The 142,801-nt window shown below is 40.7% G+C and overlaps 3 protein-coding genes, 2 long non-coding RNA genes and 1 pseudogene across 8 annotated transcripts; 3 read left to right on the top strand and 3 right to left on the bottom strand.

Annotated features, from left to right (window-relative positions):
* Positions 1-6,928: 6,928 nt before the first annotated feature.
* LOC102513751 (baculoviral IAP repeat-containing protein 3) lies at positions 6,929-23,304 on the top strand. Of its 3 annotated transcripts, none has more exons than XM_032488264.1 (9): positions 6,929-7,080; positions 10,489-13,572; positions 13,841-13,940; positions 15,834-15,912; positions 16,707-16,755; positions 18,334-18,576; positions 21,793-22,047; positions 22,310-22,351; positions 22,623-23,304. In XM_032488264.1, exons 2-9 carry the CDS (start codon positions 12,720-12,722, stop codon positions 22,814-22,816), a joined length of 1,815 nt encoding a protein of 604 aa, XP_032344155.1. In that variant the 5' UTR covers positions 6,929-7,080; positions 10,489-12,719; the 3' UTR covers positions 22,817-23,304. The 3 variants fall into 3 exon arrangements, with proteins under 3 accessions (XP_032344155.1, XP_032344156.1, XP_032344157.1); XM_032488265.1 differs by lacking the exon at positions 6,929-7,080 and adding an exon at positions 7,543-7,562; XM_032488266.1 differs by lacking the exon at positions 6,929-7,080 and adding an exon at positions 8,916-9,069.
* Positions 23,305-36,064: 12,760 nt separating this feature from the next.
* LOC116666294 lies at positions 36,065-43,483 on the bottom strand. Its single transcript, XR_004323056.1, has 3 exons — positions 43,285-43,483; positions 36,106-36,110; positions 36,065-36,075 (listed from the first exon to the last, which is right to left on the bottom strand). It is a non-coding gene; the product is annotated as an uncharacterized LOC116666294 (long non-coding RNA).
* Positions 38,695-57,978, top strand: BIRC2 (baculoviral IAP repeat containing 2). 2 transcript variants are annotated; one of them, XM_032488249.1, is made up of 9 exons: positions 38,695-39,451; positions 40,741-42,892; positions 42,986-43,085; positions 48,414-48,492; positions 49,090-49,138; positions 50,216-50,458; positions 53,225-53,479; positions 54,204-54,245; positions 54,353-57,978. In XM_032488249.1, exons 2-9 carry the CDS (start codon positions 41,998-42,000, stop codon positions 54,544-54,546), a joined length of 1,857 nt encoding a protein of 618 aa, XP_032344140.1. In that variant the 5' UTR covers positions 38,695-39,451; positions 40,741-41,997; the 3' UTR covers positions 54,547-57,978. The 2 variants fall into 2 exon arrangements, with proteins under 2 accessions (XP_032344140.1, XP_032344141.1); XM_032488250.1 differs by lacking the exon at positions 38,695-39,451 and adding an exon at positions 39,486-39,888.
* Positions 57,979-66,893: 8,915 nt separating this feature from the next.
* Positions 66,894-70,811, bottom strand: LOC116666292 (annotated as a pseudogene).
* A 512-nt stretch (positions 70,812-71,323) lies between these two features.
* Positions 71,324-114,704, bottom strand: TMEM123 (transmembrane protein 123). Its single transcript, XM_032488251.1, has 5 exons — positions 114,053-114,704; positions 109,871-109,927; positions 75,878-76,222; positions 74,570-74,723; positions 71,324-71,949 (listed from the first exon to the last, which is right to left on the bottom strand). The coding sequence occupies exons 1-5, from the start codon at positions 114,687-114,689 to the stop codon at positions 71,925-71,927; spliced, it is 1,218 nt and encodes a 405-aa protein (XP_032344142.1). The 5' UTR covers positions 114,690-114,704; the 3' UTR covers positions 71,324-71,924.
* On the top strand, positions 92,010-106,365 carry LOC116666293. The gene is made up of 4 exons (XR_004323055.1): positions 92,010-92,019; positions 93,472-93,476; positions 95,548-95,554; positions 105,842-106,365. It is a non-coding gene; the product is annotated as an uncharacterized LOC116666293 (long non-coding RNA).
* Positions 114,705-142,801: the final 28,097 nt, after the last annotated feature.

Below are 142,801 nucleotides of genomic sequence, written 5' to 3'. Positions count from 1 at the left end.
CTTACCCCAGAGCATTACCCTTGGCTGATGTGGGCCTGGGGCCACGGCCATAGCTGCCATGGCTCTAAAATTCTGCTGGGAAGTAATACTTACCTCATGGGATCAAATGTAGTAAGTAATTTTATCACGTGTTTCTCTTCATTCAACTGCACAGTAATAACATTTAAAATAAATTGTTGACTTTCAATTAGTTCTTACCTTCTTTGCAAATTTATATATTTTGTTCTAGTGATATCTTATGTTCTCTTGGTATCTTGACTATCTTATCTCTATTTTTTCCCCTTACTGCTCTTCTTTTCCAAAAAATACTATGAAGTTAAATCCAGGAATATATAATGAGGATATTATATCATAATCAAGTGGAGTTTATCTTAGAAATGCAAGATTGATTTAATGCTTATAAATTTATGTGACTCTCCATATTAATAGAATAAAGAAGAACTACATGGTCATCTCTATAGATACAGCTCCCATTTATGACTAAAAAAACTCTTAGTAAACTAAGACTAGAAAGAAACGTCCTCAATCTGATAAAGAATATCTGTGAGGAATCTATGGTTGACATCACTTTTTCGCTCAGGTCAGGAATAAGGCAAGGAAGTTGACTCTAATCAAGCCTGTTCACCGTTGTGCCAGAGGTCCCGATTTGAATAATAAAGCAAGGAAAAACTAAAAGGGATTAAAAATAGGAAAGGAAGAAATATCATAGTTTTTACCTACCAATGACATGATAGTTTGCCAAAAAAAAAAAAAAAAAAAAAAGAATCTAAAAAATGCCTAGAATGAGTGAATTTAGCAGGGTAGATCCTGATACAAAAATCAGTTTCATTTCTACATACTGACAACAAACAACATGGAATTTAAAAATACTATTAACAGTTGAAAATCTAAATTAAAAAAACAGTATTTAAAATAGCTTCAAGACATAAAATACTTAGGAATAAACTTGACGAAAGATGAGAAGGAGCTTTGTACTAAAAACTGAACAAAAAGAAGACGAGGTGGCGGGATATACCGTGCTCACGGATTAAAAGACTCAATAACATGGAAACGTCAGTACGTCTCATGTTGACCTGTAGGTTAAATGTAACGCTAATCAAATTGCCAGGAATTTAAAAACTTAAAAAAAAAAAGATATTCACATGATAATTCTCAAAGTTATATGAAAACAGCCAAGACAATTTTGAAGGAGAACAAATTAGAGGACTTATGCTATCTGATATCAGCGCTTATATAAAGCTCCAGGGATCAATATGTATGTTACTGACGTAAGGATAGACAGATTAATAGAACAGAATAGAGTCCAGAAAGAAACCTCCACATGTAAGTTCAATTGATTTTTGACAAAGACACTAAAGCAATTCAACGAGGGAGAGGATCTTTTCAATAAATTGTGTTGGAACACACTGAGAGGAAAAAAAAAAAAAAAAGACCACCAACTCAAACCATATGTTAAAGTTAATTTGAGATAAATTATACTCCTAAGTATAAAAGCTAATATCACAAAGCTTCTAAAAGGAAACACAGAAGAAAATCTTTATGATCTTGGGGTAGGTAAAGATTTCTTAAATGGGATGTAAAATGCACTATACATAAATTGAGACTTCATCAGAATTAAAATAGTCTATCCTCATTAAAAGAAACTGTTAATAAAGGCAACAGGCAAGTCACCAGCTTGGAGCAAATATGCACGATGCACATATCAAAGGACTCATATCCAGAATATATAAAGAACTCCTTTAAATCAATAATAAAAAGTCAGTTGATTCAATTTAAAGGTAGACAGGGGATTTGAGCAGACACTTTACAAAAGATGATGTCTAAAGTCATCAAAAAGCATATGAAAATAGATTCAACATCAGTAATTATCAGGGAATTAAAAATTAAAAGTGTAATGAGATACCACTACATACTCAAAAGAAGAGGTCAAATTTAAAAGGTTGATAGTAGTAAGTCTTAGGAAGGATGTTCAGCAACTAGAATTCTAATATTTTGCCAGTGAGCGTGTTAAATGGTGCAAGCACTTTGTAAAAGTTTTTGGTAGTTTCTAAAAATAATAATAATAAATATACACCTCCAATGGCAAGCCCATGTTCAGATATTTATGCAACAGAAATGAATCCATAGATTCACAGAAAGACTTGAACTGAAATATTCATAGGTTCAGTCTTCATAAGGGATCAAACCAGGAAATAACGCAAATGTTTATCATCAGGAGAATGAATAAACAAACTATGGTGTATTCAGCCAGTGGAATACTACTTGGCAATAAAAAGAACAAACTACTGATGTATGCTACAATGTGGATGAAATTAAATATATGTTCAATGAAAGAAGCTTTATGAGTAAAATTGCATTTATATGAAGTTCAGAACAACCAGATTTATGGTGATAGAAATGAGAACAGTGGTTGAGGCAGGAGGATGAGGGATCTAGGTGGGTATTGACTGGAAAAAAGGCATGAAGGAATTTTCTGGAGTGTTGGAAAATGTTCTTGATCTTGACCTGGTTGCTGGCCATCCAAGTATAATTTTAACATTTGTTAAAATTCGTAAACTACACTCAAGGTGGGTCTATTTTGGACTACGTAAATTATATGCCATTAAAGTACTGCCAGGACAAAGAAATCAAAAGTAAGGGCAAATTTCATCACACTGAGAACAGGTCTGTCTACATTAAAAGCTATTTCCTTGTTTATTTCCTTACTGGCACGTGTTCAAGGCTGATCTAATTGTATTTTATTTGAAAGATATGAAGTTGTCAACAGTCTTAGAAATCCCCAGAATTTACAATGACTCTCCATATTTACTTTGGGAATAGAATGGCATGTTCCCTTTGTTAGGTTTCACTTTTACTTTCAATTCTAGATTCCTGGGGATACTCTTTACTTATTTCTTTAATGAAAACTGTAAAAACTTACAGTGAAATAGCATTAAGCTGGAACTGAACTTCTTACAGCATGATTATTAGGTGAAATTCCTTCCAGAGAAAGAATATTTTTTATAATGATTACCCTCAAGGGAAAAAGTACTATAAAGTTGATTTTTTAGTACCAGGATATTGAGAACACACCACTGTTAAGAGTTACTTAAGTTCCAATCCAGGGATGGGGTAGAAAACAGTTTTACACACTTCTCACACTTGCTTGCACATTGAAAGCAGCAGAAAACTGGCAAACTTGAGAGATTAGTGCCATCTGTGTCTGCCTTGTCACTTTCCTCAAAAATTTCCTTGCTTAGCCCTATCTCTAAAGAGTATTTGGGGAGAAAATATATTTAAGGAAAGTTGGATGCTGGAAGGAAAAAGGGAGATTTTGCATAAAATATTTGGGATAGTCAAAGAGTTAGAGGAAAAATGTAAGGTATGTTACACTATTAAAATTTTGAGTGCAGGTTTGGCATAGAGAACGCCCAAGCAGACAGACTGATTCCATTTTTGTCAGTCATATTTTGAGCACCTTCTGTTTGTAGATACTAGTGCTAGAATAAGGTAGTGAACAAAATGTATACTGTCCTTGATCATATGCAACTTAGAATTGTTACAGGAAAACAATTACTTTTAAAAAATCAGTAAGTAGGGGAAGGTGTATAGTTCAAGTGGTAGAGAGCATGCTTTGTATACACAAAGTCCTGGGTTCAATTCCCAGTACCGCCTCCAAAATTAAATAAACCTAATCACCTCCCCTATCACCAAAATTTAAAAAAAAATCAATAATTAAAATTGTGCAAAATTTTGCAAAGGAGACATATTGATCCACTCCAGGCCCTGACAGGTCTGATTCCAGCCTCTTACCACTAGTTTGAAGAATGTGGGAATCCTAGTCAGGTCAGGATTTCTTAGGCCATGCTCTTTATTTTGGATTAAATGTTCCCTTGGACAAGTTTGCCAAGTCTTTACAAAGATTTAGCCATGGGTAAGTGGGAACTCTAATAGCTTTAAGGGAATTAACAAGCTAATACTCAATTTCCACATGTAGTTTTTCCTAAAATGGATCTGCCTGAAAACAAGAGCGGTCACGGTTGTTCTGTCTTCTCACCAACCTTTGCACAATGATTCTCTCTTCTTAAAAAAGGCAGGCCCACCTCTCACCCATTTTGGGTTTTAAAATTGTATAGTATTGCCCCTGGGTATAAAATCTTCCTGGAGGATTAGAAATAACTGGTATTAGTGTTGAGAACATAAATAACTATAATATCTGAGTCTAGAGTTATCAGATAAAATATAGGTCACCCAGTTAAATTTGAATTCCAGCTAACCAATGATTAATGTATTCAATGAATAATGTATTGCATGGAACACATTTATACTAAAAAAGTATTTGTTGTTTATGTCCAATTTAAATTTAACTAGGGGTCTTGTATTTTAATTGCTAACTCCGGCAACCCTATCTGGGCAAAAGTCCTGTGGTTTTCCAAGTCACTGATTTCTACAAAATTGAATTGTCTACTCATCACCAACTATATTTTAGGATTAAAGGATCACTAATTTGAGGGCTATAAAACAGTTGTGAAAAATTGATACAATAATATTTCTTCTGGGCCTGTCTACTTATTTATGTGGAAAAGATTTTTCAACACTTATAATCTTTAGAAATGAAAAAAAAAAGGGGGGAACAGAATCTATGCTGAACCTATAATATTCTAGAAATAGGTAATATTCATGAGCATACACTTGAACAAATTGTTCAAATATATACTGCAACCCCATAAAGATTGTATTTATAATAGAATTTTACTTGTTATCTTTACTAATTATCAACATTTGTATTGATATTGTTCTGACCAGTTGTGGAATAAGTACTGAAAGTAATAAATATAAATGAAAATGCAATCAAGGGAAACATTTTCTTTAACACAGCCTTATGATCACAGGAAAAAACCCTTAAATTTCAATGAAAAAAATATATTTCCAAGTACATCATTTTTCTTTTTCTTTTTTAATTTTGGGGGGGAGGTAATTAGGTTTTTATTTATTTTAATGGAGATACTAGGGATTGAACCCAGGACCTCGTGCCTGCTAAGCACATGCTCTACCACTGAGGTACATCTTCCCCGCTAAATTTCAATTTGTACACACATGTTTCAGGAAAATGTGCCAGAGCGATCATAAAGATGCCCATTATAAACATATATTAAAATTCCATGGGGGAAGTAGAATATTCGAGGACAAAAGGCAATGATACGGTATTTCCAGTTACTAAAGAAGAGCCGATGCATTCATGATGAAGGGTGTCAAATGGCTATGGTATTTGCAGTCCATCGAGTACGTTTAAAAGAATGCTGATCTATTTTATTCTATTACGTCGATGTGTACATTTTTTAGTTCCTTGGCAATGACAGTAACTTTTGCATTTTAATATTAAGTTAAAAATGTGTGGAGGAATATAGTGAGTATACGATCAAAAGTATCTAAGGACCACAAAATGTTTTTTATCATCCTTTGAATAAAAGCACTGCAAGCCATATCATTAAACAAAGAATGCTGTGTCCATCAAGTCATCAGCTGCTACCGCCAACTCAGGATGCAGACAAGCAGGCAGCCTAGCTTCCGCAGCCGCCCCCAACAGTGTCCTCCCCACCCCCACCCAGGGGACTCAGGATATGGAAAAACAGGACACTGGCCCTAGGTAGCTAAGTGCACATCAAAGGAAAGATTACAATAAGCCGAGACCTTTACGCCTTCCCATACATAGAAAAGCACTAAATTCCTTTGCTTGAGCTATCTGGTTTTCTTTAATTAACATCTTTTGATGTTCCGACTACCTGGTCTTTGTTGTAAAAACTCTATAAATCCTGGCTCCTCCCTTACCTCTTCTGAGCTGTCCCTTTGCATGATCTGAGAGGCTGTCATCCTGGACTAGAGGGGTTCAGGTCCTCAGAAATGTCCACTGACTAAAACATCTCTCTCAACTTTTAGGTTGTTCAAGTATTTCAGTTGACAGTCTCAAAGGTGAGTTGAAAATGGCTTATGAAGTTTTGAACTAAGCAGGCTCAAAGATGGATTGAAATCTCCACAAGATAGGTTAACTTAATCTTTTTTGACATCATTCTAACTGGAATTCTGATTGCTGTGGGCAGCCTGACCCGCCCCATCCAGCACATTGTGAATGCACTGCCTTCTTGTTCCACAGGGATGATGAAGTCCTGAGTAATACTATGGGTTCTGTCTTTGGTGCCCAGTATCCTGAACTACTGGAAGACAGGAAAATCAGATGAGCTCTCTCAATCCATCTGTCACCCTGTTACTGTCTTTAGATAAATGTGCTCAAATTTGCTGTTTAGACAGGGAATGTTGAGGAAAGTACGGCAGTGCAGTTGGACTCAGACTTCACGTTTCCATGACTGTCATCGTCACTTAGACATCTCTGTGAGACAGAAGGCTAAAAGGAGGAATTCGTTTTATAGCCAACTCCACCCTAGTTATAAGAACAACCAACCCAAAATTTTTTGCACTATAGGAAACTGATATGGTAACCTCAAACTCTTAAAACACTAAAAGTAACCTGAAAAGGAGAATCACGTGATTTTTTTACATACATGCTCTACCTTCTCAATTAGAACAAAATGTAGTAATTATCACAAAGATTTCACAAAGTTTTGGATTTTTTTTTTTGAAATACGTGGGAGATGGACCTTTTCCAGTCAGGCTAACCAAAGATCATCTTCCCCTCACGGATTATCAAGATTTCCTCTGACCCATAAACAATAAAGCAAAGGTCTTTCTGTAAATGCCACTCAGCTACGCCCCGGTGAAGAAACAGTCACGCTTGTAGGGTCATGGAAATCCCCGAGTGGGTTTGCCAGGCCACTGATTAAGGGGAAGTGTGTGTGGTTATTACCGCTGGAGTTCCCCTAACTCTTAAGAGGAAAGCACCAGCGCACATGCAAACCGCTGGCAGGAGTGCGGGCCTCGCCGGGTGGGGTGGGGTGGGGTGGGGTGGGGGTGGGGAGAGCGGGCGGGGCGAGGACATTAAAAGGCAGCGTGCGACTCCGGCCCGCACGGAACGGCGCGGGCGGCGGGTGCCCTCCGTGAAACCGGGGCCAGGACGCCGTCGCTGGCGCGCACCCGCCTCGGGCAGCGGTGAGTGAGCGCGCGCGCGCGCGCATGCGCGTGTGTCTGCGCGCGCGCCCTCCCGCCCCGTCCCGGCGCCCGGGCCTCCCACGCGGGAGGGAGCGACGTGTGCGGCTGGCTGAGCGGCTCGCGGGGCCGGGCGGCGGAGGCTGGGCGCGCGGGGCGGCGAGGGCTGCGGCGCGCGGGGTCGCGGTCACGAAGCCCGCTGCAGGGCCCCGCGGAGGGCCCAGGCCTCCAGCCGACCGGGGAGGGGAGGAGAGCGGGAGCGCGCGCGGCTCTTCCCGAGGGTCCCCGCCGCCGCGCAGACTTGCTCCCCCGCCCGCTGGGCCCCGCCGCCCTCGCAGACCCTCGCTTTCCGTCTGCCTGCCTGCCTGCCTGCCGGGGGGTGCGGTTCTGTTTCCCTTTCAGAGTGAGCCGGGGGAGGGGGCAGGCTTTGGCAGGTGCTTTAATTAGCTTGCCAGGAGGTGTCACCGGGCGGTGGAGGGTGCCAGGTATGCTTCCGGACGGGGCCGAAAGTGGAGCTTGGCCGTGAGAGGGACTCAGTGAAATCTTTATCTGATGGGCAGATGGGGGAGTGTTCCCAAGCGATGGCAGAAAGAGCAGATTTTTGGTGGTTTTACTGGTGATCCGATGGGAACCCTGCAGTGCTGTTAATCTAGTTAGTAAAGGGCTGGAGCTATTTACCTGGTGCTAATCTAACAGTAACAGTAACTTTGTTTGCTATTATTTATTGCTGACATTAGGTATCTCTAATACCTACTATATTTTTGGACCCCACCCCCACCCCCAGAAGACTGTGTGTGTTTTTCAGGTTTAATGCTCTCAGTCCCAAGAAGCAATTACCTAATTTATCTCTTTCGGCAATGAGGAAACTCAGGCTTAGAGAGATTTACTTGCCCAAGGTCACACCTCTGGTATGGGGACACTGAATGGTACTGGAAACCCAAGATATGTGACTCCACAGCCTGGTATTAAATCATCACTGAGCAGACTTTGAAGTCATTACATTTATGTCCTTAATACCATGCAAATGAGGGCGCTGTGGTCCTGGGGGGGCTCAGTCAAGTTTGCTAACATTCTCTTCTCAAGAAGGAGTCCTTAGTGTCTGCATCACATGCCACGCTGCATGGATGTTGCAGGGACAGGAGGGCTAGTACAGAGCAGAAATGTAGTTCTGCTGTGAAGGAGCTAACAGACTAGGGGGAGGCAGAAAGAAAAGGCACACTTAACGTCCAGTGTCAGAGGCATGGATGTGTTAAGTGCCCAGGAGGGCAGAGATACCCAACGTCCCTGGGAACAGGGAGGTTGCCCGCTAAAAATGATAGGGTAAGAAGAGACGAGGTTGGGGACTTGACCCCATTGGAGAAGGAACTACTAGAAAGGAAAGAGGAATTCCAGGAGAGTGGTATCAGAAGCCAAAGAACTAGAACATTTCTTAAGAGGAAGTGGGCCCCAGCGTCAGGTGCAAAAAATTCCACTGGTTTGGGGGAAGAAACCATTGGTGTTACTAATACTGAGAGTGGTTTTAAGTGTTGCTGGCTGAAGTCAGCGGTCGTGGGAGACTTCAACTATAGACACTTGTTCAATCCACTTGGCTGTGAAGCAAAGATGAGATAAGGATAGTTGCTAGAGTGGAAAGTGGGGTTGAAGGAGGAGTGGTTGGTTGGTTTTCATTTGAAAGCTGAGACAGACTTAAGCATGCTTGTTATATTGGAGGAAAAGAGGTAGTAGGGTTGGGGAAGGGATAGCTCAGGTGGTAGAGTGCAGTGTTTAACATGCATGAGGTCCTGGGTTCAATCCCTAGTACCTAACTCCAAAGACAAAATTTATCTCCCTTACCCTACAAAATAGATACATACAATATTAAAAGGCAAGTGAGAGAGTGAGAGTTGGAGAAATGAAGAGGGATGGGGTTAAGAGCAAGATTTCTGAAGCCAGTGGAAGAGGATGGGATTCCATGAAACTGCAGTCCCCCTTAACTGCGGCAGCAAGTGCATTGTGAGTGAACGAGGCATGAATTTAAGAATGTGAAGGGATTACTACTCAGGGATGTCTCTTTTCCTTTGAGGAATATAAGGCCAAACAGTCTACTGAAAGTGAGATGGGGAGTAGTGGAGGAGAAATTGAGGAAGGTGTTGAAGGTGTAGGACGGCTGCCGAGGGCAGTGGGCCAGCTAGGGTGAGGTGGAGTTGCTCAGGGATGGTGAAGGGCCAGCAGAGGTGGAGTCTGAAGTCATGCTGGCGCGGTCTGCAAGGATACAGATTTTCCCCAGCAACGTTTAGAAGTCTAGGTGTTGGAAATTGTTGGGACAGAGTTTGAATTGATCCAGGGTTGGCATCTTGGCATGTTTTTATATATTTATTGTACAACTGTTACCTACATTTCTACAAACATGCTTTGTTTCCACACCATAGCGTCTTTCGGGTGAGGTCTGTGGAAGGGATTTATAATAATCAAATGCATAGGAGCCAGGCAGGTGACATAAATGACCAAAGCTATGAGTGTCTCTTAAACAAAAGCATGCTCTGTGTACATTTAACATGTAGGAATAGCCTTCCTTTCCACAAGGAAATATGCTCTCATTTTTCTTAAAACACATGTGCCTCTGTCTACCTTTTATTTTTGTTACGTTTGATAGACACAGATATTAGAACAATTTCATTTTCTTTATAATTCTGTTATAAAAACAATAATGCCAGCTGAGTGACAAGTAGCGACTGATAGTCAGTCCCATATCAGAGTGCCAAACGGGGGCGCATGTGCCCTCTCTGAAGGGTACAGCCGGTGCTTGGCACTGGGGAATTGTTGCCATGTAGAAATATGGGCCCAGTATAGCCAACCTTCTGAGTTTTCAAGGGAAAGTTGGAATCTAGAATGTCATGGGAAATCTCTTACTTTTTAAAAATGTTGGTAATTAACTAAAACATTTGAAAATACTGCAGTCCAAGAAAAATCTTACTTGGAAAACTGGTGAAATTCAAATAAAGCATATAGATTAATAATCAGCCTTGTATCAATGTTACTTTCCTGTTTTCTATAATTGCACCCTGCTTATGTAAGATGTTAATTTGGGGAAAGTTGGATGCAGGGTACTTGGCAATTCTTATTTTTGTAAGTTTTCTCTAGGTATAAATTAATTTCAAAACAAAAAGTTTAAAAATTTAATGAAATGCTGGAGTCCCATACTGTGCAAGCCAAGCATAATTCCTCTGCTGGCCACCAGGGTGAGCCTTCTGGTTTTTATCTGGGATTTCTTGACTGCTCAGTGCCTCACACAGCACCTTGTACATGGTAGACATTCAGTGAATACTAGTGCTCTGCTTGGGGGAAAATGTTTAGAAAGGGATCATTGTGTCACATCTATGCATTATTTGACTTTTAAGACCGTCTTTTTTTTTTTTTTTTTTTTTTTAACAGGTTTTACAAAAGAGACGAAACTATTCTACTTCTTTTAGATTTTTTTCCAGTTTTTTCCTATAAGTCAAAACATCTCAAAATGGAGGCCTAAAACTCTTAAAAGGGACTTAGTCTAATCTCCGGGAGGTAGTTTTGTGCATGAATAAACAAAGTCGTTACCTGGAGTTTTTGGTGTCCAAAGAATCTTAACTGTATAAATAGTATAACTATAAAGTAATAATAAGTTTGATACTGAATTTGACTTGTGGATGTAAAGGAGTGACTGTAGCTGGGACATACTGTTGAAGTTGTCCAGGCAGCTCTCTCACTGGCAGCTGTGTAGAACAGAAAAAAAAAGAACCTGTGTTTGGTAAAGGTTTAAAAATGAGTGACAGTTTTCTGGAGCAAAGAGTCAGTGTTCAACCCTCTGCTAAATTAGAGAAACGTGCATATAGAACCTTTGACATGTTAAAGGATTCCTGCAAGGATAAAGAAATGCCAAGAAGAGAACTTTTTGACAGGTGCAACAAATCTAGAGAAAATAGGAAAAATAACTGTGATGATTGGTAAGGAAATTAACCATTTATAAGACTATTGATATTTTAAAAGCCAAAAATCTAGTTTGTTCAGATGGGCTATTATTACCTCTGAATGATTAGAATGAGAATGATGGCTGGATGGTTACATTTTGGTAAATGAGCAAACTTATTCAGAAAAAAAAAAATCACACAGCAACAGTAAAAAACAAACAAACAAACAAACAAAAAAACCACCAAGAAGGTGTTTATAACCATGCGTAAAATTTTTGACTAAGGAAAAGAACTGAGGTTAGACACAATAACTCACCTTGGAGGGAAATAATCAGTGGTACTGAGATATGTTTCTCCTGCTATCTGGAAATAGGGCATTCAAGTCTGCAGCAGGAAGCCCCAGCATTTGTGGGACCCAGGAATCATGCTTGCAAATCACTTCTAGAAAAACCATGACCTGTTTATTGGACACTGTTGATTTTGGTGCATATCCTACTTACTAAGAGCTAGTTATAATTGAGAAATTCTGAATTTTGAGGTTTCTGCTATTCAAAAGAAGTGGATTGTGACAAAGTAAATTTATTAGTTTTTGTCATGATAAATTCTGATTCAGGGTATGCTGTGAAATAATTGGACCAAAGCCAATTTTTTTGGTACTTTTTTTTTTTTTTTTTTTTGATTATCCATCTTCGCTTGCAGACTCAGCACTCTGACTTTTAACTGTTTTAAAAAATAAATCCACTAGCAGGAGATTTGATGTTGGCTCTCAACAGCTGATCCAAAAAGCCCAAGTGAGCAAGTACATTCATCTCTGATAATTTATTTGAAGTAGAATGTTTAATTTGTTAAGATCTAATGATACCGCTATGACTAAGCAAGCAGGTACCGGACCATCTACTGGGAAGTAATCATTATTTAATAAATCTTGAAACCAAGTCTTGAGATGTATCAGCCAATCTCTTACTATTTAAGCTCTTTATTTGGAAGAAAATTTTAGATTGTTTTGTTCTTATTAAAATGATTGTAGGAAGAAAAATTACCTAATTTGAGCAAGATTTAGCATATACCGTATTTCATTAACTAAGATGTCATTTGTAAAACACACCATTATTTTATCTACCTCTAAGAAATAAAAATGCTATTAAAATGATATACCGTTAATTGTAAGATTCCTCTCTGTAACAGAGATATTAAAACGTGCATCTTAGAATCAGTGAAACATGGTCTGAGGTGGATCTTATGCCTTTTTTTTTTTTTTTCTGGCTGCCAAATTTCACAGTTTAAAAAAAAAGCAAATAGGAATAATTTGAATATTTTGTGCGTCTAGAACACTTACACAGCATAGCTTTCTACTGTGTGAGGCATTTTTTCTTCAGGCTGGCCAAGTGTCACTGAAGCATGCTAGTGGAGAGGGTGACCCACCTGTGGAGATGCCTGACACTAAGTGGCATCTTAATGACCTAAAGCACTATTCATGTTTACATTGTATGTATAAAGAGTATACAAAGGTGCAGATTGTACATAATTGTCCCTTACAATGTAGTCAGTATAGAATTTACAATCTTGCTGTGATGAAATCCTAAATGCATAGAAGAAAAAGAATGACAGATTTCCTGTTCTAAGTGAAGATAATGAAATTAATAAAAAAAAAAAAAAAAAGCCATGCACAAAACTACCTCCCCAGAGAAAGGCTAGTCCCTTTTCCCCCATATCCGTTTTATTATGAACATAGTGGAAAACAGCATGTTTTTATCAAATTTGATGAAAAGTGCCAACACATTTGAATTGAAATACGACTTTTCATGTGAGCTGTACCGAATGTCTACGTATTCGGCTTTTCCTGCTGGTGTTCCTGTCTCAGAAAGGAGTCTTGCTCGTGCGGGTTTTTATTACACCGGTGTGAATGACAAGGTCAAATGCTTCTGTTGTGGCCTGATGCTGGATAACTGGAAACACGGAGACAATCCGATCGAGAAGCATAAAAAGTTGTATCCTAGCTGTAGCTTTGTCCAGAGTCTAAGTTCAGTTAACGTTTCGGGAGCCACTTCTCAGCCTCCTTTTCCTTCGTCAGTAACAAATTCCACACGTTCATTACTCCCAAGTTTGGAAAACAGTGGCTATTTCAGCGGCTCTTACACAAGCTTTCCATCGAATCTTGTAAACTCCGGACCAAATCAGGATTTCTCTGCCATGAGGATGAGTCCCTACCGTTGTGCAATGAATACTGAGAAAGCCAGATTGCTTACTTTCCAGATGTGGCCATTGAGCTTTCTGTCGCCAGCAGATCTGGCGAAAGCAGGCTTTTACTACGTAGGACCTGGAGACAGAGTGGCCTGTTTTGCCTGTGGTGGGAAATTGAGCAACTGGGAGCCGAAGGATGATGCCATGTCAGAACACCTGAGGCATTTCCCCAACTGCCCGTTTCTAGGAAATCAGCTTCAAGACACTTCAAGATACACTGTTTCTAATCTGAGCATGCAGACGTACGCAGCCCGCTTTAAAACCTTCTGTAGCTGGCCCTCTACTGTTCCGGTTCATCCTGAGCAGCTTGCAAGCGCAGGTTTTTATTATACGGGTAAGAAACTTAATCTGATAATGATAATAATAAAAAAAAAACAAGTATTCAACATGTTTTTTTAAAAACTTTTTGTTTTTGGCCGGAGGAGGGAGGTAATTAGGTTTATTTATTTACTACTTGGAGGAGGTACTGGAGATTGAACCCAAGACCTTGTGCATGCCAGGCATGCACACTACCACTTGAGCTATACCCTCCCCCTTAGTATTCAACATGTTTTTGGTCAAGTCCTATGTATTCATCAGTTTGGGTCCAAACTTAATTCTAGGTAACAGTGATGACGTGAAATGCTTTTGCTGTGATGGTGGGCTGAGGTATTGGGAATCTGGAGACGACCCGTGGGTGGAACATGCCAAGTGGTTTCCAAGGTAATTGTTCTGAAATTTTCTTTGCGTGTGTTTATTGTGAAATGAAGTATGTGTGTTTATCTTATAGTCAGCTGTTACTTTATTCTGTCTTGTTTCAAAAATACATTTCTAAATAACTTTAGGATGGATTACTAAGAAAAATAATTACTTTAAGTAAGAAATAGTTTGGGGTTTTTGTGTGTAATTTATATATATGTATATTTATATATCACATGCTCATTATAAAACCCAAGTCACACATTGTAGAAAAGTACAGAGACGAAAATTAAAGTCTCCAGAAATCTCACAGTTAAAATTTTAGTGAACACCCCTCCAGAGACATCTCTTCATGCATATGTGCATGTATAGATAAATGTATACAATTTTACATGAATTAGATATTGCATGACCTGTTTTGAAACTTTTTTCAGTCATTGTGTCTTGAACATATTTCCAGTTCATTTAACACTCAGTAATATTAATTGATTACCTATTACCACGCACTGTTGTAGGTACTTAAAATACCTAGGATGAACAAAACCAAGACTCCTGGTCTCACGTGCTAGACTTACAGCAGGAGATGATAGTTAATAAAAACTGAATAAATAATTTAATGTATCATGTTGGAAAATAATAGATGCCATGGATAAAAAGAAAAAAGAGAGTTGGGTAAGGGAGATCAGAAGCACCAGGCTGGTTGCAATGTTAAACAGGGTGATCAGGGTAAATAAAGACTCATCTCATCTTTTTTTTTTTTTTTTTTAATTGAAGTACAGTCAGTTTACAATATTGTGTCAATTTCTGGTGTACAGCACAATGTTTCAGTCTTACACATACATACATATATTCCTTTTTCATACTCTTTTTCATTATAGGTTACTAGATATTGAATATAGTCCCCCTGTACTATACAGTAGAAACTTGTTGTTTATCTATTTTATATATAGTAGTTAGTATCTGCAGATCTCACCTATTTTGTTCACTACATAGTATTTTATTGTCATGGCTTTTTTTTTTTATTGAGTTATAGTCAATTTACACTGTTGTGTCAATTATTGTCATGTCTTATACTTTTGATTATTCTATGCTTGTTTACAGTGTCCCTTTTTAATTGAAATTAGGGAGCCTATAATTATATTTTTCATGGTCAACACTTTTAGTATCTTTAATGTTAATGACAAAACTTCGTATCCTGACTTACTTGCGTAAATTTTTAATATAATACTATGGCTTCATTTATAGCAACATCGCACACCCCACATATTTCAGATTTTAAAAATTATTGACGACTATAAAGAACACCTTACATAGATGTTTTTAAAAAGATCTACTGGCTTTCCATTGTGGCAATTTTGTGACTATATAAAACAGAATTGTAAATTTGCTTTGGTAATGTCATGAATTCATTTTGTACTTAAATTTGTCAATGGATATATATTATCTAGGAGCTGCCAAAGTTGTGAATCTCTGATTTACGTGTTCAGCTTCCTCATTCTTTCTCTCGCTGTATATTTTTAGCTTTTGAACTTACAAAGCCTATGTGTGAACAGTATCATTTATTAGGGAACTTTCTACATGTGTCCTTGGCTTGTTCTTAATGTTCAGAGTGGTTTTAGGAATCTTAGAATAGTTGAGGAGAGCAGCTGGGAACTCTTGAGTGGAGACAGCCTTACTTGTCTACGGTGGACTGAGAGCCTCACGACTCTTGTCCACATCAGCCTTGTCAGGTTACCAATTACAGCCTCCTCTTCCTTACATCGTCTTGCCCTTGACTGCAGTCTCTCTTACCTCTTCCCATGTGCTAAATGAATAATCGAGTGCTTATAATTATGTGTACGTTATTTGAAATATCTAACAGTCTGCAAATGACCAGATTAAAATAACCCCCCAAACTTAATTTTGTTCACATTTTAGGTGTGAGTACTTGATACGGATTAAAGGACAAGAGTTTATCAGTAGAGTTCAAGCCAGTTACCCTCATCTACTTGAACAGGTAGGGACCATTTTTTTGTTGTTGTTGTTTTTTTAAATCATTGGTTACATTGATTTTCTGATAAATTGTTTTCTGATAATTACAGAGAGTAATATTTAGTGAAAAGAAAAGTGTTTCCTTAAAAATACGTTTTGTTTTTCAACACCTAACATGATCTTAGAGAGTGCTGTTCTTTGGAAAATAGCAGATCCAGAATTGGAAACCTCCTGAAAAATAATACTTAAGTTATGTTTCTAAGCATTTCTCCAATAAAGTTGCATTAAATTAAATTATTTAAGGGAAAAAAATTGACTGGATAGTAGCATGTAATAGTTTTACTACATACATTTTTCTTAAAATTACTTGAGAATAATTGTATTGCTCTTTCTAATCTTCCCAGAGAAGCAAATAAGAACTTACAGAATAGTTTGAGGGTCAAATGCCATCCTTAGCCATAGTCAGTGGAACTCATATAGGGTCTAGCTTATCCCGAAGGATCACCCAGAAGACAGAAGATCTTTGGGATGATAGATAATGACTGTCTCATAGATCACTGAAAAGGTGTAGCCCTTTTCCAGCCTTAATGAAAATGGATTTTATTTGTTAATACACACACACACACAAAGAAAATCTATGAATTTGTGGCTTACAGAATTGTTAAATGTAAATGAAATTCTGCTTTTGACGTAAAAAATTATGTTGCCAGTAAGCCAGTCAGTTTGAAATGTATTGAATGAATTTGGTCTCTTGGTTTTCATTGCAGTTGCACAGGGCAAGATTTAAATTTTAATGTATATACTTCTATTTTTCTGTAGCTGTTATCTACTTCTGACAATCCAGAAGATGAAAATGCAGAGTCACCAAGTAGGTATAATGATAAATGACCACATTTAAATATTAGAACCATTTGATATTGCTAAGGTTGAAAGTTGATGATGGTAATAATGTACATTTGTATTAGGATTTATAACTCATGATGCATTTTCAAATACATTGTTGGTATTTTTCAAACTTTAGTTCATATCCTAATTGCCTGAGGAACTCTAAAAAATACTACAGATTTCTAGTGTCCACTTTAACCCTACTGAATTGAATCGTAGTATCTAAGGGTGGGGCTTGAGTATCTTTAGTTTTACCAAACTACATAGATCCAGCCTAACCCTTGTTCTCGGACCAGTGTGGGAAACAGGTACACTATGACGTGAGATTGCTCATACTTTCTTTCTGCGAAGTGGAGAGGGTAGAAAAATAGCATTCTTGTTCTTTAAGGCTCAGAGAGGTCAAGCGACTTGTCCATCACCTTAAACCTGAAGGGTGAAAAAGCCAGTATGTGAACAAGCTCTTCTCCATTACCTAGTGTTCAGTTCAAATCAGTAAATATTTATTGTGCTTCGCTATTCGGAGGAAAGGCTGGAGAACAGGATAAACATAACGCCTACTCTCCTGAGCCAGTGGTCTCAGGGACACAGGCAGATACACAGATTAGAGAACAGCATGGAACGTGAAGTGTGCTCTGAGCGAGCGTGAGGGACAGTTAGCCGAGACTCGGACGATCAGAAAAGGCTTTCCAGGGGAACTATTTGTCTTAGCCCAGAATCAAAGGGGAGAATAGGAGTTAACCAAATAACAAAGGGAGGAAAAGAATATTCTAGGCAGAGAGAGCAGCTCCTCGAAGACCTAAGTGACAGAAGAGAACAGGCACGTTTGAAGAACTGAACAAAATTCTGTATGGCTGGAAGTGGGAGCTGCAAACATAAATGAATGAAGCAGGCTAGCTGTAGGAGTGGCCAGCACGGCAGGCAGAATTTGACTCAAGAGCCATTCCCTTGTGATTTCTGGGCTAGAATATAGAAAGCAAATGAGTAAGTGGCAAGAGATGAGGCTGAAGGGGTAACCAGGGTCCAGGCAGGGTAAGATCTTGTAAGCCACAATTGAATGTTACCCTAAAAGCAGAGGAATTGTTGATGGGATTTAAGAAGGAGTCTGACATATTCCAAATTTGTGTTCTTAAAAAGTTGTTCTGGTTACAATGTTGAGAATGAATTAGACAGGAACAATATTGTAGGAAGCCACTGCAGTAATAGAGGTGAGTAATGACAACTGGCCTTTCCAAAATTATGTGAAACATACTTGATCTAGAAAGCTCATTTGTTCATTCATTATGGGGAAAAAGGAATCTCAGTGCTGGTGAGGATGATCCCCAACATTCTGTTTCTTTCTCCCACTCATAATGATGCCAGATAATGCGTATGTTGTGTCTGAGTGCCATATTCCATGTTCTTATTTTAATGACTGAGCATGTATATTATTTTAAATTTCAGGAAGTTAATACAAAATAGTGCTTACATATTTTCTGGGTCTTATGTTTTTGATATTGTAATAACCTGCAATCTAGAAAATATACAGACCATCCCAATGTGTGTTACATTCTATTCCGCATAGTTATTCATTTTGGACCTGGAGAAAACCATTCAGAAGATGCAGTCATGATGAATACACCTGTGGTTAAAGCTGCTTTGGAAATGGGCTTCAGTAGAAGGCTGGTAAAGCAGACAGTTCAGAGCAAAATCCTAACAACTGGGGAGAACTACAGAACCGTTAGTGATCTTGTGTTGGATTTACTTAATGCAGAAGATGAAATAAGGGAAGAGGAGAAAGAAAGAGCAACCGAGGAAAAAGAATCAGGTACACATATTTCTTAATACAGTCCCGTTTCCATAAGGATTCGATGTCACTGTACATAAGTTATTGAATAGATGCTCACAGTTAATACAATCAGGTTTTAGATTCAGTATTCTGCAGTTGAATTCTAAAAAATTTCTTCACATTAAAATATTTTTGAATTGCTTATTAGTAAACTGAAAATGTATATATTGAGGAAAAGCATTTTTTTCCTGCTTTTTAAAAATTTCTGTTTTTACTCTAGATAGTTGACCATGTATGTAATTATTCATGGCACATTTTTGATCCCAGACTAGTTGCTCACTCCTCTTTGCTGTAAATTGGGGTGGGATCAGGGATAATTATTAATTTTAATATTAGTGTAACAGTATGTCTCAGCCTGTGACTGTAAATTAATGTAAAAACTGTAGCTAAGTTTCCTGTTTGCCCACGCAGAAACGGAGTTCCCCTTCCAGGCATCCCTCTGTTGTTGAGGGGAGCGCGAGGATACTGTTTCACATACTCTCAAGACAAGTTATGCATGTCCTTCCCTGCCAGCCTTGTCTGCTACCTGCTGCCTCTAGTCTGTGCCCTTCCCAGAAACCTCTCCTCTGGCACATCCATTCTTACCCAGTTGTTCTGGCTGCCATCATCCCTCAGGCCTAGACAAAGAGAAGTGTCCATCCCTCCTTTGCCACTCTTTCCCAAGCATGGACCAGATCCAAGAGTCCTTTCAACACAGCGGAAAACAGGCAACAACTGTAACGAGCTCTTATGGAGATTTAGGGATAACAGAAGGGCATCAGACCACAGATGGCGACTGACAACCAGAGCCATGTGTGGTCTCTCTGGGTGCCCCTAAGCCCATCCTCATGAACCTCTCTGCCTAGCTCCCAGTTCATCTCTCTGTGGCTCTGGCCAGTTTCCACAAATGACTAGGGAAGCTGGCAAAGCTCAGACCTCCATGTATCCACAAAGCCCACAAAGAGAAAGATCTGCCCCATATCCTTGTCCAAGGCCACCTGGGACCTCTTTCTTCCCAGGATGGTTGGTGGTGAGATTATTCACTCCATTCCTGGATTAACCTAACCCTGACCAACCAGACAAACACATCAGACTGTGGTAACACGGCCTCCTCTATTTACCAAGGTGTGAATTATTCAGTTCTACACAATCTCAGGACAGCAGCAGTGTTCATCTCTGCCCGGCCTAGTCAAGTTCTCTTTGTCATTGGGAAGTGAAGATGAGGCCGCGTGTCCTTCCTGTAGTCCTCTCAGTCTTAACCACCCGTCATTGAAGAAGAGCACTCCATCCCCACAATTGTTTGTAGACTCTATGAAATCTAAAGCCATCTAGCTATAAAATATTTATTTTTCTTCCAAAAAATTTAACAAAGTTTCCAGAGATGACTCCAAGTCAACAATATACAGTAGCTTACATTGTCCAGAAGATCTGTTCACTTCTCGGCTCACTGTTACGTCCGTTGCCTAGCACAGCGTACAGTCTTTGTTCAAGAAATATTTTTTGAATGACTGAGTTGAAATACTTATGTTTACATTGCTGATTACTTTATAGTCTCCCAGAACAGTAGGTGAGGAATTTCTTGATAGGTGTATAAATAAAGAGGCAACTTAGGGTATTTTTTCCAGAATAAAAGAATAATATACTTCAAAGGTATATTCAAGTCTTCACCTCTTCGAAGCTAGAATACAGTCTATGACTTTGAAATGAGACTGTTTTCCTCAGCTACTGGCAACCCCATTTTAGAAATCTTAAGAATTGCAAAGAACTTATTGCACTGGGTTAAGTAAAATATAATTAGAAAAATAAAAAATTGAAAATTAATATGCTTCAAGTGTAAATTATATTTCAACTTTCTGATACACCACTACTTCTTTAGCACAGACTATTTAGCAGCATGTTAAGTTCTGATTCTCCTGTCCCTCTGGCTGTTAACTTCTTTGTTTCTGCTGCTCTTTAAATGGCTGAGGCTTGGTGGTTCATTTGTTTAGCAGGTGTCCGTGAAGCATTGACTTTGTGCCCGACACTGTTCCAGGTCCTGGTCCATCTCTCAGAGCTTCAGTTCTCTTCAAAATGTGCACCTCAAGCCCTTTCTGACTAAGCACTAATTTTTTATTCCTTATTAAAGGGTTCTATTCATGTGCCCTATTATTAGACAAAGTCAGTTTCTGAAATCTGACAATCATCTCCCTCCAAATAATTCTTTTTTGGACAGTCCAACTTCTCATTATTTCATAGAAAAGCTTTATGGGTCATGGCAACATTATGTGATAAATTTTTATGTGGGGGAGGTCATCAGGTTTCTTCACTGATTTCCACATTGGGGAGGTACTGGGGATTGAACCCTTGACCTCTTGGGTGTTGAGCATGAGCTCTACTGCTTGAGCTATATACCCTTCCCCCAACACTATATGGTAATTAATTAATAAACTTAGATGCATAAATCATATTCTAAAGAGATAATAAAATTACAGATGTAAAATATTTTTACTAATAGATACAAAACTTAGATCTCAAAAGAGAATACAGTGACCCCATAGGACAGGAAGGTGTCATTGACAAGTAGGATTTCTTTTTCAACGTGCTGTGAGTGCCTTTCTCCCCTTACTATAAAATGTTTAGGTAATGGCAACATCGTGTCTAATTTGGGGAAGTGATAATTCATAATTTCATCTTAAAATGGAATTTTAAAGAAATTTTATGAGTGAATGATAATTGAAGAAAAAATATTCTATCATTTTAATTCTCTTGCTTTTGCCTTCCCCCCATTTGACTAGACTGGATTGAAATTTCAGTTTTATTAGGTTCTAAGTTTTATTTGCTTAAGGGCTTAGCAATGTTGCAGAATGGTTGAGAGCACAGATTATGACAGCAAATTGCTTCGGTTTGACTTTTGCTTGGTTGTGTAGCAATTTACTTGCCTCTCTATGCCTCTATTTTCTCATCTGCTAGTTCAGGGTACTGGTACCTACCTCAGAGGGCTGTGTGAAAAGATGAAATGAGTTAATACATGGAAAGTATCCATCAAAGTACTCCGTGTTAGTTCTTATCATAAGTGGTGTTATTATCAAGCACAAGGGATCAGGTCCCCCCGAACCTAGCCATCAGCGTCAGTGCCTAACTGATTATGAATTATGGCTGGTTTTAATTCAGTTATACGTGTAGGAAGTTTGTGGGTGGAGCCTGAACGTGATTGTGTTTGTTTTCTTTGCTGTAAAGGTGACCTGTCATTAATCCGGAAGAACAGAATGGCACTTTTTCAGAATTTGACTTGTGTGCTTCCAATCCTGGACAGTCTGCTAACTGCCAGAGTGATTAATGAACAAGAACATGACGTCATTAAGCAGAAAACACAGACATCTTTACAAGCAAGAGAACTGATTGATACTATTTTGGTAAAAGGAAATTTTGCAGCCACCATATTCAAAAACTCTCTACAAGAAATTGACCCCATGTTATACAAGCATTTATTTGGTGAGTGCTGAAAAACACTTTTGAAACTTTCTAAGTCAGCTGAAAATATGCTCTTATCAATAATTTATGATTATTGCAGATAATTCAACCTAATGTATAAAATGTAATTGTACAAAAAGATTAAAGACTTTCATTGCCTTGACATTCTGCAAATCATTTATAGTATTTGGCCAGAGTCGAAACTGTTAGTTCAACTGTATAAATTCTGTGATTAAATATTAACCTTATTTGCCATGGTAATGTTCTTTCTTTTCTCCCGCAGTGCAACAGGACATAAAGTATATTCCTACAGAAAATGTTTCAGGTAAAATAGTACTGATAATTTTTCTTTCTTTTTTTTTCTTTTGTGGGGGAGGTGACTAGGTTTACGTATTTATTTTTTTAGGGGAGGTACTGGGGATTGAACCCAGGACCTCCTGCATGCTAAGCATGCACTCTGCCACTTGAGCTGTACCCTCCCCCCAAAGTAGTACTGATAATTTAAACCAGTAGAAAACATTATACTTTCTTTTCCTAGCTTTTCCCTGGAGGAGAAGCAGCAAATTGCCTTTTATTAAAATATTTTTTCTTCTTAGATTTACCAATGGAGGAGCAATTGAGGAGACTACAAGAAGAAAGAACGTGTAAAGTGTGTATGGACAGAGAGGTGTCCATAGTGTTCATTCCTTGTGGGCACCTGGTAGTGTGCAAAGACTGTGCCCCTTCTCTAAGGAAATGTCCTATTTGTAGAGGTACCATCAAGGGCACGGTCCGTACATTTCTCTCATGAAGATCTAAGATTTTGTCTGAACTTTAAAATTAATGGATTAAATGTATTTAATTTTAAGTTTTATACTTATTTGGCTTCGTCAAGATTTTTTATTTATTTACAATTCAGAAAATTGTGTTTCCACAAAATATATATAAATATTTTTATATAAATCTAAAGCATGAACATGTGTATTTTAGATAACAAGGGAATGACAGACTTTTGTTCTTGTGAACAAAAAATAGCAATAGCACTACAAGCACAATACTAAATAGAAATTGCAGCACTTTTGAAATTGGAAGTACGGTAAAATTGCAGATTTTTGGACTATTTTAGAATTTTAAATATTTTGGAGTTGTATTAAGGGTCAAGAACATGAATTCTCTTTTTGGATCAATGTCATATACATAGACATAGAAGGTCTTGATATTTGTTGAATGACATTTTGGGGACATGCTATTTTTGTAAAGAATTCTGCGAGGAATATTTTAATAAAGCAATCAAAATCACTCTTGTTCTTAACACCTTTATTCTGTGATATTGGATAGTTTACTGACCCCCAGGCTCCTTCCATACCTCCTCAAGACTGGAATATTGAACGACAGTTCAGGTCCCTTTATGTAAGGTGCTTCTTCATTTATACGTGTAGAGCACAGGGGTCAACCACACCTGGCTTTAATGTGTAGGTTTTTATGGGATGTCTAAGTCAAAATCAGATAATCCTCCCAGTAAATTTCCTGGTTCGCTTTTCTGTTGCTTCATTCAGGAAGTCTCATGCCTGCCCTGTTCACTGGGAAGAGCCCCTGGTTTTATCCTCACCACTTTGGTATTAATTCTGGGACTTAGAAGGCACACTGGTTAGCAGCCTTTGGAGCAAACAGCTTGTTCTGGTAAATCAGTTTGTTCTATGCTGCCACTGCAGCGAGATTTCCTCCTTTGCATTACTGTTTGGCACGCAACACGTTCAATTCAGAATTCTCTACCCTTTGTTTCCGGTAGAGTTTTTTGGGCTTTAAAACCAGAAGTAACACTATAATTGGGAATAACGTGGAGAGATAAGGAAAGACCAGTCGTCTAAACCAGTTCGAGATGTCTGCTAGAGTTCTCCAGAGAGAAAGGTTAGGAACCAGGCAAGGGGGGAGTGATTCCATCTCTTCATTCTGAGGCTGGGAGACCCTTGAGATGCAACTGATTTTACCTCTTTGTTAAAAGGTTCAGTCGGCTAGCCTCATGCTAACCACGGCGTTCTGCTGGCGTTTGAGGCTAAATTAATTGTGATGTTGCTTAGATGATTTGTAACTCAGCTATAAGATGAATATTTAGCTAGTATATACCCTTTTCACAGCATCTATTTTTTATCTGGTTCTTCCTGCATACTACACGTGGTATTTGAACTTGGCCATGTCCACCATGAAACTCTTGTTCATTTCTCATTTTGATTATATGTGCACAGATAACATAGCCATCTTATTTATTCTAATATTTTGCTATTTCCCTAAGTGTTAGTTAAGTTGAAATTTTGTTTTGGAAAAACTATAATCACTGTAGATAGTAATGGTAGCTCCATCTGCTGAAGGTTTGCCAGGCACTGTTTCCAGGTCCTTGACGTGCATTAATTCATTGGATTGTCTCCAACTTCACCCCCCATCCAACCTGGCCTTCAGTTCCCCAATAAGTGTTATAATTCAGAACTTTTATAATAAGTGTTATAATTCTGAACTTTTCAGTGGGCTTAGCTTCGTACTTGGGTTATGCTCATTATAACGTCCATCCACTCTTTTTATTCATTTCCCTCTGTTACTTGATACGTTTAGCCATTAGATTCCTTTGTGGAAACAGGCAATGTCATTCAACCATCTTTACTCCCTTGGACATCCTGCGCATGGTGGTAGCCAGGGTGGATGTTTGCCATGTAAATTCCAGGCAAAACTATCAGATGGGATGTTTAAGGGATTTCACTGCTTTAGAAGCAACATTGGTACCCTTGGAACAGAGAATATTAGTGGGTCAGGATTACTCATTCTTTTAAAAACTGTGCCCAGCCCCACCCTTCTAGATAAGAAGAGATAGACAAGATCTGATTTCTGGAGTTTGGAGTTTGTACTGTGCAGATGATAAGTAGTTCTCCAAATTGCACAACATGCCTGCTTCTTTATCACGTTCTGATGTGGCTTTGCATCGTTTTCAACCATATTTTGTGGCACTTTTCCTCTTGCTCTATCCCAGCTACCTTGGCTTCCTTAAGTTTCTAAACATGACAGAGTCTTTTGCTTCAGAGTGTTTGACTTTCATTCCTTTTTCCCTAACACATTTCTCCTCGTTCTTCAGGTCTTGCTTAGCCTAGATGTTACTTCCTCAGAGAGGCCTTCTCTGACTTCTCTCACCTAAAATAGAATTTCTGATGGCCTCTTTGTTCTTTTTCTTCATGACACATACCACAATTTGTATTTATACACTTGTTTAATGTCATGTTCTACTGTCAAAGTTCCATGAGAAAAGAAACCACGTGTTTTGTTAATCGGGACACATGAAGAGCCTGACACAGAATAGGCCCTTACTGAATAAACGAGTGGATAAGTGACTCTCTGTGAGGGGGTGGAATGCGAGGGAGGCCTTCCTCCTGCTCAGTTACCACTGCTGATAAAGCACTAAGGCATCATCACTGACAGGGAATCACAGGCCAAAGTCTGCCCTCCTCGAGAGACCAAAGGGAATTTCTAGAGAAGAGCGAGCAACCCAGTTAAAAAAAGATTTATGTAAGAGGTGAGACTGGGAGTTGTTTTCTGAAGGATGAAGCAAGGCATTTCAAGTTAGGGAACAGCATTTTAAAAAGGGTATGAACACAGGCGTTAGAATCTTAATAATGATAATAAACTGACACATTGAACTTGCATGTACTAAGTGTCTGTGCACCATCTCAGCTGAGGCTCACTAACAAGAAAGGCATATAGCACGGAGATTAAAAGTGCAGGCTGGGAGCTCACAGCACAGCTGAGGAGTTTGGGCAAGTTATTTAGCATCTCGGTGCCTCCTGAGTGCCTCTGTGTGCAGTGGGGACAACAGCAGCATCTTACGTGATTGTGAGGATTTAAAGGGCTGTTACACAGACGGTGCTTTGATGCTCAGCAAATATTAAGTCGATATCGTTCTTGTTTTTTAAAGATGAAAACACTGAGGCTTAGAGAGGTTTAGTATCTTGCCTAAGGTCTCACAGCTGGTAAGTGAAAGAGGAGGAGAGCCCGTATTAACTACCACCCTAAATTGGAAGAGACCTTAGGAGTTCTTTAGCAATCATCCTGCCACCAGGATATTTGAATCCCCTCTATAAGGAACCTCTCAAAAAGTGCTCATGAGTCAGCTTTAAAAGGCAGACACAATAGAACTTAGGTTGTGCCTAAAAATAGTGATCCATATGTTTTGTTGGGTCAAAATCCAGTTCAAATTAGCTTGAAATATTATATCCTATCACACTATGATGTGATAGGATATAATATATCCTATTGTACCATTTTCCAAACACGTGTAGACACTTACACGAAAGAAATATCCATGGGAAAAGCATCGTAAAATTTACTCAAAAGAGCTTTTCCAGTATGATTTATCAATTGATGGATATTAAAAGTGTCCAACTATAATGTGAGTATTCTCAATATTTTTAGAGGTCTTCACACTTCCAAATATTGGGAACCATTAGTTCAAAGTAGATTTGTGTTGGCTAATATATTCATCCCTAGCTGGGCTATTGAGCACCTAAAATGTTGCTCAGTTTGAATGGAGATGCCCAGTAAGTGTAAAATACACAATAAATTTCAAAGACCTAGTACAGAAGAGTACAAAATGTCAGTAATTTCTGTTAATTACATGTTGAAATAGTAATATTTTAGTTACGTTGGGTCATATGCTATTAAAATTTCCCTTGTTTCTTTTCACTTTCTTAATATGGTTACTGGAAAACTTTAAATTACTTATGTAGACCACAATACGTTTCTGTTGGTCAGCACTGATCTAGACAAATACAATTGCTCTTAATTTTATCGTTTCAAGACATCAGCGACTCATCAGAGCATATTAAAAGGTAGTGTGTACTATGAAATACCCTCTCTGGAAAGCCACTCTGCCCTCCCCACCTTTCCCCCAGGCTAGGTTGAAAGCTTCCTTGTGCTCCTGGGTGGCCCCTGTGCTGGACTTTATGATGGTGCTCATCACATTGTATAGGGTTTATTCACTGGTGTCTTTTGCTAGTTTGTGAGCTCCTGGGAAGGGGCTGGTTTTTATTCTCCCTGTCCTTAGAATTTATGCACGTGGTATGTACTACAGTATTCATTTTTCCAGTTTTATTGATGTCTAATTGACATACAGTACTAAGTTTAAGGTATCCACCATAACGATTTGATTTACAGACATCATGAAGTGATTATCACAATAATTTAGTAAACGTCTATCATCTCACACAGGTGAAAAATGAAAGAAGTGGAAAAAAATTTTTGTGTATGATAAGTCTAGGGATTTACCCTCATGACAACTTTCATGTATAACATGGAGCAGTGTTAATTATATGTATCATGTTGTACATTACATCCCTAGCACTTATTTATCTTGTAACTGGAAGTTGGTACCTTAAAAAATTAAAAAAAAATTTTTTTGTGCAATTTATTTTGATTTACTTATTTTGGGGAAAGGTAGTAAGGTTTATTTATTTATTTATTTTTGGAGGAGGTACTGGGGATTGAACCGAGGACCCCATGCATGTTGAACACGAGCTCCACCCACTGAGCTATATCTTTCCCCCCGGAAGTTTGTACCTTTTGACTATCTTCATCCAATTCCCCTCCTTCCCTCACCTCTCCTAAGCACAAATCCGGTCTCTTTTCCTCTGAGTTTCTTTGTTTGTTTTTGAAATATAGTTGACCTACAGCACTATGTTAGTTCCTGTTACATAGTGATTCGATATTTCTGTACATTTTAAAGAGATCACCACAGTAAATCTAGTTATGATGTCACCATACAAAGGTGTTACATAGTTACTGACTGTATTCCCTACACTGTGCATTTAATACCCACGACTCATTTATTCTGCAGCCAGAAGTTTGTGTATCTTAATCTCCCTCACCTAGTTCTTCTCCCCCCACCCTCCTCCCCTTTGGCATACCCCTGTTTGTTCCCTGTACTGTAACTCTGTTCATGTTTTGTTATGTTTGTTCATTTGTTTCAGATTTTTAGATTCCACATATAAGTGAAATCATATGATACTTGCCTTTTTCTAACTTATTTCACTTAGTGTAATATCCTCTAGGTCCATCCATCTTGTCACAAATAGCAAGTTTTTTCTTCTTATGGCTTAGTAATATTCCTGTGTGTGCTCTGTGTGTGTGAGACAGGATGGAAGGGGGCAGGGCACAGCCATTCAAGGAATGCCACAGCAATTAATATCAAAACGGTGAAAGACTCAACCCCCAGTAGGCCTTGAGGCCCAAGATATGAGAGATTTAACTTCTAGTAGATCTTGAACTTCATTATATGCCCATTGTAATATATTAACATGGTGACTAACATGCCCACAGGCTCCATGGCAGTCCCAAGGCTAGCCACAGAAGGTCAAAGGGTGGGAAATGGCCAACTTCCTGGGAATCCCAGCCCCTTCTCCTTAGACTGGCCCTTCTACTTATTAGCGTATGAAGCCACCAGGCCCATGAAAACCAGCAACATCGTGCCTTGTGGGCACCCCTCTCTCTCTCCCTCCTTGGAGACGGCCCACATACCGTCTATGGAGTATGTACCTACTTTTAATCTGAGCACCCAACTCCTACACCTTGTGGCCTTTCTCTTGCCTTTCAATGTATCTCTCTGAATAAATCTACCTTCACTTAACTGTGGCTCGCTCTTGAATTCTTTCCTGCACGAAGCCAAGGACCCACATTTGGCGGGACACGTCCCAGGGGCTCATCCGAGACCTGGGACACGGCCCTCCTGGTGCCCCACATCTGTTTTCCTGCATCATGTGTGTATGTATATATCTCACAACTTCTTTATCCATTCATCCACTGATGGGCACTTGGCTTGCTTCCATATCTTGGCTACTGCAAATAATGCTGTAATGAACATAGGGTGCATATATCTTCTAATTACTGTTTTTATATTCTTTGGATAAATACCCAGGAGTGCTACTGCCAGATCATACGATAGTTCTATTTTCAATTTTTTGAGAAACCTCCATGCTGTTTTTCCATAGTGGCTGTGCCAATTTATATTCCCACCAACAGAGGGTTCCCTTTTCTCTACATCCCCACACTTGTTATTTCTTAGCTTTTTGATAACAGCCATTCTGACCAATGTGAGGCGGTATCTCATTGTGGTTTTGATTTTCATTTCCCTGATGATGAGTGATGTTGAGCAACTTTGCAAGTACCTGTTGGTCATCTGTGTGTCTTCCTTGAAAAAATATTTATTCAGAGGCTCTGCCCATTTTTAAATAAGTTGTTTTTTTTTTTTTTTGATGTTGAGTTTCATGAGTTCTTTGTATATTTTGGATATTAACCCCTTATCAGAATATCATTTGCAAATATTTCCTCCCATTCAGTAGGTGGCCTTTTTTATTTGCTTGATGGTTTTGTTCGCCGTGAAAAGGATTTTTAGTTTGAGGTGGTGCCACTGGCTTATTTTTATTTTTGTTCCCCTTGCCCGAGAAAACATATCCAAAAACTATTACAAAGAACAATGTCAAAAATCACACTGCCTGTGTGTCCTTCTGGATGTTTTCTTTCTTTCGTGGTTTCAGGTCTTACATTTAAGTCTTTAATCCACTTTGAGTTTATTTTCGTCTTTGGTGTGAGAGTTCGTTTCTTTTGCATGTGGTGGTCCTGGTTTCCAATACCACTTACTGAAGAGGCTCTGTTTTCCCCATTGTGTATTTGTGGGTTCTGGCCGGCAGAAGTCCCACCGAGACGGAATGAATTACTCCGGACTCTGTGGAAAAAGTCAAGAGAGCGAGAGGGAGTCGGGAGCTGACTCCACGAGCCTCTCAAATGCTCCCACATTTATTGTGTATAATCAAAGGAAAAATCATTAACAGTTGTGTGACGGAATGCAGGAATTTAGGGAAAGACAGGATGGGATCAAGATTGCAGAAGTCACAACGAGTACCAAGGCTTAGTTTATCTTTATGGAAGTCATGGGGAGAGGGGAACAAGATACATTCTTTAGATACGCTAATTACAGAGCAGACCACCAGACCAGCCAGTTCCTTGTTTTGGGGATAATAGACTATCTAACAGCAGGCACTCCCAGCATTTAGCTGAGGGCCTGGGTCGTTGCTTTGCAAGGAGCAGAGTGCTATCTAAAACCTCAACTACGTAAGCAAGGCATTGTCTCTGCTTTTTATGGTGGCAAGGGGAGAGGTGCCTGCTTGCAAAGCAGTTACTAAGCACATTTGTTCTTCTTAAAGGTGACAGGCGGCTGGGGTCGGTTACAATTTGTTAACCCAATCATGGGCTCCCACATATATTCTTGCCTCCTTTGTCATAGATTCATTGCCTATATAAGTGTGGGTTCATTTCTGGGTTCTATATTCTGATCCATTGCTCTGTGTATCTGATTTTGTGCCAGTACCATAAGGTTTGATCACTGTAGCTTTGTAGCGTAGCTTGATCAGGGAGCATGATTCCTATAGCTTTGTTCGTCTTTCTCAAGATTGTTTTGGCTATTTGGGATCTTGTGAGTTTTCATAAAAACTTTAGAATTATTTGTTCTAGTTATGTGGAAAATGCCATTGGTGTTTTGAAAGGGATTGCATTGAATCTGTAGATTGCCTTGGATAGTATGGTCATTTTCACAATGTTAATTCTTCCAATCCATGAACACTGTATATCTTTCCATTTTGTGTCATTTTCACTTTCTTTCATCAGCATCCTATAGTTTTCTCAGCACAGGTCTTATACCTCCCTTCTGGCCTGCAGTTTTTACTGAAAAGTTAGGTGATACCTTATGGGAGTTTGTTGCACAGAACTTGTTGCGTTTCCCTTGCTGCTTTTAATATTCTCTCTTTAAGTTTTGACATTTTAATTGCAATGTGTGGTCCCCTTTGGGTTAATCCTTCCTGGACCTGTATGCCTGTTTCCGTCCCCAGGTTAGGGGATTTTTCAACTACTATGTCTTCAGCTAAGTTCTCTGCACCTTTCTCTCTCTCTCCTCCTTCAGGGACCCCTATAATGTGAATGTTAGTACTCCTGATGTCCCAGAGGTCTCTTAAACTGTCATTTCTTTTCATTCTTTTTTTTTTTTTTGTTCAGTGTCAGAGATTGCCATTATTCTGACTTCCAGCTCTCTGATCCATTCCCCTGTACCATCTAACCTACTGTTGATTCTTTCTAGTATATTTTTCATTTCTATTACTGTATTTCTCATCTCTGTCTGTTTTTTTTATGTTTTTCTAGTTCTTTGTTAAAGACTTATGACATCTCACTCTGTTCATCCAGTCTTGTCCTGAGTTCTGTGGTCATCTTTATGAATATTGCCTTGAACTCATTATTTTGTAGATTGCTTATCTTCACTTAGTTCTTCTTTGGGGGTTTAATCTTATTCCTTCATTTTGAACATGTTCCTCTGTCGCATCATTTTGCCTAAGCGCTGTTTTCATTTCTGTATTTTTGGTAGGTTGGTTACACTTCCTGATCTTGGAGGAGTGGCCTTTTGTAGGAGACGTCTTCTGTATCCCAGCAGCATACTCCACTCTGGTCACCAGAACCATATGCCCTAGAAGTGCCCCCAGTGTGGGCTGCAAGGGTGCTTCTGTTATGGTGGGCTGACTACTGTGTGTGGTCTGGTAGGTGTGGCTGGCCCCTAGTTCAGTTGGTTGCCAGGTCCTACCCAGAGGAGGCTGCCAGCTGCTGGTTGGTGGGGCTGAGCCATGATGTTGCTGGCTGAAGAACCCCGGGGTTGGAAGGGGAGTCCCAGGGCTAGTGTTGGCCTGCCATTGGGTGGGTAGAGCTGGGGTGCAGGGTTGGGGTTCCCATATCTAATGTCAGCCTGCTGGTGGTGGGGCCAGTTCCTGACATGACTCACTGTGAGTTCTGGGATGTCCCAAAGCTGATGAGTGGGACTGTATCTCAGGGTAGCTGGCTGAGGGATTCCAGTTGCTTGGAGCTGGTGTTGAAGTGATGGTGGACAGGGCAAGGGCCCAGGGTTTCCTGGGGCTCATGCTGTAGTCAGTGGTAGTCAGAGCCGTGCGCAGGTTCTCTGGCTGCAGGGCCCTGGGGGTCCTGAAACTAGTGTCAGCATACCGGTGAGTGGGACCAGATCCTGGGGCCGCTGATGGGCCCAAGGTTCCCAGAGTCAATGTTAACCTGCTGGAGGGCAGGGCCAGGGCCCACGGGGTCCTGGGCTGGTGCAGGTCTGCTGGTGTGTTGGTTGGATCCTGACAAGACAGTCTGCAAATTGTGGTAGTCCTGGAGCTGGTTTGGTCTGCTTGTGGGTGGGGCTAGATCCTGGGGCAGCTGGCTGATGGGCCCATGGCATTTCAGAGCTGGTGTTGGCCTGCTGATGGGCGGGGCTGGGCCCTGGAAGGTCCAGGGGCTAGTGCAAGCCCACTGGGGGGTGGAACTGAGTCCTGGGATCTCTAAGTACAGGTTCTGGGGGTCCCAGGGCTAGAGCTGGCTCACTGATGTGTGGGGCCAGGTCCTTCATTGGACAGGGCCTTGTCCCAGGGTGGCTGTGGGCTCAGGGGATTTGAAAGCAGCCTGCTTCCTAGGGGAGGGCAAGGACCTGGGGCTAATTCCAGAATGGCACTTGTCAGCACCACTGTCCTAGTGGTAGAATGAGCTTGCGAAAGTGGTTGTTGCCAATGGCTGTGTCCTTAGGGCGAGCTCCAGTTGCCTCCTGCCTCTCCAGGAGGCTCTTCAAGATCAGTAGGTAAGTCTGACCCTGGCTCCTTTCAAATTACTGCTTCTGCCCTGGGTCCCGAAACCCGAAAGATTTCCTACTCTTCTATCTTGGCCTCTGGCCTCCATGATCGTAGATGAAACAGTTAAACAATTTGCTCAAGGACATGTAACTCAAGGAGAAACAGTAGAGATGAAAGCAAAACCTGTTCAACTTAATGCCCACGTTTTATACGTTGTGACACGTTGCATATATTCAAAGATTAGAATGATTTTGCACTGTCATCTTTTAAGTGTTTATTTTCAATATTTAATGTAATCCAGTTTCCCTATGTTGTGAAGAAACCCAACTTTCTAAGTCATCTAAAGTTTTATTTATTGTACTTTTCTAAGGCTTTCATATAATCCTTCTACAGATATAACTGGTCGGTCTCCATCGCTTTCTGGAAAATCACAGGAAAAACTTTCCTTGGACCTGCATCTGCTTTTTGGACCCTAGAAGTCTTTTATCTTTTCCTCCCTTGACGGGAAAAACGTATAGAAAGAACAATGTCCCCTGTCTTTGTTTATATTTATATTAACCGATTAAAATTCACTAGTTCAGCTTTTAAATATGTCTTTGTCCCAATGTCTTGTTTTTGCCAGGGTGACTTCTCTTGACTGTGTCTCCAATGACAAGGTGCTTCCTTTTGTTGAAGAGTCCGAGGATTTGGGGGCTTATTGAAGGAAAGACCACAAGGTGGCAGTAGCGCACAATGCGCTTTATTTGGGCTGCACTGCAGGCAAGGGGAAAGCCCCCCACAGCAGGCGCCCTTCCAGGGCAGGTGTGGGGCCACCACCAGGAGGGGAAGAGGGAACTCCCAGGCCAAAGGGGAAGCAGAGGGGAAGCTGAAGTCTCTCGGTGATGTTGCAGACAGCTAGTCGGGGATCAGCAGTGGCTCGGGTTCTTTTATAGCCTGAGGGTTTGTCTTGCGGATGCAGAGTATGCAAAACAGGCAGGCTCTAAACGTTTTAAAGTAAGGTTATTTGGGATTAAGTTAAAGTAATTAGATGTGTAGAAGTTTGAGTTTGGCACAGGCAAGCTTTTGAACTAGTGGTCTCAGTCTGCTGTGAGAACGTGAACAATGCGGGGCTGATGTGCCCAGGCCACCTTTGATCTGTTTATATATAAACCTTTATCATCCTAACTTTTAATTCACTGATTTTTGAAATTAGAGCTGCTGAGATTCTAATTTATATTAACCGATTAAAATTCACTAGTTCAGCTTTTAAATATGTCTGATATTTTAAAATGTGACTTTTGATACAAAATGTTAAGGCTGTCGTGAACTTTCAGAATCTCTACAATATCGCTCTTGAAATCTCGTCAGTAGTTACGTTGGTCAAGTCTTCATATGTAAAATAAATGGCTTAAACCAAGTGAGCTTTCAGATTCTTCGCAGTTCCAAAACCCCGATGAAGAGGGTTTAAGGAAAAAAATTCAAACTCTTAAGACAGACACATAGTGATTTTTTTCAACACGTGGAAAGGTGATACTTACGATGCTTGTAAGTAACTTAGAGAAGCTGGGGGAGAACGTTGTGATGTGGCCAAAATTTCCAAGTTCGTCATGTGTTGGGTTTTTTTAAATTTAATTTTTCAGATGAAATTTTTCATAAATTCAGGAAAGTACACATTTCATTCATGTTCTGAGGGGTACCAGAATATGCCATCCAAAAATGGACTTTTGGCATATGGATTATTTTGAGCTAAAGGCCATTAAGAACTATCGGGAAAAGCAGGGTTCTGAAAAACAGGGCACAAGTCTTAATTTCCTCAAGGAAATTTCCACTTAGAAAGTAAATTTCCACTTGTAGGGATGTCTCCCTCTTTAACAACTCTTATCAAAGGAGACGGCAAATCTGCATAACAAACCTTACTAAACAGCTCATTCACCATGCTTTTCCTGATTACTTTGCTATAACATGCCTCTCTCACCCAGAAGCCCCAAACCTCTTTTCCTTTGTTGGTATTTAAACACAAGTTCTAAACCTCTCTTTAAAGTTACTCATCACTGAGGGCTCTTATTTGCACATGTGGAATGCGCATGTTAATAAACCTGCCTTTCTCTCATTCATCTATCTTTGGCCAGTCTGATTTACAGGACCCCAGCTGGAGAACCTAAGATGGGCAGAGGAAGAGTTTTTTCCTTCCCTACAGTATAAACTGATGTAGAGGAGAAAAAAAGGAACTTTCCCTGTATGTTTCCTGAGTTCTTGGCTGTGACCCCTGCAATAAAAGATTAACAAGAAAAACAGAGTTTAACATATATACCTCGTGTGTACATGGGAGATACCCATGGAAAAATCAGTAACTCCCTGGGGTAGACTAAAACCACAGGCATAAATACCATCTTCGGCTAAAAACAGACAGGAGGATGTGTGGAGGCCAGTTATGGGGAGGTTGCCAGGAAAAGCAGGGTAAACAAGGGTGAAGTTTGTTATGCAGATTGAAGTTAGTGCTTTCTCATTTGTCACTTCTCACCCCATCTTTGGCCTGCCTGGCCCAGTCTTAGCAAGAATTCTGCTGAGTCATGTCAGTGAGAATCCCCCCACACTCGATGACTAAATTCTTTATCCTCCACATTTGATGTGTAAACCTCTGGCCAATCTTCTGCAAGAATCCACCTGCCCTTAACGTCTCCACTAAGCAATTTTACATCCACTGACCCCTTCACTCCACTGGTTGGCTATAAATCCTTAACTATATCTTTGGTGAATTCACAGTTGAGCCAGATCTCTCTCCCCTTTGCAAAGCTCTGATTGCAACAGTCCCGAATAAAGTCTTCTGTACCTATTATTCCTCACTTGCTGATGTTTCAACAAGTGTAAGAATAATTTTTCTTCAATAATACAACATAATCAACCCTAATCATCCTTTATACTTATTTTTAAAATAAACTGTTACAATATGCAATTGGTGCACTGAAAAGGTTATCGACCTTATTCACAACAGAGCAATGAAATTAAAACTATACTGAAATACTGTTTAACAGACTGGCAAAAATCCAAAAGTTAGACATTTTGACATTTCCCTTGATAAAACTGCGTAGGAAAAAATGAACTTACACACAGTGCTGACAGAATTGCAAAATGCGAACGCTTCTGTGTAGGGGGAGGTGTATTTGGCTATATCCAGCAAAATTACATATGAATTTGCCATTTGACCTAAGAATCCAACTTCTAGGAATGTATCCTAAAATAAGACGTGCGCCCATGACTATTCATTACAGCATGAATTGTAATAGCGAAAGATTAGAAACCACCTAGCTGTCCATCAATAGAGAAGTAGATGAATACATTATGGTATGTGAAATAAAATTCATATTTTATGGCAAGACAAGAAAAATTTAAACATAAAAAATTTTCTCTACTCTTTGGCTCCTTCTCTCTCTTCTACTGTAGCTGCATTATGCTTGGCCCAAATCTCTCCATCAGCAGAAATACCTGCTAAGCCATAAAGAGCAACATTCTCCTAGCACTAATGAGATAACTCCTTGAAAGTTAGCATTCCCTCCTAATCTTGTAAGGGGCCACAATGACCTAGCTTGTATAAACTGCAATAATACGTCATTTAACATAACAGCTCTCAAGAAAGCTTTTGACAGTCTCAAACACTTAACAAAACTATGCTTTGATCACTAACGGACAGAACAGTTCTTGGAGCTTTCTGAGAGGCTGTTCCTGGGTTCTAATCCTCAATTTGGCGCAAATAAATTTTCCATTTCTTTCTTATATCAACTGTTAATTTTTTCATCCACAGGTACCAGCTGAATATATTATGCTACATTTACACTATGGAGTACTGTGCAGGAATGACTCTCTCTCTATATATACTAGTAGAATAATCTCCAGAATTTATGTGAAAAAAGGTGGAGAAAAGTATGTTGCCGTTTATCTAAGAAAAAGGAAGATATGGATAAATATACATAATTAATTATATTTTTAGAATGAAAAAAAAATGTTTAAACCATTGCCTATGGGGCAGGGAGTAGAGGTGAGAATAAGGATTTTTCAGTGTGAAGGGAAAGAGTGACAGATGTACAACCAACGAGGTTAAAAAAAAAAAACCCTTGAATTCCTGAATTTGAAATGAAAGTGAGAATTCATAATACATTTTATTTAAAAAAAACAAAACAAAAAACAAAACAAGACCATATTTACCTAGCTCTGTCCACAGAACAGGTTATCAAAACTATACAACTCAGTAACAATTAGTACCACAAACATTCAGATTATGTTTTTTAACTACCATTTCCCACTAAAGGAACCAGAGCACTTTAAACAAATGGCTTGTTATTAGTATGGGGTAAGAAATGTACAAAACCAGCCTGGAAAGCAATCAAAGACTATCAGGACCACGTCAAAAGGACTCGTGAGCCAACGTGAATGAACTCCCACTGGCCTAAGGAACTTGAGCACAAATAAGACAATAATTGCAATGAACTACAACTCACAAAATATGTTTAAATCCCTGGATTCATAATGATAGCTTCTTACTTTTAGGGTTTTTAACCACCCGAAATATTTGGTAACAGTGTAGGTCATTATCTAATTTTATTTTTCATTAGAATAACCATTTATTCAGCATTACTTACTGACTAGTTAATCCTTTTCTTGCTGATACATAATACTAATGTCATATGTCCAATTCACACATGTATATATATATATATATATATTTTTTGGCCCTTTAATTTAGTTCCTTTATTTGTCCATCCTCATGCAACTACAATACTATCTTTTTTTAAAACATTTTTTATTGAGTTACAGTCATTTTACAATGTCAAAAATACTATCTTAATTACTATGACTTTATTATATAACTAATTATCTGGTGGACAAGCCCCTTCAAGCTTATTCTTCTTCCTCAAAATTTTCTTGGATCCTGTAAATTTTTCTACATAAATGTGAAAAATACTAGGATGGCCTCAACAGAAACATAGACCTTATTTTTAAAAATCACCAACTCTACACTGGAAATAAGAAAAACATTAACTGAGTAAGTGGGCAAGTGATCAATTTAACACTAAACTACAAGGTTATAGAGGATTAAAAGTTATAAAGTAGTATTTATTATACTTGAGTGTTACTGCATAGTTTTTTGGAGAAAACATTAAAGTCTTTTGAGTTTTTGAAATAAGAATTTTTCCCCTATACTTTTCTGGTCAGGAGAAGAACTGAAAAAGAGAAATAATCTTGAATCCAGAATGAACAATTCTTGCTATATATATTTTCCCACACATATAAAGAAAGCTCTGTAACTTTCCGAGAAATTGTGACTTGAACTAAACACCAAACTACTATCAAAATTCATGTGCATATTTGGAAGTTTTTAGTCATTGGGAGCCATGGCATTTCTTTTCTCTGTATCACAAACTGTTACAAATACTTTCTTTTTACTATTAACTTTGGAACAGAAGACCTCCTGTACTGTGACCAACTGGCAGGCAGAGATGACAGGGACAGGAAATGGGAAATGGCTCGGGGTCTTGGAATTCCCCTGGCTACCTAATTAAGTGGCTTATTATTTGGAAGTTTTTGAAATATTTGCCCCCTGGAGTTCCCCTGCGAGAAGCAGGCATCTGATTTCACTGCCAAAGAGTGTCTTCACAGGACACAAATTTTTAAAAAATTCAGTCGCTGCGATACAAGAAATATTTACTGCGTGCCCTTAGGTTCGCCCCACTAGAGGCGGGGGAGACCCAGCGCCCACAACCAGTAAAACCAAGAGGCTGTATTTACAATTTCTAACAGTTAACTACTTTAAAATGTCATGGATAAATGGGCTCTTCTGTGGTCCAGGTTCGGTTTTGACATATACATACATATATGAATGTGTAAATTCCGTTTTAAGTCACATTCAGAAAAAAAGGGAGATAAAAGCCTGCTCTGAAACCCTGTTCACGTGGCTGGTGACGAGCTTCTGAAATTAGGACACTGTCAGCGCATACGTCTCCAGAACAGAAAAACAAAAGCTTAAAAAGCAAAGATAGAGTGGCTGATTATGAAACAGACAGAATCCTAATATACCCTCTCAAAGATGGCCAAATCGCATTTTCGGAGCTAATCTTCTGACGCTGCTCTGCTTTCCAACACTTGGCCTTTTCCTCCCATTTCCACGGCCAGCTGTTGAAGGTGGACGCCACGCAGCTGCTGGGGATAAACGGTTACAACTGCTTCCTTCACTGAGGACGAGCTGCCAGCAGGTGGACTCGCCCCGCACACGGCGGCGCCCCCGAGAGCGGAGGTCAGCCCGGAGGTCAGCCCGGAGGAATTCGGCCGGGCTGCTCCCCACCCCCGAGCGCCGGCGGAGGCGCTCGCCACCCGCGCAAGGCCGTTTCCGCAGGACTTCCCCAGAGTCAAGCGCCACCGCTTAGCGTTTGCCACATCGCCCGCAGGAGAAGGTCGGGGACAGCGAAGCGAGGAAACGCTCAAAGCGCCCACACTGCGGGACTCAAAAGTCTGACCACCGCGCCGCTCAGCGGCCCCGCCGCCCCCGCGGGCTGCACAGCTGCCCACAGACGCGCGCGCGCTCCGCCCCGCCTGCCCTCGCGCCGCGGTGACGCGCCCCGCTCGGGCGCGCTGACGTCACTGTGAGTCGACGAGGGCCCTGCGCGGGCGGGGGGCCTCGGGAGCGCAGGACGGTGCCGCTCGGCCGCCTCTCCTGTCCGCGTCGCTGCTTCCCGGCTCTGGAGGCCGCCAGGCGGCCGCGCTGTTTCCGCGTTTGCTGCGCCGGCCCAGCGGTGAGTGCAGCTCCTTCCGGGCCCGGGCCGCGCGAGGCGGGTCGGGGCGCGCAGGCCGCCGGGGCCCACGGCCCGGAGGCTGCGACCGGGCGAGGCGGGGAGAGGGCCTGGGGCCCTTGGCCCGGGGCCTGGGGTCGAGGGGCGAGGGTCGCAGTGAGACGTCCGCTCTGTACGCTTTACTCTGGCCGAGGCTTTTGTTTAATTCGGACGCTCCAACTCTAAGACTTGGCAGTGGGAAAAAAAAAATACATATGTTTATTTGACTGACCTGTTTGCAAGTCTCCTCTGGCCTCCGCCCTCCTTTCCGGCCCTATGGACTTTGACCAAGATGTTTTCTCTTAGAACTTTTGCAGGGTTTTAAGCTTAACCCTCTGTGTTTCTTTGTTTAATATGTTCCAACGGAGACAGTTCTGTGGCGGCGACATCTCCTATTTCAGGTAGTTCCAACCGCCCCCTGCCGCTTTAGTAGCCTATTGTGTATTGTGAGAAACAGCGCCGGGAAATTAATGGGTAAAATCCAGTTTCCCTTCTCATCCCTTGCAGTCGTCTGTCTCCCCGCCGACTCCCCCTGCCCCGCCACAGGTTGCCTAAAGAGAGTAAAATCCACTGTAGGGTGCATGTAGATAAGCTGTAAAGATGTGACATCAAGTCCTGGTATAGCGAAAGCGAACATACAGGTGGTGGCGCTCCCAGGGCCAGTGTTTCACAGGCCATTGTGCTGTATTTTGTGTTTGTTTCTCCTTTCTGTGGCTTGTTGCTTTGGGATTGTGAGGGGATGGTAGAATTTAAGGGTTTTTATTAATGAGTTCCTGATGAATTTACTCTCACTGGTCAGTTTGCTTAGTCCTGGAGAGCCTCGACATTAAAAAAAATAAGGTTACCGTCTAGTGATACCGTCTGAGTAACTGCTGGTCTGTTGCTGGTGGGGTGCAGTCTCTTTTTCACCAGTAGTCCCCTTTTGCCTCTAGCAAACTGCCAGAGATATTATCCTTAACCTATTAAAAGTTGTCACCAGAAAAAGGGAGGAGAGCAAGGACAAAAAATTTGCCTATGTGGAAATGTCCATCTGTTTCAAAGTTGTACATTAAAACAAGATGTATACTTAGTGCTAAGGGGAGTATATTGCATTTAGTTTAATTAAGAGCTTTTCCAATTAGTTTTCGCGACAAATTGCTGGAATTAAAATGTGTTATTTAAAGTGTAAATCACTTTTAGAATTTACTGAATAAATCGAAAAGAATATAAACTGTATTACAGTTTTCTAAATAGTTTTTGTTTTTTCTTTTCAGATATACAGCCCTGAAGAGTTTGCTTTTTTCCCCTCATTTTTTCCTCCCTGCGGTAATAAATCCCATTATGCAGACCCAGAAACTTTATGAAGGGATATAGTTTGAATTCTGTGGAGTGTAATTTTGTGTATGAATTATATTTTTAAAATATGAAGGGTTTTCAGAAAGAAGGCTAGTAAAGTTAATTACTGGTGCATTATTCATGAGTAGTGGTTCTGCTGGTAATATCTTGTTAGGTATTTGTGATAACACTAGGAAGGACAAGCTGTATCTTGATAAATTGATTTAACTGCAAAATGAATGATATTATAGATGCATGATTCGTAAATGAAAGACAGGGTATTTAATTGTTTTGTAAAAAGTTTCTGTTGTTGAAAGTTTATGGCTAAAACTAGTTAAGTTTATGGAGAAGACACCTTCAATGGATCAAGTAAAATAAAGTGGAATGCAAAGTTAGACAACATAGTAATGATGCTGCAGGAAATGGAAACAAATATAGACCATATTTAACAAAGATGGAAGAGTTGGCAGTTTGTGAACTTTAAGTAAAATTTATTTCATTTGATGTAGACACTATAACATGCATAGGTTCCATGAAGCTTGTAGGTGTTGACATTGCCAAAAGTTGTTAACAGAAGCTAATTTAACCTTAAGTAATTACTGTGGTGATAAGCTATGTGAAATTAGCCTTTAGATAATGTGACCATATGAAGACTTTAACAGAATAAAATATTTTTTAAAAATATCGTATTAAAGTGCTTATGGGGAAAGAAGCCTGAATATAGTTTTTTCCTCCTGTAGAATCCTGTAGAAGTTGGCTTGATATCCAGACTTTGTAACTTGTAACCCAATGCAAATTAAAGGCATAATTTAGGTATTCTAGCCTTGTTTGGAATTTTGGGAATATAAACCTCCTTGAAAAATCAAGGAGTTTTAACATATTTTCAGAACTGTGTCAACTTCTTTCAGGTCATTAGGTTAACTGTTACACCAAGTAATGAGCAAATAGCACTTGAGATACTTAAAAGAGTTAATATAATCCCCAAGAGTTTTAAATGATATCTTGGTAATTTAGGAGAGAGATTCATCCTACCTGAGTATAAACTCAAGTATAAATCCAGCAAAGAAGGTGTTGTGAATTTTACATAAGCAGGAGCCTATCATTTGATTCTTTTTTATGGAAAAAATCTAATTTAGTATTGAAGAGATGAGAAATTTCATGTGAAGGATTTTAGCCATCAAAAAGTAACATCACTTATGCACAAAACTACCTCCCAAAGTCTTATCCCAGGTCCCTCGTATCAAAAAATTAGTATGATGGAAGACAGCACGGTCTTGTCAGATTGGACAATCGGCAATAAACAAAAAATGAAATATGACTTTTCATGTGAACTCTACCGAATGTCTACATATTCAACCTTCCCCACCGGTGTGCCTGTCTCAGAAAGGAGTCTTGCTCGTGCGGGTTTTTATTACACCGGTGTGAATGACAAGGTCAAATGCTTCTGTTGTGGCCTGATGCTGGATAACTGGAAACACGGAGACAATCCAATCGAGAAGCATAAAAAGTTGTATCCTAGCTGTAGCTTTATTCAGAGTCTGGTTACTGTGACTAATCTGGAATCCACCCCCAAGAATGCTTCTCCAATGAGAAACAGTTCTGGACATTCATTATCACCCACTTTGGAACATAGTAGCTCATTCAGTGGTTCTTATTCCAGCCTTTCATCAAAGCCTGTTAATTCTAGAGCAGTTGAAAACTTCTCCCCATTGAGGACTAACCCCTACAGTTATGCCATGAGTACTGAAGAAGCCAGATTTCTTACTTACCAAATGTGGCCGTTAACCTTTCTGTCGCCATCAGAACTGGCAAGAGCTGGCTTTTATTATATAGGACCTGGAGACCGAGTAGCCTGCTTTGCCTGTGGTGGGACTCTAAGTAACTGGGAACCGAAGGATGATGCTATGTCAGAACATCGCAGACATTTCCCCAACTGTCCATTTTTGGAAAATTCTCTGGAAATGCAGAGGTTTAGCATTTCAAATTTGAGCATGCAGACGAGTGCAGTGCGACTGAGAACATTTATGTACTGGCCATCTGCTGTACCAGTTCAGCCTGATCAACTTGCAATTGCTGGTTTCTATTATGTGGGTAAGAAAATGTATAGCTGTATATTTTATCTAGTTCATTTTGATTTATGTGTTAGAACACGTGTATTCAATTTTATTCTTTTGTTTTCTTCAGGTCGCAATGATGATGTCAAATGCTTTTGTTGTGATGGTGGCTTAAGGTGTTGGGAATCTGGAGATGACCCGTGGGTAGAACATGCCAAGTGGTTTCCAAGGTAATTGTTTAGAAAGGTGTTTCTACACAGAATTCTGTGCTTAAAAGAAGTAGGCATGCTTGCCTGATTAAGTTTACATTTCAGTATAACAAAGCTGCTTCATACTTTAGGGAATTAGCCTTTTAAAACACCAATTTTTCTTTTAAATGTGTTCTTCTTTTAAAAAATATAAGTTACAGGTAATGATCTAGTGATTCACAATTTTTAAAGGTTATACTCCATTAACAGTTATTATAAAATATTTGCCGTATTGCCTGTGTTCTACAATAGATCCTTGAAGCCTATTTTATACCTAATAGTTTGTCCCTCTTAATCCCCTATCTCTATATTGCCCCTCCCTGCTTTCCTCTCCCCACTGGTAACCATTAGTTTGTTCTTTATATCTGTGACTCTGCTTGTCTCTTGTTTTATTCACTAGTTTGTTTTATTTTTAAAATTCTGCATATAAATGATACCATACCGTATTTATCTTTCTCTGACTTATTTCACTTAGCATAATGCCCTCCAAGTCCATCCATGTTGCTGCAAATGGCAAAATTTCATTCTTTTTAATGGCTGAGTAGTATTCCATTGATATATAATACCACATCTTCTCTATCCATTCAGCTGTTGACGGACACTTAGGTTACTTCCATGTCTTGGCAACTGAATAATGATGCTAGGAACACTGGGTGCATTTATCTTTTTGAATTAGTGTCTTCATTTTTTCCAGATATATACCCAGGAGTGGGATTACTGGGTGATATGGTAGTTCTGTTTTTAGTTTTTTGAGAAACCTCCATACTGTTTTCCACAGTGGCCACACCAATTTATATTCTCACCAAGAGTATATGAGGATTCCCTTTTTTCCACACCCTTACCATTTGTTGTGCTCTTTTTGATGGTAGCCTTTAATTTCTGACAGGTGTGAGGTGATACCTCACTGTGGTTTTGATTTGCATTTCCCTGATGGTTAGCCATGTTGAGCATCTTTTCATGTGCCTCTTGGCCATCTGCAGTTCCCCTTTGGAAAAATGTCTATTTGGTTCTTCTGCTCATTTTTTAATCAGGTTGTTTGGTTTTTGATGTTGAGTTGTATGAGCTGTTTACATATGTTGGAATATTAACCCCTTATTGGTCATATCATTTGCAAATATTTTCTCCCATTTAATAGGTTGTCTTTTTGTTTTGTCGATGGTTTCCTTTACTGTGCAAAAGCTTTTAAGTTTAATTAGGTCCCATTTGTTTATTTTTGCTTTTATTTCCTGTGTTTTAGGAGACAGATCTAAAAAAATATTGTTGTGATTTATGTCAGAGTGTTCTGCCTATATTTTTCTCTAGGAGTTTTATGGTATCCAGTCTTAATTTAGGTCTTTAATCCATTTTTTGTATGATTAAAATACCAAATTTTAACAATTATTTTGATAGAAAATATTATAGAATGTTCTGTGATTTCTTCTTTTGTAAATCATGTATTTAGGATATAATTTAACTTATTCCTGATGACTCACTTAAAATTATGACCATATAATTCACATTTCATTTATATATTTTCCATTTTGCTTTAAAGAAGACTTCAGGATTATAAAAATGTATAATAGAGGAACAAAAAAGAAGACAAGTTAAAAAAGCCTAAGAAGGGAAAAGGGAAACAAAAAGGGACATAAAATAGATCTAGGAATAGGACAAATATAAAAATTTTTATAATAAAAGCTGATTATACAGTCAGAATTGTCTGATTATAGTTATAAATTATTTTTTCTACATAACTTAATTTTGTTATGATATATCACTTTATCTCCCTTTAGTTACTGTTTCTAACAGTATCTCCTCTTTTTAAAACTTTTTTAAAAAATTATTTTTCAAATTTTACATGTAGTGAGATTCGTCTCCCTGTGTCCTATTTTATTTTTTACTATGGCCTAGAAAGAAGTTAGAGGTGGTGTTGCTGATGGAAATAGAATTAGAAATTAATTCTGTCTGTGTTACTGAGTAGCTAACTGAACTTTGACAAGTCATACGACCCTTTGAACCTTTTCTCATCTGTAAAATGAGGGAGTTGGACTAGATATTTTTTTTAATTGTGGTAAAATGTACATAACATAAAATCTACCATTTTAACCATTTTTAAGTATGCAGTTCTGTGGCATTAAGTGCATTCACATTGTTCTTCTTTCATTACCACCATGTATTTCCAGACTTTATCTTCCCAAACTGAAACTTAAATTCGTTTCATTGATTCCCCATCTCCTCCTCTCCTCACCCTTGTCGCCCATCATTCTAGCTTCTGTCTCTACAAATTGGACTATTCTAGGTACCCTGTATAAGGGGAGTCGTATAATACAGATGATGCTTTGACCTGTGAGTACCTTTTACAATAATGGGGAATCTCTTGAACCTCTTTAATGTTCGTAATGTTTCAGGATAAATTTTGACTTTCTAAGTCTGAAAAGTGACATATATTTTGTTTACTTTAAATTATTTTTTAGGAAAAAGCATGTTTTATTGTCAGAATTTTGAATGACTTGATTATGCTCTGTGAGATTGTCTGCATGTTAATTTGAAATTTAACATTGTGTTAAAAAGGTAAAAACAGCTTTCAATTATAAATGAGACAAAAACAGCTTTTCAGTTACAGTATTTGAATTGCTGCCTTTGTCCTTCATAAAACAAAACAAAATCTAGGTTTATTTTTATAATTTGTGTTTTATTTTAAATGTTTAAATAAGGGAAAAGGCCAGGGATGCTTCTTGTAAGCATTTCTGAAAACAAATTTCAATTATAGATAATCTTGAATTTCTGTAGATAAAAAACCAAAATGTATAACCATTATTATCACTGTATTTTAATACAGTTCATGTATTCATTTATCAAATATTTGGGTGCCTACTGGATAATATTTTGTTTTTATTTTTTCCTCTTGGCATTTTTAATAATAATAGACCATTCAAAAGAAGAGATAATAGGGTTTACATCTCTACATACCAAAGGAATTTCCTTTCTTCATCAATATTGGTATTTACATGACAGTGTGGAATCATAAAATGAAAAAGCAAGCCAAAGCAAAACAGAAAAACCAAATTAAAGTGAAAGGCAAAATTTGTGCTACTGTTACATATGAGGTTGAAAATGAAATTAATAGGCAGACAAATGCTGGTTTTGCAGCAGACCAGTGAAAATACTTCTGAGGGATTCATCTGGATTGAGCATGCTGATTCATGACAATAATGGCATTATCTGGGGGCAAGAGTTGTAGGAATAACTAGTTGGAAAGAATAACCAAACGTCATTGTGAGTGTCTTTTTTTCCCTTCTGATATTTTTATAATTGAAATATAATTGACATAAAATATGTTAGTTTCAGGTGTAGTGCACAGTGATTTGTCGTTTGTGTACATTATGTTGTATATCACATCCTCAAGGCTTACTTATTTTATAACTGAGGTTTGTACCTCTTAATCTCTCTCACCTGTTTTCCTGTATCCCCCTCCCCCACCCCACTCCATACTGGGTACTATTTTAGATGCTGAAGGTATAACAGTGTGTAAGACAAAAATGTTTTGTCCTCAGAGAGTTTATTGGAGAAGGATGTAATATGGGGCAGCCAGTGTTGGTTATACTTCCTGCCTTTAGTCATTATGAACATAAGTTATCAATCCCAGAATAAAAATAACTTAGAACTATATGAAGGTCAAGCACAATGACAGCTAGCTGTGTTCTCTGGGCGGTAAACTTGAGTCTTGACCATCTTATATGATGTCTGCTAATTCTCCCCGTTCACCAGTTGAAGGACATGTGGGTTGTTTCCAGTTTGGAGCAATAATGATAAAACCGCTCTAAATATTAATAAACCTTTGCGGACACATGTTTCCATTTTGCTTAGGAAAATACTTAGGATGGATTAGGGGACTGGATGGCAAATTTTGTTGTAACTTCATAGGGAGCTGCCGAATTGTTGTTTGAAGTGGCCGTATCATTTTCAGTTCCCACTAGCAAGGTACAAGACCTCTGAGTGTTTTACATTCTTAACTACATGCTGTCAGTCTTTTTGATTTTAGCCATTCTAATAGGTATGTCGCATTATTTCACTGTGATTTTAATTAGCATTTCCTTAATGATTAATGGTGGTGAGCTGCTTATTTGCTTATTTGCCATCTATACACAGTTGTCCCTTGGTGTCAGTGGGGGATTGTTTCCAGGAGACTCCCAGGGACTCCCCACCAGGAAACCAAAATCCATGGATACTCAAGTCCCTTCTTCAAAGGCTTAGTACAGTTGGCCCTCCTTATCTGGGGGTCCTCGGAACTGTATCTTCTTTGATGAAGGATCTGTTCAAATATTTTTCCCATTTTAAAGTTTTGTTTTTAATTACTAAGTTTTGAGAGTTCTTAATATATTCAGGATACAAGTCCTTTATCAGATGTGTTTTGCTGAGTTTCAGTCTGACTTGTCTTTTCCTTTTCTTAACAGTGTCTTTTGATGAGCCGAAGTCTTTAATTTTGATGATGTCAGTTTATCAGTTTTATCTTTTATGGATTATGCTGTTGGTCTCTTAGCTAAGAAATCTTTAACCTAAGGACAAAAAGATTTTCTCCTGTGTTTTCTTCTAGAAATTATGTTGTTTTAGGTTTCACATTTAGGCATATGATTCATTTTTAGTTTATCTTTGTGTGTAGTATGGGCATAGATCAAGGCTCATTGGTTTTTTTTGCATATATATATCAAGTTGTCTAGCACCATTTGTTGAAAAACAAAAGGAATGAAACACATGTTATGTGAACTTCCTGGAACACCTTTGAAAAATTCTAGTAGTTTAAAAACAAGTATTTGGGAAACACTTATATTATATATAGATGAAAATATTTGATTCTGTATTTTTTGGAGGGAGGGTTTGTGCTTCAAATGTAATGGAAGAGTGGACACTTTAAGTGTTAGCTTAAAGTTTGCTATAAGCTCACACTGCTAATAGAAGAGATTAGCAGTTGTTACTTTGTGAAAGTTCACATTTTAGGAATAAATACCAAATTACAGTTTCTGAAACTGTCTTAAGTTCCCAAGGTAAATTGTCTAGAACAGCAATTTTTAAGCTTCAGCTTGTGTTCCTTTGAGACCCTTTTATTGTTATTGTGCTGATGCAATTAAATAGAAGACTTCAGAATGCATCAACACATAGTAAGTCTATAATAGTTATGAGAATTTTGTTCCTGTAAGATGTGTATGTGTACTCCGTTGTGATATAAAATGTTTGTACTATAGGGTACAGTCAAAGAGTTTGAAAGTCACTTTTCTAGAATGATCAGATTATATTTTCGGTATAAAAGAATTGAAGAAGTTTTTCCTTACGTTTTAGATGTGAGTTCTTGATACGCATGAAAGGGCAAGAGTTTGTTGATGAGGTTCAAGCTAGATATCCTCATCTTCTTGAACAGGTAAATGTGTTTTTGTAATTGGCAACGTTGAATTCTCCTAAATAATAATTATAAAATATGATTAGAAGTGATATTTACATCTATTTTCTTATTAATTATTATTACATGTTTTGTATCCATGTTAACGACACCTTTAAGTTTTATTTTTCTAATTACCTTGTTTGTTCAGGACTTTTAAGAACAGACTGTTTTTCAGTTTTTTGAAAAATCACCCATCCTGCCGCTGTACATACAAATTTATGGTGTGGTTGGTGAGGGTCTTTAGTGTCTCCTCCACCTTTTTGAGAAAACAAACAAAAAATAACTTTTGAGGAGTTTGGAACTTCTGAGAGTGATCCAGCTGAAGTATGATTCTCTACATGTAATGAGGAGCCATGAATACTTTTTCCTGCTTTCCTGAAACTAGAGAAATACTTGAGTTCTAATTTGGAATTAGGTGAAATTTTTATGATGATTAAGGTAAAACAAAGCAAAGTGAATTATGTGAATTACCCAGTTTTCAAAGAGTGTGTACATTACTTAAACATCTTAATGTTGCTCTGTTCAGGTTGTTTGAGATTTCTAATTCTACCTATTTTTTTTCCCCGGTTTCATTAGCTGTTGTCAACTTCAGATACTCCTGGAGATGAAAATTCTGATCCACCAAGTATGTATAAAAACACTCCAAATATAGAATGGGATTTTAAGTAAGAATACTAAGAACAAAAATATGTAAACAAAGGATTTCTGAGGTCATAGGAAAAGGTGCTAGGAAGTTAGCTGATAAATATTATGTATCTACTAAGATGCATGACATTTTTAGAGGATTCTCAGAAGTATTCTAGATTTTGTTCTTTAAATGCTGATGTTGCAACTGGGGAGACAAGACAAATGCAGAAGGAAAACAACCACAGCAAATACACGTGCCCGTTGTGTACTTACGTTTATTATAAAGCAGTTTTCCAGCAGACGGCAGTCAAGTGTCTTGAAGAATTATGTGTAATTTTCTTTGTGTAATTTTCATGAAAGTGCCATATTGGCTAGCGTTGATCTGTTAACAGAAAATGACCCCCTGAACACCCTATCTAAAGTGTCCTTGTGCTTCCTAGTTTGTTTTAGGCACCTTACACTACTTTATTTTCTTCACAACATCTGTCACTATCGAAAATCGTATTACTTCTTTAAGCACATCTTTTTAAACCGCATCTGTAGACATATTTTGTGTGTACTAGTCTTCCGTTTCACTGTTCTTCCTTCCCTTGTTTGTTTTGTTCTCTCTGCTTTGTCTATCCGCTTCTCTAGATCCTGTCCATCCTTCAAGTCCAAACTCTTAAAGCCACTTTTTCCATAGTCTTTGTTGATTTCCCCCACTTTCCTGGCTGAATTGAGGTAATTTCTCACTTCTAAATCTGTGTGGCATCTCGGTTTCCGAAAGCGACTACACATCACAGTCATTTGGGGAGTTTTTAGAAGATTCCTATGCCCCGTCCCTGGAGAGTCTCTCATTCAGGAGGTCTAGGATGCAGCCTGGGAAGGGGTGTTTTTTAAAAGCACAGCCTGTTACGATAACCTCAGCTGATCCTTACCAGCTTCAGACTTTTGTTGGAGTGACAGGTGGTTGGTGCACGTAGCTCGTCTCCCTTACCAGGGTATAATCGAAACTAAAGATTGTGTCATAGTCATTATTGTTCTCCACATTTTTATATTTATGGGATTTACAGAGATGTATGTCTTATTAACATAGTTGTTCATTTCGGACCTGGAGAAAGTTCTTCAGAAGATGCAGTCATGATGAATACACCTGTGGTCAAAGCTGCCTTGGAAATGGGCTTCAGTAGAAGCCTGATAAAACGGACGGTACAGAGTAAAATCCTGACTACGGGAGAGAATTACAAAACAGTCAACGATATTGTGTCAGCGCTTCTTAATGCTGAAGATGAGAAAAGAGAAGAGGAGAAGGAAAGACAAACAGAAGAAGTGGCGTCAGGTATTTGGGGATGTTAGTCACCTGCCTTCTTTCTCAGTGGGGCCCACAGCTCTGTCTCGTGTCGCAGGACAGCGCGCATCCTCGCCTGTCCACTGACAGCTGGTGGTCGTTTCCAAACCTTGCATCCCCTCCTCCAGGGTGGGCAGTGTATTACCCTAGTCCCTAGTTGAGAACCATTGACTGCATTTTTTTTCTGAATGTTTGTTTTCCAAGAAGATCCCTGATTTATGCTGATCAGAGGATTTTAACATAACTCTTTTCTTGAGCTATATTGCATTTCTTCCTCATATGTAACAAATTTAAACTGTTTTAAAAAAGCAAGATTTTAAAGTTGAATGCATGTCTTATTTCTTTTTTTGTTGTTGTTGTTCCTTCAAATCACAGTCTTAATACGGTATTTGACTCTCTAGTCCTTGCTAAGTGATCCTTGTACCAAAAGTAGAATCCGTGATGAAATTCTAGAGTTTGATGAGAAGGCCCTGCCCAGCCCAAAGACAGGAGACCCCTGATTCTGGTATTCATCCAAATTATGTTACGCTTCACTCCCAAAACGAGTCTTTCTGAGTAATCATTCCTCTCAAATATTAATTGAGGATGAGCACCTGTGCCAAATACTGTGCTAATCGTGGTGCTGATTTTCAAGGAGCTTGTAGACTAGCTGTGGAGAATGTGCAAAGGATGGGGTTAAAGAGCCAGCTGAGATGAAGGTTGCACATGTGGTGTAAACTGGGTATTTGGGTGGAAGACACTTTCTGTTAAGGCTTGTAAGTACTGATAGGAATAGTTTAAGAACTGTCTTATGTGGCCATGTAACAAAATGTTTAAAGTCTGATTACTAGTTGGGACAGATCTGTGTTTTGATCCTGGCTCTGTCAGTTACCAGTTTGGCAATTTAACCAGACTTGTTTTCTCATCTGTAAAATGAGGATGATAATAGTACAAATTGCATGGGGCAGCTGTGGGAATTAAATGAGATGTTACAAGTAAAACAGTTTAGTGCCTAGCACATCAAAACTTTTTTGTGAAGTAGATTGATTTGAGAAGTAGGAGGGGCTTTGTGAAAGAAAGGGCCTGAGGAGAGTGAAGAGATTACAGGATTGATACGCAGTTAAAAAACACAGGTGAAATGAAATCACTGTAATGAGTCTAGTCACTAGTTATGTGACTTTCTTCTACCTTGTAAGGTTCAGAGAACAGTCATGAAATATGAATTTGAAATTAATAAGAGAAAAAGTCAAATAAGGAATAGGGAGGAAGAGTTCAGGGTGCTAATAAGAGATCGCTGAACACCTGGCTGATTTTTAGGTAGAATGGGAAGTAGGCAAGCCAGGAGACGGCTCTGTGTTAGTAGGGTTGGGAATGACATGGAGATACTGTATCGGGGGAAGGACACATTTGTTAGTAGTGAGGTGAGCTATTAAGGTAGAAGAGAGGGGAATTTCATAATTTTGAGATGGAAAGAGCATCTCACTTCTAGAAAGAAGTAAAAGGGGAAGGAAATAATCTTCCTTCTTTTACAGCTTTACAATAGACTTCTTTTTTATTTTACATTAAACTTGTACATGTAGAGATGTACTTTTTTTGTAAGGCTGAAAAAGGCATTTAAATATTATGGTGATTGGAACATCAAAAGAAGGAACTTTCTGAAAAATGCTTCCGGATTTCATGCCCATATTCCATAAATGTAGGAAATTTAACTATGGACTTCTGTGATTTGGGGTTAAAAAAAAGAAAACATTTGCTTTTTTAAAAAAAATTAGGCTTGATTCATATGCATTTGTTACTGCTGTAAACCCAGACATTCACAAGATAATATTGGTGGCTAACAATATGCCAGTTATTGTGCTAAGTACTTTTAATGTACTGTCTCATTTAATCCTTACAACTCTTTAAGGAAGATATGCTACCTACATTTACAGATGAGGAAACCGAGGTGTATGGAGATTGGGGCACAGAGCTAGTAGGTGGCTGAGCCAGCGTGGGGATCTGGGTCGCCCTAATTCTGCATCTCAGACTCTGTAGCCTATGGCTTTTTAGGCATGGAGTTGAAAAGGACACTCATCTAGGAGACTTGGTCCTACAACTGAATTTTTTCTGTAAGGAGCAGCCATACCTGAGTGGATCTTTTTATCACCTGAGACAATTTATATGAAAATACTGATAAAAGTAAAGTGATACAATGCAGAGAAAACCCAGTGTTATTAATTTCATGGGGGCAAGGTACAGAGGTGGAAAATTTATACTGTCCTCTCAAATTCTCTACTTACTTTTCAATAGAATAAAGCGGTGTTCTAAGACACAGAAATATATAGACTTTATTTACTTATTTAAATTGAAGTACAGTCAGTTACAATGTGTCCATCTCTGCTGTGCCACACAATGTCCCAGTCATGCATATACATACATGTATTTGTTTTCATATTTTTCATTAAATGCTATTACAAGATATTGAATATAGTTCCCTGTGCTACACAGAAGAAATTTGGTTTTTATCTATTTTTATATATAGTAAATATATAGACTTTAAAAAGTGACATAAAGAAAGACCATATGTGTGCTATATAGTAAGCCTTGGCTAAATCTCCTGAAAGTTTTCCAAATGACAAACATTAAAGTTCGCACAAGTAATTTTGTCCCTCTTTTTTGAGCTCCTATTTATCTAGTGTCTGAGTTATTCATAGGGTTGGTTGTTAGTGACTATAAGAGTGTAGCTGAGCAATTTATAATCTGACGGATTTTTCTTTTTTTTTTCTTTTTCACATGGAGATGATTTGTCATTAATTCGGAAGAATAGAATGGCTCTCTTTCAGCAGTTGACATGTGTGCTTCCTATCCTGGATAATCTTTTAAAGGCCAATGTAATTAATAAACAGGAACACGATATTATTAAACAGAAAACACAGATACCTTTACAAGCACGAGAGCTGATTGATACCATTTTAGTTAAAGGAAATTGTGCTGCCAACATCTTCAAAAACTGTCTGAAAGAAATTGACTCTACATTGTATGAGAACTTATTTGGTGAGTTTGTTAAAATTATTTTAGAAATTCTTGGGATTATGTTCATCTTTGTGTCTGACAAACAAATCTAATTAGCAAACTATAGTCTATCCATTTAATTTCTTAGAAGAAGGTGAAGTCTTTTATTGCCCAAGTAGTATGACTAAATAGTTTCTGAGCCTGTGTAGCTGGAATCTCTGTTGTTCAATGTATAGTAGGTGAAAAAAATAGGTAGTAGGTGAAGCAGCCTTGTACTTGGTAGTGTGATGCCTTTTTAAAGTATTTTTTTTAATTGAAGTTTAGTTGATTCACAGTATTATATTAGTTTGAGGTGTACAGCACAGTGATTAAAAATTTGTATAGATCAGACTACGTTTATAGTTGTTAGCTATATTCCCTGTGCTGTAGCTTGTTCATTTTAAACACAGTAGTTTGTATCTTTTCATCCCCTCTCCTCTCTTGCCCTTCCCCCCCTCCCCTGTCCCTACTGGTAGCCACTAGTTTATTCTCTATATCCCTGTCTGGTTTTTTTCTTCTTCTTCTTTTTCTGTTATATTCACTAATTTGTTTTATTTTTTAGAATCTACATATAAGTGATAACATACAGTATTTGTCTTTCTCTGACTTATTTCACTGAGCATAATACCCTCCAGGTCCATCCGTGTTGTTGGACTTGGCAGAGTTCATTCGTTTTTATGGCTGAGCTGTTAAGAGTGATGCTTTTTGTATGTTCTTCTTTCTTCAGTGGAAAAGAATATGAAGTATATTCCAACAGAAGATGTTTCAGGTAAAACAGAATTGACTTAGGACCAACATGAAATATTACCTTTATTATCTTTTAAATGAGAGGTAAAGAAGAGACAATTTCACTGAAGTTTTTGTTGTTGTCACTAGGTCTGTCACTGGAAGAACAGTTGAGAAGGTTGCAGGAAGAAAGAACATGTAAAGTGTGCATGGACAAAGAAGTGTCTGTCGTGTTCATTCCTTGTGGGCACCTGGTGGTGTGCCAGGAGTGTGCCCCTTCTCTAAGAAAATGCCCCATCTGCAGGGGTATAATTAAGGGGACTGTTCGTACATTTCTCTCATGAAAAACAGGCTTAACGTTAGCCTCTACATAGAAGTCTTTGAAATACTGTTGAACGTTTGAAGCTATCTGAAGTCAAAAAGGAACTATAGGTTCTTCAGTAACATTTGTGCTCTGCTCTGTTTTCTTTGGTAATAGTAACCTTGTTTCAAAAAAAAATAGTATCGTGTAATATTTAACCTTAGTCTCTGTTTATATGAAAGGGAAGATGGATGTTTGACTGAGCTATATTAGTATACATGTGTGAACACAGGAGAAATTAGAGGAGTGGTCTTAATGCTGCAAGGCATCATTTCAGGAGTGACTGGATTTGGTGTTCTGTCTGAAAGCTTCGAGTACTGCGTTAGAGTGTAGTTGAGAACTGGAAACCAGGAGCTCTGGAGTTTATCAGCGATAGTTCCAAATTGTTGTTGGTGTTTTTTCACTTGTGTTATAAAGTAAGGGTTTTTGTCTTAGTGGTAAGAAAGCTTTTCCCTAATTTGTGAGAAACATCTTAATAAAGGTCTTCTAAAAAACTATGTCATCACATTTTTTTCCTCTGATTTAAAAAGTAATTTCCATGAGCCTTCATAGGGTTGTACGGATTAAATGAGATAATGTATTTAAGCATAGTACCTGTCACCTTGTAAGCACTCAGATGCTAGCTGTTATAAAAAAATGAATTCATGAAACAGATTACCAAGAAATGTTTTTTAATAGTAATGGGATTTTTGAGAATTTCCTTTAGATAACAGTATCTGTCCATTTGCTTTGTATATTATAGATATAATTTGAATTAAAAATCCGTATCAAAAATCCTTTAAAAATTACGTAAATCATCATTGAGATTTTTTAAAAAAAATGGTGTAATCAGTTTGTTGAGGAGGTGGAGTACAGGCAATGGTAAGTGTCTCTTTTTGGCCCCGTCATATTTGACCTTTCCCAGGTCTGGGTCCATGGCAGACTTCTGAGGCCAAGTGAGGAGGTCTCATATTAAACACTCAAGTTCCTTCTGAATCTCATAACTCCTTTAGATCCCTTTAAATAGAGAGTATAGTGGGAAGAATAAAAATTTATCTTTTTTTTTTTTAAGTTGCCAGACTGTTAGGTGCTCTTTAATGACTGTTAAATAGAAATAGGAATTCGATAGAAGACTGTCCTCAAAGCCCTGGGACGCACCCAGGGGAGCAGGTCCTGTGCCAGCCTGGCCACAAAACAGCACCTTTCTTCTGGGACTCGTGCTCTCACAGCTTTCGGCCTGGGCCTGGGTCCCCAGAAAGCCTGGTCCTCTGCTGGGCAGAGAGCTGCCCAGCAGGCTCCATGAAGCTTCCATGGGCGCAGGCCTGGCCCTTAGAAGTCAGACTTTGCACTGGGCAGGGAGTTGCAGCCAGTTTTCCGTGATGCAGGCTGGGCCCTGGCTAATGTGTGTGGCAAAGCCAGGAGCAGGTGTGCTTGTGAGGGTCTGGGGCCCACCGGCCAGGCCCTGGCCTTTGTTTCCATCCTAATGTGCTGCTGATGCATTTATGTTAGTCCAAATGCACACATCTAGGGTCAGGACCTCATGTCAGTGAGTTTCTCCCTGCCATTATGGAAGGAATGTAAAGAGAATTAAATCATTTTAGAAACTGCTTTTTTCTTTTTGCTTAATAAAACCATGTATTGAGGCTCCACCGTGTGCCAGGCACAGTGCTATTAGATTGTTTAGACAAGTAAGATGTGTTATAGAGCTGAATTGTGTCCTCCCAAATTCACATGTTGAAGCCCTAATCCCCAGTACCCCCAAATGTGGCTGAATTTCAAGATAGGACGTTTTAAGAGGTAATTAAGGGAAAATGAGATCATATGAGCCTGAATCCAGTATGACTGGTGTCCTGGTAAGAAGCGATTAGGGCACAGACACACCCAGAGGACCATGTGAAGACACCAGAGGAGGATGGCCATCAACACGCCAAAGTAAAAGGCCTCAGAAGAAGCCATCTCTTCCAGCATCTTGATCTCGGACTTCTAGCCACCACAACTGTGGAAAAAACAAATTTGTTATTTGCGCCGCCTAGTCTTGGGACCTTGTTATGGCAGCTCGAGCACGCTGATGCAAGGTGCTGAACGCCTTAAAGCACGTTAGCTCTCATACTTGTAACAGCCGCGGGGTGAAAGTGGAACGAGGCCTGCCTGGCTCCTTGGCTTGTGCTTTTTGGGCAAATTGTCCTATTAAGCTATTTTGATACTTTCAAAAATTGCACGACTGCCATCCAACATAAAAACTGTAGCTTTTTATTTAAGTTCTGTTTGATGGTTTATTTTGACTTCATTCAGCTATTCAGTTTTAATTATGTATAAAAACTATTCTTAACATTCAGTAAAAATATTGCATAAAGTATAAGTAATTGGAAATGTAATTAATATTTTATTCACTTGCTGAATCCTCATGCAGCTAAATCAGAGTCGGATTTATCCTCTCTCTGGTAGTCCCTTCCTTTCTGCCCTCCTAATGGTAATAATCAGCGTCATAACAGGTATTCATTATGTTGAACAAGTAGGTGAAAGTCAGATGCTTCGTTAGATTTATCTATTGCCATATTTAATCCTTAACACCCTAAGCAATAGTTATCCCTTTTTTGTAAGTGGAAATTCAGGCTCAGTGAAATGATGTGGATTGCTGGGGGCAGCAGGTGGTGGGCAGTGGATTGCAGGTGATAAGGTGAGAGTGCCTCCAAAATATGTACCTTTTTAAATGTTAATCTTTTGTTAAACCACACTTCAGTTTTTTACTTATGTTTGGAAATAATGTGTTTCTGTTTCTTTACTCTTAACATAAATGGGGAGGATCATGTAACTTACCCTCTGGTAGGCTTCATGCTTCTCTGGTAGTGCCCCACGCTCTCCCTGAAGGCAGCGCAGTCCTGGAGCTGAGTGCGCTCTCCTCTGCTCCTCGCTGACACCTTGGGAAGCCCTTTGCTTGCTGACTGCCATTCCAGAGGTCAAAGGACATCGGGCTGTCAGCTTTGAAGACAGGCTTAAATGCTTTCCTAGAAGTGTAACATTTCAATCAGTATCCCCAACCATATGTAAAATAAACCTATTACAGCGTAGTAGCTGTTCTGAAACATTTTGGCTTCAGAACCCCTTTTATAATCCTAGAAAAACTACTGAGGACCCCAGAGAGCTTGTGTTTTATTGATGTCTACCATGTAAGAAATTAAAACAAAATTTTAAAGTATTTAATTCATTTGAAAGTAAACACATTAAATATTTTAAAAATAAAGCGATGCACATTACATGTCAATGTAGCACTTAACGAAAAATAAGTATTTAAAAACTTTAGTGAGGAGAGTGGCGTTGTACATTTGAGCAAAGCTCTTCGGTGTCTGGCTTTATAGATGACAGCTGGATTCTCATGCTTGTATCAGTGTCTAATGTCTTGCTGTAAGTTGCTTTGATTAAAAGATGTGAAGAGAAATCAGCTTCAGAGTACATATTTGAAAAAGGAAGAACTTTTCAGATAACTGGATTTTTCTTTTTTGATGCTTCACCAAAACTTGACAATTGGTAGTTTCTTAAAGGTGGTTGGAGTGTGGACTCTAAAATCATATTAAGGAGATTTATTTTTTTTATTTTACTTTAAAAATATATATTACTTTATACATTTTATATTTTAGATCCACAGCAAAATTGAGCAGAAAGTACAGAGGGTTCCCGTATCCTCTCTGTCCCTACACATACGTGCACAACCTCACTAACCAACATCCCTCACCAGAAGAGTGCATTTGTTACAACAACTGATGAACCTACATCGACACGTCATTATCACCCCCAAACCACAGATTACATTAGGGGTCACTCTTGGTGGTGTACATTCAGTAGGTTTGCACAGATGTACAATGATACATACCCAGCACTGTAATATCACACAGAATAATTTCACTGCCCTAACATTCTCTGTGCTCTACCTGTTCTTCCCTCCCTCCCAGCTAACCCCTGGCAACCCCTAGCCTTTTCAATGTTCAATGACCTTTTGTTATTTCTTATGTAAGATCTATTGGTGAATCTCACACTTTGAAAGGATCTTTTACTCATGCATATAATCTTGTACCATCATGCATTGGTCATTTGGAAAACATGTGTTTACTGAATTATGTAGATCTCCCAAATGCTGGCACAGCTCATTATTTGGTATCAAAAAGTCATGTTTGTTGATCTCACCTGCATCATCAGGGCAAGTCTGAGTACTGGGAAGCTCTCAAGTTCACTGTGGTAGATGCAAGTTTTCTAAAATTTTAAATTTTTGCTTAAAAGCTTGATTTTTATCACTTAGCTTTGAGCACTATCAGTTGTTTTCTCAGGCTCACTTTGAGAGAATAATTGCAAATACGTGTCTGTCAATATTATTGTTCAGTCATTCTTTCAAGTGAAAATGTTATTCCGTGAAGAAATCAGCTGGTTCAGCTTGCAGTTCAATCTCACAAGCGGTTTTTTTTGAGACAACTATTGTACTTTTGTGTGTGGCAGCATAAATATTTGTTTCCCATTTTATCAATATTAAAATGATGTCTACTCAAGGGTCAGACTTAACAAAAATAATTTTACTGCTTCATCAAAAATACTCTTCCATGCAAGTGGCAATTATTTTTACTGTGAGTATGTGACAATAATGGACGCGGCTGCTACTACCTCAGTTCATACTAAGGTCAGCGGTTTTATCACCATTATATTTGTGCCATCAGTGAAAATGGCAAATAACATCTTAATATTATATTTGAATTTCCAGAGCCCCCAAAGGATCTCAGGAACCGTCAGAGGTCCGTGCACCACCCTTTAAGACCCACTGATGTAAGGTAACCTTAGTCTCATTCTCTACCAACATTGATCCAGAAAGAATTGTATTAAATAGGAAGAGCATTTAGCCCTCTCTTTTTTTTTATTTTTAATTATTTTTTGTTTTGGGGGGAAGTAATTAGGTTTATTTATTTACTTATTTACTTTAATGGAGGGACTGGGGATTGAACCTAGGACCTCATGCCTGCGAAGCATGCGCTCTACCACTGAGCTAGACCCTCCCCCTAGTCCTCTCTTTTGAGGTTTTCTTTGGCACAGAAGGAGCTCCCCTTGCCCCTGCACTTTCCTTCTTGGTGCTTTTGGAAGAGAAATTTGGGTATGCCTGGTAGCTCAATCTCATCTTTTCTTTCTCTTTGGGAGCCAGCCAGACTGCCTGCAGGGTGGACCTCGCACCTTGTGATTTTGGCATCACAGGGACCTACTTTGGTTTTTCAGTATTTCTCATGACTGAGAAGTAAAGTGTCATTTTGGGATTCAGTATTAGGAAATCTATACTTAAGTGTTGTCCTCAAAGCCTTTATCAGTAATAAAGGTGACATTTTAATCTGTGTGTGATCACTTCTTGCACACTTTATTGGTTCTGAACTCAGATAAAAGAGGTGTCATTTATCAGACCCCACAAACCCACAGCAGATGGTGTTGCCTGGCTGGCCTGTTGGGAAATACATGATTAGCTTAGTGGAAACAGAAAATCCATGGTAATAATTGATAATTATGCACAGTCCCGTTCTACTTCTGGTGTAATGGTGTCCAGACAGGTTTTAACCAGTGAGTCCTTGGCACTTTTGATTCCTAGCAACTCTGGTGAGAAAGGGTGGTAGGTAATTATCTTGTAAGCCAAGTGACTGTGTGGCTTACTATGTTATTGTGAAAAGAGCCCAGAATTGCACATCCAAAGGCTTTGCCTCTAAGCTCAGTTCTACCATTTAATAAGGCTTTTGGCAAGCCTTTTATAGCTCTCTTTGTTCCTTGGCTTTTCTTTGAGGGTCAACTTGTGCCTTTCTCATCCCTCACAAAGTTATTGTGGGGTCTAATGTGAGACTGCACAGAAAAACGTACAGTGCTCTCTGTCAGCAGCCCATGCTAATGAGTGTCATTGGTCTGATCCCCAAGAAGCAAACATCTTGTTTCAGGTCTGACCTGGATAAATTGAGTCACAGCATTGTGTTCCACCCAGTTTTTTGTTTGTTTGTTTTGTTTTGTAAAGTCCAGGTAAAATCTGAATAGATACTTGTAAAAAATTCAAAGTATATTAAGTAAAATGTTTAAATCCTTAATTTCTCCCCACCACTGCTTTCAATCTCCTCCCCAGGGCTAATCACCATTAAATTTGCTATGTATTTAATGTGTGGTTGTGTATATATATATACATGTGCATACATACATAAGAATGTTTTTTATGTTACTTTTTCACTCAACTGTATGCCTTGAAGATGCTTGCTTTTCCATGTCAGTAGGTAAACACCCCATGATTTTTCTACGAAAATGGAAATCATAATCTTGGCTTCAAAGTTACAAGGAAACGAAAGATTTTTCTCTGTCCTTATCTGATAAGTATCATCTCTACAGCATTTCAGATGATTACATGGCAATCTCTGTTTCCACCAGAGTTCGCTTTCTCTTGAGGAAGCCTATCCATTTTGAAGCTATTGTGATTGCTAAAGTAATTCATAAAACAACATAATTTGGATAATTGGGGTATATTTTACAGATGCCAAAGGTGAAAAAGCATGGGGGCAGGTGTAGAGATTTGTGATAGGTTTGGCATGTTAAAAGGCACAGAGGTGCAAAAGAATAAGATGCGGGATACTGAGGCTCTAAGAGAGATGTTTTAATTCAAAGTAGAAAATAACTTGCCATCAGAGAGGTTCAGATAAAGTTCTATGGGGATTATTAAAAAGAATTTTAGCTAAGGTAGTAATCAATTGGGTATTGAGGATTAAATAGGATTGGAATATACGAAGTTGGAGAACAGAGGTATTGTGAAGTATTTTCCAGGCAGAGGGAAGAGTATGAAGAAAGACAAAAATGCATGAAGCATTTTTGGGAAAAAGTGAGTAGTTGTAGGGTCAGTAAAATGTGTATAGTGGGAAACAGGGTTGGAAAGGTAGGATGCGAACCAGATTTAAGAGAACCTACTAGACTACGGGCTTTGCTGTCTAGACATTACTCAAAAGGTAAAGAAGAGCTTTTTTTTTTTTTTGTAATTAGGTTCGTTTACTTATTTATTTTTTCAGTGGCGGTACTGGGGATTGAACCCAGGACTTCATGCATGCTAGGCATGTGCTCTACCACTGAGCTACACCCTCCCCTCACTGAGCTAATACAGGGAAAGAAGAAGTGGGGGAAATGGGAAGATGTTGGCCGAAGAGCACACATTTGCAGTTATTTACGATGAATAAGTACAGAGATGTAATGTGCAGCAGGAATCAGGTGCTCTCATCACAAAAGTCACATGGTAACTGTACTTTTTATGTAAACTATAGAATTTTTAAAAATGGGCACTTGCCCCCCAGTGCACAGCACACACAAAAATCAATTGGCTATGGATTGTGGGTTTATTCCTGGTGCTCAGTTCAGCTGTATTGGTCTTTATGTCTGTTCAATGCCAGTTCTACACTGTTTCAATTACTGTAGCCTTGTAGGAAGTTTTTAAATTGGGAGATGTGACCCTCCATCTTTGTGCTTATTTTTCAAGGTTGTTTTGGCTTCTTGGGGCCCGTTGTGATTCCATATGAATTTGAGAATAAAGCTATTGGAATTTCAATAGGGATTGCATTGAATCTGTAGCTTGCCTTGGGTGATACTGACATCTTTGCAATGTCAAGTCTTCCCACTCATGGACATGGGAATTTTCCCATTATTTAGTTCTTTAATATCAGCAGTACTTCGTAGTTTTCAGTGTACAAGTCTTTCACCTTGGTTAAATTTCTTCCTAGGTGTTTTATTCTTTTGGATGTTGTAAATGAGGTTGTTTTCTTGATATCCTTTTGGATTGTTCATTGCTAGTGTACAAAAATATAACTGATTTTTGTGTGTTGATCTTGTACCCTGCAACTTTGTGAATTTTATTAGCTCTGTATTTCTTGTTGATTTGTTGGGAATTTTTATATCTAGGATCATGCCAACTACAAACAGGTCTACGCCTCTCCCAGTTTTGAAGCGTTTTCTCTCCCGTAATTGCTTTGGCTGGCACTTTCGGCACAATGTTGAATAGCAGTAGCAAAAGTGGGCTTCCTGGTCTTGTGCCTGATCTTAGTGGGAAAGCTTTCAGTCTTTTACATTTGAGTGTATTAACTGTGGGCTTTTTTTTTCTTTTAATAAATGCCATTTGCCAGGTTGATGAAGTCAATTCTGTTTCTAGTTTTCTTTTTTAAATTATTTTATTTTTAAATTTTATTTATTATTTTTTGCAAACAAGTGGTTTATTAATTAGAAATTCAAATGAAGGAAATATTGAGAGGATTTTCTTTAGAACTTTTTTCTTTTTTACTTTTTTATTGCGTAATAGTTATTTTACAATGTTGTGTCAAATTCTAGTGTAGAGCAGAATTTTTCAGTCATACATGAACATGTATATGTTCATTGTCACATTTTTTTTTTTGCTATGAACTACCACAGGATCTTGTATATATTTCCCTGTGCTATACAGTATAATCTTGTTTATCTATTCTGCATTTTAAAATCTCAGTCTGTTCCTTCCCCCTCCCCGCCCCCTTGGCTTCCACAAGTTTGTATTTTATGTCTATGAGTCTGTTTCTGTTTTGTATTTATTTTTTTTTTCCTTTTTTTTAGGTTCCTCATATAAGCGATCTCATATGGTATTTTTCTTTCTCTTTCCTGGCTTACTTCACTTTGAATGACATTCTCCAGGAATTTCCATGTTGCTGCAAATGGTGTTATGTTGTCAGTTTTTGTGGCTGAATAGTATTCCATTGTATAAATATACCACATCTTCTTTATCCAGTCATCTGTTGATGGACATCTAGGCTGCTTCCATGTCTTGGCTATTATAAATAGTGCTGCTATGAACATTGGGGTGCAGGTGTCATTTTGAAGTAGGGCTCCTTCTGGATATGTGCACAGGAGCAGGATTCCTGGGTCCTATGGTAAGTCTATTCTTAGTCTTTTGAGGAATCTCCGTACTGTTTTCCACAGTGGCTTTCCTTGCTTCCTTCTCCCACTCTTAATGATTTAGATGTCTTCTTTTACAATTTTGTGTTTATTCTATTTGTAATTCATGGCAGTTATGTCCTTTCCAATTATAAGTTTCTCATTTTTGTAGCATCGCTTCTTTTCTATTTAGAGTAGATCTGTCAATATTTCTTTTAGCATGGGTTTAGTGTTGCTAAACTCTTAGTTTTTCCAGGTGCTGCGTTCCTGCCAGGAAGGGGAGTGGCCGCCCGCCCTCTCGTGGCACTGGTCGCTCTGCTGCTCTGTGCAGCTGCCCGCTCCGCCTCGGGTTGGCGCTCCGAAGGCGGGCTCCGGGAAGACTATGGAGCGGCCCTGCCCCTGCTCTGTGCCAAATCTCAGCTCTTTGTCTTGGCGGCGCAAGTTCTCTGAGGTGCCAAGGCAGAAAGATCCTATCTGCCTCGGGCTGTAAACAAGTCTCAGTCCTGCCTAGGAGGTTGCCGAGCCCCCAGGTGCGGATTCAGGGCTCGGCCCCGCCCCCGCCCAGGTGCTGCGCGCAGGGGGAGATGGCGGCTGTGGCTGACCCCGCCTCTCTTCTCACTAGGTGTGCCAGTAATGGGGGCGCAGGTCCGAGGATACAAAAGCCTGGCGCCCCGCCCCCCAGGGCACACCAGCCGTGTTGCTTTGCTTTTTTCACAATTTATGGGGAACTGAGGTGGTTCTGCTCCGTATCCCCTCCCAGCCATGGCGCAGCCCCCTGCAGTCCCCCGGGGCGGCCCTAGTGCACCGCCCCCGTCCTCCGCCCGCTCGGGCAGCCTGTCCTGGCCCCAGCTGCCAGCTTGCATCTCGGGCTGGGTGTCGCGGGGACCGTTTGTGCCCGTTTAACTCAGTTCTGTCGGTCAAGGGATGCTCGGGGCAGATCTGAACCTTGGAGGCTCCCTCTCTGTCCCGTTGGCCTCCATTGGAGAGGGGAGACCCAGCGAACGAGCACCAATACTCCTTTGCCGCTCCCTCCCCGCAGGACCAGGTCCTGCACTGTTTTGCTTTTTCTTTTTCCCTTTTCTCCTACCAGATTTTTGGCGTCTTTGTCTTTCGAAGAGGGAGATGTTCTGTCGGAGTTCGGCAGGTGCTCTGGTTGGCTGCGTGGGTCTATAGATGTGAGTTTTGGTGTATTTGTGGGAGAGGGTGCGCTACAGGCGTCCTTCTACTCCGCCATCTTGCTTCTCTCCTGTTTCTAGTTTTCTGTGTGTTATCATGAAAGGATGTTAGATAGTGTCAAATACTTTTTCTGCATCAAGATGATCACGTAATTCTCTTCCTCTTTGTTCTATTCGTGTGGTATGTTGCATTGATTGATTTTGTTATGTTGAAACATCCTTGCATTCCTGGGACAAATCCCATTTGGTCATGGTGTATAATCTTTGTAATATGTTGTTGGATTCGGTTTGCTAATATTTTATTGAGGATTTTTGCATTTATATTCATAAAAGATATTGGTTTGTAGTTTTCTTGTGGTGTATTTGTCTGGCTTTGGTATCTGGGTAATGCTAGCCTCACAGAATGAGTTAGGAAGTGTTCCATCTCAGCTGATTTTTTTTTATGTCCTTCGATGCAGAACATTTGGAGTTCCCAGAAATTTCCTTCCTGATCCCATAGGACAGGACATGCTTTCTCTCTGTGCATGCATATTCCTCCTGAGTTCTTTGCTCATCTTTATGATCGTTACTCTGAACTCTTTCTTGGGTAGATTGCCTATCTCCACTTCACTTAGTTCTTCTTTTGGGCTTGTATCTTGTTCTTTTGTCTGGAACATATTCCTCTGCTGCCTCATTTTGTCGGGAAGGGGCCGGTACCTGCCCACTGGTGGGTAGAGCTGGGTCTTGGCCCTCTGGTGGGCAGGGCCGTTTCTAGGAATGTGTCTAGAAGTGGCTGTGGGCTTAGGAAGTCTTTAGGCAGCCTGTCTGCTGAGGGGTGGGGCAGTTTGTTATTTGGCCTGAGGTGTCCTGAACTGGAGCCCATAGGCTGTTGGGTGGGGCCAAGTCTTGAAGCTACTGAGCCAATATTGGCAGCCACCAGGCACATTCATGTAGTTGAATGTTCACCAGTATGTCTGCCACCAGTGTCATTTTGTGTGTGCCCTTTAAGAGTTAAATCAGTTATGCAGAGCTCCTGCAATTAAGCCCTGCTGGCCTTCAAAGCCAAGTGCTCTGGGGGCCCATTTTCCCAGTGCTGGACCGTCGAGCTGGGGAGCCTGATGTGGGGCTAGAACTCTCACTCCTGTGGGAGAACCTCCATAATACAATCATTCTCCAGTTTCAGGGTCGCCCACCCAAGGGGTGTGGGATTTGATTATTTGCCTGTCATACCTGTCTTGTTATGTCCTTTATGTCTTTAGATGAAGATCTTTTCTGGTAGGTTTTAGCCTTCTTCATCGATGACTGCTCTACAGATAGTTGTGATTTTGGTGTGCTCATGAGAGGAGGTGAGCTCAGGGCCTCTCTACTCTGCCATCTTGGCCACTCTCTCCTCACCCTTGTCCTGTTCTTGATCTTAGAGGATAAACTTTCACCCTTGCACTAATAAGTATGATTTTAGCTATAGCGTTGTCATATATGGCTTTTATTATATAGAGGTATGTTCCTTCTATATATAACGTTTAGTTTTTATCATGAACTGATACTGAATTTTGTCAAATGCTATCTCTGTGTCATTGAAATATGTTTTTCATTCTATTAATGCAATGTGTCACATTGGCTTACTTGCATATGTTGAACCATCTTTGCATCCCAGAGATTATATCCCAGTTGATCATGGTGAGTGATCCTTCTTTGCGTTGCTGACTTCTGCTTGCTACAATTCTGTTGAGAATTTTTGCATCTATATTTATCAAGGATATTGGTTATGGTTTTCTTTTCTGGCAGCATCCTTTTCTGGCTTTGGTATTAAGGTGATGCTGGCCTCATAAAATGAGTTTGGGAGTGTTCTTTCCTCTTTGGTTTTTTTAAGAAGGGTTTGAGAAGGATTAACACTAATTCTTCTTTCAATATTTTGTAAAATTCTCCATTGAAGCCTTCTGGTCCTGGTCTTTTCTGTGTTGGAAGATTTTTGATTCAATCTCCTTACTAGTAATTGGTCTGTGTGGATTTTCTCTTCTGAATTCAGTTTGGCAGATGGTGTGTTTCTTACAACTTTTCTGCCTCAGCGCTGGGCCTGATTATGACTCAGGATTCCTGGGTAGGGGTAGACGAGGCTCCCCCCGGGGCTGCTGAGTCTTTTTGTTATGGACCCGAATCAGGCAGACCTACACCCCACTGAGTCCCCTGGTCAGACTGTGCCACCAACTTGATTCTGCAGATGAGCAGAACCTCTGGGACTGCTACGCTTGGGTGCTGCAGGTGGGAACTCGGTCTGTCACATTCTGAGTGCGGGTTACTTCTCTGTCACAATTGGATTCCTAGTGATCAAGGCCCACAGGGTTCACTTCAATTCCCATGGGCTGAGACTGGAGTGGGTGCAGCCAAGAGGTGACCCACAATGTGGGGGGAGCTGGATATCCTCTCTGGCCTCTCTTTTCAAAATGGGGTAACTGGAGGCTCGGGGAAGCCTTGGCGTGGTGCTGTGCCAGTGTTGGGGACAGGTAGCGCCGTCACCATGTAGCCACTCCTCTTACCTTGTATTTCTTTTTTTTTTCTTTCTGCTTTGCACTGAATTTTATTTCACTAAACTATGGGGGGAAGAATACTGAAATGGAGTTCCTTCAAGCCTCCCCAGGCAAGGGGGCCCAGAAGCCACTTTTGTCTCAGACTCCTGCACATTCTTCTTCAGCCCACAAAGAGAGGAGCGCCAGGTGCCCAAGGTGCATTCCGAGGCACTTTTGAACACTTCCCAGTTAAACATGGTAAAGCTGAGCTCACTCTGAAGGATGAAGGGGACCAGGCAAGTTTGGTCAGAGCAAGGGAGGTGTTAGTAGGTGAAAATCGTATCCTTGGCGTACCCCAGTTCCCCCAGGTCAGGGTGCGCGGCTGTCTGGTTCAGGGCTAGAGGGCCGCACACCAGGACGAACGTGGGCCCCCTAGGAGGAGGGAGGTGCTCCTTGACCACATCCTTGGTAATGAAGCCTGAGCTGTACTTCCAGCCAGCAGGAGGCCTGTCCAGGGGGTACCACAGTTTGAACTGCTTTGGGTGACTTCTTCAGGCTCCTTTCTCACCAAGATATCCCCCTCTGTCTGGTGGGCAAAGATGAGGGACATCCTGGTCCTGTCACTGGGCTTCTTGGTGATGCAGCACGGGTGTGGTCCCTGTGCCCCCAGCAATCATTCCCAGGTGACGGGCCAGTTTATTTTCAGGTTGACTCGTTCTGTATGGCTTGACTGCAAACTTCCCTGACCCCTGATAGAACAGGTGCCTGGGTGGCCCTCGAAAAAGGATGGTGTCCCCAGTTTTCCTGTTCTCCCAAGTACTGGGTCATCTTCCCCCTTCTGGATGATTAGTGTGTACACTTTTGAAGTAGGTCTTTATGATTAAGTCCACAAAGCCGAGATCATCAATACTGGACACAGGCCTGTAAACCCTGATCACAAAACATCACCAATTTTGGCCAAGAGATAAACGTCCTTACCTACAGGAAGCCCTGAGGCATGGTCTGGCGACGGCGGTTCAAAGCAGGACCTCGGTGTTGTGGCTGATTTGCTTTCTCAGTCAAGGGCAGCGGGTCCTTGGCTTCAGGGTCCTGTAAGGTGACAGGATGTCTCCTCTTGAAGTTCATGTTCTTCAGGGCCAACAGGAGCACAGTGACCCCAATAACAGTGATGGCGAGGAGCAGGGGCAGGTCCTTAGCGCCTCAGGACACACCAGCACTCTCCGAAGCAGCCGAATGAAGCCTGGGCCCTCACCTGCCACCGGCTTGGCTGGCCTTCCCTCCTCTTAACTCGTTAACGTGGTCTATCTTGGTCTCTCTTGGTCTCCATGGCGCAGTGCTTCAGCCTCACTCGCGTCGCAGGGCTCTCTCGGTGGTGTCCCGTGCGTGCTGCTTGCTGATTTCCTTGCGAGGGGAAGGGGGGGCCAGGGAGGAACTATGTGGCCGTGTTGGCGATGACACCCTCACTTATTGTGCATGCATAACATACTTTAATTAAAAAAAAAGTGACAGCTGTAACTTAAAAGGTTTTTTTTTTTTTTCCTGTACAGATATAATGATTATATCCACACTCATACCATTAAATCAAAAACAAGACACACACATTCAAGCCTGGAGTTGTTGGGGGAGTTAACTGACCAGAGTGGAGCCAAAGTAATAGTGGTGGGGGGTGGAGAAATGTGTACAAACAATCCTGTAAGAGCGTTCATTTTGTTATATAAAGGATTTTCTGAAGGCTGTACACCTTTTCTCCTTGGTTACCTTATAATGACAAACATTTAAGTCATCCTTAGGTACAGTTGAATTATATCCACTTGTAAAGGAAAAAAAGTGTTGACAACACCAAACTATATATTAATGTATTTGCAGCTGATTTATATAAGGAATGTAATTTTAAAATTTCTACCATGTTTTAAAAATTGTACCCAGCAGAATCAACAAGTGGCTTCAAATGAAAATCCCTGGAGCAGTGCTTCTGTTTGCTGTTCATCAGAATCACCCAGTAGAACTGCTAAGCCACTGGTTGCTGGGCTCCAGCCCAGAGTTTGTGATCCAGTGAGTCTGCGGTGGGACTCAGGAATCTGCACTTTTTAAACAAGCTTCCGGGCAATGTTCCTGCTGCTGCTGGGCCAAGAGACCACACCTCCAGTGCCCCAGTGATCTGCCTTTTTACTTTGAGTATTTTCTATTCTGCTAATCTCTCTTGAGTTTGATAAAATGAAGCAAAACCACACAAAATTCTTAAAAGAACAAAGTTTTATTCTAAAAATAGATCTCAGTAACAATGAAATACCAAAAGCTGGTCATTACAATAAAAAGGAAAAAAAAAAAAGTAACAAATTTGCTTTGCATTTTTTTTTCTGAAAAATACAAAATTATCACCATAATATACTGCCAGCTCTCATTCATCTGTGTTTGAATTATTCATTCTATGGATTATCCAAGGAAATTTTAAAATCAAAGATTGAATTCTGCCTAATATTTAGACATACATCTGGATTGCTTTTATCTTCAAGTAAGTACATTCTCAAAGAATGCAAAGTAAAATGAACATTTGCTTAAGTAAACATAATTAGGAAGATAAACTTTTCTGCTAAGGAAATATGCTCTAAAGTGAAAGACTGCTTTGCCATCACTGTTTCCCTCATTTTTTTGCAGATAACCAAAAAAACCTGATTGCAATGAAGTACTGATATTTGAAAGTAACAAATTACACAACTTATATACAGAAAAAAAGACATAACTGAATTATTTCAAACCCAAAGCACAGGAAGCTTTAAAGGCAAATAATGACATTTAGTACTTAAAAAGTGGTTTTACATCTTCAAAGTGCTAAAGAAACAAGTACTCAAGAAAATTTCAGGCCTGTCTACAAAGTTCTGACTGACTGGAAGTACGGAAGTATCAAGAATGCGGAGACAAAACAAGTTAAATTTAAAAGGCCCCCATTACTATAAAATGTGGCTTCAGTGTATTTTGTAAAGAAATGCAAGCAGTGGGTAAAGGAGCAGTTAGGTAAGTTGAATGTTAGTAACTTAGCCCTATCAGCCCACATCTCTTTTGAAACTAATGTAAACACACGTGTTTCAAGGTATTTCTTCAACACTGCATGTGCCACATCCATCCATCTGATCATATTCGTATTTTGCATAGTTTTTATCATCCATATTCATCACATCAGTTGGCCGTAATGCACAGTGAGTAGAAATGATCCTTTTATATCAGAATTCTTAATTTCCTGCAAACCAAAAGCTGATCACAAAAGTATTAAATGTAGTTACATATTCACTAGGCCTTCTTAGCTCATTTTCAGACTCAGAAATCGGTATCAGTTACTTTGACCACCTAAGGTAGAAGAAATAGTATCTTAGGACATAGTATGACTAAATACCTCTTTTGTCAAAACTGGACCCTGAGTTCTGAGCGCTGGAATATAAACTGTAAAACCGAAAGCACTCCAAACTACGGCGGCTAACACAGGCGTCCCTACAGTACTGTGCTTTTTGTCTCCATTAACGTAGCGCATGTAAGAGAGCCGCCTCTCCGGCAGGGAGGAAGAGGGGCAGCTGAAGCACACCCAAGCAAGGGAACAGGACATTTCCAGCTAAAAGTCTCCTGTTATAAAACTTAATTTTCCAAAATATGCTGGTGTAATTTATTCCAAAAATGCTGTTTCCCCAAATCTCTCTGTAATGTCGACAGTGCATGAATATACAGCATTCCCCCCTTGCAGGTTTAGCAGCCCGAGGGGGCCCCACAATCCCTGGCTGCCTGGACCCAGCATCCATCCCTGGTTCTGACGAGATGTTGCTTTGGAAACCATCTAAGGGTCTTCTTTTTTTTTTTTTTTTTTTTAAGTTAGGTGTGTTTACACTACATAATCATTTCTAGATACCGAAAGCAGCTGTACATCTCTGAAAAATATTCACTAAATACAAAATTAACAGCTGAATATGAAATAAAGCAGTTTCCAGTGGTGACAGTATTCTCACAGTAGCACATAAATCTATTATTTAATACTAACAGCTAAGTCTTTAAAACATTATCATGTTAAACATTTCAATTTACTGAAATTACAGAGAGGAAAAAAAGTAATTATATCAACTGCCACTGAAAGCTCAAAAGATGGCCTTTAAAAATGCAGGCTCTCCGATGGCTTTCTGACAGGCCAAGCCTAGGTATTGTTTCCGGTTTTCTTCTCTTTTTTTTTTTTTTTTGGTGGAGGAGGGTGTGTGTTTTGTTTGTAAACCAAATAACTAAGCTTTAAACTTACGAAACATTGATGTTTTCTGAAGAAGAGACACCTAAGCTAAAGTTACACTTAAGATTTGGCTTATTTGTATAAATTCTGCTCTGTGACTTTAGTAACTAGGATAAACCCAGCTCTTACGAGCACTGAAGCTCTTTGTGTGAGCAACAAAGGCGGCACCACCCTGAGTGCGGCGACAAGCTCCCTGTGTGACCAGATGGCCCTTCAGTGGCGATGTCTTCTAATCACTGGCCTGTGCAACTAATGCTGCAAAACAAGGGGACGGGCCTTGTCTTGCTGTGTATTTTGTAGAAGTGGTTCTAACCACTGCATTAACTGTACGGTCCATATGGTCACTAAAAAACCCCGAACCAAACCCTTTTTTCCTTCAGCAATCATGAGGAATCTTTACATATTTATACAATACATTGTACATTATATGCGTGGCCTGTTTATGCTATTTTCAAGAAGAGAATCCTGTTTTAAACTAATAATAAACCAAAACCAATTGGGCTGCTTCAGTCTTTCTTCTTTCTGTTGGTCCTCGGAACCCTTAAATGATGGCGTCATGTTCATCACTGTAACAGACCGAAAGTTAAAATCACTTTAAGTTTTATATTTATATCAAACTCCTTATATGTTTATATTTTTAAGTAAAGCAACGAATAATTTGAAGCTTCAGAATCAGAACTGTCATTGCTCTGTGTAAAGCTTCTTGCGTGAAAGCACCTGGCATGCTGCAGTGGTTAAGGACTCAAGCAGTGTATTCAGGTTGTGAAATGGACCGACATTCAAATCTCTGCCCCTCGATGGCTGTCGGACTTTTCACCAGTTGACTACCATGACCCTCTTTAAAAAGGAAAAACAACCAAAACCACCATCATTTCTTGAGCATTTACTATCTGCCAGGTGTTATGCTGCAGACTTTACACCCATATCTCACTTAACCATCACAGTTGCCCTATGCAGACAGAGGGCACTTAAAAATATTTTTTATAACTTTGTTTAATCACTCAACCAACCAGTCTCATTCTGCAGAAGATCAGAAGCCAAGAAGCACGTGAACTCTTGTCTTGACCACTGTACACTGTGCTGTATCCTTTATATAAACACGAGGAGGCACCTTGCTAGTCAACAGTGGAACCAGGCTCAAAATTAAGTCTCTCTGTCCCAAACCCCATCTCTTAACCACTCCATCCACTGTCTCTCCGTGCAACTCTTAAGAAACACACGAGCAAGCACTTTATTCAGTGTTTTAATCAGTGTTATTATCCAATAAATGAAAACCAGAAATGCTCACAATTACTAGATACAGAAGGTCTCAGTTTTTTAATAGGAGAAAACATTGAGTCCTTACTTATGGAATGTCATTTTTTATAACTGTGAAGGGAACTATTGGCTTTAAAATGCACTTTTTAAAAAAAAAAATGTAGCGCTAAGAAAAACAGGGCCAACTAAACTACAACACAGTGCTTCCTCATCCCACAGACTGTAAGATACATCCACTGCAGAGGTGTTAAAATGTGGAAAAACACAAAAACAAAAGTGTGTACTCAGTCTCAACTAAATACGGTATTTTCACCATCTGCTGGTTCCTATGAATAATATTCCTGTTAGAGACAGTGTCTTACACACCCACAGTTCCCTTACAGTCACAGGGGCTCTGGACACTGACTTCCTCCACAGGGCACGCGGCATTATGTGGTCACGTGTATGTGAGGAAAAAACCTGGTCCACAGAGCTAAAATTACATACTTTGTAGTTAAGGCAGTTTAAAATGAAAACAGGACATTTAAATTCAATTCTTTCCCTATTTTATATAGCCTCAACCATATCAAAAATACTGATACTGTAAAAAAATGACTGGCATTAAATTTACTATAATCAAAATGTGCCTTCCATTTAACTGGTGAAATTTACTAGGAAAACAGATAATAACTACTTCTACAAACACATTAAAGCATTTTTAAAGTTAACGCTATTTAGTCAGTTTCCTTCACGTATTGTTTTATGGGTTGATCTGAGAGAGAAAAGAATGAATGTTTCTAAATATGCTTTTTAAAAACATTTATTACTGTATTATTTAATCAAATATGCTTTTAATCTGGCAAAACACCACCTTGATATTCTTTTAAAGTGAGTTTGGGGTGATGCATACGGTATATGAACGGTAACTTTCAACTTAAATATGATGTTTTAGAAGTCTGGTTTTCTTAGTAGTAATGAAAAATTTGAGAAATATTTTCATATGACATTCTTCTAGAAATTCCCGGTGCACATCAACCTATCAAAGCCTTACAGAATTCTCATAGTAAAGCAATCTGTTCTATTTTACTTTGTTCAATTAGTATTTCCCAAATGTTTCTGATGTGGAAACTCTGTGGGACACATATGTGTACAACAACTTACACAGAACAAATTTTGGAAAATGTGTCATCTATTCTGTGGTATTTATATACATTAGCAATCAAAAGAAGGAATTCACTCTTCTATATATGAGACTCAAAAGAGAAAACCAATTGGACTTTGTTTGAGTAACAAAAGGCATGAGATGAAACCTCCAAAAACCATCAGACCTAGAGAGTTCTGCGGAGGGGAAACATGGTTTGTTGATGGGGACCTGCTGATAAAGCTCATCTGAAAAAGACTGTTTTACTACATATAAAATGATCACGTACATTACTTACACTAACAACTCATACGATATAGTAAATTACCAGGGAAAATGAGGCTGTCACGGCATTTCCTTCTTTGTGACACAGAAAGCAAAAATCACGTTTTTATCAAGGAAGTTATTTCACTGTGTCTTGTGTTTGTCATTAGCACTAAGTCAACAGCCTCATGTGACCTGATACAGTATGTCTTGAGATAAAAGATATAAGCAAGTAAAAAGGGTTGGCTAAACTTGGGTCTCTGGTAAAAAAAAAAAAAAAAAAAAAAAAGATACTAATAAAATACAAACATTTTTATAGGTGTATATACATCCATTTTGACTTGCAAGTAATTATAAACGCAAGCTTGTACATAAATAATTTACTTTGGGCATGGAGGATTAATGGGACTATAGCTCACAAATCTATGAATTATTAACCCCTGGGATGAATACTGGCTCTCCTCTGATATTCTGTCATGATACTTAAATAAAGAAATACAGAAGTAATAATAATAATAAAAAAGTCCTGGCCAATGAAAACTTACATGGTTCTATACCGAATGCCTCTTCTTGAATAATACACTTTGCATCCAATGTAAAGAAAAGATAAAACTCCCAGCGTTAGTACAATACCGCCAACAAAGCTGCCGGTATCGAATCTGGATCCCTTGTTTTCCTTAGAATTAATAGTTGCTGTGACTAGAAGAAAAGAAAACAGAACAAAAAGTAGGCACTTAGTGCTTTTAAAATACATTGTAATAAAATGTAACAAAAATAAAAGCTAAACCATTCCACGCAAGGGCTGAATATGAAGTACGAATGGATACGAATGCGAACGTGGGATGTGCGGGAATCTAGGCACAGAAGGCTGCTCTCCGGCTGATTTTGTGTCTCGCGACTGCCTGGCTGCAGCTTTAGGAAACCCCCCGTGCCTGCAACCCTAAGATCTTACTGTGGGGCTGGACTTGGACAGCCTGCCAAAACCTCGGAGGCAGCAAGATTTGGGAGTTTTCTTCCTGATGAATCCTCTTAAAATTTCATGCCTTAAACAAAATAGGTCTGGGTAACGGCTGCAATCCTTGAATCTGATCCAATTTGAGTTTCTAACTGAAATCCCTCCTTTTGAGTCAATTGGGAATTCTTAACTATTTTGATTTTACTGCGTCAAGAACCTCTGAGACATGAAGGGTGCCTTCAGTGCATCAACTGTACTAAGAAAGAAGATACACCACATGAAGCAGGAGCATACAAACATACACGAGAAACCATAATGCCTGCTATTCGTTCTGAGAAATGTAATCACTGGCTTTTAATCAGAACTTCAGCTTTGGGTAACTTAAAAGAGAATCTTCTTAAGGTCTTTGAATTCATGGTTTGACAGGCATTGTATTTTAAACAAATGCAAAAAAAGAGCTGAGACTGATGCTACATATGTGATTATATCTAATACCATGGACATATGTCTACGGCACAAGTGAATTAAAACAAAGTTCACTGTGATTTAGATTTAGGAAACATGTCGGCTGAGCCTGCATAATTCCTTTGTAGAATGACATACAAAGAGTTAAAGGTATGACAGATTTTCAAACCATGCAAAATAAAATTCCCCGTGAGGATGAATTATTTACTTGCAGGTGGATCTCACACAGTCATTATTTGGCATGGTTAAACTGGAAACTAATTTTTTAAAAGGGACAAGATTACTACGTCAACTGGACTCTTCTCCTGATCCTTACCGCTAATTCATTTAGGAAATAAGAAATAGTTGTCATATTTCTGTATTTTCACAGAATGGAATGAGGTAATTAGGCATTTAACAACTATTTTCAGCACAGAAAAAATTTTATACGTACTTGTTACAGGTGAAGAAACAGAAGTCACTGAACTGTTGTGGGCTGTGGTCACTGTGGATGTGGACATCCGGGAAGTGTTGTGCGAAGCACTTGTTATCTTGGGCGTAGACCTTGCAGTGGTAGAAGTCTTGTTTGTTGAGATCGCTGGTGGTGTCGTTTTAGACGTTGTGGGTTTCAAGGTGGTGGTTGTCTTGTTCTTTGAAGAAACTGGAACTGATGATTTTGCTGTGGGTTTCAAGGTGGTGGTTGTTACGTTCTTTGAGGAAACTGGAGTTGTTGACGACGGTTTCATGGGCAAGGTGGAGGACTCATTTGTGCGGCTGAGAGGCACCTGTGGGGTGCTCCCTGCAAGAACATTAAGAAACATTCAAGCTGCAGCTCTGACTCAGGGAATTAAGATTCCGCATCCCTGACTTTCATGGCCACAAAGGAAAAGGTCTAACCGACAGCAGCAAGAAAGATACTTCGCACTATATAGCAACAAGCCATAAAACGTCTCAAACAGGAGGAGCCACGCCTGGATTGATACAGTTAGGAATTTTTGTAAACGTACTGGGGTGGGGGTGGGACCAGCTCAGAAGACTGAGCTCCTTCAATACAGGGACAACGTCTAACCATCTCTGTGTCTGAACACTGAACCAGACTTCACGTCACTCATACTAGTTGAAAGGATGATTAAACCAAAGGATGTTTAAAGTTTCTCTGCCACGTTCTTCTAAAAAGCTCTGAGGGTAAAGAGTAGCTGCACGTTTCTAACCCCCCAGACAGGATGTGAGCATGACTGAGGCATTTTCTGGAAGAGTAAAGCCCGCTTCCCACAGTGCAGCAGAAAGTGAAGTAACACCGTAGAATGTGGCTAGCTGGAAATCGCATACTGGTGGATAATAATTTTCCATCGTTGGAAAGGTATTTCTAAAAATTACTTCTGAAAGCTTTAAAAATCCAAAAGCCAGTTTTGTAAGGGAGAATCATTGGTATTAATTTAAAATAAATAACTTGAAATAAATAAATAAAAATATGCCCTATGCCCCCCAAATAAATAATACATACCTATTTGTAAAATGCCCTATGCCCAAAAGCAAACCTTTCTGTCTTAACAATATTCTTTCATACCCTATCTTCATTGTAACACCACAACTTAACTGATGCTTACAGCTGAAGATACTTTAGTTATTATAATTTAGTACACACTGTCTAGGGAATGAGAAATATCTCTTTGCCCTATTAACACGCTGTAATTTATTTCTGTATTTGTTTCCTAGTCTCAAAGTTTCTTTGCAGGTTTGGTGGTTTGTGATGCTGCCTACATACTCCCGTTTTAGTCTTTACGGCCAAGTACTCAAATGGAAAGCTGCAAAGCCCTGGCTTGCCCTTCTCCTTCCCGCAGTGATGGCGGCCCCAGGCCTGCGGGCTCCCTGTTCCACACACCAAAACTGATACTTCGTGTATTATCATCCTGTCTTCCACAATTACTCTGGGCTTTTTATTCAAAGACTTCAAATGTTTATTTTCAATTTTACAGGCCAGAATGCTATCGTAATAAAATTAAATACAGGAAAGGACCATAGTTTGTATTGTATCTTTAGAACAGAATAATCTTTGCAGAGTGAAACAATGAATACAATGCTGCTTTTGGATTCCACTGCAGCCTACTCCCTTCTCCCGGACATAAAAAGACATTCTTCAGAGATACTGTACAAAGTCACATGGGCAAAACATGTGGAACTGTCACAGGTTAGTTCTTTACTAAGAAAATCTAAATGCAAGCAAGTTTTGTATTAAAGTGTGTTTCATGATGTTTAAATGTGTTAACTGCCATAAAGATGCTCACCAAACTTGGGAGAAGGATGGATGAACATGGTGAGAACTTCAACAAAGAGAAAATAAAAGAAAGTATCAAACAGAAGTCACAGAGCTGAAGAATACAATAACTGAACTGAAGAATACACTGAAGAGGTTCAAAAGCAAACGAGATGAAGCAGGAGAAAGAATCAGTGAACTCAAAGGACTTATGGGATGATATTGCATTACAGGGGTCCCAGAAAGAGAGAAAGGGGCAGAAAATTTATTGAAAGAAATAATGGCTGAAAATACCCCCAATTTGGGGAAGGACAGATATCTAGATCAAGAGCTAAAGGAGTTCATCACTAAACTTGTCTTACAAGAAATGTTAAAGGGACTTCTTTAAGCTGAAACAAGAAGATGTTAATCAGTAACAGAGAAACATATGAAAGACTAAATCTCACTGGTAAAGGTAAGATTCAAAATAATCTAATGTAAAGGTAGTGGATTAATCACTTATAGAGCTAATATGGAGATTAAAACATAAAAGTAGTAAAAAATAACTGTACAATAATTAGTTGAAAGAATACACAAGATAAAAAGATGTAAATGTGACATCAAAAAACATAAGATGTAGGGAGGGGAGAGTAAAACTGTAAAACTTTAGAATGTCTTCAAATTTAAGTTGTTGCAACTTAAATAAAACAGCCTCATAAACAAGTTGTTATATGTAAGTTTCATGGTAACCAAAAAGGAAAACACCTATAGTAAATACACTAAAGATAAGAAGATAGAAATCTAAGCAAACCACTCAAGTACGTCATCAAACTTCAAGAGAAGAGAACAAGAAAAGAAAGAAATCGAGGAACTACAAAATAGCCAGAACACAATTAACAAAATGGCGATAAGTCCATGTTTATCAATAATTATTTTAAATGTGAACAGACTATAAATTCTCCAATTGAAAGACACAGAGTGGATGAATGGATAAACAAACAACATCTATTTATATGCTGTCTACAAGAGACTCACTTCAGATATAAGGACACACAGAGACTGAAAGAGAGGGAATGGAAAAACATACTCCCTGCAAATGGAAATAAAAGAAAGCTGGGGTAGCAATACTTATATCAGACAAAGGAGACTTTAAAACAAAGACTATAACAAGCGACAAAGAAGGGCATTATATAATGATAAAGGGGTCAACCAAATAAGAAAATATTTGTAAATATTTATGTACCCAACATAGGAACACCTGAATATATAAAGCAAATATTAACATCTAAAGGGAGAAAAAGGCAGCAATATAATAATAATGAGGGACTTCAATACTCCACTTACACCAATGGATAAATCACCCAGACAGAAAATCAATAAGGAAATGTTAGCTTTAAATGGCATGTTAGAACATACAGACTTAACAGATATATACAGAATATTCCACCCAAAAAGCAACAGAATACACATCACTCTCAAGTGCACGTGGAACAGTCTCCAGGCTAGATCATGTCAGGCCAGAAAAAAAGTCTTAGCAAAGTTAAGACTAAAGTCATATCAAACATCTTTTCCAACCACAATAGTATGAAACTAGAAATCAATTAGAAAGAAGAAAACTGGAAAATGCACAAATATGTGGAGACTGAACATGCTACTGAACAACCAATGGATCAAAGAAGAAATCAAAGAGAAAGTTAAGGAAAAAACCTTAAGATAAATGAAAATGGAAATACAGCACACCAAAGCTTATAGGATGCAGCAAAAGTAGTTCTAATAGGGAGGTTCACAGCTGTAAATGCCTACCTCAGGAAACAAGAAAAATCTCATATAAACAACCTGACTTTACACCTAAAAAAACTCAAAAAAGAATAACAAGCAAAGCTCAAAGTTAGTAGAAGAAATGAAATAACAAAGATCAGAGTAGGAAAATGAAATTAAGACTAAAAAGACAATAGGAAAAACCAATGAAATTAAGAGATGGCTCTTTGAGAAAATAAAAAATGACAAACTTTCAGCTAGACTCACCAAAAAAAAAAAAAAAAAAAAAAAAAAAAGAGACAGAGAGAGACAGAGAGAGAGAGAAGTCAAAGTCAGAAATGAGAGAGACGTCACACCTGATACCACAGAAATACAAAGGAATTCCAGAGATCAGTATGAACAATTATATGCTAATAAACTGGACAAGCTAGAAGATATGGATAAATCCTTAGAAACATAAAAACTTTCAAAACTGAATCATGAAGAAATAGAAAATCTGGGCAGACCAATTACTAAGGAGATTGAATCAGCAGTCAAAAACCTCCTAACAAACAAAAATATAGGAAAAGACCGATTCATTGGCAAATTCTGCCAAATATTCAAGAAAAATTAATACCAATTCTAAAACTTTTCCAAAAATAGAAAAGATGAGAAGACTTCCAAATTTATTTTTATGAGTCAGCATCGCCCTGATACCAAAACCAGACACCAATGTCACAATAAAAGAAAATTACAGACCTGCACTCCTGATGAACACAGATGCAAAACCCTCAACGAAACATTATCAAAATGCATTCAGTAATACACAAGAATCATACATCATAGTCAAGTTGGATTTATTCCAGGGATGCAAGGATGGCTCAATACCTGCAAATCCATCAGTGCTGTATACCACATTAACAAAAGGAAGGCTAAAACCCATACGAATATCTCAGTAGATGCAAAAAAAGCACTTAAGGAAATTCAACAACCATTTATGATAAAAAGTCTCAGCAAAGTGGGTACAGAAGGAATGTATCTCAATGTAATAAAGGCCATACATGACAAGCCCACAGCTAACATCATGCTCAACAGTGAAAAGCTGAAAGCTTTTCCTCTAAAATCAGCAACAAGGACGCCCATTCTCACTGCTTTTGTTCAATGTAGTATTTGAAGTCCTAGCCAGAGCCATTAGACAAGAAAAAGGAGTCAAAGGCATCCAAATGGAGAGGAAGAAGTAAAATTGTCACTGTTTGCAGATGACATGGCATTATATACAGAAAACCCTAAAGACTTCACAAAACACTGTTAGAACTAATACATTCAGTAAGGCTTCAGGATACAAAATCAATACACAAAAATCTGTTGCATTTCTATACACTGATAACAAAAGATCACAAAGAGAAATTAAGGAACCTATCCCATTTACAACTGCATAAAAGAGAACAAAATGCCAAGGAATACATTTAACCAAGGAGGTGAGAAACCTGTACACTGAAAACTGTAAGCTACTGATGAAAGGAACTAAGGAAGACACAAATGGAAAAATATTCTCTGCTCATGAACTGGAAGAATATTGTTAAAATATTTACCCAAAGCAACCTACAGACTCCATGCAATCTCTAAAAAATTCCCATGGTATTTTTCACCAAAATAGAACTAATAATCCTAAAATTTGCATGGAACCACAAAAGACCCTGAATAGTCAGAGAATCTTGAGAAAGATGGAGGTATCATGCTTTCTGAGTTTAAACTATATTATGAAGCTTCAGAAATCGTAACAGCATGGTACTGGCATAAAAACAGACACATATAACAACAGAACAGAGAGCCCAGAAACAAACCACACTATATGGTCAATTAATGTATGACAAACAATTCAAGGATACACAATGGGGAAAGGATAATCTCTTCAATAAATGGTGATGGGAAAACTGGACAGCCATATGCAAAAGAATGAAACTGCATCACTATCTTACACCATACACAAAAAATTAACTCGAAATGGATTGAAAGACTTGATAGTACCTAACGGAAAACCTACAATCATAAAACATCTCAGAGAAAACAGGTGGTAAAGTCCCTGACATAAGTCTTGGCTGTGATTTTGGGATCTGATACCAAAAGTAAAGATAACAAAAGCAAAGATAAACAAGCGGGACTACATCAAAACTAAAATATTTCTGCACAGCAAAGGAAGCCATCAGCTAAATGAAAAGGCAACCTACTGCATGGGAGACAATATCTGCAGATCATGTATCTGTTAAGGGGTTAGTATCCAAATTATATAAAGAAGTCATATAACTCAACAGCAAGAAAATCAACAATCTCATTTAAAAATAGGCAGAGAACCTGAGCACATATTTTTGCAAAGAAGACACAGATGGCCGGCAGATACATGAAAAAGTGTTCAACATCACTAATCATGAGGGGAATGCAAATCAGAACTGCAATGAGGTATCACAGCCGTCAGAAGTGGCTATTATCAAAAAGACAAGAAACAAAAAGTGTTGGTAAAGATGAGGAGCCTTTGTGCATTCTTGGTGAGAATGCAAACTGGTGCAGCCACTATGTAAAACAGTATGGAGGTTCCTGAAAAAATTAAAAATAGACCGACTATATGATCCAGCCAGTCCACGCCTGGGTATTTATCTCCCCCAAAATGAGAACACTAACTTGAAAAGATACATATATATGCACTGCCATGTTTATTCCTGCATTATTTACAACAGCCAAGATATGGAGCAGCCTAAGTGTCCTTTGATGAGAGAATGGCTAAAGAGGATGTGATACACACACACACACACACACACACACACACACAATGGAATACTGCTCAGCCATTAAAAAAAAATCTTGCCATTGGTGACAAGGATGGAACTTGGCACCATTATGCTAAGTGAAATAAGTCAGACAGAGAAAGATAAATACTGTACGATGTCACAGAAAAAAATGAGCTCACATACAGAGAACAGACTGGTGGCGGCAAGATGTGGAGAGGTGGGGGTGGAGGGGTTTGTAGGCCACAAAGGGTTAAGAGGGCAAAATGTACAGTTACAAAATAAATAATTCAAGGGTGACTATAGTTAATAATAGTATACTGAATATTTAAAAGTTACTAAGAGAGAAAATGTCAAAAGTTCTCATTATAAGAAAGAAAAATTTTGCCATGATGCTTGGTGTTGGATGTTAGCGAGGCTTACTGTGGTGGTCATTTTGCCAGTACATATAAATATTGAATCATTATGCTGTATACCTGAAACTAATATAAAGTTATGTATCAATTATAGCTCTACAAATAAAGGGAATAACCTTTGCTTATTTTAAAATTAAGTTTTATTTATACAGCATGTTTATGTAATAAATTAAAAGTTTCCATATTCCTCCCCCGACCAATTTTGCCACTTAAAAACATGCTTAAGGTTATAAGATCATTCATAAAGCTTTTTTATTTATTTATGTTTTTGGAAGTTCCTTGTAAATTCAGGTCAGGAAAAGCTACTAATGAGGGCAGAAATATAAATTAAAGGAATAAGTAATACCTGCCATGAAAAAAAGAAAAAAAAAAAACTCAGAGATAAGACACTGATAACACAAATGAGATTATGACCATAAATAAAGTCTTCCTGGCACACAGCCACTCTCATTCACTCACGTATTGTCTGCTGCAGGGCAAGGGCAGACGTGAGTCGAGTTGCCATAGAAACCAGATGGCCTCGAAAGCCACAAATATTTACTACCAGGCCCTTCACAGAAAAAAATTCACTGATTTCTGACACAGGTTGTAGATTTGTTTACTAAGTGTTGACAGTCCGTGAAGGCTCCTGTAGGAATCAAACCCAAGAAATTACATACCAGGAGACTCTTGCCTAACAGAAGAGCGTGTGGTTTCACGCCATTATTGAGGTAACTACAGCCTAGGAAACGCTCACCTTGTCATAAACTTTTTTCCTCGGGAAAGCACCCACAGCACATGTAGCTCAGAGCAGTGTAACTCCCTGGTGTTCCTCCCAAGATACGCTAGTTGCAAAACATACTTCCAGGCCTCTGAATGGGAAGACTCATGGCAGGGCAGTGGTCCCCAGCCCCAGCTGCACACAGAGACACCTGCGTCAGGGGCCACCGCAACATTCCTATTTAATTGCTCTGGGGTACTGCCTAGGTGATTATAATGTGCTGGATTATTAGCTGTAGCAACCCAGTTTATAAACTAGGAATTATCTACCAAAAGTGATTACTTTGGTTTTTAAACCAGTTACTTGTGGCCAGTCATTCGGCAGAATCAGTTACACAGCACAGTCGCTCTCAGATAATGACAACATGATGCCATCTGTCTACAGACAGTGCTCATCTATTTACTGTAATGGGAAGTAAGCATCTAACTTCTTCTAGATGGTACAAAATTATGAAGAAACATTTTAAACAGAAAGGGGACAAAGAGGAGGACGGGGCAAGATACATATATCTCTTTCACTCAACTGTAAATTACCGTCTAAACCATTAAGAGATCTCAGCGAACACTGGCTCTTGCATTAGTACTGAGACGTAAGTTTTTTTTTTTTCCTTTTTAAATAAGCATCTCAGGTAGTTTAGCCCACAATGTCATTCCCAACCAGAGGCAAAGGCTAAAACAGTCCATATGACCTGTAAATGTTCTGCACTGTCTGTCCCTGGCAGTTTTTCCACAAGGTGGTAAGCATGACAACAGTGGTCAGGAGACGAGTAATGGTGCTTAGTGTCTGTCTGCTCTTGGACTAAAAGACTCATTTGCAAGGCCCAGGCCTGTAGGAAACGGGCATTGTTTCAAACGGAATTTATACAGTGAAACTAAAGGAGCTATAATTTAGGAGGTTTAAAAAGTTGCCCTATGAAAAATGGGGTACACAGTGACCCCAAAATAACCACACTTGTAGAAATGATGAAGGTGAGTAAGTTAGAAAGGATGAGTGCCTCTGTCTGGAGTGGCCATGGCGTTGGGACATTTTCCCTGGAAGATCTACTGGGCTTAAGCTTAATAAACTGGAGTTTAATATGAGGGAAAACTTTTAGATCCAGGGCCCTGTCTGAGAACAACTGGGGATCCAAAGTAGATAAGTTTTCTATTGCTACGTAACAAAGTACCACAAAGTCAGTGGCTTAAAACACCATTTATAAGCTCCCAGTTGCAGAGGTCGTTAAGTATGATCTGACAGGCTCAGCTGGGTCTCTGCTCAGGGTCTCACAAACGCTGAAATTAAAGGGCAGTTAAGCTGGGCTCTTATCTGGAGATTCTGGGAAAGAATCTGCTTCCAAGCTCACAGGCTGCCGACAGCATCCAGGTCCCTGCGGTTCCCATTCTCTCACTATCAGCTGCGGCCACTCCACGCTCTGAAAGGCCACCTGCATTCACGTGGCCCCTCCAGCTTCAAAGCCAACAACAGCATGTCCTTCTCATGTTTCAGCTCTCTCTGACTTCCACTTCTGTCACCAGCCGAGAGAAAACTCTTGGCTTTTAAAGGGCTCATATGATGACGCTAGGCCCATGCAATAGTCTATCCTAAGGTCAACCGATTAGTAACCTTAAGCACATCTGCAAAATCCCTTCTGCTACATGAGATAACAATCACAGGAAAGGTGTCTCACATCCACAGACAAGAGAATTAGACAAAGGGTGAGGGTCACGGAGGGGGAGTCATCTTAGAAGTCTGCCTACCACAGAGTTTTGGGTAAAGTTGACCTTGCTTTGCAAATCTGGGAAAACTAAATTCCTAGCTGTCAAGTGGGAGATTTCGTGTCGGCAACCTCTCACTAAATTCTGTTCAGGCAAACAGAATCGCCTCCCACCCACAGGCAGGCTAAAGTTCTCTTACGTGAATTTATTGAACATATTTTTTTGGCAGGGAGAGGTTACAAAAATTTTCCAGCAGGCTTTCAGTTTACTAAGAGCCATGTTTCCTCATGTCCTGAATACTTACTTATTAGATACCAAGAGTTAATTGTCAAACCAGGATTAATCACATCCCTTGTGTACCTGAACAAAGAATTAACCCAATGGTGTGAGGCAAGTTAGCCTCCTCAGGCTCCAGGGGAGAAATTTTAAGTGGTCCTCTAGCAATAACTCACCAAGAGAATGGAAATCTGCTCATTCATCATCTCTCCGCTACCTCAACTCCCCAGGGCAACTGTGTGCCCCGTTTTAGAAAACGGTTTCTTTTTAAGCATTCTTTTAATTACTTTTCTTATTCAGAATAGTCCACATCAGCCTTGAAGACATGAACATTAGAGGGAACTCAATGGGAGCCCTAGTAGAATTAAAATGAAATGATAGATTTAAGCAGAAATGTATTCATCTAAAAAGAGAATTCAATTTATCTATTAATGAACGGAAATTATTGGTGCAGATTAGAAACATTTGGCATAAGACTGAGGGACAGATTTGCCTGCATTTCTTCCTGGGAGGGCGTATAATCAATTCCACCCATCAGCTCTTTAACATTTCCTATCCTGCTTGGAATGGCTTTTCTGGATTATGTAGAAAATGAACTGCGTTCCTCCTCTGCTCCAAACCAGGGAATAGTAATGCTGGAAATATGCTCTGAGTTGACTATGAGACTATTTTTCATTCTGGTTACATGCTTAGACCAAATTTCTTTCTGCAGAAACTTAGAAAATATACTGGAATAATGAAAAATTTATACAGAAACATGCACGTACACACCCATTATATGTGCGCTATATATAAATATGCACTCTGTCACAGAAAATGTGATGGGTATTTTGTTTGTCCCCCCATATCCCTCCTGTCCCTTGTCCCACCGGCTCTCTGCCTAGGCTCCCTTGCCCCCTAGGCTTCTGGTTTGGTTCAGCCAAAGGGAAGGCATCGTTTGTTGACACTTTACATTCCTCCTTATTCTTATTAGTGTGCATAACTCACCCGACTGAAAGGACAGTGCCTTTTACTGTCTGAGGACAGATCTGATCGGGGACGAGCTCACAGAGCTCAGCCCAGTCCTGTGTGCTCCATCTCTACAGCTGTCTGTCTGCTAGATTTATTTAATGTGTTTACATTTAATGAATATTTGAACAGTCCTTATTCTGAGCCAGATACTGCTGTAAATATTTTATAACTATTAGCAATTTTCATAATTACCCTTGGAGGCAGATTAAAGTTATGGTCATCCCTAGTTTACAGATGAAACTGAGGTAGGTGCAGGGAGGTTCAGTGACGCGAGCACAAACTAGGAAGGGGACAAGCCAGGATGTGACCTGAGGCAGTTTGGCTCAAAAGTTCTGTGTTCGGCTGCTGGTCATGAAAACATAGTGCCAGCAAAGCAAAAAGCTTTGGTTGGGGATGGGTGAATGACTGTCTCTGCCCCAATGTTGACCTTCAACATGTTGCTGGCTGAGAATAAGCTAATAAATAGATATTAGGTAGGAAAAAGTAACCATATAAAAATTCTCAGAATTATTCTAAGTATTTACTAAACCTCAGCTGGCTATGTACCAAATTCTTGATGTTCCGTGTTCTACAATCCTGTGTACAGGAAATACCACCAGTCTGTCTCCATCGTAAAATACACAACAAACAATAACAACAGCTTCTCAGAGCCTGAGACACCACCTCTTTGCCCCAGTAGGGGCTCAAATGTCTGAGAAAATGTGTCTGAAATACTTGGAAATAACATTAGAGCTGTATCTGCAGCGTCAAAATGCTATGCAGGTGGCGCTGTCACTCAGTGACAGAAGATTTATGGTCTAGACGTGGAGAATAAGCATGTGTAATGTGCAGCTGCCACAGAAGAATTTGGTCGTTAACAAGCTCAAAGCACCGCAACAAAGAGATCTTCAGTCAGCAAAAAAAAAAACCCAAAAAACAAAAAAACAAAAAAAGAACTGTCTGCTCAAATGTCAGCAAAAAGAAATCCCTAGAGATGACAACTGTTTAGCACCCACTATTAAATAATCTTAACTCATTGTATGAAGGCGTTAGAAAATTTAATATGGCATTCTGAACTTTTTTTTTACAAAAGAAAAATGTGAACTTTGCAATTAACTAAAAAATACGTACTTGCCTAAATGCTAGATTTGGTATCAAAAATCAAGAGGGAAGTAACCCGTGGGAGAAAGAGGAAAATAATGAACACCTGTTGTGTGCCATGGATTCTAGTAGGTGCTTTTCAGACTTTTAATTTTTAAAAAATTTCATGTCATCTGTATAAAATAGCGCTGAGAAGTGGGTTTGCTCCCTGCAATTTATAGATGAGAAAAACTGTGTCTCAGAAGGTTAAGTAAAAGCCCCAAATCGCTGTCAGACTTGTGGGGTAGGGGTAGGGGTGGGGGCGCAGACCATAACTCAGGCCGCTGGACTCCTCCGAGCCTGCTGGTCTCGTCAATGGTTTGCTCGGTGTCTCCCAATGAAAATCCACTTGAATTCCAGAGTCCACCGCATTTACTTTGGCTATTAATTTCACCACTGACTGTCTTCACGGCACTAAAATCACCAACAATAAACACATGTATATACTTAATACCAAAAGTTGAAGCTAAAGTAAGAGCTCAGAATCAAAAAAACAACAGTCCCTTGAAATTTTCAGTCAGCAATACTGTAGATGTACAAAAAGGTAGAAAGGAGGAGGGCGGGTGCACTCAGTGGTAGAGTGCGTGCTTAGCATGCATGAGGTCCTGGGTTCAATCCCCAGCACCTCCTCTAAAAATAAAGAAAGAAAGAAAGAAACCTAATTATCCCCCCCCACAGAAAAAGGTAGAAAGAATACAAACACCTGTTACCATCATTCTGATTAAGAAATAAAACCACCAATTATGAAATCCCCCCAAAGGGGGCCCCTCCTCAATTGTAGCCCCTTCAAAGTAACCTCTATCCTGAATTGATCATAGATTTCTCTGGAGTTTTACTTTGCACTATTTCTAAGAACATCATACTGTTTTTCATGTTTACATTTTATACAATGAGCGTCACGCTCTACTTTCCTGTTCTCGCTTTCTGTACTCTACATTAATACATTTCATTCATGTTGACACCTGTATCTCTAATCCATGCATTTCTCATACTATAAAATTTTTTTTCCTGAGAGTTATACTTTGAGGCGTTTTCTGTTTCCATGAGTCCAATTACATGAAATGACTAATGCCAGTAACTTTCTGAACCATCTTCCCAGAACAAAGCCGAAAGGCAAACATGTCTGTATATATTCCAGCTCTTTAGTTATAAGGGACCATCCCCTCGGACCCGCCCTCAGAATGTAAGCAGCTTTTGGTAGGAAAGAGCTCTTAGCAAGAGGCCCCTTCTGTCTTGCCACTGACCTTAAACCAAGCATGCCCAGCACCACCCATCTCCGGCCCTACCACACCCTTCGACTCTTTTGATCACACAATATCTTGCCTAACCTGTCGGTTCTTCCTGTAGATCAAAGTAGGAATGGAAAATAAGTAGGTAACAGATGACCAGATCTCTCCACCAGCTTCCCCTTCAGTAACCCTGCAAACAAACTGTGTGAACAAGACAGCATCCGAGGAAAGGTCACAAGAAGTGGACCGGCCTGCACGCGGTGGGGGATGGCAAGGACACTGACCCCCATCTCAGTGATGAACCGAGATTACTTCCCTTTTTCCCTCTTAAAACTTTGATGGCCGAGCAGCATCTCTGTGGTTGGTTTTCTGTGGTCACTGAGTCCACCATTTCCCCAGATTGCCGGCATTCTGATGAAAAGAAACTTTCCTTTTTATCAGCATTTGCCTCTCTCGAATATTGATTTTTGAGCAGTGAGTGGCTGGACCCGAGTTTAGTAACAAGAACCCAACAACTACTCACCCAGCAACCCCACTTCTAGCTGGCCGCGTGCTGGCTCAGGCTGGTAAAGGTATTTACGTGTATTCACTGCGGCACTGTTCATACGTCCGTGTTACAGTACCCACTGATGGGGGCGTGGTTAAGGAAGCTACGGCACAGCCATACTATGGAACGTAACACACACGGACATGAAGGAGTCAGAGCTATACATATTGTGGGGGGTCAAAATACACCCGCAAATTCTTTGATATGCTTCCCTTCAAAAGGTGAAGCCTAATTCCACTTCCCTTGTACGTGGACCTAACTTAGAAACTTCCTTCTAGCGAAGAATATGGCAGAAGGGATGCTATGTAACTTCGGAGGCTAGGTCACAATAAGGACAGCTTCTGCTTGGCTCTCTCCAGGGATCCAGCCAGTCTCTTAGGGCTGCTCGCGCTTGGGGAAACCTGCTACCACGTTGTGACAATACTCGGGCATCCTCACGGGGCGAGGAACTGAGGCCTCCTGCCAACAGCCTGTCTGTGAGTTAAGTTCACCCTTCAGCTCCACTCCAGCCTCCACGACTGCAACCTCAAATCCAGCTCCAGCTAAGTACCCAGCTAAACCACTACTAAACTCCTGACCCATGGGAACCGCTAATTCTGAAGTTCTCTTATGAAGCAATAACCAATAATGTACTTGTACAAAAACCTCAACAGTTCGGTCAAAAGAGCAAGTTGTATGTGCCCATTCTGTATGTTCATACCAGTAAACAGGGATTATTTCTAGGGGGTCATTGGGGGAGGGAAAGGGAGAGAGGGACCAGATCCCTTTTAAAAAATTTTATATTCTTCTGCATTGCTTGAAAAATTAGGTGTATGTATTATTAACTTCTAAAAATGTTTAAGAGCTTACAAAGATTAAGAAAATAGGAAATTTTAAACCAATTTAGATTTAAAAGATCTTTTCTCACCCCTTGTGAAAGGAAAGAACAAAATTAATCTTAGACTTATTGCTAACAAGTCCTATTACGTGGTTTCCCAGTTGACTGCTGATTAAAAGCAGCAAATTGAGGGAGCAGTGGGCTATCCGAGGGAGGCATAATGCCGATACAAAGACGTGACAGTTGAGTCTGTTAGAAAAAAGAAGCTAAAATAAGCCAACTGAAGCCACTCAAGTGTAGGAACAAAGAAACCTATGTATCCAGAAGCCTGTGAGCATGTGACTGTCTCACAAGACTGTGATTATAAAAATACCACCTCTAAAGCAGCGAACTGTTCATGGCGTACTCCATGCACTGGATTTTATCTCATCCCACAATAAACCTTGAGGCAAACAGAAGTATTTTGACTGCCATTTCACAGATTTGGAAACAAAGCCAGTGAGTGAATGGAGCCAAGGCACAGAGACCCTGAATTCCATTCTGAGTTTGAACTTGATTACACAGACAATGCTATTTATCTGACAGTGAAGAGGGAGAGGGTCAAGCTTGCACATGTGGGACCCCAAGTCCCCACAGCCAGAATGAGCTCCCTCCAGACCATCCAACCCTGCGCGGACTGCGTGCTCCCCAGCAACCTTTTCAGAAGCAGTCTTGGGGAAAGACAAACATTGGGTCTTCTCAGGGGTTTCTGGGAAGCACTGGAGGAGGCAGAAAATCTGTTTCTATCAGTTTGTCAATCAGCATTCTCAAGATGGTAGAAGAGGTGTCCAATTATCTGTCAATCACTTGAGATTTTGAAGAGGCAGCTGGGCGTGTTAAAAAGAAACCCAGGCTTTTGCATCAACCACTCCTATGCTTCGATGGTGGCGCGGTTACTTTCTAGGTGTACACCTTTCCTCCTCTCTAACATAGGGAAAATAATGCTAAGCGTATGGAACTCAGTCACTAGGGAAAAGCACGTGCCCAAGGCCTGGCCACAGCGTCATTCACGTTCAACAGCGCGGCCGGCCCATCGTTAGCACCACCAGCCACCCGTCTTACAACAGGGAACGTGCAAACAAAGGTGGCCCGGACCGCCCTTCCCTCCCCACTCCTTCCTTCATGCCGTGTCCTCCAAGGGCAAGTCTGTTCTCCCTCACGCCATCTCTGCATGTCACATCCACGGAGACCTAGTTCAAGTGCTGTCTCCTTCAAGATCTCCCCACCTGAAGGTCATCTCTCCCTCTTCCAAGCCCATTCACACCACTCTACTTAGTGCGCTGTTTTGTTCGTACCACCTTCTGAGTTAAACTGTAAGCACTGTAAGGGCAGTGTCTACACCTCGCTGGGCTCTGTATCTCCTGCAGCACCTGGCAGATTGCACAGCACACCTTAGGTTCAAAATGAACATTTGTTGAGTGCATGTAACAAAGGAGTATGAGACACTCATGCAGCAGAATTATCACTAAACTGTGATAGGAGGGTGAGCTAGGTTTCTGTAGCTTTCAGACTTGGTAACTTTGGTACCCTGCTAGAACGCTGACATCCCCACAGCTGAGTCCTGTATTTGAATCGTGCCTAACGATAGTAAGAGTTCACATACACATAGCACTGATTTTGTGCCAGGCACTGTTCGCAGTGCTTTACACGTATTAACTCACTGAATCCGCCCAACAGCCCTATAAGGAAGTGCCAGAAGGAAACTGAGACACAGAGACTTTAAGACCATATCATAATTCCTTTCCCTCTCACTGTGTAAGAAAAAGGCTCATGAAAACTGCAATCGGCAAACATAGGAACCAACCATTTAAAAAAGCTGTAATGGCCAAAGAGAATTTATCACATATTGTAACACTCCTCACAGTCTGTCTCAGTCAATCTTCATAAAACCCCTGTGGGTCAGAATTAGTTCTATGTCTTATTTCCCACTCTTGCCCTGTTCACACTTTAATGGAAATTAACGGTTATGTTTTCCCCAAGGTAAAAGAAGTTTCTACTACTGACCATCCAAAATCAGTTTCCACTGATGCACCGAAACACTTTCAGTTACTTCTAACTAAATAGTGCCAGCGCCAAGCAAAACGGCCTCCCTATCTCTAGGCACTGGGCTCCTGGGGGGACTTGCCTTTGCCCGAGGTCAGCTGCCTTGCGGCTAACTAGTACATTGACAAAGCGTGTATACAAGCTTTTAAAAACAGAACAAAAATTGAACTAAAATCCTAGCTTGAGTAGAAAATCAGCTGGGATCAATTTCCTTACAATAATTTACCCCCTCCTTAAAGAGGTTGCTATGTAAGTTTCAGCTATCTCAAGGAAGTTATAAAATTTGTTTTTGACTTCATAATAATGGAAAAACCCAGAAAGTTTATAACCAAATAAGGTATGCAAGGGTTCTGGCCTGCCTTTTGTTTACAAGTGAAAGCAAATTTACTTACTAAAACATGCCGATAAAGACTGAATGAACACGTGGCTTAATATTTACAAAGGCTGTTCTTTTCCCTACTTACTGATCAAAATCCACCACTGGCTAATACATGCAGTAACTAGAAACCTAAACAGCCAGCTGTGGATGAAAAGTCTTGTGTGCATGTCTGATACATACACATACGTCAGTTGTTGATTTTCTGTAGCAGTCAGGACGTCACTAAGCCACACAGGTTTTCTAATTGTGAATGTATTACTGTCGACAGTGGGACAATTTAACTTGCAGAATTAAGTTGCAGGGGCTTTTTGGGGGGCTGTTGTTTCTTTCCAGGTTCTCTTTTCACAACCTTTAGTCTGTGGTTGAACACACTCCCTGCGTCTTATCCATCCTCTAGATCTAGCTAGCATGCTGACAGACGCTATTATTCACAGTTGGCTTAATGTCCTAAATGATGTATGTCTCCCCCACCCGCCCCACCACATAAGGATTGGATTATGTACAGATAGTGAAGGAGGCTCAGTCCTTCAAGGCAGCTGGGACCCAGCTCAACCCCTCCCTCTTCCTCTAGGCACGAATGTGTGTCCCCACCCTCTTCCTGGTGAACTTAGGGCCCACCTGTCCTAGGAGAACTTGACAGCCCCACGTGTACACCACTCACACAAGGCGAAGCCGTGCACCTCTGGGATCAGTCCTGCACAAGCTGACTGTGCCTGGTCACCTTGCAGCCCATGCTGAGGTCACGGCCATGGGGCAGCACAGAGCAGTGACCACTGCTCTTCAATGGCTGCCGCAGCAGAAGGCTAGTACGTGTCTTTTCATGCCAAATAGCACGAGGCTCCCCCAACACATTTACATTAATTCTTGTTCCTTGAGTTTTTAATTATGTTGGAGTTCACAAAAGCCGCCCCAGGTCCCTGCTGGAGCAGTACATGTCGAAGAGCTACGAGGAACGAGAGGAAAGGGAGACACGGTAGAGAAGGAATAGGGAGGGTATAAATTCTCTTTTGGGGGTGGGGAAGGTAATTAGGTTTACTTATTTGTTTTTTCTTGGAGGAGGTAGTGGGGATTGAACCCAGGACCTCCTGCATGCTAGGCACGTGCTCTACCACTGAGCTCTACCCTTCCCCACGGGAGGGTATAAATTCTAAGGAAACAGGCTTTAAGTGTAAGCGTTCTGCCAGTTCATTCAGGAAGACAAAGAATCCTTTCTCTACGCTGAGATGTAGAAAAGAACACACCTACAGCTGTTGAGAATTATCATCATAATTTTCTGGCAAGACATTCTTCCAGTGTGAGAACTCGCTGAGAAAGAAATGAGAAGCAAGTAAGAAAAGTGATTCTAGATTAATTTCACCCCACATCAAACATTCCTGATCATCTGGACAATTTACAAAGCTAAGTGAAAAAGACATTCTGGGGTTCATGGGAAATGATCCTTCTCCAGTTCAAAGTGGTGTTAACATTTCTGCCACAGCTCACCCATGAATACAAAGCTGACAGATGTTTCTGAAGAAAAAAGGGACCAGTAAGCACTGGCCACCTACTCTGGGCCAGGCGAAACCATTACAACTGATCATGGCTACCTGGCTGGTCTATACCAGCGAACGGTGAACGCCCACTGGTTTTTCCCTTTCCCAGTCCTCTTTTTCTGTAGCAGCTCCCACTCTTCCTTAGAGACTCATCCTTCCTACTGTCCACGTGGTTTGGAGGGACTGTCAGTGAGGAGACAAGTGATTCACATTAGGCCAATCAGACTCTCCCAGGAATATGGAACTTGAGTAGCGTACACGAGCATGGAAAACAGTTGACAGTCATTCTGATGGCAACTCCCTAAAGAGACTTCTGTTGACTCCTGCCCTTGAAATCCCTAGCACTAGGTCTAGCTGTTCAATTTTTTTCTCTTTGATTTTGTCAGTGACCCCATGTACATCCAACAATCTCTTGTTTGCCTAAGTTAGCCAGTGTTGGTTTCTGCTGCTTGCAACCTAATACTTTCAACAACATGAAACATAAGCCTGCGGTGATGTCTACTTTCTTCTTCCTGTTCTCTTTTTCACAAACAAGTTTACGGGATCTCTTCAGTTTTTTTTCCCCTTCCAACGGAATGTACTTTTCAACTTGTGCCAGCAGGAAGATTACACGAGCTATTTATTGAAAGGCAAGTTCTGGTACATAAACTGGAAGCTTCTAAAATTAGACTTTTCCCTTTGAAACGGTCTCTGACACCCCTCTATGAAGCTTTGACTCTTGCCTTGAGAAAACATTTCCTACATGAAAACGTGAATGCCTGTGTCTGTGTGCTGCGATGTTATTGCACTTACGCCAAGCAAACCAGTCTGTAAGTTTTGATTCTAAAGTAAACTTTTACAATCATAGCATTCCACTAAGCAGAAGCTTCCCATCTTATACATGGCACCCTTTACTGGCAAACTAGTATGGACTTCTGGTGCAGCTAGACTCACTGAATTTACAGGGACTTAGCATCATTTAAAGAACTTACTCTAAAAAGTTTATTATTGTGTGTCAGTGTGATCTAGAGCCTAGTTATAAACAGAATCATTCTCAGTCAACCCTAGCATGAACAGAGATTAACTTCTTTTCTTTTTTTAATTGAAGTGTAGTCAGTTTATAATGTTGTGTCAATTTCTGGTGAACAGCACAATAGTTCAGTCCTACTTACACGTGCATATATTCATTTTCATTTCTTTTTCATTACAGGTTATTCCAAGATACCGAATATAGTTCCCTGTGCTCTACGGTATAAACTTGTTAATCTACTTTATATACAGTAGTTAGTATCTGCAAATCTCAAACTCCCAATTTATCCCTTCCCACCTCCTTCCCCCAGGTAAACATAAGTTTGTTTAATACGTCTGTGAGTCTGAAGAGAGAGTAACTTCTCTACAGAGACGGCAATACATAAGTTGTACATACGATGCCAAGTCTCATCAAAACAGTTATGCCATAGTAAGAATGTATCATCCTTAATGCGTCAAGAGTTACAAAAGACTGCTGAATCTCAAGGCTACTTTGTGAAACAGAAGCTCTGTGAATAAAAAGAATGAAATCATGGCAAAACTTGGATGACACAACAACTCTTGCAAGCAAATTTAACACCAAGGACAATTAAACTCAACTGAAAAAAGTTAGAAACTGAGTACTTTCTTCTTCTCTGAGTGTCTGGGTATTTCAGTGTTTGCTGGTTTGAGTGTCACTGAAGAACAGAATAGTACCTTTCAGTTTATAATTTTCATATATAATGAAGCATTATTATAATAATCCCCAGCACAAATAGGTTAAATAAGCAAAACTGAAAAAAAAATCCTTCAACGAAGGGAAAGACAAGCGGAGTTTCCTGCTGACACCTCTTCCTAAATCCTGTGCTCTCTCAATACTAAGCCCTGAGGAGTCGCTTGGGTTTCACCTTATGACATCTGGTGCCCACCAGGCATCACTCTCTAGATTAAATTTACACAATCTGTTTAGAGATACTAAGAGTTAGAGAGCTGACTTTCTTTTGGGGAGAGAGTCCATAGAGATGTTCACTTTTTTACTTCCGCCCTTGGACCTTCTGTTGCCTGGGTCTGGAGTGTTCTGTTTGTCTCCTGGTGAACTCCCGTGGGTCTAGTAAAGCTGGTGACTAGTTTCTTTTTCCTCATTGGGTCTTGAGAATGCACATCACATGGTACTGGCTACTCTCGTTCATGTGTTTCTCATGACCAGAGGGCAGGATCTCGAAAAGGGCAACAATTCTCTTGTTTCACTGTTGTATCCCAAGTCCAGCAGGGCTCCTGGGACTTGGGAGCCACACGTTAATTGTTTACGAAATGTAAAAAGACAGCCTCTCATCTACAAAAGGAATTGAGCCAATAAGATCCTCATTTAAAAAACTTTAAAATGCACCCCTCCCTTTACTTTTAAGTATTCGCATTATTCCTTTTCCCAAAATTTCTATAATACATGCTGATAAAAAAAGAATTCAACATTGTAAACTGATTATATTTCAATTAAAAAAAAAAAAGAATTCAAACAGCAGTGACTGCATATTTGCATATATTAAAAAACTACTGAGGGTGGCGTCACCAAGATGGTAACACAGATCATTCCTAACTTTGCTCCGCGTCACGAGAAGAACCAGCAACTATTCACAAACAAGATGCCACTGAGAATCTGAGAATCCGAGGGAGAGGCTGCAATGCCCACCCCTGCACTACAGAGACCACGACAGACCACGTTAGAAGGGGACTGCCCCTGCCCTGGGCCAGCACAGCACCACGGCAAGAGGTCTCCTCTGTGCCTGTGGTCCCTCCAGGGGTAAAAGAAGAGCCCAGGGTCAACATCCAGCCCCTCCAGGCTCGTCCCCTGGGGACCACAGGAGCATCTGCCAGGCGTGACCATGGGGCATCTGATGGGGATGAAGAAGGGGGAAGGAGCTTGCAAGAAGCAGCACTTGGATCTCGGGAGGTCAAGCCCCTACCTGTAGCACCCAAGCAGCAACCCCAGCTAGCAGCTTGCTCATCTGTAGAACAAGTCAGAGGCACAGTCTGCCCAGGGAACTCAGTGGAGTGCATGTCTGCCTGCCTCAGATGAAGAGATCTGCCAGTCCTGGGGCCTGGTCTGTCCCCTCCCAGGCAGGAGAGCTGAATCAGACCCTGGTCCACAGCTGAGTGTAGCTCCTCGCCGCTCCCGATCAGAAAGCCTGATGGGGAAAACCTGCAGGCTGCTTGGGGCTGGCCCTCCCATCCCACCCAAGCAAGGGGGTCACAGTCCTGCCCACAAGAGTGAAGCTCCCAGCCCTCCCCAGGAGCTTCTGACCAAGAAACCCTGGCAGCTTCAGAGCACAGCAAACCTGGAGCAGAGAGCCCAGCAGGCAGAGCTGGTGGCCTGCAGAGCAAAGCCAGGGGCCCTGTTTGGCCAGGGAGCTTGTGGGGGCAGGTCAGTCTGAGTCAAGACCACAAACCAAGAGCCTTGGAGCTGGTTCTCCCACTGTGCCTGGGCAGGAAAGCTAGCTGGCAGCCCTGCGCATTGCTGAATAAAGCCTTCAGCGCACCCCACCAGGGAAGCTGAACAAAGCACATGGGAAGCTGCGTGGCCCACCTGACGGCCTTGCTAACAGGGACACTTGAGCAGAGAACACAGCCAGTGGCTTTCCCTGCGGCTTTCCCTGCCTGTAGAGCAAAACGGTGGCCCTACCTGACCAGAGAATTCAGGGCACAATCTTGCCTGATTCTAGTCCCCAGACAACAAGCTACGTGCGCCCTGGGGTCCGTCCTGCTCCCACCCCAGGGCAGAGAAGCTAATTCACAGCCCCGTCTCCTGCTGAGTGTAGTGCCCCGTCCAGACCACCTACCAAGCCTACCCAGAAAGCCCAGGGACAGCCTCGCGGACGCAGGGAACAAAGCCAGCAGCCCTGTGCGCCTGTTCTCCACCTCTCGGTGGTACCACCCCCAGCCCCTGGCCTCAAAGCCTGGCCAGTGGCCCTGTCCAAAACAAGCCCTGACGGCAAGTCCCACTTGTCCAAGGACATGAGCAGCGGACACGTCTGCAACCCCAGACGGAGCTGACTGGTGCAGAACTGTCTCTGCCAAAGTGGACCTGCAGAGCCAGGAAGAGCAGACCATTCACTCACACGCACAAATGCTAACGAGAGGAGCCAAGAATCACGAAAAGTTCTGTGAGCGTGGCACAACCAAAGGAAACTCACAAAGCTCCAGAAACAACCTAAAGAAATGGAGATCTGTGCATTCTCACAGAATTCAGAATCATCTTCTTAAAGAATTTTAGTGAACTACAGAAACAGACAACTAAACAAAATTAGGAAGACAACGTATGAACAAAATAAGAAATTCCACAAAGAAATAAAAGCCGTTAAAAACAAAGAAACAAATCCTAGAGCTAAAAAATACAATGACTGCATTGAAGAATTTAACAGACAACCTCAAAAGCAGAGCTGACCATGCAAAAAAATCAGTGACCAGGAAGGTAGGACACTGGACCTCACACGGTCAGAAGAGCAAACAAAAAAGAATGAAAAAGAGTGAAGAAAGCCTAAGGGACTTACGGGACACGCTCAAAACAAATAATAACCACGTTGTGGGAATTCCAAAAGAAAAAGGGAGAGAAAGTATATTTTAAGCAATAATCCAAAAGATCCCAAACCTGGGGAGAGAAATGAACACCCAGATCCACACGGTCCCAAGGGCCCCAAGCAGATATGGTACGTCTACACAATGGAATATTATTCAGCCATAAAAGGGAATGAAGTACTGATAACATGCCACAACCTGGATGAACCTTGAAAACGTTATGTTAAGTGAAAGGAGCCCATCACAAAAGGCCACATACTACAATGATTCTATTCATATGAGAAGTCCAGAATAAGGAAATCTGGAGAGACAGAAAGCAGATTAGCAATTGCTTTGGGCTGGGGGTAGGGGTGGGACGGGGGGAAAGGGGATGATAGCTAACGGGTAGAATTTCTTTTTGAGGTGATGAAAATATTTGAAAATTAACTGTGGTGGTGACTGCACACATCTGTGAATATAATAAAAACCATTGAGCTGCATATGTGAAATCAGTGAATTATATCTCCATAAAACTGTTTTTAAAAAAAGAACCAAAAAAAAAAAATGAAAATATTCTAAACTCAGTTGGAGGGCTGTAACTTTCAAACAATGAGACTTATCGGTCACATATCAGATTGGCAAATATTAAAATGTTTGCTATTACCCAGTGCTGTTGAGGCTGTGGAAAACAGGCGCTTTTTACTGCTAGGGAGTAAACTAGTGTAATCTTCTTGGAAGTTTAGCAATATAACACCAGTTAAAATACATGCACCATTCGACCCAGCATCCCACCACTAGAACGGAGCCACCCCAGGTGCCCCAGCAGCGGTGTACAGCATGGAACAGGAAGGATGCTCACTGCAGCACTGCCTAAATTAGCAGATAACCTAAATACCCATCAGCGGGGGCCTGGGTGAATGGGTCATGCTGCATCTGTAGCACGGCATACCATGGAGCCATCGGGAAGGATGAGGCGTAAGTGACACCAGCTGAGCAGAGAACAGTGCGTGTCCTTAGCAGCATCCTTTCTGTTCATAAAAAGCAAATATGCTATATATATGGATCATGCTTAAATTGTTTTTTGGAAGGATACACAGAGAACTGGTAACCACTTCTAGCCTTAGATATGAATAGCTGGTCCCTTGCATGAGATAAGAAGTACAGGAGCAGAGAAATAATGAGTCTGGCTTTTGACTGATAAAGTACATTTGGGAAAAAGACTGAGAAAGGAAAACTGGTATGTATTTCATATTTTCAAGTACTGTTTGAACGTTTTAATTATGCATATGCATTACTCGTATTTTGTAAGTTGTAAATAAAATGAAGTATTAAGGAAAAAAGGAAGATACCAACAAGCAAAAAAGATGAATGCCTGACACCAACTACTGCTTAACTCAGCACATCAAGGTCTCTTCCTCAGAAATTTATGCATCTGGGAAAGTTATTCCTGAGAAATCTCTATGTATTACTGCACATGATGGGGTAGGTAAGTCACTGATCTTAGTCTGAAAGGAGATGTCATGAGAGTCCAGAGCAATCCTACCAGCTTTCTGTGAAAAAGATCAAAAAGAAGTGCCACGTATTCAACCCCAGTTGAGTCCATTCCCCTATTCAAAGGAGAATGCAGATTCAGCAAGGACCCACTGTGCACTCAACCTGTGTCAGACCCTTCACACGCATTACAAAAAAGACAGTAAGAATCATGGGTCTGTTCTGGTAGCTGGTTTTTCTGCCCTAGGTCTACTTTTTGGGGGGAGAGAGGACCTTTGTTTATCTTCTACACCATCTTTTATTTTCCAGCTTTTGAAAAGTAACAAAATGGTATTAAAAAAAAATCCCTCAAACTTCTGTTTTCCTCATTTCTGTTGCTGTTTAGCACTTCCCAGCATTTCTGGGATTTATGCAAGCTCTCTCAGCGCGTGTGCGCCCCGCAGTTTCTCTCCTAACCTCATTCATCGTGACCTCCTCTCCACTCCCCTCCCCGGCCCCCACAAACCCAAGCTGACATTCACAATTTCCTGGGTTTTCCCAGAACTCATACAGCAGGCTGGCAGCCCCGGATCTCTAACTCTTAAAATGATTTAAATGCAAGAAGTTCCCTTCCATGGTTCACATCACGATAAAGTAGAGGCAGCCCTTCTTGATCTGAATTGGAAGCACTTCATTTGGCTCCTAATTACAATTTCGGGATAGAGGCACACTTCAGGAAGGAAAACTCCAGAACAGCTCCGATTTATTATTACACCTGCTGTTTGGGGGCTGCAGAGAGTATGCAGGTGCACAGCAGTTTAGAACCACTGTAGCATCTTAATGCTTGAAGAACTAACACCCACCCCGACCCAGGAAAAAGACCAAGAGAGACTGGTGAAGTTGCCAAAACCCTCATTTCCGGCCTCCTCTTCTGCAGCCTGTTCTACTATGTTTCTGATGTTTCAAAACATAATTCTTACATCTTAAATACTGTATTTCCATTTCATAATTTCCTACGTGTAGTAACATAACTGCAGTGCACATCTACTGCTGCGTGGCAGCCAGAGTGACCTGTCCATTCTCCTTGGACACAAGAGGCTCCCTCCTGTTTCACACCTGTATCAGTTACTCCCTCCGTCCGCAATGTTCTTCCTTCTGGTATATGTAGGGCTGGCTCCTTCCTGTTGGTCAGGTCTCAGCGCAGATGACCCGACCTCAGAGAGGTCCTCCCTGACCACCCAATCCTTAGTCATTGTCTACCACGTTACCCTGTTTACATATGTATTTGTTATCCAGTTTGCTTGTTTTTTAAAATCACAATCTGAAATTATCTTCTTTAGTTGTGTATTTCCTGATGGTCAGTATCTCCCCACCTGATGATAAACTTCTTGAAAGCAGGGACTAATCTGTCTTATTTATCACGATATGCCTTGTGCCTAAATCAGCAAATAGCAGAGTGGGCAGTCAAAACAAACATCTGTTCATTGTATAACTGAACATAATACTGCATGATTTTCCCACTGTACATTCCCTGAGACAAAATCTGATGATACTAAAAATTACCAGCAATTTTCAAACGCAATCTCAGAAACGTGAGTTGAATACAATAAATGGTCTTCGAGGAGCTGAAGCAGTTCCTTAAGTACAAATTAATTCTTCAGAGTAGTCAGGGAAATCCTTTCCTACACCAACTCTATAGTTAAAAACAAATACCAGTATCTGTACCTACATATCGATCGGTCTATCTACGTACACCATCTGTATCTGAAGCAACCTGTCAGGCCAACTGGTTCCTGTCTTAAAGCAGCTTACAACCTAACAGGAAGTTTCCAGCTACTGTTTTTTTCATACATAAAACATTTCACCCAAAGTAAATAGAAGAAATTACTATGGAATATGGGATTATGTACCTGATGAATTATTTCCACTTAAGATATTTAGTGTTTCCATTGGGGGTAAAAATCGGAATAATTATTTGAGTAAGCTGTTTCCAAATCTCCACTTTTTTTTTCTGTAGAAATCTAACCTCCAAACCAGGTCCATCTGCTGTGGAAAACTGCTATGGTCCCCCCACGTCCGTGCATAAAGCCAGCCCTAGTACCAAGGACGGGCTACCCAGCCGAAGGCAATCTTGTACAGACAGAGCATGAAGGGAGATCTACTGCTCTGAACGTGGCTTTGTAAAGTCATGCCCCATGAAGAATAAATCTGTCCATCCACAGACCCTAAAATATGAGCCCTCTGACTACACATGAAATGGGGGAAATTATTTTCTCTATGAGTGGATAATGCATCAAACAAGTCCCTGCAGAAAAGAATGTCAAAGGTATGCCTGTCCTCAAACAGTGATCAGAGCGTATTAAAAAATAGAACTGTTACATAAAATTCCCTGTCACAGTAAGAAAGCAAGCTTAAGTCTTGTATGTTCGACCTCAAATATCTATCTTAATCTATAAAACAAGCAAAAAACCCCAGCTATATTCACGATAAGACTGAAGCATGGACCAGTCATGTCTGAAAAACATACACAGTGGTTTTTGACAAGGTGAATCAGCAGTTACAAAATACGCATTTGGTTCCACAATTCAGTTCAACCAACATGCATGCACACCTACTATGTACCAGGTACACAGCGTTAGGCGCCAGGACGAATAAATCATAGATCCCACTCACAGAACTTAGACGGAGACCAAAAAACAAACAAAATAGAGAAAAATCGGATTTGTTGACTCCAATGGGATGAGTCTTATAAAAGCAACAGGCACCTGTGATGCTGTAAGCAGTACTGCTGGCAGTCTGCGCTCTCTCCAGCAGTACATTCCTGGAATATACATCACACGGGAGTTTGCCAAAGAGGTGGTTTTCCTTTTGGGACCAGGTGCCAAATAAACTGTGCTAAAGTGCACCCAATAAATTGGTAAACAGTGTGTTCAGAAAACAGTGTTTCAATAGTAAGAAGAAACTGTGTTACTATAAAAGAGAAAATATTAAGCATCATGTCCTATAAAAATAAACAAAGTCAACATGTTACATAATGGTTTTTTTCAAGACTCAAAAGAGGATAAAGAAGGAATAAGACAGTTATAGAAAATGTTACACAATGAACAAAACATTTTTATGATAGCTGTATTATCTGGTCTCCTCAGAAAAAAATTTCAAGGCAATGCTTTTTTTTTCCCCCCTCAAAATAAATTTCCCTATGCTAGAAGGGACATCCGAAATTATCTCACTGACTCTGAAGCTGTTCTCAAAGTATCGGATTTATCTTTAATGACCATTTGGCAAGAAAATAACTTGGTATGATTAAATTTTCATAACTAATCTAAATATAATTGTTAAAAACAAGTAAATTAAATAGATGTGTGTAAAATGAAAAGTTTTTAAAAACCTTTTAAAACAGTTTCCCCAAATCTTTCGGTAACCTGGAACCTTAAAGTTTTGCTAAGTCCAGTTAAATAATGAGTTAAGTTAAATTCACTGAATATCTGAATCATTTCCAAATAAGATAAAACACTGAAACACTAAATACTGAATATAGGTTTATCCACTTTTGGCTTTCTCTCTTTCTTTCTTTCTTTTTTTTTTTTTTAACATTTTTTAATTGATTTATAATCATTTTACAATGCTGTGTCAAATTCCAGTGTAGAGCACAATTTTTCAGTTATACATGAACATATATATATTCATTGTCACATTTTTTCCTCCGTGAGCTACCATAAGATCTTGTATATATTTCCCTGTGCTATACAGTATAATCTTGTCTATCTGTTCTACAATTTTGAAATCCCAGTCTATCCCTTCCCACCCCCCGCCCCCTTGGCAACCACAAGTTTATATTCTATGTCTGTGAGCCTATTTCTGTTTTGTATTTATGCTTTGTTTGTTTTTGTTTTTTTTAGATTCCACATATGAGTGATCTCATATGGTATTTTTCTTTCTCTTTCTGGCTTACTTCACTTAGAATGACATTCTCCAGGGACATCCATGTTGCTGCAAATGGTGTTATGTTGTCGGTTTTTATGGCTGAGTAGTATTCCATTGTATAAATACACCACATCTTCTTTATCCAGTCATCTGTTGATGGACATTTAGGCTGCACTTTTGGCTTTCTTTTACAGAGTTACTAAAGATACCTGGTTCTCTTAGTAAACATGTTTAGTGCCATACTGAAAAACTGTATTATGAGAATGCATATGTTTCTAGAAATGATGAAATGTATTCATATACTGAACAATCTAAAGAATGCTGGTGTAACAGTTCACTTTTTTTTTCTTATTTTCACAAGAAATCAAGATTTGTAAGGGCTAAGAATTCTATTTCTTTAACGTAATTAAAGCCACTAGAAGTAATAAGGGAAACTTTGCCATATGTAAAAAAGGTAGGACGTGTCTTTTTGGTAAAAGAAGGCAAGAGACATGTGTTTTTGTTGAGAGAAAAGAAAGTAATTTGTCCTAAAGTGGGGCTTGTTATTTCAGAAAGGGAAAGAGGAAAAACAAAGAACAAAATCTGAAGGGATATTAAGAAAGTTGTGGCAGCTTTGTGGAAAGGGGATCTTGGGAAAGGAATTTTTGTGTGATCAGGCTCAGTAAGACTGAACGAATTTGTTATAAGCGTTTCAAAAAATAAGCTTTCATATCAATAGTGAACTTACGCAAAACTGGAACTTGATTTTCTTTCATCTAATAAAAGAACAAAGTTTGCCTGGACTATTGATCCCCTGATAAGATTCTGTGAAAAGTTTTTTCTTACCTTTTAAGTAATCTGCCTAGAAAGCAAAGATTCTGTGTTTTATCAAAATTATTTCCTGTGCTTCATGTTATCTTAATCAGGTCTCTGACTATTTAGGAAAACAGCGTCTTCTAAAAGAGCTAAGTTTTGCTCAGAAATATGTAACCTTCTTAGGTCATTATTGTTTTATGATAATCTGTGATCCTATTTAGTCAAGCGTCCAAAACTTTGATATTTTTGAGAAACTTCCCAAAAAACAAATTCTAAAGGAAGTCTTTTCGACCTGAAAGTAAACCTGGGAATTTCCAGAGGGCTCCTAGAAAATCTCAAAAGACTGTTCTCTCTCTTTATAAAAAGAGGAATTAAACTAATTAGGCTTTTTTGTTATGTTAAAATACACGGGAAGCGTTGTCAAATAGTGACGATAAACCTTAGGTTGTACTGTATGGGTGAGTGCTATTAATGTAAGTGTTCTAGAAATTGTATAAAGTTCCTCAAATTCTGATATGTCCTGGTATGACGTTACCAGTCATAATGCTAGTTAGTATCTCAAAATGTGTGTCACAGAAATAACCATATTTTTAGTACAGCAATCTTTTCAGAGTGCACCCCTGGGAGAGGAAGACCTTAGCCACCACTCCTGAGATTTCATCTATTAGAACAGACATCTCTACAAAGACTCCTTCCAACCTCAGTCGGAAAGGCTCTTACCAGGTATTGTTAACCAACCCTCGCTGCAGTCAAACTCCAAAGAATAGACTCTTGGATGAACACATCACATCTAAAGAAAGCACCAAACGCTGGCTGGACCTTCATACCAACCACTGCCCACTTCAGTGACCTGAAAATGCAGACAACGTCTGAAGGAGACAGCTTTCCCAAGATGACTGAACCAGGCCCATACACCTTTTTCTCCCTCTCTTTCTTGGGAATAAAATGCTCTTATCTGCCTTTCCAAATCTATTGCAAAAAAAAGGGAAAACTTTCTCACTGTTAGGTCTGTCACTAGAAACTCCAATTTGTTCATGATGTTGGAGATCCACTGGTTCTACCTGTAACCAATTTTCCTTAGTCCCAAATGCCACTGTCAGTTATACCCACAAGCCTACAGGTGTCACCTATTGGGTTAGGCTGTTACAGTCAGGTGTTCCCATGCCTTGATTCAGCCTTTCTCCAACCATAACAATACACCTCCACCATCTGTGGGACCATTACTCCCCGATACCCTTTTTGTTATTAAAATGCCATCTGTTTCTCTGTACCCAAGGGAAGCGCAAGAAGGCTAACTCCTCTTTTCAAGGCTTTTAGGAAAGACTCCTTTGGACTGGGATGGTACCTTACAGAATGTCACCCCAATTCCTGTGACCCCCTAGCTTGGAAAGGCCAATCAGGAAATTCTAGCTAGTGAAACTATCAGAAACTAGACCTTAGCTGGAGTTCCCTGTGCTTCACCTGGTTTTATCTTTGTCTGCAGCGGGTGACATTTCTCACGGACGTAAGAATGTTTAGACAGCTGGTGAGTCCAAGGTCAGTGCTGATGGGGACATTAAACTGTCAACATCGGTAACGAATCGGAAGCCTCCCGTTGGTTCTCCCCATTAAACCTCCACGGCTGCCTTAACAGGAACTTCCAGGAAGCACACATGGCTCTGGGGTTGCTTCCATAGGGAGAGTCCTTCTCCCACTGGTTGCTGAACGTGCCAATGAACACATGAGCAGAAATCCCTCCCTGACGTCAGGAGGGCTGGCCAGCTCCACAGCCACGGCACCGGCAGCCGGCCGACGATCCCGCGACTCGTTGGCTAAAGCAGTTTTGGACAATCGTAGCTACTTGCTGAGCGAGGAGGCATTTGTGCAGCAGCAAGTGCCATCTGTTGCTTATGGACTAATGCCTCTGGGAGGATACGATTCAGCTGCACAAGAGCAGGGAGCAAGTACACTGGTTCCATCAAACTTCACCTGACTCTCCGTGGTCCTTTGACTTGTTCAGCTGGCTGCCTTTGGGTCTAGGGTTATGGTTTAGAACCATCAAATGACTTGGATTTGTCATGTTACTTTAACTGTTTTGCATAATTATTTTTAAACTTTGTACTTGTTGCCTGCCAAATCTCTGCAGAGGTGATGCATCAAATAGAGTAATGTTACCTCTTTTGAGATCATCTCCAATGCTATGACCTTGATAAGATATAGACTTTAGATGAGAGGTGTCTGAGAGTTCTCCTGCCTGCCTACCCTTCCTTATTACTCAAATAGGGCTTCAACAGTTTCCAGTTTGTGCACTTTTCCTCTGACATGGGACATGACAACCAGGAAAGGTCCTTCCTCGCACCAAGGAACAGAACCACCAAAACATGACTCTTGAGCAATGATGCTTCTGGGGAAAGATCTTGATCAAAAGGGGAAAATGTGAAAATAAATGAAGAAAACTTCATTTAAAAAGGGAGTTGAGAAGCCCTGAAGGGAGAGCTCTCATACGCTACCTCTCACTGCCGCTTGCAGACCCCAGCAGGAAGTTTACTCTACACAGAAGTTTACTCTCCCCAGCAGAAGGAAGATTTGCCAAGCACCAGCCCAGCACACAGTAACAGCCCATTCAGCTAATGAGAAGCTGCTGCCACCCTGCACTCCTGCTCTTCTCCAATGAACTTTTGTTTGAAGCAGACCCTCTCAACTCCCCACCTCCATAAAAGCATGCTTCTCTCTTGTTCTTCAGAATTTCCTGTGATTCACCATAGTTTTCCTGTCCCAAATTGCAATTCCTCCACCATTTCCAAATAAACTCATTTTGCTGGTACATTAACTGGCTATTTAATTTTTAAGGTTGACACACCATACACAAAATACATTCAAAACGGACTAAAGACTTGAACAGAAGACCTGAAACCATAAAACTCCTAGGACAAAACTTAGGTGGTGAGTCCCTGACAATGGTGTTGGCAATGACTTTTTAAAATCTGACACCAAAAGCAAAAACAAACAAGTGGGACTGCATCAAACTAAAAGCCTTCTGCACAGCAAAGGGAACCATCAACAAAACGAAAAGGCAACCTACTGAATAGGAGAAGATACTTGCAGATGATATAACCAATAAGGGGTTAATATTCAAAATATACAAAGAAGTCATATAACTCAACATCAGAAAAAAACAAACAATCCAATTAAAAATGGGCAGAAGCTGTAAATAAACATTTTCTCAAAGAAGACATAAAGATGACCAACAGGTACGTGGAAAGACACTCTACTTCACTAATCATCAGGGAAATGCAAATCAAACCCATAATGAGATATCACATTACATCTGTTAGAATGGCTATTACCAAAAAGACTAGAAATAATAACTGTTGCAGAGGATATGGAGAAAAGGGAACATCTGTGCACTACTGGTGGCAATATACACTGATGCAATCATTATGGAAAACAGTATGGAGGTTCCTCAAAAAATTAAAAACAGAATTACTATATGATCCAGCTATTCCACTTCTGGGTATTTAACTGAGGCAAACAAAAATACTAACTCAAAAAGATATGTGTATGTCCATGTTCATTTCAGCATTATTTACAACAGCCAAGAGATAGAAACAAACTTAGCGTCTATCAATGGGTTAATAGATGAAGAAATGTGGTATATATACCAAATGGAATATTATTCAGCCATATAAAAGGAGGAAACCTCTCCATTTGTGACAATATGGATGGACTGTAAGGGTATTATGCTAAGTGAAGTAAGTCAGAGAGAGAAAGACAAATACTATCTGATCTCTTTAATATGTGGAATCTAAAAATAATGAAAGAAATCAAACAAGCTCATAGATACAGAGAACAAATTGGTAGTTGCCAAAGGTGGGGCTGAGGGTGTGAGAGTAAAGGGTGAACTGTTTTTTATTTTTATTTTTAGTGTGTTTAAACAAATTGAATTTTCAAAAAAGAAAAAAAAGGTCAATAGAAAATGACACCAAATAATTGAATAAAGTATTAAAAAAAACAAAACAAAACACTTTCACAACTGCCCAACAATCATATCAATTGCATTTACAGTAATCTAGCTAGTCTTTTTTTTTTTCCACTGAAAAACTTTCAGTAGAATTACTAAAACTAGAATAAAAGTGTATTTGACTATGTGGACCCAGAAACCAGCAGGCAGAGATAATGAAAAGCAAGCCCAGAGGCAAACTGAGAATGTGAACGTGGAGCACTAGGAAACCCATGAGGATAAAAACCTCACAACACTGCTGTGAATGTATTTAATGCCACTGCGTTGTACACTTACAAATGGTTAACGTTGTGAATTTTACGTTATGCATATTTTTCTACAATGAAATAAACTTTAAAAACCCCTAAAACTCCAAGAACTCAGGATTTGGTCCATTCTATAATGTGTTCAAATATTAGAGCATTCAATAAATATTTGTTGAGTAAAACTAGAGAAAATGGGTTCACTGATAGGATCTGTGTACCTTTTTCTAGTTTCTAACTTCCGTCAACTCTTAAAAAGGATAGTGGGAAGATAAACTAAATACTGCTTACAAGAAACATGCCTTGACGGTTACTGTTTATAACATCTACTTACATTTATAACATCAGCTGTTTCCTATCTCTTCCCACAGTAATGAACTCAGAAAATCAAGGAAGAAATTCACTTGTCTCAATTAAAAGCACAAGAAAAAAGGTTTTATGTATGTTTCAACAGGGAAGCAAGGTGGTGGGCTGAAATCTAACTGATGGTTGAAATATAAGTAGGGTCTCCTGAGAGTCCACCACGGCAAATTAAGGCTGCCATGGCTCACCAGCTTAGAGTAACTTGTTCCACCAGCAAGATCAGGACACCTGGTATTCATAGTTCATGCGCTTCAAAACTCAGTAATAAATTCCAGCATGCTTTTAGTTTTAGAATTTATTCACACCTTCACCAGACTGAGAAAGACTATTTATCCAGAAAACCATCACTGACGGATGCCCTCTCACGGCAACCCTTGAGGGATTTATGAATGAACAACTCATGGTTAAAAACCAGTGTACCAGCTTACACGTACTTTCCTAGTTGATAATACTTCATAATATGCTAGACAGATAAAAATCTGTTTCCTGACCCTTTTAAACTCACCTGTTCGGGTAGCATTAGAGTCTTCTGTAAGCAGAGACTTCTTTGTGCCTTGAGATCCTATAAAAACAAAATAGCCTGTGATGAAAGGACATTTCGTATTTAACTAAGAACAATGTGTTTCTTTCTGCCCCTGGGGTGGCGGTGGAATGGGGGACGAGAGATATTCCACAGGAAGTTCTACTGTTGCTACTGTTGCTATGAAACACACCTCAAAACTGTCAGTAAATCTAGTAGTGGTATTTAGCATTAATAAATAAGACCGAGAACATACAGCTAGTAACTTACACTAGGACTTACTGCGTACCAGCCACTGATACAATAGGTTTGCCAAAGTTCATTAACCACATGAGGACACAGTGATTGGTGAGGAATTTCTACGGACAACTCTGCTCTTCTGATTAGAGTGGACCATGTGGCGAGGGGCTCTTCCTATTAATGGGTGCCCAGAAGTCTTGCACCACCAACACCCCTAACTTCATACAATGGAGAGAAGATGAAATGGGTAAAGATTATCATTTTAAATTGCAAGACTTCTCAATATAAATCTTTTAATTTTTAACTAGTACCTTAAAAGTTGGAAAAAGTTCCGAAGAATTCTATCTATGCCCCAGGCAAACAACTTTTCAGAGTGGACTATTCGCCTTGGGTCTTTGTATAACAGAAGACTAAATACATAAAATACATGGGAAATGAGCAAATATATTACCGTGTACTTCTCGCAAAGACAGGCCTCCCCCACCAAAGAAATCTTCAAAGTACACAGGAAGTAAGCAACTAGCAACTTTGAAGGAGTTATCTTTACCTGCGTGTGCAGATGTCTCCCTCTTGCTGGGACCATAATCCATTTATCACAAAAGGATACGGTGTGAAGATTAAATTTGGAAAAAGATCAAGGTCCATAGACTACACAGATGTATTTAAGCAGCAGGTATCAAGTAACTGCCAACATTATGAAGCGCTTATGCCAGGCCTTGTGGGGAGCGTGCAACCTGCGTGCACTCGCCTAACCCTCACTCCTGTTCTGAGATAGGAACACTGCAGTGTAGTGACAGGAACTGAGGCCCAGAAGACGCTGGGAAGTGGCAGAGTCTGCACTTGGACCAGGCTGTTTGAGTCCAGACCCTGTACGTGTGAGCGCCAAAACAGAACTGCTGATTTTCTACCACAAACCTGCTTTTGCCCCGGTGTTTCCGGTTGTTGCACTACCAGCTGTTCAACCCTAAAACCAGGAGGTCGTCTTTTGATTCTTCCTTCTTCCTCACTCTACTGTCCAATCCTCAGTCCCGCCCCCCAAATAGATTTGGAGTCTATCCACCTATCTCCACCACCACGTGCCACCCTCTTTTGCCTACTACAAGAGCCTTCTGCTTCTGTCTCCTTGCTGTTGTCACTCTTAAGAGGGATGATTTCCTGGTTTAACTCTTTCTTCTTTCCTTTCCTTTCCTTCCCTTTCCCTCCCCTGCTTCCTTTCTTTCGCTTGAGGAAGAAGGCAGAAGCGGATGACCTTCCTAAGCTCTTTCTAGCTCTAGGACCGTTTCTCCTTTTTCTCAGTAAATACTTCTGAAGCACCTACTACGGGCAGGCACTAGAGATAGAGAAGGTCACGGATGAGCTAAATCCCAGGAGGCTGAGGCTCTACATGACAAAAAGACCAAGTATTAAAACGGAATACTGCACTAAATGGGAAGAAAAGAAAGTTAAGTTCATGAAGTGGCAGACTCACTAAAGATTAATTTCACCTCCTAATTGGCTACCCATTATGGTGGCTCCCAAAGCCTGGGAATCACGTTAGAAAGTCCCTGTTACTTGGATTCCCCCTTGCAGGGAAGTAACACTGTAACTAGGGCTTGCCTGAGATTTGATAGATGTAATCAAGAGAGTTGGAAGTGGACATCTGCTGGCATCCTGTATGGCCCCTTGAATGCATCAGTTCTGAAGCCACCTAAATCCTTGGACTCTGCAGTTAAGGGTCAATAAAGCCCCTCCTTTTTCCTAAGGTTGTTTAAAGTGGGTTTCTGTCACTTGCCAACAAGAGTCCTGATTAACAGCCTCCCCTCGCAGTACCTTACGTCTTTCACTGCTTTACCACAACCCATCCTGCTTGCCACTTGCTAATTTGTTCATTGTCTTCTCCCTCCTCCAACTGAGGGTATTTATGAAACTATGCAGCAGACGGTGAAGGATATTTTAAAAGAAGAATTTCAATAATGGTTTTATCTTATCCTGAAATATCCTGGGCATGACAGTACTGTAGATAAAGTATTATCTACTTGAAGAGCCAACGTCACCTAACGTAACTTAATGACAAAATGGTTAATTGCGAGTTTGGAGTCCAGTCTCTGAAATCAAACATGTGTTAGCTGTTTTACTCTGAGTAAGTTGGGTAACTGCTAAGCCTTGGTTTCCTCATTTATGAAATGGGGATAATACTGTGAGGACCCAATGGGATGATGTCTGGGCCTCAGCACAGTGTGAGGAGCATATGAAAAGTGTCTAGTAAAAATGAGTTTTAATATAAGCTTTACGATGATAAAAATCACTATAGTTCATAATGACACTTTCTACAGATTACACACTGCATATAAAGACTAGGATAACTTTTACTTGCTCTGTTGAGACATCTCTGAAGAGCCCTCTTTTACTCTAGTTTCAAAGTGACACTGTAGTCTGGAGAAGTGGATTCCAGCTCACATTGGTGAGAATAGTTCATGAAATCAAAGCTCTCATACAATATTCCAAGTTTTCCAAATAGCAGTAACCTCTAGTGAGACATTAAATAAACAGTGAGTATTAAAATAGGGCACACACACACACAATCTGTGTTACCAGGGCAAAAGAAAAAAGCAAGGACACTCGCTCCATAATTCACTAGGAAAACAAGATAGTTCACTTTTACAGTAAAACATCTCATAATATTGCAAATATGTTGGACATGATTTTGCTGATCATTCTTTCCTTAAATGATCTACAAAATTAGATCTACAAAATTAGGTCACATGGGCAATTCAGCAAGACAAACAAACAAAAAATTCAGCAAAACAAACGAAAATTGTTATTGTCTAATTCACCCAGGTTGTTCTAGTAAAAAGCAGGTGCTGTGCCTGAACCACCTGGTTTTGCAAACTGCCGTCTTCATCTCTCGCTGGATAAAACTAATGTAAGGCTAAATATACAGTGGATAGAATTTAAAACCATGAAAAACTTGGGTCACTTAAAGTAACTTATTCTAGTTTATTGACCATTACCCCGTGACCTCACTTCTATGAAAGTTGACAAAGAGAAAACAAAATTTACACAGCAAATCCCAGCTCTCCTGGCCTTATCCAAAGAGGACTTTCTTAAAGTCCCCAAAGGGCCAAGGGCCTAAAGGGACACCCCCACCTTCCCCAAGAAAAGAAATGTCAAAATCATCTTGTTGCGACATCCTAGACTCCTAACAACCGGGCAGCTGTGATCTTAAGGCTGCTCAGCTGATAACGCGCCTCGGCCGGTGGCCGGTGGCCGGTGGCCGGTGGCCGGTGTTGACTGTACACGAGGCACAAGCCTCACCTGCGCCCGGGGGAGCAGGGCGCACTCCCCAAAGCTCAAAACCCTCTATATTTGCCCCTAAATCTTAACTTCACGCGTCTGGGGTCCTGATGACTAGAAATCATTTGTTTGATATTACACAATTAGACGATGAAGCGCCGGAAAACGCCTGAAAGGTTCCGCAACTCACTGGTAGACATGTTTGCGCAGGAATCGCTCGACATCTTTTTCAATCCACCTAATCGTTTACCAAGGAAGCTTGAGATAAACTCTAACCTCCCAGGACACATTAACTTCAGGGAAAGAATGTTAACAACTAACTTGAACCCTCTGCTGAAGGCCCGTCCTTCGGTAACTCAACAGGTTACACGCACTCCCCCAGGCCTGGGATCGCCGCTCGCAGAAAAACTGATGGGAGGGACCGGACCACTTCTCCAGCGGGCAGGCCGGGGGCAGCGGGAGTCCGGCCCGAGCCCCAGTCTCCCCCGGCCCCGGCCCCGGCCCCGGCCCCATCAGGCCACCTCCAGGTCGGCCCCGCGCGTTCGGCCTAAGACTTGCAGAACTTTCCGCACCACCCGATCCCAACTTGGAAACTCCCGATGGGCAGCGCGCCTCCTCCCGGGGCCGGGGCTGGCGACCCCCGCGGCCACTTACCGTCCAGGTCTGTGCTGTCGGCGACCATCTTCAGCAGCGCTATCACCAGCACTACCCCCAGGGCCAGCGCGGCCAAGAAGCCTCGCGAGCCGACTCCCATTGTTCCGAGGGCAGGGCGCGGAGGCCTCGTGGGTTCCCAGCCCAGGCGGCGGCGGCGCGGGTGAGCGCGGCTCTCAGGCGCGCCCCAGCCGGCTCCGCGTGCGCTTCCGCCGCGCACGCCTCCCCTCCTGCCGCCTGCCCCCCGGGACCAAATAGGGCGCGCGAGCCGGGCCTGGAGGGGGCGGGGCTGCCGGGCCAGGGGCGGGGCCGGCGCGCGGGGCGGGGCGTGCGTTCGGAGCCCCCGGGCGCCCCTCGCTGCCTCCCCGCCCCGGCTCGCGCCCGTGAGCCCCAGAGCGCTCGAGCAGTTTCCTTTCTTTTCGGAAATGGTAGTTTTGTTCTCTTGGATAAAAGCGAGCGCCTCTGCCTCTCCGGATACCCAGCACGCCGGGCTTCGCTGGGCCCGAAAGGAAGTCTCTGAAGAATAGTTTTCAGGTGGGGCGCAGGAGTGAGGGGGAAGTTGCAGGCCAGGGCAGCAGAAAGGGAGGTCCAGGGAAGAAGCTGGAGTGGGTGGGATTCCCTCTGAGGGATACTGGGCCATCAGGGTCCCGTCCCGTCCCCCCCCCCCCCCCCCCGCCCCAGAGACTCAGCCTAAGATGGGGCGGGGGGGGGTCTACAAATTCATTAAGTTCATAGTAAAACATCCATGATCTCTTACCCCAAATTGTACCTCATCCTATTCCACAGGTTCCCCCTTTTCTAGATAAAGATAGATTCCGTGTCCAGAGATAGATTATTGGAGGGAACGGGCCGGGGTTGGGGGAAGAGTTGTAGCTATTCACCAGCAAGTATAGCCCGCAAGGTCGAGCGTGCACAAGTCTGCCCTCGTCTCTTCCTTCTCTCCTTGGTGTCTGCTGTCCCAGTTCGGATGGAATAACCTGTTTGAAATAGTTTTGGGGCTAAGTTCCTCTGCAGCCCTTGGAGCCAATTCTCCTCACCTGTCTTGACTTGCAGTGCATTTTGTTTCTGCTAAGAACTCTGAGGTGACCTGTAGCAACCTGGGGCTGATGCAAGAGAACAAAGATTGAGCCCTGATTTGGGTGGAAAACCCTCAGCTGAGATAGATGACAGAAGGATCCTGGTGAATTCACCCCACCTCACTCTAAATGTTGTAGATCTTTGATACCTGACCCAGATTTCATGACATAAAGGCCATGATATTGCAGTTAAATTCCCAAAAATTATGTTAGGAGAGATAGTACTTTTTGATCTCAGGTAAGTCTGTCAATAGAGACTTGACTAATCACAGAGGTTAACCTGGGCAGTCTGTCCTAAATTCACAGACTTCCAAACTTGCAAATGCTCTCTGGCATCCACCACAGGCAAAAAAGCAAGCACTGCACATTTAGCTTTTGGTTTACTCCACATAATTGGACGATCTGATTTAGGAATAAATTGTTCTGTTGACTGTCCACCCCATTGTCCAAGCATTTCACAGTCCAGACTCAGTGTGTCTTTCCAGCGTTGGTTCGGCTAACCATGAACAAGATGCTCCTGTTCTTTGGCATTTGACAGGAGTAGCGGTGGCGGTGGCTGACTTGGTTGGCAGCACTGGCAGCAACAGCAGTCTCCCAGTAGTGGCAAGACGGAGTTTCTGATGCAGAAGTGTCACTGGTGGGGAACTGCAACGGAGACGGTTCCCTCGCTGGACTAGTTCTGCGGTGGTTTTGCACATTTTTCCTGGAGACCTAGTCTGTGTCATGATTCTCTTCACCCTCCAATAATTCTGAGAGTCACCCAGTATCTTCAACATACTCCCTTTCTGCTATATCAGCAAAGTCAGCTTTCTCACAATTAAGAGTTCTGACTTTATGCAGTTATGTCTTTTTTCCCTGTAGTAGGCTAAAATCTCCATTAGATGCTTTACCAGCTATTTACTGAGTGCTTACTGTGTGATGGGCAATGTCCTAACAGAGCTGACTGTGTAGTGACAAGACCGATACATTGACAGTTGTAGACTAGGAACTGAGAGTGTGACAGAGTGTAATGGAAAAGCAGACAGTGGAGCCAGGGTCTGTGTCTTTATGTTTGTACCTGAGGGTATAACACACTTCCTGTCATATAGAAGGCATTCAATTTGTATTCGTGGAAAGGATTTTAAGTAGAGATAAACAGAGCAGCAAAACTCTGGTACTCTTCTCCTTCAATTATAGTCTTTTTTTTTTTTTTAACCCATCCTGTATCTCCCATATGTCTGTATTTTTTTATTTGAAGTATTGTCAGTTACAATGTGTCAATTTCTGGTGTATAGCACAATGTCCCAGTCATGCATATATATATACATATATATTCATTTTCATATTCTTTTTCATTAAAGGTTATTATTACAAGATATTGAATACAGTTCCTTTGTCTGTATCTTTGATTTAAGGTCAACAAAGGGTACACCAGAGATTGGAACCATCACTCATTCATCCAATCAGGCAATATCCAGAAATTCTTTGCACATATAACATGTACTGGGCCCCATGTTAGGTGCTAGGAAACAGCAGTGAATAACACAGATCTATCTGCCTCATAAAATGACATGCCCAGTGAGTGGTTTAAAAGTGAGTTAATTTCTAGATAGGAATGGCAGAAGCTGCTTCTATTATGACTGTACAAGAGATATTGAGATGCCGTGTTTTCCCACTGAAACTTATATCCCACACTTACATTTTTATTCATTTAAGAAGAAAGAGGTAATAGAGGAAGGCTTATCTGATTTGATGTCCACAAATGATTACCTTCTAGCTAGGTATAAATCAGTCTGTTGATAAATCCACATTTGCGGGAAGAACAAATCAGGATCGACCTGACTTTGCGACCGTGGGGCAGCTGCAGAGAAGGCAAGGCAGTGGAAGGATTTAACACAAGAGTGTAAGTTGGCCTGTGGCCGTTTTCCCGTTTCTGCCAGTTTCCCGTCAACTTCCATTTTCGCAGATTGACAACATGTTATACACTGTGATTAATTAAGTCTTCCCAATGAAAGCTGATTTTCTGGGTCTCTTCCCTCTTCTTTACCCTGGTTCCTTTCCCTGTGTATCAGAGCCTCTGTGTTTCTTGCACTTTCTTCTTCCCTCTCCTTTCAGTTTTTCCTTCTTGTTTTTTCTCTCAGAGGACAAGCTTTAGCCAGAGTGAATCTGTTCAATTAATCCAAAAAACAACAACAAAGATACCTTTCCGTGTATCTTGTGTTCTGTGCTCTACAGGATTCTCAGATTAAGACAAGAGCAAAAGAAAAAATTAAACAAGCTAAAAACAAGTAAAGGCAAAGATTAACAGAAAGAACAATGAACTCCTACACAGGTGGACTTTCTTCTTGAATTAAGGAGACAGAGAAGAAAGAGCCCTGGGTAGACTGAAGTTTCTAAGGAATGACTTCTCAAAAAGGGATTGGAGCGCTGTGTCTGAATCTGAAGGGTCTGGCTGGGAGAGAGGTGGTGGTGGTGAGTTTTCAGTACAGATCTGGGCAGGATTGTGTTGTGCTTATGAGGACAGTAGGAGGGTGAGATCAGAGTTCAGAAACTTCAGGTGATGCGCACCAGGAAGCCCCCTGAGCCTTCCCATTGTGAGTCCGGGTTATTTATCAGCTCCTACTTGGACTCTTTTTGTTTTAGGAGGCTACAGGCATTCAGCATACTTTCCTTTACTGTTTAAAAGTCATGGCCACCTACCCCCTTCTTTGGTGTCCTTATTTCTGCAAGCCTTCACATAGAGTCCCCAGACCATTCTAGACTAAGAGCTAATCACGATGGAGAAATTGGTAATAGATAAAATTGTTATTGTGAGGAAGTTAAAGAAAAATCTGAAATAAACTTCTTAGAGCCTTAATCCCTGCTCAGTGTTTCCTTTCTCCCATCTGTTCATTCATTGAACAGAAGTTTGAGCAACTGAAAACACACACATACACATAAGAAATGACTAGAAATGTGTTGTGCTGACAAACCACAGCAATGTGGTGGAGAAGAAATGGACAGTTACTTTAGAAAAAATAGTCAGGAAGGTCCGCTCTACGAAGGTAACAGTTAAAACAAGTCGTAAAAAGGAACCATGTGAAAACCAGGAGGAAATACATTTTTGCCAAACTTGGTGGGTTGGGGGAACAGGAAGAAAGCAAGTGTGGCTGGAAGAGAGAGGTACAGGATGAGGTCTGGGGCTTTGCAGGTGAGGAGTTGGGTGTTAATTTAAATATAATGAAATGCCATTCGAGAGTTGGCCATGACATGTTGTTATTTATATTTTTTAAAAAGATTACACCACTTGCTCTAGAAAGGAACAGGAGTAGAAACACGAGATTCAGTTAGGAGGCCACTGTGTGGGGGCTCGAACTTGGGTAGAAGTAGTGAAAATGGAAGAAGTGAGTGGGTTCGGGCTGTGGATTGATTGTGGAGTCAGTTGGGTGTGGTGTTTGAGGGAAAGAGAAATAAAGGCAGAATCTTAGGTTTGTGGCTTGAGAACTGGATGAGTGGCAGCTCTGCATCCCTTAGCCTGGAATTTTCATTCACGCTTTCTGAACTCAGTCCACTGTCCTTCTGTTACTTCTGAGTCCCTTATAGCAGCCGCCATCAAGACTGCTTACAGAGGGGGAGGGTACAGCTCAAGTGGTAGAGCACATGCTTAACATGCACAAGGTCCTGGGTTCAATCCCCAGAACCTCCATTGAAAAAGTAAGTAAATAAATAAATCAAATTACCTCCCCACTGCACACACACACACAAAGCGTTCAGAGATAGGCAGGAGAGAACAAAGAGTCTCAGCAATCATCTGTTGCTACTTACTTGACCCATGTCAAGTAGCACTGGGTGTTGCCTAAGTTTGCTCTACCCAAGGGGAGTGCACTTTGGAGATGACTGAGGGAAGAGAGGAATTAAGAAATATAGTTAAATAGATGTCACTGTTGTTTGGAGGATCATCCTAGTGTTGGGGAACTAAAAGAAAGACTCCAACCAAAGACCCCTCTGTACCAAAAGAGAAGAGAGAGAGAACATAATTTTAATATTGGGTAAGCATTATCAGTGACACCACGCATGTAAGATAACACAGAAGTGAATACAAAGTCTGGGAGATTTCCACACAGGTCTGTAGAGGAAAGTAGAAGAGAGAAAAATGAAAACTTGATCTCTGTGAGAGACAAGATGATGTGACTTGTGATTGTCTCGTTAGACCCAAGAAAGGCCTCTGAGCTACTGCCAGAGTAAATGTTTACAATTTCAAGGGTCAGAAGGCCCATGACTCTGCTTCGTAAGGTCAAAAAATCAGGCCTTTTATGCCCTCAAGGTGACACCCTGGAGAGGAGAGGATGGGTAGGCAGCGACCTCCTTCCTCAAAGGCAATTTCACCTTTTTACCTTTACAACTGGCCACGCACTTTTTTCCCAAAGACCTTTCATGTAGCCTATCCTGAATAAATAGTATATGAGCATTTCACTGTGTGATGAGAATAAAAGACAGGCCAATACATCGTGAGCATCTGTGACTTCTCCCACCTCCTGCCTCTTTGCTCCCCGAGTCCTAACTCCTGGATCTCCTTCCAAGAGAGACGGTGAGTGTGCCAACTCCAGCCCTGAGCTTTCCTGATGCAGAACCAAGGAGACTGAGGGGAGAGGGGCTGAGGTGGAGAAACAAGAATGGGTCCCAAGATGATACAAATGGCTGTGATTAACTGGCTGAAAGGAAGAAGGAACAGAAGTTAAAGAGAAGAAAAGCAAAGCCAAGAACCACAAAGGATGGTTTAGAGAGAATTTTGGGTGAAGATTTTGAGGCAGCTGTGGATTCAAGATGTACTGAAGTGAAAAGAATGGGGCCAAGGAGGTTTTAAGAAGTGCTCTTCTGGGTTACAAGTTGAACTTCCTATAAATTCAAGTAATGGAAATAAAGATTCAAATGACATTTAAATTATCTTTGATTACTGAACCAAATTTCTTGGACTGTGAAGCCCTGCCAAGCCTGGGTCCTGCAGGGCCTGGGTTGGGTTACACCTTATGGAGACATTGAGGAGTGTTCATCTTGAAGATGATATGAAATCAGTCATAATCAGAAGTTCTTTGCTGAGCACCTATTGTATTTATAACACTCTACATGGCATGGAGGAAGAAATAAAATAGTGTAACACATGACCATGTCCTTGGCGCTTTTATATTTAGATGAATGACACATTTCTATATGAACAGGTAAGAACACACCGTCAAAAGGGATGTCATAAGACTGTGAGGGCTGTGAATTGTTGGAAGGAGTGCTAACTCTGTGTTGGGTGCTTTCCTAGAACTTAATGTCTATTTTTCCTTATTCTGTTCTTTTAAGCTTGTCTCCCAAATTGTAATAATTTTCTTAAGCTTTAAGGTTCTGTAATTTCAATCATATATACCAAACAAAAAACATCATGTTTAGGGGAAAAAAAGCCTGGAAAAAAGTACTAAAATGTTAATAGTTAATTTTCTGGTTGACAGTTCTCTAGGTGGCCTTTTCCTTTTTCCTTTCCACTTTTCTGAATTTTCCAACTTCTCTAAAATAAATATTTATTTGAACTTGTTTACAAAACAGAAATAGACTCACGGACATAGATAACAAACTTATGGTTACCAAAGGGGAAGGCGGCAGGTAAATTAGGAATTTGGGATTAACAGATACACACTATTGTGCATAAAATAGATAAATAACAAGGACCTACTGCATAGGACAGGGAACTATATTCAATATCTTATAATAACCTATAACGGAAAAGAATCTGAAAAAGAATGTGTGTGTGTGAGTTTGTAACTGAATCACCTTGCTGTACACCTAAAACATTGTAAATGAACTTCAAATTAAAAAATCGAAAAATAAAATATTTACTGCATTTCAAGGATTTTTTTTTAAAAACCTTATTTTAGAATGGTAAGTCTAATAATGACACAAAAATGTTTCTATGATTATTCTATAATTAGGTACTAGGATAAAGACAAGTATGACTTAATCTTCTCTTAGAGCTCAGATCTAAAGAAGAAAAGAATGAGGGGGAGGGTGTAGCTCAAGTGGCAGTGCACATGCTTCGCATGCACAAGCTCCTAGGTTCAATCCCCAGTACCTCCATTAAAAATAAAATTAACTAAATAAACTAATTACCTCCCCCTTAAAAAAGAAATAGATCAGAGTTCAGCAAATTGTAAAAATAAATAAATAAATAAAAAAATTTAAAAAAAAAAAAGAAGAAAATAAAATTCTCCCCATTATGGAGAGCAAAATCCAGAACTTAGTTCAAATTCTTTCCCCCAGTCTATCAAGGAATTTATTTCCAATGACCCAGTCTTTGGGTGGACATTGCTGCCTTTTGGTTGATCATCTGAGTTAAATCCTAGTAAAGTTAACCTTTGAAAGAGGACTGATTGGGAGTCAAGATATTTGGTTTCTGATGTCAGCTGTGCAGTTGACTTTCTGTGTATACAGTCAAGCTATCTAACCAGTTTTACCCTTGATTTCTTCATCTTAAAAATGAGGGATTTATATACATTGTTGGTGGGGATGTAAAATGGTGTGTCTGGTGTAGAAAACAGGCTGTCAGTTCCTCAGAACGTTAAATACAGAATTACCATATTACCTAGCAAAGGAATTTTGGGTATTACCTAGGTATATACCCAAAAGAATGAAAAATGGACTAGGACAGATATTTTTACACCACTGTTCAAAGCAGCATCATTCACAATATCCAAAATGTAGAAGCAACCCAAGTGTCCATTAACAGAAGAATGGGTAAATGAAGTGTTGTATATACAAAGAAAATATTCTGAAGACCTTTTGCATATGGTGGTGGGAGAGGAGGTTCCCCAACAAACGACACATTCTGACACCAGTTAGATGTCCTACAATTTAACTAGATTTTGTTACCTCCTACTCCAAGATAGCATCAAATTCCACAGGTCAGGGGCTCAGTCCTACAAGACTGCCCTGTGCTTCAGATGCAAATTAGAAGTCCAGGTTTTTACCTGTGCTTCGGACCAACTGGCTTGCAAATCAGAGGTGTTCATGATCCCTTCTTTGGGTTCAATTAATTTGCTAGAGTGGCTGACAGAACTCAGGAAAACCATTTATGTGCTAGATTATGGGTTTATTATAAAAATGTAACCCAGGAACAACCAGAAAGAAGAGATGAATAGGGCAAGGTATGGGGAAGGATGCTGAGCTTCCATACCCTCCCCAGGTGTACCACTGTCCTTCACATCTCCACGTGGTCACTAACCTGGAAGCTCTCCAAGCCCTGTCCTTTTGCATTTGTATGGAGGCATCATTAGCCAGGCTTGATAAAATCAACAGACATTGGTAATAACTCACCCTCCAGTCCCTCTCCCCTCCCTGAAGGGAAGGAGAATGTTACTGAAACTTCCAGCTCTCCAAACACACAATTGGTTCCCCTGGCAACCAGCCTTGTTCTTAGGTGACCTAAGGGCATTCCAAAACTCACCTCATTAACATAACAAAGGAAGTCTATTTTTCTCACCTCTTAGGAAATTCCAAGTGTTTTAGAAGCTCTTATAGTAGAAATAGGGACAAAGATCAAATACGTATTTTCTAACATAAATCACAATATCACTACAGACAATGGAATATTACTCGGTCATCAAAAGGAATGAAGTTCTGGCTCATGCTGTGACAGGGATGAACCTTGAAAACATTGTGCTAAGTGAAATAAGGCAGACTCAAAAGGACAAATATTGTATGACTCCATTTATGTGAAATACCTAGAATAGGCAAATTTACTGAGACAGAAATTAGATTAGGGGTTGCCAGGGACTGGGGCAAGGAGGAGTGGGGGGTTATTGTTTAAAGGGTACAGAGTTTCTGTTTGGGCTGATGAAAAAATTTTGGAAATAGCTAGTGGCAATGCTTGTAGAACATTGTGAATGTGATTAACACCACTGAATTGTACACATAAAATTGGTTAAAATGGCAAAGTTTATGTTATATATTTTGCTACCATAAAAAATTGAGAGATTTTAATGAGATTAAAAAAAATCTTTGAACTCTAATGTTCTATAATATCAAAGTGCTAATGGAAGAAGAGGGAACTGATCTGGATCAGAAAGGATGGGTTAGACTTAGTCCATCAGAACTCTGTGAAGACAGTAAAACCCCACAGTGGCAAATGCAAGGCTGCAGGTCGGGTCTAGCTGGGAGATGTGTTTTGTTTGGCCTGTGCAATGTTTACCGACATAGCATTTAAGATTTTTAAGAATTTGTTTGCTAAAATGTAAAACCGGAGTGTACCGCTATGAAAAATTCTGATTTCTTATTTCCCTGGAAATATTGAAAGATGTGGTAACACCAGATCCATTCTCTCAACTAGCTGGGATTAGGAAATAACCTTTAACCAGTACCCACTCTCTAAATAATCCCTCTCGTCCTTGAGACAGGAGGGAAGGGGGCGGGGCACAGCCATTACAAGAATAACACAGCAGTCAGCACCCAGATGGTGGAAGATTCAACTCCCAGGAGACCTTGAGCTTCATTATACACTCCCTGTGACACAATAGCTGCTACATGGCCCTCCCACAGGTGCCAGGACAGATTCAAGTCTGCCCATAAAAGGTCAAATTGTGGGTGATGGCCCAATTCTTGGAAATTCCCAGCCCCTTCCCCAAAGTAGTCGGAATAACCCTCCCACTTGTTAGCATATGAAGTTACTGAGCCCATAAAAACTAACAGCCCCCACACATTGTGGCCCATCTCATTTTTCCCAGTTGAACCTGTGCTCTGAGGCCACCATGCTCCCTTCTGATCAGATGGCCTGCATTCTGCCTATGGAATGTGTGTCTCCTGGGCCTTTTCTCTTGCCTTTTGAGATGGCCTGTACTTGGTCTATGGAGTGTGTATCCTTCTGAATAAATCTATCTTCACTCTGCTATGGCTCACTCTTTTACCTTCCTGCATGAAACCAAGGATCCTCACTTGGCAGGATGCATCCAGGGACACAGCCATCCTTTCACTCCCATATTTTTCCTGTATCATCTTTATTGTCTTCTTCCCAGCTGGCCTCATTCATCTCTGTCACTTGCCTGTCTCCTGTGGCATTTGGATTAGTGGCCCTTAGCATAAATCAATGATCAGGTGAATTGCTTCGGAGAGCCCTCTACTTGGTTTGTGACTTTCTTTAAAGAAAAATGTTATTGACTGGAAAAAAAAAAAAAAAAGCACAACCTACAAGTTGAAAATTATGTTTTATTCAGCAGACTGGACTTACTGAGGACTTAAGCCCAGGAGGTAGCTCTGAGGGACTGTTCCAAGGAGGTAAGGGAGGAGCCAGGATGTATAGGAGTTTTTGCAAAAAAACCAAGTAGTTGGAACATCAAAAGATTACTGTTAATTAAAGAAAACCAGATATCTCAAGTTAATGAATTTAGGAATTTTCAGTGTATGAGACGATGCAGGAGTCTGGGCTCACTGAAATCATTCCTTTGATATGCACCTTTACTATGTCAGGCCAGCATCCTGTTCTTTTCCATCCTGAATCCCGTGAGCTGCACAGTCAGGGGCGGCTGCAGTGGCTGATGGCCTGATGGCTGCAACATCCTTTGTTTACTGATGTGGCAGCAACATTCTTCGTCCACAGTGTTACAGACATTGCTTTTTCTTTTAGTTCCTTTCTTACCTCTTCTACAAAATGAAAGTGACCGTTTCATGCTACCACATAAGGTCTCAGGTTTCTGAACCTGAATTCACATGTATGTGTGAATGACTTTGTAGAGCAAAGTTCTAAAGAATGCTTAAAATAAAGAGATTGTTGATGCGTGCAGTTCCTGAAAGTTTCATCCCTGCTTTGTCGAATCTTCAGACATTTTATAGCTATTTTAATTAGATTTACTTTCTTTTTTTAACATTTTTTATTGATTTATAATAATTTTACAATGTGTCAAATTCCAATGTAGAGCACAATTTTTCAATTATACATGAACAATATTCATTGTCACATTTTTTTCTCTGTGAGCTACCATAAGATCTTGTATACATTTCCCTGTGCTACACAGTACAATCTTGTTTATCTAGTCTATATTTTGAAATCCCAGTCTATCCCTTCCCACCCCCTGCCCCCTTGGCAACCACAAGTTTGTATTCTGTGTCTATGAGTCTGTTTCTGTTTTGTATTTCTGTTTTGTTTTAGATTTACTTTCTATTGCAAGAAAGTCAAAAGTATTACATTAATGTTGAAAGAAAATTTAAACAATACACAGAAATACATAAAAGGGAAAGCTCTTCTTGTTTTAATTCCCCAGGTGTAACTGCACTTACCAGTTGGGTGTTTTTCTTTCCAGACCTTTATTTTTGTTTGTATGTTTGTTTTTAGTTTTGGTTTTGCACCTACAGTCAGGTGGAAATTTGTATGTGTACTTATAAGAACACAGAAACATTGAAGATATATTTTTTTTTGTTTCTCACAAGAAAGAAATTATACTACATTTACTCCTTTGCAACTTGCTTTTTTTAAATTCGACAATATGTTGTGATCATTTTTCCATATTTACACATATGGATATGCTTCATTCCCTGTGATGGCGATGTAGCCTCAGAGTATAAGTACAGTTTATTTAAACATCTCACTTTCGACATATTTAGGTTATCTCTGCTTTCTACTAATCTAACTTCAATGGCACTGTGAACATCCCTCAGCAGTGTTCTGGCTATACGGAGAAAGGAATTCTGAAGAGCAGATTCTCAGGAGCGGGCTTATTTAGTCAAGGAATATGTGTCTTAAAATTTTTGATCATTATTGTAAAGTGCCCTTTAAAATTTACATTCCCTCTGTTGCTGATCCTGAATATTATCTCTCCCTTTGGCTTTTGCCAATGTGGTAGGCAAATGACGGCGTCTCATCTTGTTCCCTTTGCATTTCCCTTTTTATTGACTAAGATGGCGCGTCTTTGTCGATTTCATTAGTCATTTGTATTTCCTTTTCTGAGAATTATCTGTTTATACCCTTGGTTGCTGAACTCTTGTTTGATCTATGTACCAAAAAATATATCTGTGTGTCTATATGCTGAGAGATGTTTCAAAATCTGGCTCCTGGTTTGAAGCGTATGTAGGCTCTTCTTGTTCCTTGCTAATGTGTTATCTTCCTCTTGTTGTGGCTTGCAGATAATCTGAGTCAACCATCAGACAAGCAGCATTTGTTCTTTGCCCAGAACAACTAGCTAGGTGCCGTGTGTAATTTAAAGAGAAATAAAATAAATGGCAAGGGTCTCTGATTGGCCTTTAGAAGATCATAAACTAATAGATATGAAATATATAAGGAAGCAAGTACAACCAAAATAATAAAAATCACTTCCCTTTGATCAGTGTTTCACAGTTTACATTCTTTTGATAAAGATGACAAGAGCATAAATAGTGAAAATGTGGGATTAAAAAAGAGAAGTACTGTAACATTGCAATAGAGGTTTGGGGAGAGGGTGTCCAGAGACAGGCTGGGAGCATGGGGCTCGGGCTTGTGGAACAGCAGAGAATTCCAAGAAGGACAATAGAGAAATGAAGGATGAGATGGAAGAGATTTTTACGGGTAGAAGAAAACCATCTGAAGAAATAGGACAAAAGGTTGAGAGTCTATCTGGGAAAGAATGATCAGTTTCCTTTGGATTGAGCATGGCATTTGGAATGCTTGGGAAGTGACCGTGGGAGTAAAGAATCTTCTATTAACTTTTTTTTTCTTCTGAGTATCATACTCTTGTTAACTCAATATATATCAAGGTTATACCGTAATGTTTTATCAGCCACATCTCACTACTGGTTTATATTGAGTTTGAGAGGAACTTAAATCTTCTGATGGCTTCACATAGACCTTGTCTGTGATGACAGAAGGAAGATGCCACATCATGAAACACCCCGTCCCTGACCTTCAGTCACAGTGACAGCCGTTAACTCATTGATTCCTTCGTTTGTCTAATCTTTACAACTTTCAAAAGACGGGTATGTCCCCACTGCTGTGCATTACGACCATGCTGGGAAAACAAGCATGAACAGGTCGAATTCCCGTCCTTGTGGGAAGTTTAGCTCAGGCTGGAGTAAGTGAAGCACTTAGAGAGTTAGCTGGCTGGAACGCATGAGCATCCCGGTCTCAGAAAACAGTATGTCCAGACCTGAGTCAGTCTGAGGATCTCCTGATCTTCACTCTTTTAATGAAAGCTAACCTTGCTGGGAGGGGCTGCCAAGTGTCCTGCTGGTACCTGAGACTCCAGGAGCTGGTGAGATGGGCTGAGTGTGGGAGGTGGTAATTCACATTCTCACTCAGGGCAGCTTTATTTTTAATTTCTATTGTATTTTTCTTTATCTGTTCACAGAAGGTGAGTATGCTTCAGCAGAAGGAGGAAGTTTTACTGAGGCTTAAAACCTTTTTTTTCTTGTTAACCAGTTAGCTAACATGACCCTCTAGCATATTAGAAAGATGATGTGGCTCTAATGATGGTTTCATTATAATCTAAGCTAGTTAAACACCTGTTTCCCCTTGGCAAGTACTTTTGTTCAAATTCCTTGGCTTTGTATTACTTTCATTTTATTGATTGTTTTATTAATATGGAAATCCAGCAAGTTGAAAATGTTTTCAACTAAATAAATTTATTATTGTTACATTTATAATTTATATATCAAGTAATTCAGGTGGTGTATTTATAAGCATCAATAAAAATAGTTTGACTTCTGGATTAAGAATGGTGGAGTAAATGAACACTGCCGTTAAGTGTTAGAAGGTAGGGCTTCTGGCCTCATTTCTGCCACTTCTAATTGGGGAGCCCAAGTCACAAACTTATGGCTCCAATTTCCCCTTAGGTAAAATGGAGAGGGTTCATCTGACAAAGGAGTCTTTAATGTCCCATGCAGCTGCCAAAATATAATAACAGCAACATGGAACCAAACCCATGAATTCAAGGGACAAAAGCCTGTGCTGACCCCAGAGATGTGTTGCCCACCTTCCTGGTTAAACATACTCACTGTGTGGCCCGACAGCCTGACTTTGAATCTGTCCCTTCATCCATCTACGAGCCTAAGTAAGTCCCCCTGTGCTGGGCTGCACCCCGCAGGCCTGCAAACCCTGCAGGCTCTCAGATGCAAGACTGAAGAAAGAGCCTGGAGTCAGTGACAGGGACATCAATGGTTTAACGGATGCAGGGCGCTTTCATGTCTGGCGGGGAGCTGAGTGCAGCTCGGTGGGAGAGCACATGCTTAGCATGCAGGAGGTCCTGGGTTCAGTCCCCAGTACCTCCTTAAATAAATAAATGGAAGATTTTTATAGGAAAAAGGGTGGGGTGAGGGAGCTACTAGCAGAAGAAAGGAAAGGATTGTCTTTAGCCTAGGACATCGCTCTTTTGGAGGCAGGGTGAGAGAGACAAAGGCAAAGGTTTTATCTTGCAGACTGCCTCTTCTTCCTCTGGGACTCGGGGAAGGACAGAGAGGGCCCACCAAGACAGATTACCTCCTTGATACTCGCCAGGAAATTCCAGGCTGGGTGATTAAGATTACATTTCTGGGGAAGGTGGCAACCGCAGTTGGGTTGGGTATTAAATCTAGGTTTGGTATCATGGCCTTCAGCACGAGTGATGCTGTTTGGGGCCTGTGGTTTTTCTCTTTGATCCTAACAAGGAAGGTACTATTATTGTCACCTCCGTTTCACACACGAGGAAGTTCAAGGTGCAGGGCCCACAGCTGCGCGGCAGTGGGTGAGTGAGCAGAGGAAGTTTGGGTCCGTAACTCATGCTCTTAACTACTCTGCTTTACTGATTATTTTCTGAAAATCGCTTATACTCCTGACCACTTACTCGATTTAATCAGAGGTGAGAAAGTTTTAAGACATCTGGGAAAACTTGGACAAATTAGTCCTTGAAATATGACAAGAAAAATCACATAGACTAAAACATTAGAACATTCACCCTAAATAAAGGAAACAGCTTGGAAATGAAACCAGTGAGACTCCACAAGAATAGGAAATAGAACCAGCAGTCAGAGATGGGTGTTTCTGGCCGCGTGGCAGTCTGTCTGGATACTTCGGTCGACTGTCACAGTGAAAACACCTGAAGCTGCTGGACAAAAGATAAAAGACACTGAGAAAACAATAAATGGATGAGGAAATCAGGAATTAGGAGATTAAAAAGTTAATTGAAAGCAGAAACACAAAAGGGTCAAATGAGTTGGCTTTAACTATGGGGACATTGCCCAAATCAAGCTCTGGTTTTCAAGTGATAGGATTTAGGACATACTACCCTAAAATACGGCATCTTACTATACTGACTATTTTAAGCTGAAGGAGTTTGAGAAAATGGCAGAAGCAGGACCTTCCCTTGGCCCCGCCCCTGGCCCCACCCCCGTTAAGCAGGTCCTGAGACCCTCTTGTGAGAGGTGCCCTCCCTACACCTGGAGGAATGAGGCATCCTCATCCCCAAGGCAGAGGGAGAAGAATGCAAACCACGGGCTCTGCTAAGTCTCCTTCAGGTTCCTACACTCGTCCTTTTTGTGTTATCACACCTGTCCATGACTAGCCACTCTGCAGCAAACCTGGCATAAAAACCATCAGGTTTAACCATTTCTTCCGGCCTTAATTTCCTGTGAAAGGTCTCATGCCACGTAAAACTTATATTAAATCAATTTGTATGCTTTGCTTCTGTTAATCTGTCTTTGTCAGTTTAACTCCAGATCCAGCCAGGGACTATAAGAGGGGCGAGGAGAACTTTTCCTCCCCTGCACATGTCCTGGTGGGACGCAGTGACCAGGTCCACCGGAGATGAGCAGTCTATTAGCAGCCTCCTGTCAAATCCGGGCGACCGCATGGCGGGAAGTCCTGGTGTCTTGTCCTTTTAGGTTCCTTCCTCTGCCTGTCCTTCTGGAAGCCAATTATTCACTGAGTCCTATCCATTCTGTAGCCCAACTATTGTTTGTGGCCTTCAGCCCTTCAGCCATTGACTGTGCCATCAATAATCAAGGCACTGGAGTCTTCTAACAGCCTTAGGTCTCCCTTCTTCCAATTGACTCTATGCTACAGCCTCTTCCCTGTCCCTGTCCACCATCAGTGCTCCTGGAACACTGGCCGTGCCGGTCAGGCTCGTCCTTGGCTTTGCCTTTGCTCCCGCTGTGTCTGTCTCCTGCCTGTGACGATCTTACCACGTCTATCCTTCAAGTTCAGCTCAAATGTTACCTCTTCCATGATCCCTCCCCTGACCTCATTTATTCATCATTAGCTTGTTAAGCATCTTCATTCCAGGCATTCTACTAGTGGGGAAAAAAAAAAGGTAAATAAGATAGAATTTCTGGTAGGGGTAAGTGACAAACAAATTTGGAATAGAGGTTAGATTCTTGTCTGTCTCGTTGAAAATGACAAGTGTCAAAGAAGTTTGAGGGTGATGCTTCTCAAACAATTTGTGACAGACAGCCAGTTTCTTTTTTTCCCTTTTTAAATCTATTGCAGATTATTTGTAAGATACAACTACAAATTACTAGCAAAATAAAACTCAAACAACTGGTATAGAAAATACAAGCCTGATGGTCTATTTTTAGATTCAACAGACACAAAATTACTCTCTCAGATTGTTGTAAGTGTTTCTAGACTGCAATTCCCAATCTCTGTACTTACCTCGCATGGGACTGGGAGCAGACTTTTCATGGACGTGCACTGGTCCCCACTGACTAGGAGGTGATGTGACAATCTCTGTGTCAACACTGTCCAGTCAAAGACCACAGGAACGCATTCATTCCTGAGCAAGTGGTTATTACTCATTGTACGAAGATGAGTTACACATCCTGCAACATCTTGGTGAGAACAGTCACTTCCCCTCACCTGTAGGGGATACATTCCAAGACCCCCAATGGATGCCTGAAACTGCGAATGATATGAAACCCTATACATACTACGTTTTTCCCTATACATACGTACCTGTGATAAAGTTAAACTTATAAATTAGGCACAATAAGAGGTTAGCAACAATAACTAATAATAAAATAGATTAATTATAGCAATATACTAGTAAAAGTTATGTGACAGTGGTCTCTCCCAAAATATCTTATTGTACAAATTTAATGCCTTTCCATCCTAACTAAGCACTTACTACATTCTGTGGTTATAACTTTTGCAGTTTGAGGTGCAACAGCAAAACTAACACGAATTTCTTTTTCCTTCTTCACAATTTCATGATAGATTTGTTCTTACTGCAGATCTCAGCGACCTCAGCATATGACTTTTTTTTCTTTCTATTCTCAAGTGGAGAACTTTCACTTTTTCACTTAAAGGAAGCACTTTGTGGCTACTGTTCGGCAGGTCTGAGTTGCCAGCATCACAACTCTTCCACTTTGGGGCCGTTGTTAAGTAAGGGTGACTTGAACACAGACACTGTGATATCATGACCTGTCGATCTGATAACCAAGTTGGGTACTGAGTGGTTAAGGGGCAGGGGAGCTGGACAAACGGAGGGTTCACGTCGTGGGGAAGGGTGGAGCAGATGGTGTGAGATTGCATCATGCTACTCAGAACCACACACAATTTAAAACTTATGAATTATTTCTGAAATTTTCCATTTACTATTTTTAGACTGAGGTTGACCACGGGTAACTGAAACCGCTAGAGTGAAACCCGCAGATGAGAGGAGCTATTGTAATTAGAAAGGACGTATTTTAGGGTTTGGGCTTGTGTTAGGTAATACTGAGACGTGGGGCTTTGTCTGGGATTGGAGGCTGTCGGGAAGCGGAGGCAATTCTATAATTGGGTAACTTAATAAATCTTATTGGAAAGGGGCAGGAATAAAAAGAGTCTAGAACTTTAATTGGCAAAGAGACAACGGGCAATTGCATTAGCTGGGACGGAAAATATTTTGGCTATTTTTGTGGTTTGGACATGTTCCTGTTTTCATCTGTGTTCAGATGTGATTATAGAGTGGTCTTGTTTTTATCATGAACACAGAGCAGCCTGGTCTAAGGATGTTCTGTGAAATTGTTTCTGTTCTACACCAAGTGCCAGACCACCTCCCAGACATCAGGGACTAATTTTCTCTTTTTCACCTCCATAAGGTGACAAAGATAAGACCATTCATCTGAAAGATAAAGAATCAGGATGTGGTGAGCTGTCACCATACCGTGTCAATCCTCAAACTTGTCGCAGAGTCACCTGGCAGGCCAGTTAAGACTGAAAGTTGGGCCCCACCCCCAGAGTTTCTGATTCAGTAGGTCAGGGGTGGGTCTTGAGAATCTGCATGTCTAACCTGTTCCCAGGTGCTGCCACTTTGAAAACCACTACAGGAGATGGAAGTGCAAAAAGTGAGGATCATACCAGGGAAAGAAAGAAGACATTGTTGTTAGGTGAAGTTCCCAGGATAATAACCTAGAGCCTTCTCCGGGTAATATACTCTGATGCAGTTCTCACCCTGGACCACACTGTGTATTTTCCTATTTTCAACTGCAAGACTTTGAGGGGGAAGTTCACATGGGAAAATTCTCTCCAAAATAATTTCTGCAAATTGTGGACTACTAAAGTTTGTACTTAATATGAAAGTCAAGTAGATGTGTTTATTGTCCATTTTCCAGGAAGTTCCCAATTCCAGGCAGATCCATTTTAGGAAAAGGGTTAGAAAACTGGCTCTTCAAGCAAACTGGGTAACTTATTTGCCAATAGACACTGTACTTACTAAATGCAAAGTAGCCCTTACCATTTCTCTTGACTATTCCACTCCATCAATATTAATACAGAATTCTTTAAAAAGTATGTAACCGTTCATGCTTTTGAAATACTTCAATGTCTTTACTAAAACTTTGACATTGTTTACTTGACTTTTGTTTATTCTTTCCTGGGATATTTGGTGAAAAGAGGGAGGGGTAAGTAGGGGTGGGAACGGGTGATCCCTTCTTGCGCTAAAAAATTGGTTTTAATTGAACTTCCCCTACATTTGCCTGATACAGGATAACGTATCAGGCAAAGTGTGGCATGGGACTCGTGGTTCAGCTGGGTTGTCTCTGCCTTATAACTTACACCACGATTCAGTATTTCTTGACCTAAAAACATTTCAGGATCATCCAAAGAGTCAATGTAAGAACGTATTAATCTGATTTTATATAACTATTTTAACACATTATAAACTATTAACTCTCTTTAAAAGGCTAAAAGGAATCTAGTAATTCATTAAAAAAAACAGCTCAAATGAGTGTGAATCATTGCTATAGAAATAGGAAAATTGGCCTTCTTTCTAAAATAATTTCATCACACCTCTCGAGAGACTAGTCTTTGGCAGGGGGCTAGATTTTGCAAATGTAATACATCTTTTTTTTTTTTTTTTTTGGCATCAGAGTAAAAATTCAAATAGAATAAGATGATTAATCGTGGGGTTGAGATGGCTCTACTCCTGATTAGCTACTCTAGCAGGAGCAGGTCTTGCTCTGGTAAGTAAGTTCAGTTTCTTCATTTGTGAAGTGGAGAGCTTAGACTAGTTACCCTCCAGGGACTCTCCGAACTCTTTCATGTTTAAGTTGTAAGTTGTTAGGCCCAGGGCGGTGAGTTTTAATTACATTATACTCATCTCTTCTGCAGCTCTTAATTATTTTTTTAATATCAGAAGGATGTTGATGATAAGGGCATGTAAGGAGATGGCAAAGGGTCTAGAAGCAGATTAGGAAGAGTTGGAGAGGCGAGTTGTTGAGCTTGGAAAAGAGGAGGTTCACGGAGATCTCTCTGAAAAATATGTGGAACATGTCGTGTGAAGAAGGAAAACGTATTCCAAGATCAAAGGGCAGAAATTACAAGAAAGCAAATTTTAGTTCTGTGTCAGGAAAAGCTTTTCAACTATTCATTCAAACATTTCTAAATATTTGTTGAGCTCCTACTATGTGCCAGGCACTGATCCAAGTTCTGGGGATTTACCACTGAACAAAACACAAGAACTCTTGTCTGCATGAGATGTGCATTCTGTTAGGGTAGTCTTACTGAGGTGGGAAGCCCCACGAAAAAGACGTCAGGACCCCCAGGCAGGGCCACTACCTTCCTGCCAGCACCATTCAGTTCCCTGGCCCTGCAGCATTATTTTGCTTTTTAAACTCTGAAATGGCTTACTTCTAGGAAAGCAGAACTTACCTCTAAGATTCTTTTGGTTCCCTGAGCTCACTCCTGATTGGTCCATTTGTAGTGCTTCATTTGCATGGAGCTCACTCCTGATTGGGCCATTTCTCTCACTCCTGATTGGTCCATTTCTACAAAGCTTGTTCCTAATTAGTCAACTTTTGTTTTACCTTATTTGTATATGATGTTGCAAAGTGTAAACTGGCAGCCTATAAAAGCCTGTGTAAACCTGCGGACGGGGTCCAGAGCTTGGAGTGTTAACTCCTCTGGGCCCACTGGCGTAATAAACCTGAGTTCTCCAACTCTCCGAGTGCTACATGGTCTCTTGCCTGGATCCAGGTTGCTGTCACAACTGAGCTGTAACACATTTTTCTGCAACATTACATGGCAGTCAGTGGAGGTTTTCAAACAAAGAAGGGCTGTTCCTAAGGGAGACTGTGGCTGGGATTCCTCCTTTGGACTGGGTGACTTCCACAGTCTCTGATTTTTCTAAAGTCTCTAGAAGTGTGAACATCAATCAGTCAAAAAATATTTATTAAACAACTTCTAAGTATCAGGGATTAATCCCTTTCCTTGGAAATGCAAACATGCGTAAACAGGTCTTGCCTTCAAGGAGCTCTTGAAAGAGTAGAAAACTAACAAGATGGCTATTGAGTTGTTCAGGCCTGTGCTTTTAGCCAAACTGATCTTATGACTAACAGGCTCCCCTCCCTGTGCACTCTTTACTTAGAATAACTTAATCCTTTTTTACCCTGGAGGTCTTGTAAAGTCTTGGACTGAACCTCAAGAAAATGGTCAGACCTTCCTAAATTCCTTCATAACAACAGCAAGTTTTTATCAAGATGAAAGGAATGTAGTACCCTGTAAAATGCCCTGATTGTTATCACCTTTTCTGTTCCACCCAGTTTTTCTATAAAACGTCAAGACCCCAACCCCAAGACGGGCTCACAGTCTTTAAGGCGTTAGCCTGGGCGATTCCCTTTGCCTGGCAAAGCAATAAAGCTGTTCTTTTCCATCCTCCCAAAGCTCTGCCTCCGACTCTCAGTTTGGCTATTGGGGTACAGAGGCTGGTTTTTCAGCAACAAAGTCTCATTGAGGAGAAAGACATAAGGGATGTGGAAGTCTGGTGATAGGAATATGCAGAAGAGCAAGAGAACACCGAGGTGGAAAAGCAAACTCAGCTTGAAGGTCTCCTGAAAGGGGACATCCGGACGTAGGTTTTCAGGGTTGAAGAGGACTTCATCAGGCTAGGGGACCTCACGAACAAGGTCTCAGAGGACATTAACAAATGTGCATGTAGAAAACTGCAGAGAGCTGTAGGATTCTAGTTTCCTTTTAATTCCCCATGGGTAAAAATGGGACGGAGATCATGGTCACTTGGGATATACATGTATTCATGCCTTTTGAAGGTGGATCCCAGGATTTGGTAAGGTAGACTGTTCATATATATTGATTTATTCATGCATTCTTTAAACAATTGAGTATGTATTAGGTGCTAGGTACTCCATTACACTGATTAGATTACAGAAAAAAAGGCAAAGTCCATGTCCTCAGGCAAGGTCCAGTCTGATGGAAAGAAACAGACACAGCAGACCAGGCAGCATAAAGTGTCGTAGGTACGGCGATAGACATTTGTGTAAGGGCTTTGAAGCCACAAAGACTAAATGAGGAGAAAGGATGAGAGATGTGAGAAGAGAGAATAGAAAGAGCTTCACAGGGGAGCTGAGCTTGGAGGTGAGTCTTGAAGATGAGACGATCCCACCGGGAGAATGGGCAGCACAAGGGAGGCAAGTCCCCGGGAGCTAGTAAAACAGCAGGATGTGCTCAGGGTCAGCCAACTCAGTGCTTGTCTTGCGTGTGGGGTGCACGGGTACCGTATCATGAAAAGCCTTACTTATCAGGCTGGGGAATTCTAAAAGCATCCTTTGTAGGCAGGCCTGTGCTTACACTTGTGGGGTTCAGGGCAAAACACAAGTACAGGTTCCTGGCTGGTCCCCTTCTTTTCCTGTCCCCTCCCCTGCAACTCGTAGGCCCTCACACGTGTGTGTGAACAGCCCAGTTTGCACTTCCAGGCTCTGTCCCGTCTCCCTGAAGATACATGTCTTTGGCCACCTCTGAGGCCTAAGAATGAACCCTAGCAACAGGCTCAGGCCCTCTGGGTTGGGAATTGCAAGTGTTGTCTGGAAGGGAGGAGGGCACAGGCTCTGGGTGGGACAGCCCTTTGGAAAGACACAGACCCCTGGCCCTGAGCAGAGAAGGGAGTGGTTGGAGGAAGGTTAGAGTGGAGTCCTTGAAACTTAAGAGCGGCAGCAAGCTTTTTCTGTAAAGGGCTAGAGTGTAAATAGTTTAGGCTTTGGAAGCCCCACGTGGCCACTGTTGGATAATCTTCATTGTTTTCTTTGGTTAAAACACTTACAAAATGTAAAATCCACTCCCAGCTTGAGGGCCTTACACAAATGCCTGCAGGCTGGATTTGTCCAGGGACCACAGTTTGTATGACATGGGACAGCAGAAGAGTGAGGCACCACTGCAGGGTGTTAAACAGGGGAGTGACTGGCACTTTGTGTTTTGGAAAGATCTGCCTTTATGGAAAGTTGGAGTTGGATGGGTGGAGGAGGCTGCTGTAGTAATCCAGGCAGGAGACGATGAGGTCCCGAATGAAGTCAGAAGTAATGGGACCATAAAGAAGGCCGGCGTGGCGGGAGTGGGCTGTTCCGAGAGTCCCAGGAGAGGAAGCAGTGGTACCTCATTAGCTCTGGTATGGACGTGAGCTTTCACTCTGAGGAAGATTGGAAACCACTGGAGGCTTGTCCGCAGCAGAATGACATGAGTTGACATGTTTTTAAAGGACTGATCTGGCTGCTGCATCAAAAACAGTCTGTTGAGGGCGAGGGAGATGAGATGGAAGAAGCTACAAGAGACTTTTTAGGATGCTGTGGGAATAATCCAGCAAGAGATGATGGTGGCTCTCAAGTAATGAGATGTCATCAGACTCTGGAACTATTTTGAAGGTAAAGCCAATAGAATTACTGACGGTTGGTTATGTTATGTAATGTTCTGTTCTGTTATTTATTTATTTAATTGAAGTACAGTCATTTACAGTGTGTCAATTTCTGGTGTACAGCACAATGTCCCAGTCATGCACATATATACATATATTTGTTTTTGGTTATGTTATTTAAGCTTCATAACAACCCTGAGTAGAATAAGGGTGATAATGTTTAAGAAAGTTGAAGAAACTAACCCTCAAAGATCTTACCTGGGTCCTGGAGCTAGTGAGTGACAAATCAAAACTCAAAGCCAAATCTGTCAGGCTCTCTAACTCTGACCCACTTATAGCCTATTATGGGTTATATGAAGAAAAAACTGAAGGGTTAAGAGACATTGTCTAGGTTCTACCATTAGCCAGGGGCGGAACTAAGACAAAAGCCCTTGCCTGGTGACACTTGAATGGATCACTTTCTACTCTACTGTATTACCCTTTCGTCTGATAAGTGGGAATAAACAGCCAAATGTTGCAGGTAATTGTCAATTAAACACATGTTCACAATAAAAGAGCTCTATTACAGAAAGAAAGAAGTAATGGGACTGGAGAAGGCAGAGAATTAAGAACATTTTAAAAGAGTTGGTGACTTTGGGTTTCTGATTAAAGTGTGCTTGGTGGTTCTAATGACTGAGAGGGGGACATCTAAGGGCAGGGTAGCAGGAGCTAATGAGTTTTAGTTTTAGCATCTGGAACCTGAGTTCTAGGTAGTATACTCAAGGGGATGTCACACATACGAGCTGTCATTCTGTAGTGAGGACAGGGCTGGAGAAACAAACTTGAGAGTCACCAGGGGACAGAGGGCCACCCCTGCAACATCCAGGAGAAGCAATTCTCCTTCCTATAAGGGTCTCTTTCTGGAGGTAAACCACGTCAAGACAAGGCGGGAGAGAAGGCACTGGAACGTCACTCTGGACACCTGGCCGGGATGAGGATGGATGCTGAGTGAACAGGTGAACAGGGTGGTGTCAGGTTGAGGCATGGCTGGAAGGGTGACCAGGGAATGGTCAACAGAGATCTTTCCTCCCGGGGACAGTACCTCAGCTACTGGATTTACAGCCCGAGTAGGAATCCACTGTATTGTAACGGATCCGAATCTAGGACCAGAAGCTCAGGTATGCAAGAAACATTACATTTCTTGGTGAGCCATGAATCAACCCAAATTTGACTCCAAGCTGCCATTGCATTGGGCTGGGAGGAAGGGGTCCGTAAGTCATTCTAGCAGCCTTGCGTGGCGGCTCGGCCGCACTCCCTCACTGCAGCAAGCTTCTGAGGCCTGTCCTGGTCATGAGTCACCGCTCCCGTGCCAGTTACTGCTGATCTGCCCGTTGTCTGTGCCTGCACAATCCTGTCGGGTCTGGCAGCTTCCAGCAGTCTCCCTGACACGTCCAGGACACTAGGATATCTGGCAAGGCTCAGAAATCCAGTGCCGAGGCCTCCGCTTCTCTAGAAGAACCACGGACCCCCGGTCTGGAATCTTGCTGCCTCCCGGGGTAAAGGCTTGGAGCAGAGCCCGGCCCCCTCCCGCTTCTGGGCCCGCGGATCTCCGTTCCCCACCACACTGCCTCGTAATCTCTGGTCTGGGTGGAAGTTCCGCCCTTTCGCTCTTTCACGTACACTTTACGTTTATTAAATCCGTACCTTGAAAACCATGTTCGTCTTTGCTCCAGGGCTTCCTTTGCCCAAGATAAGGGAAGAAATATTTGCACTTCACTTTCTAGTGCATCAAAGAAAGAGAAGAGTAACAAAGCCAGGCAAGAGCGTGCATGGGGACGGCTTGAGCATTTGAATCCTGCCGCACGTCATGGAGAGGAGACCGACAGGTGCAAGGAGGAGCCAGGGCTCTGACGGGCTGGATGAACGAGACGGTGGGTGGGACAGGTGGCAGGGACAAGGAGGAGCTGGAGGTGGCGTCTTTGGATCTGGCTTCCCTGATTTGCAGAATGAGCATTAAAGGGAATCTGCGCACAGGGGTCATAGATCAAGCCTGGAATATTCCCAGTTACCCAGCAGACAGGGCTGCAGGGGGAGGGGCTGGGGCCCTGGGCTTTGGTATTTGGGTGGGAAAAATACTCAGTCTTCCTCCTGTGTTTCTCCTTTACTCTGACACTACCACCACACTCACAACCCTTTTGACAACACCAGATGTGTGGGGATCCCGCCTCCCACCCCCACCCCAACAAGCAACACCGGGTGGATGTCCTATAATTAAACTCAATTCTGACACTGTCTACCTGGAGGTAGCACCCAGTGCCAGGAGACTGCCCATCCCCCGCCCAACACTTCAGACGCCAATCCTAAGTAACAGGTCCCAGGTTACTCACCACAACTGTCCAACTTGGCTGCAGATCAGAAGTTCCCAAGATCCCCCTCCTTGGAGTCGATCATTTGCTAGAACAGCTCTCAGAACTCAGGGAAACACTTAACGTGTACTGGTTTATTAAAGGATGTGATAGAGGGTACAGATACAACCAGAAAGTGGAAGTAGTAAGAAGGTTCAGCGAGTTGGCTGGTTACAAGATCCATGTACCCAAATCAGTAGCTTTCCTCAAGCCCAACAGTATTAAAATCAAGAAGAAAATGGAGACTGACACCACCCCTAGCAACAGCAAAACGGTAACATTTCAAGGACTTAATAGACACAAATTTACAAGACCGTTGCAGAAAAACATTTAAAAACTCTACCAAAGGACGTAAAGAAAGAGCTGAGTTAGTAATGAGATGACTCAGCTTCACGGACGAGAGTGCAGTACTGAGAGGTGACTATTTCCCCTGAATGTAATGCAGGTCCAAGGAAAGTCATAGCCACCTTTGGGGCGATCCTGCTTCCCTCATATTTTGAATGAACCCTCCACTGAGTGACTCTTGGTAGAGGGCAGGACTCCACCTCCTCCTGCGGAGGTAGAAAAGGGGCCGGGCACGCCTTCTCACCCTTTAGAAGGTAGTACTTGAGTGTGTGATCCTAGCTCGGACAGACAATTCTCCTTTCCAGGACTCTGAGTCTTGAGGGAGTGGTACAGTAACGCAGGGAGAGTCCAAAGCCTTTCACTGTGGTGGCATCCGTGGTGGCATCTTAACCAGGGGCTCCCTGCAGTGCAGCCTTGTCTGTCATGCTGCTCCCAGGCCTCCCTTTGTTTTTGCCCATTTTTTGAGCCCGTTTCTCTAGCCTTCTTCCTGAGAACATTTGTGAACTCTCTGAAATCTCCTCCAACAAATTCATTTTGCATTTAATTAGACGGAACCGGTTTCTGTTGCTGGCAATCAAGAACTCGGAACTGAGAACCTTGCCAAAATGATTGATTCTGCAATTTATGTGGAAGAATTCAAGTCCATGAGGCACCTAGACCAAAGGTCAGCAAACTTTTTCTGTGAAAAGCTAGACACTGAATATTTCAGGCTCTGGAGGCTAGGTGTGACCACTTGGCTCTGCCACTGTAGTGCCAGAAGAATTAGACAGTGTGTCAGCAGGTGGGCATGGATGTGTTCCAATAATACTTTATTTACAAAAATCATCAGGGGTCAGTGTTTGGCCCATGGGTGGTAGTTTCCTGGTCCCTATTCAGACAGTGATGAAAAAGAAAAGCAAAGAGGAGACAGATTCATCCTATTAGGTACTCAGACATGTTACCCAGCCGTGCTAGGTAAGCAGTGTGGTACTGGTACAGAAATGTACGAAAGAACCATGGAAGGGGACCCAGGAAGAGGCACATGGGTGTTTGGGTTATTTAAATATTTTATAGAAAAATCTGGTTCCCTATATGGAAAAAGTGAATTAGAGCCCTACCTCAGACCAAATATAGAAATAAACCCCAGAATATTAAAAGAAGTAAGGAGCTAAATATGAAAGATTAAAATTGCTCGAAGAACATATCAAGTCTTTAGGACATTGGGTTAGGAAAGACTTATGATTGTTAGGCCAATATTAAACTATTTCATATTCTTTGAGAACACGTCAGCAGAGAAAATGATTGTGTTATTAAGGAGCTGAAATCTGTGTGGTTAATTCAGGTGAGTGTAGCCTCATTCAAGGAACCGAGGGTTGGCTATGCTCTGGTGGCTGAACCATTGTCTAGGTTGTGAAAAGAAAGGAAGGGCTGGTTGAACAAGGAATGAGTGGTTTTTCTGTCGACAACAATGATGGGAAAACCCAGAGGGACAGACTTCGGAGCCAAAAAGCAATATGACGCTTTGATTAATGATTCAATAAACAACACTGCTTTCAGGGACAAGAATGAAGCAAGCGACCAAGTCCAGACGCAGAGTTAGGTATCCAGCAATTTTGTTTGTTTTTATTTTGTATATATCCTTAGTGCTGTCTTACTGGAGAGGCAGTAAGAAACACAGGACACATACAAACATAGCTTCAGATCCCAGCACCATTATATACTGGCCGTGAGCATTTCCTCTTTAATGAAATGGAGGAAGTAATATCTACCTCTCAGGGTTACTGCAACGATTAGAATGTAAGTATGTGGGGGTGGATTGAAGACGGTTACAAATTCTTTGTTGTGTTCTCCCATCGAGAAATGGAGTTTACTTTCTTTGACTTTGAATCTGGGCTGACAGGAACTGAGTCTGCTTTAACCAGTAACTGTTGAAAAAGTGATGCTTCAGCTTCCTCCTCCTTGGGAACAGTAGGTCTGGGATTCAGCCGCTGTGTCCAGAGGGGACTATTCGTAGGGAGAGAGGTCCCAGCTCTCCAGCCATGCTGCCAAGGCACCAGACATGTGAATGAAGCCATCCCGGATGGCTAGCCCAGCCACCATCTGACTGAAGACTGATCAGAAACCCGAATCAAGTCCAGCAGCAGGGTTACGTAGTCAACCCACAGAATTACGTGACAGAAGATTGTTGTAGTAGTCTTAAGACACCAACGTTTGGGTTTATTTGCTATGTAGTGATAGACAACCGAAAGAATATATTAAATGACCATCAGAGTACTTGGAATATACAGTATTCCATGCAATTCTGATAAGCATTTGCATGTTAGCAATGATTGTTCCAGCGAGCCCAGCACATGGAGAAATCACTCAGGAAAAAGTCGCTTTCCAGCTGTTGCTTTTCCAGGCCACTGGTTTACACTCGAACTAATTCCTTCATTCAACAAGTATTAAATGGGTGCCCACTCTTTGTTACATGCTTTTCTAGGAGCTGAACAAAGCAGCTAAATTCCCCGCCTGAAACCAATTAGGATGAGACCCTAGAGTCATTCTCGATGATGTGACGGTTATTAATACAACCAGAATACTGGGGTTCAGCTAAAAAGACCCAATTATCTGATATGCACATATAAGGAAGGGGGATCAAAGGGAATCTGTCCTAAGCAAGTTATAGTTAACATCCTCTAAGTATCAAGCCTTAATAAGCTGAACAGAAGCCATTTAGCTATTTCCAATTTAAATTAGCCTCCGCTTTGCCTGCCATTCCTAATTTACACCACCATCTTCTAGAAGATGCTTAAAATGAGCATTTTAATTGAGCAAGTTCATTGAAATACTGCATTTGTTCATTCAATCATTCAACAAATAAATTTATTAGACAACTTGTATGTGCCAGTGATGGTGTGAATTCTTAGGTTTCCAATTCAGAACAATTCA

The sequence above is a fragment of the Camelus ferus genome, chromosome 10, assembly GCF_009834535.1.
Source record: "Camelus ferus isolate YT-003-E chromosome 10, BCGSAC_Cfer_1.0, whole genome shotgun sequence".
NCBI lineage: Eukaryota > Metazoa > Chordata > Mammalia > Artiodactyla > Camelidae > Camelus > Camelus ferus.
This window is presented reverse-complemented; position numbering and strand designations above follow the sequence as displayed.

What these genes read in the sequence shown, in the direction of transcription:
- LOC102513751 (XM_032488264.1), top strand. Translation starts at nt 12,720, where the DNA reads ATGAACATAGTGGAAAACAGCATGTTTTTATCAAATTTGATGAAAAGT. An exon ending in AACCGAGGAAAAAGAATCAG is followed by an intron (nt 18,577 to 21,792) that starts GTACACATATTT and finishes TTTGCTGTAAAG; the next exon opens with GTGACCTGTCATTAATCCGG. An exon ending in TCCTACAGAAAATGTTTCAG is followed by an intron (nt 22,352 to 22,622) that starts GTAAAATAGTAC and finishes TTTTCTTCTTAG; the next exon opens with ATTTACCAATGGAGGAGCAA.
- BIRC2 (XM_032488249.1), top strand. Translation starts at nt 41,998, where the DNA reads ATGCACAAAACTACCTCCCAAAGTCTTATCCCAGGTCCCTCGTATCAA. An exon ending in TGCTGGTTTCTATTATGTGG is followed by an intron (nt 42,893 to 42,985) that starts GTAAGAAAATGT and finishes TGTTTTCTTCAG; the next exon opens with GTCGCAATGATGATGTCAAA. An exon ending in AACAGAAGAAGTGGCGTCAG is followed by an intron (nt 50,459 to 53,224) that starts GTATTTGGGGAT and finishes TTTCACATGGAG; the next exon opens with ATGATTTGTCATTAATTCGG.
- TMEM123 (XM_032488251.1), bottom strand. Translation starts at nt 114,689, where the DNA reads ATGGCCCAGTATCCCTCAGAGGGAATCCCACCCACTCCAGCTTCTTCC. An exon ending in CGACAGCACAGACCTGGACG is followed by an intron (nt 109,928 to 114,052) that starts GTAAGTGGCCGC and finishes TTGTTTTTATAG; the next exon opens with GATCTCAAGGCACAAAGAAG. An exon ending in GGCATTCGGTATAGAACCAT is followed by an intron (nt 71,950 to 74,569) that starts GTAAGTTTTCAT and finishes GGTCTGTTACAG; the next exon opens with TGATGAACATGACGCCATCA.